The following is a 123,089-nucleotide window of genomic DNA, read 5'->3' as shown; positions in this document are numbered from 1 at the left end:
TTGTCCATGTCCTATTCCAGATCTAAATCTTCACCCTCAGCCTCTCTACACTCTTCTCCTCTCTCCCCCCTCTTCCTCTCCCTCCCTCCCCCTTTCCCCTCTTTCCTTCCCTTCCCCCCTCTTATCCTCTCTTCTTCTCTCTTCCCCTTTGATTTCTTATAGTGCGTACCTCTGATTGTCGAGTTTACATTTAAGAACCCATGATGGCTGAGTTTGATCAATTGGTTAATATACAGTAAAAAATATTGTTGGTTTTACTTAAAAATTAAGTAACCTGATTGACTCAATATATTATTGTATCTGAACCACATAAAAAATGTGATAAATCACACACAAAATGTGAAAAATATCATTTGGCATGTTTCACTGCGTCATCACTAATAAAACACAATTACCCACTATGCTAAATCTTTTAATAATATTTGAATAAAGGTTGTCGATTCTCAAAAATGTTCATTGTTTTTCAATCAACTCAAAATGTTAAGGCGACCAGGTAACTTATTTATATATATATATATATATATATATATATATATATATATATATATATATATATATATATATATATATATATATATATATATATATATATATGTGTATGTAAAAAAATATTTAAAAAATAAGTTACCTGGTTGCCTTAAAATTTTAAGTTAATCAAAATTTTACAAAAAAAATAGTTATACAATGAACATTTTTGAGAATCAAAAACCTTTATTCAAATATTATTAAAAGATTTTATAAGCAAATTGGGTAATTGTGTGTTTTATTTGTGATGACGCAGTAAAACATGCCAAATTGTGATTTTTTTATGTTTTATCAAAATTTGTATGTGGTTTAAATACAATAATATTTAGAGTTTCTATTTATTAAACCAATTTTTTATTGTATCAACTCACAATTTTACTTTCAATAAACTCAAAATTTTAAGGCAACCAGGTTACTTACTTTTTGAAGTTAAATCAACAATATTTTTGTTTACAGTGTGTGTATATATATATATATATATATATAGAGAGAGAGAGAGAGAGAGAGAGAGATAGAGAGAGAGAGAGGGAGAGAGAGGGAGAGGGGGAATTTTTTTGTTTGTTTTTTTCACAGTGTAGGGGTGGTATTTTGGCAGTGCCTTGAAATGGCAAAGAAGTGACATCAGGTTAGATTTCTGTGTCTAAGTTAGAGTAAGTGTTTAGTGTTTTGTAACAAGTGTGAGGCTGTAATTAATCGGGTCAGGTCGTTTAGTGGAATTTGTTTTGTTTGTTTAGGTTTATCCCACCCCTCTCATACCGATTACAATTTCTGTTTGGTTTTTATTCTGACTGAGGTGTTTATGTGGAACATTTTCATTTGGACATTTACATTGGAATTGCTCATGTAAACGCACCTAGTTTGAACAATTGTGCTGTGCATGTCATTTTAGTGTGTTAGCAATTGGGAAAAAACTGTAAATGCAGCAAGAGTGTAGAGTTACATTCAAGCTATTTTAAGGCATGGAGAGAAAAAAATATCAGAGGAATAAAAAACCATTTAAATATGTATTTTTGGGTATCAAAGATTAGTTTTAAGGGATAGAATTATTAACTACAGGGTGACTTTAAGTTGTCCTCTAAGCAAGAAAAATGGTTTAATATTCTGAATATTGAGAGACAAAATAGCTTTTAGGTCCAATTTCTATTTTTAAGTCTGAAAAATAAGTAAATAAATAAATAGAAGTAATTCATGATTTTTAGTAAATAATTGACATACTTTATTCACTGGTGACTGACATAAATATCTGATATTTTTAGACCTGTATAAATATTGTATTAAATATGGACATATATTGATTATTTCGACTTTTATCAAAAATGTATGCTCCTCTTGACGGAAATAAATGTCGTGATGTTAATCACAACTATATCCCCTGAGATTTTAAGTTAATAAATTAGGTCAAATATAAAATTAAATCAATAATAATAATATTTTCAGTTCTCTGAGATTAATGATCACATGTGGGTAAATTAAATATTTAATATTTTTTAGTAATCTTTTAATTTAAACAAAATTATTTTAATAATAAATATAGTTAGGCTGTTTTTGGAAAGAGTTGATACAGTGTATCTGTCTTTTATAAATCTAATAAAACGTAAGCCTTTTTTTGTGAAAATGTAAATAGTCCTATTAGTTACTAACTCGAGTTAAATATTAGTCCGAAAGGCCAATAACACTCTTCTGCCCTCCAGCCTACTGACCCACTTCAGTTCACTCTCAGTGCTCATCAAACACAACACAATGCCCTCCGCAGATAAGCCCACAGGAGAACAAGAGCTTATCGCAACTGTACACAAATAAATACACACAACTATCAGTTTCTTTTCTTAATTGACAATCCTCCTGAGAACTTGTATTTGTATCACACACACAAACTTCCACAGACATGAATCTAACACCTACGGTGTGATAAAACAAAGTTTATATGTAAACAATTATGTAGCTATATTATACTAGGTGTAACTAAATAACCCTGATTCCCTGAATCATTTACTAAATCAATAGGACATGACTCAGTGAAGTGTACAGACCACAATATTTTCTGCTTGCTTAAACTGTGCACTACTGGCCTCTGGTGGACACTGTGGTGTAATTAATGTCAAATTTATATTTTCTATGTTTGAAATAAAAATGCGCAAACAGGACAGTGCACAATTGACAATGATCAGCCCTCAGCAAAATGCTCAGGTCACGACAAAATGTGCTTTTACATGTTGGTCCAAATATAATAAAAGTCCTCTAATGATAGGCCACAGCCTGAGGTTGCACTTAACTTATCGTTGCATTTTATTTACATTTACACAGATTTCTGTTTTTTATGTTTACCCGTGTATGTTGGGAGAAGAGTGTATGTTGGAAGTCTGTAGTCTACTTGTAACAATCGAAAATTGGTGCCAAAAGTAAATTATAATAAAAGGAAAATTGGTTACTCTTCACAATTAGCTTCCATTAGTTAACATCAGATAACATGAACCGATGCTAATGCTAATTTAAAAAAAATGTACTAATAGGTAAGCCTATCAAACTTTATATTTGTTAATAGTATTTAATGGATCTGCACTAGCATGAACAAACTATAAGCTGTTGTATTTATTAACTAAACTTGACAATGGTTAATACTGTAACGGCTCATTGTTTATTAATATTAGTCAATGCATTACCGGATTGAGCCTTATTGCAAAGTGTTACCAAATAATCGTTCTTGGCAATAGGACCCAGGGACAGACTTTCGTCCTTTATATTTGAGTGAATTTCTCTGACACCACACATATCATTGTTTTGTCTTGTAAAGAGCACAGGCTTTTCACTGATACCAAAATGATAGCAAATGTTTTTGAATTTCACAACGACAGCTGCGTCTCCTTGGACTTTGAAAAGACTGACATTAATTTAGAGATACAATGTAACACTATAGAGATACAATGTAATGTGTTTTGTAATTTTCATTTAAATCTGACTAATTATTGAATTATTTGTCGTAAATCAACTTCTCAGGGAATTTTTATTTTATTTTGTTTTTGATGTTTCGAACCCAAAATGATATTGTGTTTCAAATCAACATGGATTTCACACATGCCCTCGTTCATCAGGTATTTAGGGAGGCATAGGTAAATAGGGAAATAATTTATATTTCAATATTCTTATGAAATAGTAGATATCGTTATGAAAATCTTGCCAATTGCTACTTCCATTATTACACTTCTTTTTTTCATTACATGTTGCACCAAGAACACATTAATATGCAAATTAGAGACAATATATACGTAGATACGTTGTATATAATGGGAAGACCTGCTTATGGCTATTTTACATAAAGCTAAATTATACATCAAATAATTTGGTTTTACATATATATTTCATAACATAGTTAAAAATCACCTTTGTACAAAATTTGGTATACAAATCCTGAAACCTAAAAACTGATTGGTGATAAAAAATAAATAAAGGTTCTTCTCATTTATTTATTTTAAATTGAGTCCAGGTGCCTTCTACAGAGGACAAATCATGACATTTGAAGAACATTTTAAAAAGTGTTATTTTCACACACACTTGGCAAAGAAAGCTCAATCTGATTCTGAACAAAAATAGATAACTAGTCTCCCCCATGTGGTTTTAATGAATGAATGTGCATTATGACTCAAAGCTGTAGTTTAGAACTTGAATTGTGACGAGGTAAAGTATATCCTGAGCAGACGAGACATGCTAAAGCAACTATATGAAATCGTTTTTCTTCTGTATGCATTCTTGTCTTCGTTTTGAAAGTTTTTAAGACACATTAGTGTCAATGAAAATGTGCCGCATCTCACCTGGTTTGGAAATGTCAAAGTCCTAAATTGATGCACCAGTGTTTTGAATCAAATAACACAAAGATGTGTGGACGCTTGCCAGAAAGCAATGACCTGGAGGTGATTGATGATGGCGATATCTGGCTTGAGTCTGCAGTGTCTGAAGGAACCAAGGAGACCAATCAATTGCAGTTCTAAAACATACAAAACAGGGAAAAAAGAAAACAGCTGGAAAAAGAAACTTCTAAACCAGATGGGCATGCAAATAATGCAATCATTTTTTTCTGAATTTCTGACTTTGCAGTTTAACACGATAAAGTCTTACAGCTTATTATAAAGGATCAATGTGATTTTCCCAGCAAGACATGTTCCTGGGTTATGTTTTACTCATCCTGGAGCAACATTCTTGTCAGAAAAAATGTAAACCTAACCACATAACTACCCCTAAACCTAACCCTACCTATAAGTTATCCCTAAAATCCCTGAAATAATAGGTGAGCTTAAACTTGAAATAAACTAAACGTGTCCCTCAAATCTGATTGGGTGATTAGAATGTCGCTCCAAGTGTAAAGGTCAAGGTTATAATCTGACTCATTTTACAGATTATTACAAAGAGAGCAGCTGTAAAGTTCAAGTTTCTCATTGTTCCGCACAGAATGCTGCCGGCTGATTCAGTCTCCTGCGGCAGGACCCAAGCCAGTCAATTGGTTTGGAGGAAATCCTGCTTCAATCACGGAGCCTCCGATCAGCTAATAATGACTTTGAAGTAATTCTTTACATTACATTTTTTATGCATTCATTTTTAAATGTCATTTGTTTATTCTGACACAATTATGATGTCAAATCTCTTCTAAGTGTAACGCATGTAGACACCTGTAGCACCCAGATTCCTGTATTTTGTTAAAGGCCACCTTTAAAACAGAAGAAACTATTAAGAAAATATATTTATAAGAAAATATTATTTATTTCGGTGATGCAATGCTGAATTTTCATTATGAGAGTGTGCGTGTATGCATGCATGCATGTGTGTGTGTGTATAATATATATATATATATATATATATATATATATATATATATATATATATATATATATATATATATATATATATATATATATATATATATATATATATATATATATATAATCAGCATATTAGAATTTATATATATATATACAGTCTTGTTCAAAATAATAGCAGTACAATGTGACTAACCAGAATAATCAAGGTTTTTAGTATATTTTTTATTGCTACGTGGCAAACAAGTTACCAGTAGGTTCAGTAGATTCTCAGAAAACAAACAAGACCCAGCATTCATGATATGCACGCTCTTAAGGCTGTGCAATTGGGCAATTAGTTGAATTAGTTGAAAGGGGTGTGTTCAAAAAAATAGCAGTGTGGCATTCAATCACTGAGGTCATCAATTTTGTGAAGAAACAGGTGTGAATCAGGTGGCCCCTATTTAAGGATGAAGCCAACACTTGTTGAACATGCATTTGAAAGCTGAGGAAAATGGGTCGTTCAAGACATTGTTCAGAAGAACAGCGTACTTTGATTAAAAAGTTGATTAGAGAGGGGAAAACCTATAAAGAGGTGCAAAAAATGATAGGCTGTTCAGCTAAAATGATCTCCAATGCCTTAAAATGGAGAGCAAAACCAGAGAGACGTGGAAGAAAACGGAAGACAACCATCAAAATGGATAGAAGAATAACCAGAATGCCAAAGGCTCAGCCAATGATCACCTCCAGGATGATCAAAGACAGTCTGGAGTTACCTGTAAGTACTGTGACAGTTAGAAGACGTCTGTGTGAAGCTAATCTATTTTCAAGAATCCCCGCAAAGTCCCTCTGTTAAAAAAAGGCATGTGCAGAAGAGGTTACAATTTGCCAAAGAACACATCAACTGGCCTAAAGAGAAATGGAGGAACATTTTGTGGACTGATGAGAGTAAAATTGTTTTTTTTTTTGGGTCCAAGGGCCACAGGCAGTTTGTGAGACGACCCCCAAACTCTGAATTCAAGCCACAGTACACAGTGAAGACAGTGAAGCATGGAGGTGCAAGCATCATGATATGGGCATGTTTCTCCTACTATGGTGTTGGGCCTATTTATCGCATACCAGGGATCATGGATCAGTTTGCATATGTTAAAATACTTGAAGAGGTCATGTTGCCCTATGCTGAAGAGGACATGCCCTTGAAACGGTTGTTTCAACAAGACAATGACCCAAAACACACTAGTAAACGGGCAAAGTCTTGGTTCCAAACCAACAAAATGAATGTTATGGAGTGGCCAGCCCAATCTCCAGACCTTAATCCAATTGAGAACTTGTGGGGTGATATCAAAAATGCTGTTTCTGAAGCAAAACCAAGAAATGTGAATGAATTGTGGAATGTTGTTAAAGAATCATGGAGTGGAATAACAGCTGAGAGGTGCCACAAGTTGGTTGACTCCATGCCACACAGATGTCAAGCAGTTTTAAAAAACTGTGGTCATACAACTAAATATTAGTTTAGTGATTCACAGGATTGCTAAATCCCAGAAGAAAAAAAAATGTTTGTACAAAATAGTTTTGAGTTTGTACAGTCAAAGGTAGACACTGCTATTTTTTTGAACACACCCCTTTCAACTAATTGCCCAATTGCACAGCCTTAAGAGCGTGCATATCATGAATGCTGGGTCTTGTTTGTTTTCTGACAATCTACTGAACCTACTGGTAACTTGTTTGCCACGTAGCAATAAAAAATATACTAAAAACCTTGATTATTCTGGTTAGTCACATTGTACTGCTATTATTTTGAACAAGACTGTATATATATATATATATATATATATATATATATATATATATATATATATATATATATATATATATATATATATAAATAAATTCTAATATGCTGATTTATTATCAGTGTTGTAATATATATGTTGTTTTGATAAGTCTTATGCTCATCAAACATGCATTTAGTTGATTAAAAATACAGAAAAATATATGATATTGTGAAAAATTATTACAATTTAAAATAAGGGTTTTCTATATTAATTTACTTTAAAATAGAATTCATTTGTGTGATGGTAAAGCTGAATTTTATATATGACTTTAATCTGACAGGTGAAGTGAATGGCATTAATTTTATCATTACAATAGCACCTGTAAAATGGTGAGATATATTAAGCAGCATGTGAACAGTTCTTGAATTCCATGTGTTAGAAGCAGGACAGATGAACATGTGAAAAGGTCTGAGTGACTTTGACAAAGGCCAAAGAGTGGTGACTAGATGGCACTCATCTCCAAAACAGCAAGTCTTGTAGGATAATCATAGTATGCAGTGCTTAGTTAAGACCTCTTCACACAATATGAGTATATGTATCAGGTTTTTATTATAACTCAGAATATGCCTGGAACAAAATGGCATGAAATTTGGAATGTAAACAATTCCATCACACTCTTATAATCAGCTTTTCGCAAACTGGAATAACCGGTCGAAAAGACAATAAGGAATGCTATAAAGCAGGCCACAGCAATACAACGAATTTAAAAAAAGGTCTGCAGTCAGTTGTTCCCACAGTCAAGAAAAGAGTTTAAACATGAACATTTTCCAATAAATATTCAACTTTGGGTGATGAATTGCCTTTTTGTGCAACAGCAGAGAATGTGCAGGGTATTCATTAAATAACATCAATGCAATCTGTTGGTATAAAAAAAGCAACACAATTCAATTTATGTTGCAAGATGTTTGAGGTAATGCATGAAAGCAGTTCAGACAGATGGGCATAAAGTACAATCATTCAAACGACAGCCTAAGAGGTAATGACGATGACTAAAGAACACAACGGCACAAAGCTGAACGTCGAAGAAGCCATATTAAAAATCGCCAAATCAAGGAAGAGTAGCTGAAATAAAGTAGGCATTAAGATGTATATATTGTTATATATACATTCCAAGGCTGTGGAGTTGAATTTAGACAGTGAATGCAGTTTCTGTCCATATTTTACTGCAGCCGATTCCACCAAACGCAATGGAACAAAAAAGCGGATAATACTCTAAACCATATGTTGGTAGATTAGTCTTTTCGACATACTTTTAATAATAGGTAATTGATCTGATGGTTACAATTACAGCTACACATGAATTGTCACAACATCTGGCACCTAACAATAGCTAACACCTTTATAGCTGATTATTTCAAGTAGTTCTGTGGCACAAAAACAATGTTTATGCTTACATAAAAGTTATATTTCTGACCGCTTCCGATAAAGTGGCATTCTGATATTGAACATTGTCTTCCATCCATGTCATTTTCTAGATCTGTTAGTGTCAATTCGAGTTTTGGGTTGGTCACATAGTTCAGAAATCTTTTCAATAAAATGTCAAATTCAAATTGCTCACACTATTAACCCGGCACATCATCACTTTTATCACTTATTGAAATCAAAGCAAATCAATTACAAATAAAAACATGATTGAATGTTTTTACATGACCAAGCAATTATATATATATATATATATATATATATATATATATATATATATATATATATATATATATATATATATATATACTATTTAATTTTTATATTGCAGGTTAATGCTATGCATTAAATAAGACCACTGCAAGGGTTTCATAAAAAGTCACTAAAACTATTGAACGGACCGATCACGCGATGAATGGAAAGCTGATAGTCTTCCGGTGCAAAGCTTAGGAAAAGAGGAATTGCACATGAATTATACGAAAGCAACCATCATCTGATTAAAAAAAAGTGCATTACATAGTCAGATTCTTTAAAAAGGCTCGACGTTAAACAAAATAGAACATCAACAGCTTAATACTAAACATTAGCAGTTACCTTTTTTATCATAATAATGGTGCAACGGTTGCTCAGTCTTAAAATGAAAGGCAGCAAGCAGAGCACTCATATCTAATAATCTAATAACATCTACAGCAGAACAGTTGAAAAGGCAACATGATATATAATGCTCTAGCACAAACATGCCATCATCATAGACATCTCTTTTTTATAGAAATAAATAGTTGAAATAAACTGTACTCTGTGTTTAAATTATATTTCCATCTCTATAGGACTCTGATACACATTCAATATAAAGCATCTATCATACACAGCATACTGCAAATTCAATACCTTTGAACTCCGGGACACCCTTTCCAGGCGGATTCCCGTTAAACACTCTTTCTTGGTTACATTTCAAATATGTACACCGTTTTGTGATTCCTTTCCAATAGAAACAACATATACATACAGTTTTTTTTTTTTTTAGTCTTCAGAAGACAAGAGTGCCAGCACACTCGAAAAGTCATTGTGTGGGGTTGTGGGTAAAGTTGCCCTTTTCCACCTTCTTTCTTGAAGATGGTCTTGCAGTTTCTATTCTGGTCCACATTGCTTCATTTTGAAGAGCCATCCTGAAGTAACCTCAGGCAGATCATGTGAATACTCCTCTCGTGCCAATTGAATGTGTTTTAAGACAGGAAGTAGAACGTTGCACTATAGAAGTGCTCGGCTTGACTAAAGCACTTAGAGTAGACCGTTTAGACCGTGTGATTTTAGCCCACGGGAAGCAGAAATGCCTGATGGGTAAGTCGTACAGCACCGAGAGCGGTCGAGACCATTACTTGCATCAGTATTATTGCATCAGCATGTTATTTTAAAGAAACATGATGAGAATGGCGTATTCTATTTTCTTTGTATGATTGACTTCTAGCTAAAACCATTTAAGTGCTTTAACATTCATTTCCAGACTTTCCTAACCATGGAGTGATATTCCAACAGAAAGCAAACCTGACATGTCATGCGATCTACTCAAAAGTGCACCAAAAACATGACAGGAAAAAACGTTTCTCTTTGAAAACAAACTAATGCTGGCCTTGACAAAACAAGGCTATGAATATTTAATTCAATCTCATTTTTTCAATTTCTGGTCTGACTGCACCAGCCTAATATGGCTGTTTTTTATCATACTTTTACGTTTTAAAAATCCAAGGAACCAATGCCAAAACCTAACCCACATTTCCGAAGTGCAGTTCCTACAGATTCTTGGAAGAACCTGCATGTATTTTTCACACCTATATTCAATTGTGCAGTGTGTACATTCAGAACTCGGAATCTCCGAATTCTACCTTTAGAACATGGAGAGTACCATCTGAAATCAGCGGAGCAGATGGGGAAGTGATCTGTTCAGCGCCACCAGCCTGAGTTCCATCAAATTTCTTCAGAAGTTTGAACGGTAAGTGATGGAAGAGATGGAGATGTTGAGATCTGAGGTCAAACGGTAGGCGTAGATTGGGGTGACAGCACCATGAGCTTGTCTCTTTCCCTTAAATTCCTTAAATTTACCCTTAAATTCCCTTTAGATAAGTGCACACCTTTTAGGGTATTACTTAAAACCTTTTATGCCCCACTGATTCACTAATGGCACATTGGAAATGGCCAAAATTCAACCTTGAAAGCAAAATGTCGAAGCTATGGATGGCACATTATGGAGAAGGCATCTGAAACAGATCCAGCGATGAGAAACTGTCCTGCCAGAAAGACCCTGGTCATGGAAATTCCGCTAAAAGACTGGAGGGTCTGACACGAATGAGGCAGCTTCTTGGCTTCTTGGAAATTGGCTTCTTCATTCGGTTTGAACTCGTGCTTATGGACACAAGATAGCTGCAAGTAATAGTAGTTTCTATGGAGACACATCATCCCCTAAAGAAGGATCTCAGTAAGCCATGTTTGAAGCTGGTGAATATGTTATGTTGAAACTGTCCAAGTAATTTGGCTGGCCGAAGCATCCAGACGACTAATGAACTCTTTTGCTGTACGTTGGGGAAGCAATCGAGCTGATCACACAAACACATACTCCCAAATGAATAACTTACCCATGTGCATTTTAAAATTTGTGCTGTTTGGATTTCACATTGATTGTATCTGGAATATGAGACCGTTCCCTCCTGCAGCTCTGTGCTCTAAAGAGAGTTGTCATGTTCTCTGAGATCTTATTAAAGTCAGCGCGTTTGGCATTTAGGAGAAAAATCCTTAGTCAGTAATCGTAACTTGTTTGCAGTTGGGTCTGTTTGGAATGGGATCCAAGGCAAGTAATCATGCCTTCTCATAAAGTTTGTTACGTATTATCTTTACAATCTCCTCTATTTGGTTGCGTCATGTCAGAGCTAACAGATGCGCCCGTCTTGGTGTGGTAGACTGGTGTTTAGAGTTCAAACTGAAGCTGAAGTGTTTGATTCTTCCTCGTTTCATCAAGGAGAGAATTACTCGATCAGGTTGAAATATTCGGTGAACCTTCATGTGGCTCTGGCCTCAACATAGCAGAGTTAGCATAAGCCGTCTGCCTTCACATGGAGGATTTTGGAGAAACCAGGTCTTTTCTTGAGTGCCTGAGAGAAGATGGCAGAGAGGATGTGAATAAACAGGTGTTATATTTCTGGAAATATGAATGACATATGTATATGGGTGCATGTTGGAAATGTATAACAAAAAGGGAAATGAACTGCACTTATAGAATTTCTTCTTGTCGCTTGAGTCTCTTGAGGTCAGAGGAGTGAGGTTTACTCGCACGGTAACTACTAGCTGGCCTCTGTTACACTCACCCCCTTAAACCTCAATCCCATCTGGGTCACACCACCAATGTAACCCCTTTCCTGTTCGAACCGCCAGCTCCAAGCGGGGCTCGAAACCGGGTCCGACGGCATAAGAGTCAGATGCTCTAGCTCAGAAGAGTGAGGTTTAAATCGCAAAGCAACAACTAGCTGGCCTCTGTTACACTCACTCCCTTAAACCTCACTCCCATCCGGGTCACGGCACCAATGTAACCCCTCCTGCTCAAACTGACTGCTCCAAGCAGGACTCGAACCCGGGTCCACCGGCATGAGAGTCAGATGCTCTAGCAAGGAGGCTAAAGGCTGCAATCTCTAGTGTCAGTCACTAGAACGTCTCTTGAGGTCAGAAGAGTGAGGTTTAAATCGCAAAGCAACAACTATCTGGCCTCTGTTACACTCACCCCCTTAAACCTCACTCCCATCCGGGTCATGGCACCAACCCCTTCTGCTCAAACTGACTGCTCCAAGCAGGACTTGAACCCGGGTCCAACGGCATGAGAGTCAGACGCTCTAACAATTTGGCTAAAGGCTGCAAATTCTAACGTCAATCGCTTGAGGTAAGCATAGTGAGGTTTACTCGCACAGCAACTACTAGCTGGCCTCTGTTGCAAGAACACAATAGTGAGATCTGATTTGGCGGCACACTTTATGTTTGTTTCAAAGTCTCTTCACATTCTGATAGCAATCACTTAGTTAAAGGAAGATTTAAGATTTAAGATTGTGGCCAAAACTGGTTCTCCAGGTGTATCCCCTCTCCCCCTCCCCCTGACTCGAGGTTGCCAGATAGGCTGCAGGATCCAGCAGGAACGTTTGTATCTGCAGCTGTGGTAACTAGAGCAGGACTGGCAACCCAGATCCCGAAACACTACTGACTTCGTGATTGGTCGATAGGTGAAAGCGGAGCTTCAGGCCAAAACACAACATGACAACATCAACATCAGTTGAGGACTGCAAAAACTACTTTTAAATGACAATATCCTGGCCGGACTACTGTTGTCAGTGGTATAAATATTTGAAATGAACATGATTTCTTAATGTCTAGTGACATATCAGGGCCATTTTTTATGATTAATTGAAATACATTTCTTACATTTAGTTCCTTTAAGTGTATACATATCATCTGTGAAAGACGTAGGACCATACATTTTTTGTTCAATCATTGCATTCTGTCCGATGGAATTTATTTGTAAATGCAAATAATGCTAAAATAAAATACAAACATTAGATTAAATACTTAAACTTGAAAAATCGAAATAAAGTTTAAGACCTATGCTATTCTGTAATAGTATATCAAGAGTAAAGAGGTCAAAGACCCATAGTGCATTGTTACATTTCAATTCAAATTACAATTCCATATTCTGTTGCTACATCAATTCAAATTCAGTCTACATGCAGAAACTGAACTGGAATTTAAAAGACATTCGGAAACTGATGACGAAAGTGTCGGCTAAATGTACTATTCTATTTCAATTTTATTGAGGTTTGTGATAAACTGCTTCTTTTGTTTCTAATTTGTAAGTATCTTTGGATAAAAAGAAGTCAAATTAGCAATGAGGCGTCAAAGTTACATAATTTGAGATTTTAAAAATACGTCTGGATCCTAATAATAATCTGAGCTTGTATTTTGAGGTGTTCAACTGATCCTGTGATGTTATCAAAGAGTATTTTTTTAAAATAATGAACAAACCACATGGAAGAGCCAAATCACTGAGATGATATAAATCTGGGACCGTATTCAGGTCCCGTATTCAGGCCCCTTAAGTAAGAGTTTCCTCCTAAAATCTATTAACAAAGCTGCTGAGACCAACTTTTACTAAGGAATACAGAGAAGTTTTAAGCTAAGAGAAAGGGTCGAGTTGACCTCGTTGCTATGGATGATGTGATCAGTGATTTAATCATAGAAATATTGTAGAGCTAGGAATCATGTTGCCATATTCAAATACAGATTTTAAAATGTAGGCTAAGTGTCTCTAATTAAATAAGTATATGTTCAGCTAATTGTCAGCCTCTTGAAAGATTGCAGAATTCAGGAATTCAAGGAGGAGCATGTTCAAACTGTCTATTTAATCAGCTCGAGAGGAGACATACAGTCAAACCAAAATTTATTCAGACACCTTCAACATTTTCTCACTTTATCAGTTCGCTATATATAGTTTAGAAAATGGTAATTAACATGACATGAACTCAGAGTTAAACTGTGTCAGAACAAATTGATCTTGATAATGTCAGATAACTTTGATAGAAAGGTACATAATGGATTACAATCAACCAATCAGCTGTCAGCTGTAAAATTAAAGTACACAATTAGATAATGCCAAGTTAAGTCAATGACCGAGTAATGATTCATTATGTTCAGTCGTTGGAGTAAAAGATTAGCAATGAAAGATAATACACTGCAGCAAAACGGTCAAGTCAAAGTGTCTGAATTTTACTGGTAGTCCACTGAATGAAGAATCTTTGGGTATATGTCGTCACAGTTTCCTTTATTTTGCTATAGTAATAACTATAGTGTTCTGAAACCACTAGCAAAAAAATGATGTGTGGTGTCTGAATAATTTTTTGCGTACATACACACACACACATACAAGTATACACTAACCTAAAGGATTATTAGGAACACCATACTAATACTGTGTTTAAACCCCTTTCGCCTTCAGAACTCCCTTAATTCTACGTGGCATTGATTCAACAAGGTGCTGAAAGCATTCTTTAGAAATGTTGGCCAATATTGATACGATAGCAACCTTGCAGTTGATGGAGATTTGTGGGATGCACATCCAGGGCACGAAGCTCCCGTTCCACCACATCCCAAATGCTCTATTGTATAGAGTGGGGCTCTATATCTTAGTAACTTAGGAGTCCTCCTTAAGGTTCCTAACTTTTCACAGATTTAGGAATTGGTATTAGTGCTAAAATTCTTTGAGAAGTACTCTTTTGGTGCGTTTGCTCCATATGGGCGATTGCTCGGTTAGTGCGGTTCATTTGAACATATTTGAACGTTGCCATGTGAACCCTGGTGCGCACCAAACAAGCGGACCGAGACCACTAAAAAGATGGGTCTCGGTCCGCTTCCAAGCGAACTCTGGTGCGGTTCGATTGATATAGGAACGCAACATGGACCAAAGACATGTAAACGAACCAAAAACAGGATGTAATGTCAGAAAATGCGACGCTACAAGTCAGCTGATTTGGGATCGCGGAAAGATCGGTGTATCGAATGATTAACGTACGAATGATTAACGTTAACATTAGAGGGTAAACGTAGAGCAATGAGGAGGTAAAGTGCCTCATTAATATTTGGTCTGACGAGCATGTTTCGAAAATGCTAGAAAAAACACACAAAAAACCTGGTTCTTCTCATCAAAGGACCTGTGTTGCCCATTTGTTGGTACAGACGACGGAACTTCCATCTATTTGGCAGCAGATCTTCATCTCTGCATACAACGGAGGAAATCCTGGTACTGTTTTGAATGTTTTGAACATTTTATGAGCTCTCGGTGAGTTCTCAGCTGGTAAAAAATAATGCCATATGTACACGCATCGCATTTAATCCAGCACAGAGCATTGCTGCTTTAGGTGAAAATAAACTGTGGGCAGTTTCTGAACAAGCACAAAATATTTTTGAGCCTCTTATAAAAAAGTTATACGATGAGCAATGCACTCTGTCATCTAAAGCAGCCCATTTCGGCACAGCTTGTGTAAGATATCCTACAAGTAACTTAAACATGTGGGTGGGTGTAACCCCACTTCCACTTCCTCTCAGCTTATCTAGAGTCAGAACAGAGAAGAGGCAGCTTCCTGCATCCTCAAAGCAAGCAAATGGATGAGATGAATCACTTGCATTTGACTCATGGTTCCTCAACACGGCAGCTGTGAGAGGTTCTTCTGCTTTCACTTACTCATCTTTAACGCCGTCTCAGACACAGGACACCCCACGGCCCAAGACTAAATTACTACTGAACAGCTTTTGCTGGTAATTTTAGTCTGGCAGATGGATGGGTCAAATTTTTGATGATTCCATACCTGCAGCTTGTTCACCATTTCGTCAAAGAGTTTTCTGGCCTCTGGGCTGTTGGGGTCTTCAAAGTAATCTTCTATACCGATTTGCACTACAATAGACTTCAGGTTACGACACACACCTGTGAAGAGAGCGGAGCAGGGAGTGAGTAAGGGAGCTAGGACAGAGGGTCATTTTATAGGAAGTGTAGGAGTATATCGTGCCATTCATAGCTCCAAATCTAAAGATACTAACATATCACACAGATATTCTACAACTTTGTTAACACTTTATAAGTATAATTTGAAATTCATTTAATATACTAGATTATTCATTAGCATCTTGAGTTCATTTAAGTGCATCTATTATGCTTTTTCGAATATATTACTTTTCATGTGGTGTGTAATATAACGGTGAATGTAAAAGGTCTGCAAAGTTTTAGCGATCAAGGTGTACAACAAATACTGTTACATACCTATGTAACAATGAAACACATTTTCATAATGCTAGTCAATGGTCTTCACTGGCTGCCTACGAACTTTAACCTGACCTCAAATAATATAGTTGTAGCCGAGGCCTGGAAGAATTTGGTCAGTGGTGTCGACAAGTTGAGAAGATATTTTTCAGAACAAACGGCAGGATCAATGCCATAAAGGGCGTGTCATAGGGATCGTTCGCCAGTTTAGTAAAACTATACACAATGCGCTAGTTTATGATCGAATCAGATTTTTTTAAATGCACAAGCGTGGTCTATTGATAGATCATAAGCAAAGTTGAAACACTGCGGAGACCTTACACGTCACATCCTGATGTCATGTGGGCGGCACATATAAGGGGCGGCAGTGGCTAAGGGGCGGCAGTGGCTCAGTGGTTCATGAAGGTTGTCTACAAACCGAAAGGTTGGTGGTTCGATCCCCGGTTCCACCTGACCAAGTTTCGAGGTGTCCTTGAGCAAGACACCCAACCCCAGCTGCTGACAAATCCTGACGAGCTGGATGGTGCCTTACATGGTTGACATCGCCGTCGGTGTATGAATGGGTAAATGTGAGGCAAAAATGTAAAGCGCTTTGGACAAGCGTGGTCTATTGATAGCGCTATATAAATGCAGTCCATTTACCATTCATGTGTCTTTACGGGAAGTGTTTACGCACGCAAGAAAATCACTGGCAGTGTGAATGAACCAAAATCAAACGATTCCGGGACAAATCTCAGAACACATTATCAGTGTATTTTCCGGAATCTCTAAGTGAAAAGTTCATATCGCAGTGTATCAAGCGCTGAGGAAGCTCCGGAGCTGAAACTCAGATATAGGATGATGAGCATTTATTTTCTGACATGCGCTGTAAGCCGTCGACAAATCATAGACTGGGCCATCTGACCAATCAGAGCAGAGTGGGCTCATGGAAAAGAGTTCTCTGGCTATCACCAGACCAAGCTCAATTTAAGACTCAATATTGGTCTGGGGAGTCTGCTCTGTATTTTCTGCACAAGAGGCATGATCAACGGGCATAATTCAAATGACTCTGTACGCAATTGGATGGTCCTTCAACCAATCAGACCACAAGAGGCGTGATCAACGGGCAACGACCCATCGCTTCTCAATCTGTCAATCGCGTTAAACCCGCCAATAGCGTGCCAGGTGGATAAGCCAGTCTGTGATTGGTTCCCGCTAAAGTGTAACAGAATCAGGATAGAAATGAATGTACAGATGTTCCAGACTGAGCTGCAGGGCAAAATCAAATCGTCTGCAGATCAGGCTGAGTTTACCTAGTTTACCAATTATTACATGGAATAATTTATTTTAATAAAGCATGATTTAATAGCTCTTCTTTTGACATCAGGCTTCTGTTTGGTTGCCACTTGGTCTAAATGTAACCATGCACAAATATAATTATTGTTCAATAAAATTCTAAACAATAATAATGAATCAGAATCTAAATCTGGGAATGTAGACTCACTATTGAAGTGAAGCAGGGCTTTAGGAGTAACAGGAGTTGAGGTGAGCACCAGCATCTCCAGACCCTTCAGTCCCTCTCGGCACATCTCAGCAGCCACTTCCTGATTTATTTCACTGACGTGATCCAACTCAAGCACCTGCAGCCTCATGCAGTTCCTTGCTGAAGGTATATACACACAAAGAGGGTCATTACAGTCTTTGTGGAGAATGCAACAAAGAATATATTTTGCCACACTGCTAGACGACTGCATTACTGATGGTGTTAAAGGAATAGTTCGCCCAAAAATTAATATTCCATTCATCCTAAAAATAAAAAAGAGACTATATTTAGGTGGGCACAGGAAGAGAAGACCATGCCGCCTAATATAGTGCACGTTTCATGATGTGTTTACTGTGCTTTGTTATTTTGAACTGGACTAGAACAAAATAACTGAAAGGTGGATTGAGAAAAACATGTAAAAAAAAACAATTAAAAAATGTTTATCTTCCTGGTTCATTCTCTCTAAGTGCTCTATTTGAAGCTCAGATGAATCGTTGGGATTTCGAAAGGTCAAATCCATTATATTCTATCTAATGAAATGGTACAGTAAAGTAGGTTAAAAAACAAAGCATAACAGAAAATAGCTCTTTCCTTCTTCGAAACATTTATTTATAGTAGAATATGCCTCCAGAAGCATGTTAAAAGTGTCATTAACGGTGTCTCTTTGTCCCAGTTTTCAATGTGAATAACAAGTTCTTGTCTATACTAGATATATAAAAGGGTTGAGTGAGTGATGTCGCCTTGTGTGCGTGTGCGTAGTGGGGCAAAAAAGTTAGTCAGCCACCAATTGTGCAAGTTCTCTCACTTAAAAAGATGAGAGAGGCTTGTAATTTTCCATCATGTGTACACTTCAACTATGAGAGACAGAATAAGAAACAAGAAACACATTACCTGATTTTAAAGATTTTATTTGAAAATTATGATGGAAAATAAGTATTTGGTCAATAACAAAAGTTAATCTCAATACTTTGTAATATACCCTTTGTTGGCAATGACAGAGGTCAAACATTCTCTGTAAGTCACCACAAGTTTTTTACACACTGTTGCTGGTAGTTTGGCCCATTCCTCCATGAAGATCTCCTCTAGAGCAGTGATATTTTGGGGCTGTCGTTGCAACACGGATTTTCAACTCCCTCTAAAGATATATCAGTCTGTATATAATATATATCAAGGCTAACAAAGACTGCATTTATTTGACCAAAAATACTATATAAACAGTATTATTGTGTATAACTGTATTCTGTTTTTAGACATTTTTTTTTACATTTATTCATGTGACCGCAAAGCTCAGTGTCATATGATCCTTCAGAAATCCTTCTAATATGCAAAACATTTCTTATCATTAGTGAAAAGAGTTGCCCTGCTTAATATTTGTGTGGAAACTGTTACTTTTTTTTAATGATTCATAATGAACAGACTTTTAAAGGTGTTCTATGTAATTTGCTGCATTATACATGTACATGTTTGCGCAGAGATGTATGAAACACCCCATGTTCAAGCGCTTGTTTCTCTGAAAAAAAAAAACATTTTGAAATGTGCGTTTCCTGTCTGAATATCTGTTTTGTTTTGGTCTGTGTGACCTCCACTATTTCGAATTTGGACTGCAGTACCCAGTTCAACTGCTCGCAGTCAATATTACACATTTAATGCACCTTAAAACAATACAACATATCCTTGCTGAATAAAAAAAACTAAACATTCTCGCTCACCCAAAGAAGCCAATCCCTGAATGCCACAGCCAGCCCCGCCCACGCCCAAAGCTCGCAGGTGTGGCCAGCATCTGCCAATGGTCTGCAAGCACCTGTTACTGAAGCGTGCTGGCTGCTGACTGCACAAAGACAATGCATATTTAAAATGAGTGATATTAAACTTTTTTTTATGTCAGATACAAATAGTAGATATAATTAACTTTCTTAAAAATTTAATAAATAAACTTTCTCAATAAAGTGAATCATATCTAAACTATCAAGCCATGTAGAACCACTTTTACACAATTCTACAATTGTCTTTGAAACAAATTACGGTGCATTTCGATCTTACCATGGATGCAAAGGTGCCACCTGTAGTGAGATGATGTCTCTGCAACCAGCTCCTAATGCCCAGATAACCTCTTGTCCAACAGGGTCTGTCGCACTCCTAAAACATAATCGATATCTGAGAAATATTCTTTTTTCTGACTTTGCAAACCCTATTTTGACCTGCCAACAGGAACTAAGCAACCGAATACATTAATTGATATGTTTGTTTCTACTCTGACCTGCATTGGCCTTTGGACACACTTATATAAGCTTTCTGGCTAATATATGTATGAATTTTATTAGCACAAAGTCAAAACCACAAAAGCACAGGGGCATGGTGATAGGTAAAATATGAGAAGGGAGGAAAGATTTATTTCAATGCATTTGTTTTCTCACAAAACTATTTTATTCCCCTGAGAAACTTCACGTTCTCTCACAAAACTTCTGTGAAAAACTATATTTCAGCGCTTCTTCAAGCATGAGGATGCAAGCGAACAGAAATGTTTCACGAGCGAACGCAGTTTCTTGGGGGAACATAATTCTTTCCCAAGAGAACCCAAACATTCTGTGAGCGAATGCCAAAGCATTGAAATTCTCATAACTTTTCCCATCACCATGTCCCCTTAGGGGCTCCACACTTTTATGGTTTTGACTGTATGCTTATAAAATTCATACTTATATTAGCCAGAAAACGTTTCAATTATCTCGAAGGGCAGTGCAGGTCAGAGTATAACTATACATACAAATTAATGTATTTGGTTGCTTAGTTCAAGAACACGGAAACATTCAAATCTAATCACCATGTCCCTTTAGAGGCTCTGTACAAAACTAAGTATCTTACAAGAGAAAACTCACTGTAGTGACCTTAATGTCTTTAGTTAAAGGTGCCCTAAAATGAGTTGAAACAATATGTTAAATTGTTCTCTGATACCTACATAGAGGGTATGTGGCTTATTTAAAGGCAAACATTGTCCAGATACAGTTTTACAGGTCCATTTACAACCCTAGAAATTGTCCCTAGGATGCTCTGTTTTTGCCTTATTTGGAAGAGTCATAAATATTAATGTTGAGGTCTGCTCTGATTAGCTTATTTCAGCAGCTCACAGCACACAGTTCAGTTGTTCAGCGAAGCGGCTCGTGAGTCCTGACAGAACACAGACCGACTGAATTACACTTTAAGCAGAACATCTCAAATGGAGATTGCTAAAATGCAGCTTACTTGTTTATTTGTGTTTTCAGATCATCCTCGCACGCGCGAGAGAGAGAGAGCTTGCGTACATATGGTTGCCAGATTGCACATGCTTAGGTAAAACACTGGATAGTATATATGTTCTTTTTACAGAAAAGCTCTGACTGGGGGATTTAAATGAATGAAATCTGGCAACCGCAAGCACAAACACTCAAAGGCTCTGCTTTTTCCCCTGACAAAACCAAAACCAGTGCTTTCTGTTTAAGTTTTTATTTTTTAAACTACATTTTAGATTAGATTTTTTTTTTTTTTGTCAATGATATTGCATAATCATAACGTTAGTCACAATGTAGGCTACGCAGTGACTGTGATGTACTCTGAAATACAAGCATGCAAAATGACTGTTGTTTTAACTTATGTTGGTGTAGAAGGTGATGTTAGCTAGAAGGATCGAGTGAACGATCTGTAACGAACATACGTATCTACGGTTGTATTTTGTAATACAAAATAATATTACCCTTTGTCATTAGACACACTATTTAGTTTTGTATGGTACTTGGGGTTTCCTGTAGTTACTGTAGGCTTCTAGAATCTTGCGTTATAGACAATGCTGTCTCTCTAAGAAACTTTCAATTTAATCAGAAATTGTTTAGACAGTCAGTAAGTGGATAAAATTACTTACTGCTTGCAGGAATATAGTTGGAATTGCCCCTTTATTCAGTGTTAGAAGCTGAACGAAGCTTGCTTGATATTGTCCCAGGTTAGAAAAACTGTCCACGGTGAAATGGGCCAAGCAACGATTTTGAATTAAATTGTTGTGGTATCCGATTATAATAAACATCAACCATGACTGTTGACATTTTTTATCCGTGGGAAGGGTAGAAAAGTCCTCACGTCCCCTGCACAGCCTGGAACATGACATTTGTGTCCATGATCTGCCATCCCCGCATGAGGCTTGTTTACCTGATGATTCGGCTGAACAATGACTGACAATGAACATGTGCTGACATATGCAAATGTTGGGGACGTACATATTAATGATCCCAGCGATTGCGTCGCAGTTGGTGTTATGTTGAGATTTGCCTATTTTTCCGTGGTGTTTTTCATGCAAGAGATTTACATATGAAGGAAGAGACTCACAGTATGTGATTTCCATGAACTGAACTTTTATAATTTAACTATGGCAAGGTTAATTCCATTTTTCATTCTAGGGCACCTTTAAGCTGAATTATATGTAACTGAAGTCTATAGTTCATTGCAAAATAAACCCTAAAAGGATTTTTGTATTCTTAAACATCATCCAATTTATCATTGCTATGAATTATTGCGTACTGAACTGAATAGACATGAACAATTCATTAGAGTTAATATTATGTTAATTACAGCAATGCAGTTAATGTGTCTCCTATGGACATTTTAAGTTCAAGCCCATTAGCACGGTAACGCAATCAATATCAGACAGCAAAAATTTGCAATTAATCATTAATCAGAATGCTATTGTATCAGAAAATTGCGCGCTAAAAATGTTGAAGACTAAACAGTGCTTCCTTGTGGACCAACCTGTATGTGACAGCCTGTAGTGCCCTGCAATAACAGCTCGCCAACCACAGAGAGCGATCAGTCAACAGATTTGGACAATGAGACACCTTCAGGATGAGCAGATTACTGCCGGTAGCTTTCAACAAAGCCTCCAGACCCTCCTCAAGACAACCACTAAACAAAAAAGAAAGAGAATCTATTCATATTTCAGTTTATGACTACAGTCACCATACATCCTAATAAAGTTAAGAACTGCACTGTAAAACATAAATCCGTAAAATAACGCAAAAAGTACTGGAAGCTTATTACCTGGATATTATCCGGTAATTTTATATTATAATACATTTCCGTTAACCCTAACATAGAATGCAATGAAGGGCAAAAATCTAAATGCAGATTAAAAAAACCTTTAAAAAATAAATATGGACAATTCTGTTAAATTAATACAATTTTCCCAATTTTATGGTGTGAGTGTAATTTTATTATCCTGGGTAGCCATTTTGCGCATAAATTAGTATTATTTTTATTTTGACGGCTGTTAATGAATGTCTTATGAATGGTTGGTCTCAGATAGGATATTTTAATATAAAAAAATGATTTCTGCTTTACAGGTTTAGTCCACCCAAAAAATACAATTCTGTCAATTTCTCACCCTCATGTCATTCCAAAGCTGTAAGCGGCTCATCTTTGGAACACAGACATGAGAAATTACTGTCCCTCCATGCTACCACTTTGACGCTTCAAAAAGTTCATAAAGACATCATAAAATGAATTAAGTGGTTTAGTCAAAATTTTCGGAAAAGAGACACGATTGCTTTATCTGATTGACAGATTGAATTAAGGCTTTTATTCACATATAATCATTCATCAGTGAATATAAACAGAAGGGCAAGTGTACAAACCTCACTGGTTCTTGTGGAAGCTCTAAAGCGATGCGTAACCCACGAGAATGGACTGCATTGGTCCTTACACGTCAAGCCAACATGCTTTAGCTTCAGTTAACCATATGATGTGTGCGTTGATGAATGTTTTTGTGTGAATAAAAGCCTAAATTCAAATTCATCATACGAAGTGATCATGTCTCTTCAGAAAATTTAAACTCAACCGCTCAATTCATAAAGCATCAAAGTGGTAGTTGCGTAGCTGTCAATGGAGGGAGAGAAAACGTACATATTTCTTCATGGGAGTGAGTAAATGATAACGGAATTTTACATTTTTGGGTGAATACATTTCAATCCACCAAATATTAAACATTTTAATGCAGGGGAAAAAAAACCTGTCGATTTCTTTCATGAGGTTTTCGATTGGCACTCTGGTTGAGGTGATTCAGCAGAGCAATTAACAGGCTGCTCATTCTGTTCCCTTCTCACACTGGATCTCTGAACAAGCACTTCACAAGTGTCAGACTGCGTGTGTGAGTGAGTGAGTGAGTGAGTGAGTGAGTGAGTGAGTGAGTATCTGTTTGGTGTGGATGAGGGGATCAGGGAAGAGCGCAGAAGTTAATAAAATAGCGACAAGAGGAGGAGGGGGTGCGTGGAGCTCTGGGAAGGCAGTAGCCCCACACACAGCGGGGTCAGTATGGTACCGTAAACAGCAGGTGCAGTGGGAGACGTGTTACCGTGTGCTCTTCAGATATTCTTCTTTTGTTTCTTTTTTCCCCCTCTGCCGGGGCTTTAGGTTCTGGAGGATGAGGGAATGCGTCTGTGTGCACCACTGAGACAGAGTGCACAAGAACTAAACAAACATAATGAGAGACAGGGTAAGAGAGCTTAGCCTTTATCAGGACTTTCAGCAGTCAAAATATCTAGGCAGCAGGTCATTAATTATACATCTCATTTAGATCTGTTAAATGTCTTTTGGGTTATTCCTACAATGTGGTACATTTCCATCTCCCCATTTTTAAAGTTAGAAATCGCTTTAGTTTGTTTACTTTTACCTCAATATTACACATTTCAATTATACAAATTTTACAATGGAAAAAAAAAATCTCATGTACATAAGTATTGACAGCCTTTTCTCAATACTTTGTTGAAGCACCTTTGCTACAAGCTTGGCACACCTATTTTTGGGCAGTTTCTCCTATTCTTCTTTACAGGACCTCTCAAGCTCCATCAGGTTGGATTGGGAAGCTTCAGTGCACAGCCATTTTCAGATCTCTCCAGAGATTGGGTTCATGTCTGGGATCTGGCTTGGCCACTCAAGGACATTCACAGAGTTGTCCGGTAGCCACTCTTTTATCTTGGCGGTGTGTTTAGGGTCATTGTCCTGTTGGAAGATGAACTTTCACCACAGTCTGAAGTCCAGAGCGCTCAGGAGCAGGTTTGCTTCAAAGATGTCTCTGTACATTGCTGCATTAATCTTTCCCTCAATCCTGACAAGTCTCCCAATTCCTGCCGCTGAAAAACATCCCCACAGCATGATGCTGCCACCACCATGCTTCACTGTAGGGATGATATTGGCTAGGTGATGAGTGGTGCCTGGTTTCCTCCAGACATGATGCTTGCCATTCAGGCCAAAGAGTTCAATCTTTGTTTCATCAGACCAGAGAATTTAGATCATGGTCTGAGAGTCCTTCAGGCAGACTGTCATGTGCCTTTTACTGAGAAGTGTCCTTCATCTGGCCACTCTACCATACAAGCCTGATTGGTGGAGTGCTGCAGAGATGGTCATTCTTCTAGAAGGTTCTCCTCTCTCCACAGAGACACGCTGGAGCTCTCTCAGAGTGACCATCTGGTTCTTGGTCTCCTCCCTGACTAAGGCCCTTCTCCCCCAATAGCTTAGTTTGTCCGGTTGTCCAGCTCGAGGAATAGTCCTGGTGGTTCCAAACTTCTTCCATTTATGGATGATGGAAGCCACTTGTCTCATTGGGACCTTCAATGGCTCAGATATTTTCTGTCTCGGATGCCTACGGACAATTCCTTGGTCTTCACTGCTTGGTTTGTGCTCTGACATGCACTGTTAACTGTGGGACCTTATATAGAAAGGTGTGTGCCCTTTCAAATCATGTCTAATCAACTAAATTTACCCCTAGTGGACTCCAATCAAGTTGTAGAAACATTTCACAGATGATCAGTGGAAACAGGATGAACCTGAGCTCAATTTTGAGTGTCATGGCAAAGGCTGTGAATACTTTCGCAAAGATTTCAAAACACACTTCTTTCACATTGTCATTATGGGGTATTGTTTGTAGAATTTTGAGAAAAATTATTAATTGAATCCATTGAGGAATAAGGCTGCAACATAACTAAATGTGAAAAAAGAGCGCTGTGAATACTTTCTAGATGCACTGTAGATATAGATTAAATATGTACATAAAGATTAACATTTTTTAGCAAAATGTTTAACAATTTTTATTTTGGGACTATTATTTTAATTGATTGATTTTCAATTAAATCTATTAAACATGTCCCCCTTTGCCCCTAATATCCCTTTCTATACTATTACATCTTTTTTTTTTATTCGTTTTACAAAAAACAAACAAACTAACAAACACTTTCTTAATGACATAATGCTCTTGGTCTAGGAAGTAACGACATTTCATACCATTTAAAAATGACTACAATTAACTTTATATGGAAAAACCTTATGTCAGCTAACTCTCAATCCTTTACTGAGCAATTGTAATCTTTACTTATTTTCTTCCTTTAAAGCTTTACTTTTTTAACTGATATATAGCACAGCCATATTATTATTATTATTATTATTAAAATAATAATTCGTTCTAAATGTACTGCTGTATTTTAGGAATGAGCTTTTTAATTTGAAGGTGTTCACTGTCTACTAAAGTAATAATCCAAAAGCGATTCTGCATTAGAAATAATATATTTTTAACAATAATGTCTAAAACATTCAAGACAGACTAGCCATAAGCTCCAAGGTAATAAATAATATAACATACATTTTTCACTAGATGTTCAGCAATTAAACACATTTTTTATTGTCATGATGTAGTGTTAGTGAAGTATTTTCTGACAAAAAAAATACATTGAAAAAGCCAAGGGAGAAGGGAAATCCAGACTGCTTTCATTTTCACAGTGACAATTAATTAAGAGTTAATTCATTCATTAGCAGTTTGTCAATTTGAATCGAAAAAAAGTGGGCGGTCAGTGCCCAAATGTAACAGGAACACTACTATAAGAGTGTTTGCATGAATGGTGTTAAAAACCTTTGAGGAGATGCGAGCGTTCTCCAGCAGAACTCTGGTCCACACCGCTGGGTGACGAGCCACAAACTTCCAATCCCGGCACACCTCAGCCGCCCGCAGGAGTGTCTTCGTATCCAGGTAGGTAAAGATACAGAAGAGAGCGGCACGCATCTTCAGCACCTCAGGACTGATCACCTCATTGACTTTAGAGGGGCTTTTCTCATGGCGGCAAGGCTTGTATCCCCCTTCAGAACGACCTGGTGACAGGAAGAATAAGAGAAAAGGAACACTTGCTTAACAGCTGTAGTCACTACTCAGATTTCCTATAAGAGAAGATATTTACCAATTGGAAAATCACATGGTTTTCAAAAGCACATAGGACAAATTTGACTTTTCTTCTTTAAATTTGGGGCGACTCTTTAACTGGCTCCATGTATGTCCATATGGTGGCGCCACAGTCAAATAAAAAGGACAGTTCCGAGCCTCAGTTCACTTGTCTCAGTGCCTCCCACAGGTTCTGAACATCTTCCAAATCATACCATCAACAGGCAATTTCTCTCTCACAGCTCCAGTTTGACAGACACAGGTCTCCTGAGTCATCCACAATTTGTTGAATATCTAACAAGATTGAGACTGAAGAAAGGGGGGTTGGCAGCATTTGCAAACATTTTTAAGACACTCAGCATCTATCAAGCTAAATCTGCCAATAGTTGTGACTCAAACAGGTTCTCAAATAACTGAGATCTAATGGTGCTGAGAGAATGGAGCTTGGCCTTCCCTGGTCATGGCATGGGTATGATGTGTACTGTATGCATACAGTTAAAGACAAATGCTAGCATTAGAGGATTCTCTTGGCATAAACTAAACATGACTGCTGGTCCAAAACTAAACATCAACTAGTAGTAAGATGGGAAAAGATGACTCTCAATCAGTGGATGCAGGCAAGCTCATCCCACATTGCCTGTGCAGAAAAAAAAATCTTGATTTCTGAAAGTATTACACAATTTTAAGTGTTTATTTAACAAAATTAACAAAAATACCAAAATATTATTATATAAAAAAAGAATAAATAGTGCAAATTGTGGAATAGATGCTATTACATTATATAAGTATTTAAAATGTGTTCATCCAAATGTGCAAACAATAAATATTTGATGAAATAATCCATTAAATAGTACAAAGATATATAAAATAATATTTAACAAACATGCATTTTTTTTAATTGCATTTACTTTCTAAACAAGTCTTCGCCTAAATTTTGGGCTGGGGATAGTTGACTCTTTATCAGTGGATAAAAGCAACTTCATCCCACATATACAAATACCACAATATTATTTAAAAATAAATAATTAAATATATATATATATATATATATATATATATATATATATATATATATATATATATATATATATATATATATATATATATATATATATATATATATATATATATATATATATATATATATATTTATTTAATTTGCTGAAAAAAATATTATAATAAAATAGCAACTATACAAAATATATAAATTAATAAAATATATATTTTTAAAATTGTATTTATATCCACATTTAAACTTAACAAGTTTGCACTTTAAAGTATAGTTCGCCTAAAAATGAAAATGGTCATCGTTAAACCCTCAAGTTTTTCCAAACCTGTATGACTTCCTTCACATTCTTCAAAACATCATCTTTTGTGTTCAGCAGAAGAAAGAAATGTATACAGGTTTGATCACAGAATTTTCATTTTTGGGTGAACTATCCCTTTACATTGTAGGATTGGAAAAGATGAATTTATCAGCTGATGCTGGACATTATCCCACATTGTTTGCTGAGAAGAAAAATGTTTTGAAATTATTACACAATTTAAAATGTTTTATTAACATTATCAAAAAAACGGCACAATAATAGATCTTTTTAAATATGATTATGCAGAGAAATTTGTGGAATGAAAAGTATTGAATGTTAGTATTAAAACTATGTTCATCCAAACGTGTACAAATATTTTATAAAATACCAAAATATTGAAATAATAACAAATATTTATATAAACGTTAAAAAAAAAAGTGAATAAAAAATTATTATTATATCCTCATTTAAACACAAAACAAGTATGCAAATACATCTCTTAAACTCTTCATTAAAAAATCCAAATACTTTTTCAGGTTGGCACTGACATTGCTTGGCATGGATAGCATACGATGTGCTTCGAATATAGGATTTCGTGTAAGCTTGCATCTTGATTAAACAAAGAAATCTTGCATATAAATTGTTAACACCTGGTTACACAGGTGACAAGGAATCTGGGATGCATCTCCCGTACAACGACGTAACTCGATGCTCAACTACCATAGTACAATACATCGTTGAAGAAATCAACTAGCTAGTCACGACAGTTTCCTGAATCTGTACTGTCGCAAATCTGTTGTTCAAACACATTGGTTAATGTCACGCAGGTGGGGGAGTAATAACGTCTTTTAATTTATCAGTATATTTAATATTTTATAAATTAGTAATTTATATTTGCTATTAATTTTAGACATGTGATCTATTGACTAATTCTGATTTATTTCCAGATTCAATCATAGGCTAATTCTTACATAGACTAGAGAAAGTACAAACATGTGCACCTAGTGCTTTTAATCTCTTGACAAGCTAAAAGACGTAAATTAAATTTGTATCTAATCGAAATAAACGATAGAGATTGTACTGGATGTGAGTTTGCTTATTTTGCTCAAGATAAGGATATAAGTCCTGGTCATGCAAACAAGAAACTGCTTCTAACCTCAGGTTGAGAACTGTCGTTCCAACCACACAACTTTGCGATGCTGTTTACGAATTTTTATTGGATGACATGTTTTGGGAAACACTGACTCTGACACTGACAACCCTGAACAGCACAAATGAACCTTAATCAATGTATCATGGCCTTACGTCACACTCTGAATGTGGAAGCATATAGCAGAATATTGGTTACTCATTTCGCTCTTCCCACGATGACCTCAGTAGGTGAAGAAGTCAGTAGGTGAAAAATTGTGATTATTACTCATAGCTCCATGACACGTTCTCTACTGCTCTCTGGCCTGTGTTCCTAGCGTCAGTTCATTCATGTGACCTATTTTCTCTCAGCTCGCATCCTAGTCCTGACTATACCGGACCCTTATTTGGAGAGTGAGTACTATGGCGTCGGGCCTTCCCTACAAACTGTTAACTCATAAACTTACATACAGTGGGTCAAAAAATGTATTTAGTTGGCCAACAATTGTGCAAGTTCTCCCACTTAAAAAGATGAGAGAGGCCTGTAATTTTCATCATGGGTACACTTCAACTATGAGAGACAGAATGAGAGAAGAAATCAAGAAGACTCAATTGTCTGATTTTTAAAGAATTTATTTGAATCCTGCAGTGCCAGACATATCCCCTTGCTTAAGCCAGTACCTGTCCGGGCCTGTCTGAAGTTTGCTAGAGAGAATTTGGATGATCCAAAAGAGGATTGGGAGAAATTTAGATGAAACCAAAATATAACTTTTTGGTAAAAACTTAACTTGTCGTGTTTGAAGGAGAAAGAATGCTGAGTTGCACCATACCTACTGTGAAGCATGAAAACATCATGCTTTGGGGCTGTTTTTCTGCAAAGGGACCAGGACGACTGATCCGTGTAAAAGACAGAATGAATGGGGCCATTTATTGTGAGATTTTGAGTAAAAACCTCCTTCCATCAGCAAGGGCATTGAAGATGAAACGTGGCTGGGTCTTTCAGCATGACAATGATCCCAAACACACCGCACGTGCAACAAAGGAGTGGCTTCGTAAGAAAGTAGGTCCTGGAGTGACCTAGCCAGTCTCCAGATCTCAACCCCATAGAAAATCCGTGGTTCCCAGCGACAGCCCAAAAATATCTCTACTCTAGAGGAGTTCTGCATGGAGGAATTGGGCAAATTACCAGCAACAGTGTGTAAAAAACTTATGGTGACTTACAGAGAATGTTTGACCTCTGTCATTGTCAACAAAGGGTATATAACAAAGTATTGAGATTAACTTTTGTTACTGACCAAATACTTATTTTCCATCATAATTTGCTAATACATTCTTTAAAAATCAGACAAATAAATATCATCAAAGTGTACCTATGATGAAAATTACAGGCCTCTCTCATCTTTTTAAGTGGGAGAACTTGCATAATTGGTGGCTGACTAAATACTTTCTTGCCCCACAGTACTGCTAAATGACATTTGTAACCATAGGAGCATTTGCTACAGAGCTTGCCATTTCTGTCCAAGATTATGTTTTAAATTATTGACAAGCAGAAAATGACATTGGCATTTATGAATTTGGAATTAGGTTCCCTGAGAAATGAACTAGAATCTTCCACCAACATTTAGAAATACAAAATAATAAACCTGAGGATAAGTTTCTATAAACATCTTGTCCCAGCAGGCCAATGACTCACCTGTAGCTAGTCTGTATCCTCCACGGTTACCCCCATGCTCTGCTCTCCTGTCTTGCTCCCACATTTCAGCCTCTGACTCTGTAGTGCGGGATCCTACGTCAGACACGTCGCCCTCCTCTCCCTCCGTGCTGTTCCGGTATGGCCGGCGCTGCCAGTTCTGGATGGCCTGTTTGCGGAGACCCCAGCTCCGGGAACCACCTGTCCTTTCGTATCCTCCTCCTCCTCCACCTCCTCCCTCCCCAAGTCGGCATTGGACGTGGTAGTATTGAGCATCAGGGCAGTCCTCCAGAGCATGGAGGTCCACACTGTCACTATCGTAACCTCCTGAACCCTGGGACACAGACTTTCCTCGTCCTGATGCTCTGTTTAGCAAAAGCACAAGGGGAAGCATAGAGAAAAGCAGTCAGGCAGATTTCTGTGGTTGACAAACGCAGTGATTTGCTCCAAAAGGCCTTTATTAACCTCCTAGAGCCATGTGGAACAAGCTATTTGAAGGACAGATGCATTTTTTTGACTTAAAACAGAGCAAAAATCTCTGCCATTATATGATGACTTGAGGGTGAGTAAATCATGGGCTAATTTTCATTTTTGGATGAACTATCCCTTTAATTTGTGTTCCAAAGACCGAACAAAGGTCTTACGAGTTTGGAACGACAAGAGAATGAGTAATTAATGACAGGATTTTTATTTTGGGGGGGAAATAACCCTATGATAATGAAAAAGGTACATAACAAAATGACTAAAAATGAAACTAAATCTAAAATTATAGTTTTGATAAATTAGCTATGCACAGTTACACGGTTAGTTGCATTTTCATATTAGCATTACTTTTTATTTGCACCCCGTGAACCTATAGGAAAAGTCATTGCATGGGTCGAGAATCGAGATCCACCAGTTGAAAAACACTTTAGGACACAGGGTTTATGTTCAGAGTGTGTAAAAAGAACAGGGAGAGTTAACCAGGAAATGTGATCAGATCTGTCTAGACACACTTCCTATAATACACACACCCTCTAATTTAGAAATAAGAGACTCACTTTGTTGGAAGAAAGATTAATAACTTGGAAATATTATTTTTAAGCCTGAATAAGTAATGGGTTATTTCCTTCATTGCACATACAATAGTGGCTCCCAGTTGTTTTATTTTAAAACACCCCTAAGAAGATTCTTCAACACTAAGATTGGGAACACAACACTAAATCAACACTTTTAGGGGTGTTATGCACTTCTGGTGCAGTCATGACCAAAAGAAAAAAAGAGTTTTAACTACTCGGTATATAAGAGCTAATCCGCAGACCATTATGGTGTATATAAAAGAAAAGCTTTGACATTTGAAGGTTGACAGTTTAAAGAAAATTATCTGAAAAAGATGTGACTCAATTTGCCAACTAAATTTAGTCAATGCATTGGTTACCTTCAAGAAATATGCAACTCAATTTCGGCTTAATTGAGGATGACACTTCTGAACACATCCACTGCACGAGACCTTCCATTAATCATTACAAGAGAAATCACTCAACTCGGGGAAGCGTTAGGCCATAAGCATGGGATTGTGGGTAAGGAATGTCCTTCTTCAAGGCTTAGCAGGGACAGAATTTCCACTGGGAATTCTAGCCAGACATTCAGTCACTCTCCAGATGTTACAATTTCAAAAGCCAACCCTGAGACTTAAAGAGATACTGTGCTACTCCTGTCAATAGTCACTGTAGGCTCCGCTGCAGGCAACTGACTACAATGACAGACTTACTTTTCTATTTTCCTAGAAATTAAGCTGAACTGCTTACACAGTAGGAATGTGTAATGCATGGCTGGCTATGGCAGAGATATCAAAAGCCATTCATATGTTCAAAAGCAAAGGCTAAAAACTATTCATATGTAAATTTACTTTTTTTTTTTTTATTCAGAAGATATGAGAGTGGGGTCTCTGTATTGTATCATATTGTTTTCGTAATGTTTCAGCACCTCTTACTTCATGTAAGAACTACATATTTGTGTTTGTGCCTTTCTTTTGAAGCCAAAAAAAGAAAAGAGATGCTAAATAAAAAACAGAGGGATAAACTAGTCTGCCTCTTGAGTTAGCCTTAAGCAGATTTACAAACTATATTGCAAAATGGACTGCTTTGGACCGTAGGGCAGTGACAGGATAAAAAAAATAATAATAAAAATAAATAAATAAAATAATAATAATAATAATAATAATAATAATAATAATAATAATAATAATAATATATATATATATATATATATATATATATATATATATATATATATATATATATATATATATATATATATATATATATATATATATATATATATATAAATACATTTTTTTTTTTTTCGTCATGAAAGTCATCATGAAGTCATCATGAAATCAAAATTTACTCTATTTACTTTGTTAGCGTACATTGTAAGTCGTGTGGTGAACAATTAATCCATGCAAGTTATTACACGTAACAATCCTTAAGCAAAATCCATCAATAGTGCTTTACTCATCTGTCTCAAAAATGTAATGCATTTGAATTATCTCCAATATAAACAATATATTTATATAATATTACCATATTGTCGCAAATATATTACCCCATCCCCCTTTTTCAAGATGTACCGTTTTGAGGACCACATCTTTTATAAAAGTATTTATAATTTATAAAAAATATTAAATAATTTAATAAATTGCATATTTCTTATATTTTCACATTTAATGTTTATATTGAAAGCATGGTAAATACTGTTAAAATGCACCAACAATCCCATTTATAAATACTCCAGTAGTTCTCATTTCCAGAAGATTTCACAATAAATAATTTCTCCACCTTTTTACACACTGATAATGACATGTAAAAAAAAAAAAAGAAAAAAGAAAGAAAGAAAATTTTTTGTTTGATCCAAATTACATATCTGATCATGGGGATATAAATGTTTTTTTCTTAGGTCAATCATCAAACAGAAAAAAGAAGCCAAAATTTTACCTTTAGAGGTACAACAGCTTGTCACTTGGGCAGAACCCTTAAAATGACACCTTTGAGCCTTTTTTTACCACAAAAAGGTTCATAGTAGTACCTTATGGTAAGCATTTGTACATGTGTAAGGTACAAATATGCACCTTTTAGGAGTAAAAGCAGGTGCAAAGAAGTCAATCAAAGAATTAGTGTCAATTTCCTGTCAATTTCTTTAGGGCTATGGTCTTTGTCTTTTTGTCTACGCCATCTTCTAACATTACACTTTGACACTGTATTTCTTGGCTGCTTAATAAGAGTTGTTTGACGCTGTGTTTATCAGTCCTGGGCAGAACACTCGTTTTACTCGTATTTGGCAGCACCTATTGTTGCGAGTGTGTTATTGACATGTAAAAGTCTAGACCCTGAATATAAGATGACCCCAATTTTTCAGATGTAATTCCAAGATAAAAACACTGGGTCTCATTCACTAAGCATGCGTCCGCACAAATGAAATGTGCGTACGAACGATTTTAAGAACAAATCACAATTCACCAAAGATTTCATAATTCGTACGTAAAAATGTAGGAACAACTGAAATCACGCGTACGCAAAAAAAAAAATTTACTCCGTATGACTTTATAATAGTGTTAAGAAGTTATATTTTATCCTAACATGACTATAATTACATTGAAGTATATTGCATTATTATATTATATTATATTATATTATCCATCTATAAAATTATATAATAAAATAATACAATTTAATTACATCTTAAATACATTCGCTCATTTATAGTTAAAGAGTAGGAAAAGCAGCGTTATAGCTTCAGCTGCAAGGTTTATCTAAATATCTCAGATACGCGTATGTACAGCTGGCTAAGTTGACTTTCATTGAATGCATCCTTGTAGAATGAAAGTATGCATTTCTTAATGTCCACACACTTTTAGTGCCTACTAATTAATGTCTATATAAATGACTGGATGATGTTGGTTATGCAATAATGAAAGAACAGGAGTGATCATTTTAATCCTCTCCCATCTGATTCAGGAGGAAGACCTGTGGAGACTGTGATGTCAATTTAGGGACAGCAGACTCAGGGCAAACCCACGCTCCTTCTTTCCTTCCCTCAGAGCACCAAATGGTTCGATACGGCCCATGCGCAGATGCACGCACACAACAGATGGACGGTGCTGTCTCATTCACAGATCAGAAACTTGTTTAAAGAGCAGCCACACAAAGGTTAGTTATGGTGTGTTACAGGGAATCGCAGAAACGGATGATGACCTAAAAATAAAACCGAGAGTAATTGTTGGTGATGCATATTAGTCATGCTTAATGACTAGTTTAGAAAATCTCACTAGATCAATATTGCATCTTAAAAACAGTGGTTCACAATATGTTCAGTGTATCTACATTTTTTTTTGTGTGTGTGTGTGTGTACTGTGTAGCTGTTCAATTAAATTATCATCAAACAACAGTATTTATCAAACGGAAAACTGTATACTGATACAAATCATAGCTCTCAAAAATGATTTAGTTTATACGTTGTAATGTTGTACAAGCGTGAATGTACCTCTAGTTTGAACTTTGAGTGCTGTTCTCAGTTCAGTTTCCTGTGTTCATGCTCTTCTGTTGTCAAGAGTTTTTTTTCCTCATGAGTCTCATTTGATGTGCCTTTTTAATGATCTTGTTTAGTTTATGGTTTCCGTGTATGAACAGCCTTCAGGCTCATCTTTTTTGTCCATTACTGTCTATTTTAGTGGTTGTTCTCTCTGTGTTCATATGCCTAAAATGAACTCACAATTATTATTTTTTTACATCCTTAAGTATCCTTTTAAACAGTATTTTATTTATTTAAAAAAAAAAATTGTGATTTACTTTGTTTCATGTAATTTTTTTGGGTGATCGATGCATTAAAGTTTTAGGTTTTACTGTTGCTGGGAATTTTTGTCTCCGGACTACGCACTATGTAGGCAAAACCTGACCTTACACAAATGCTTTCAATACAACACAAAAAACAAGACTATCCAAGGAAGCAGAAAGTGTTCACCACTATCCTTCTAGAGAATTGGGTACTGGTTGTTTTTGGCCTTGTGCTTTTAGGCACTTTAGTTTTCCACACACAGCAGTGTGTTTATGTGTGTGTCTGTGTGCAACAGGACTCTTTTCACATATCTTCTGCATGGCTGAGAGATTACAGACTGGTTTAACCCTGAGGCAAATGCAACAATCTAGCGATTTTCCCTAGACGCTGCCCAAACCAGGCTGACTCCAACATACCCATGGCTCACAGCAGATTAAAAAAAAAACCCATAAAAACATAAACTCACTGCTCTGCTGTATCATTAGGACTAGGTAGAACCTGAGCACAAAAAAATTATAAAATATTCAAATGACTACAATTTGCATAATATTTTAAATCAAATAAATTTCATAATATGCAGATCAATAATAAATGCACAAATGCCTTTAACAGAGTGTCTATTCACACTAAGTCCAAACAGCATGCCTTGCTATTCACACTAGCTCCGCTTAAAGGGCCCGTTCTTCGTGATTCCATCTTTCAAACTTTAGTTAGTGTGTAATGTTGCTGTTAGAGCATAAATAATATCTGTAAAATTATAAAGCTCAAAGTTCAATGCCAAGCGAGATATTTTATTTAACAGAAGTTCCCTTTCAAAGCCTACAGCGAACGGCCGGTTTGGACTACAGCAGGAAGTGCAGGGATGTAATGACGTCACTAGAACCGATTGTTGACTAACCCTCCGCCCACAAGAACACACAAAAAAGGGGCCGTGGTCTTGTTGCTCTCCCACGTGGAGAACAGCGCGCATTCAGCGCTTGCATCTCCCCGTTATGGTAAGAGACGGGACCTTTCCGGGCAAAGTGCGCTAAGCTGCTGTCCAATCACAACACGGGAAGCGCTGGCCCAATCAGAACTCGTTACGTATTTCTGAAGGAGGGACTTCAAAGAACAAGGAAATCATCAGGCCGTTTTTAGGACAGAGGAAACAGCGCTGTACAGATAAGTCAATTGTGTGAAAAATACTGTGTTTTTTTACACGTGAAATATGAACTCATGTTATATTGCACACTGTAAACATAATCAAAACTTCGAAAACACGCGAAGAACGGGACCTTTAACAGTGCCTGGTTGGCCGAAACAAGATTTTAAAAAGAGCCCTCATTTCAATGTCTTCAGTGTTGCAATCAGTAAAGCGTAAGGCTTAAGATCCTTGGTTTTGACGCAATCTACCCTGGTTAGTATCCGCCTTTTGCAGAGCTCGCTCTTATCCCTTTTCTCAGCACAAATCACATCGGAAAGGAATTTACTTTCAACAGAAAATAAGAAAATATTCTAAATGTGGAAATAAAGTGCCTAACGAAATGTTCAATAATAATAATAATAATAAAAGCATTTATTGGGTAGGTGTAAGTGTAAAGGGGCATCCATTTAATAATTTTTATAAATATAATAATTTATAAATATAATTTAATTTATGTTATTATGCATCCTGTTATTATACAACAGTAGTGAGATGCAAATAGTATCTATCTGTCAAAATAAAATACAAATTGCATGTAATTACTATTTACCCATATTGCAAAGAACTGCTACTTTTATGTGGTGTAAATATCATTTTTATTATTACTATTATATTACTATTTTGACTTGTTGTAAATAACATCTATTTCAAAAAGTCACTGCCTTAATTTAATGATTTTTGATTCAAAATCTGATTTAAAATTATAAATAAGTTAAATACAAGTATAACAATGGATACTAATTGATAGACAGTTTGGCAGAATTCTGCCGTCCTGAGACTTACGCAGTGCTGGGGGAGGAACGTCGATCGGACACTTGGTACATTCCCCTGGATGCCCCAGAGATACTGGAATTTCTCTATAAGAGTAAGAGAGAGAAATCAAGTGAGAGTGTGTATGAGACAGAAAGATGCTCTAAAATGTCACACGTCTGAGATACTGTAGCTCGAGATCAGCAGGTAAACATAATAATTAGAACCAAAGCAGATAGAGAAGTATAGTGTAGAGAACTAAGCTGTCTCATATACAGTACATGGGAAAAACATCACACTTTAATCAGAACTTGATTGACGAGTTCTTCACCACTAACATGCTGTAGAGTCACTAGTCAAATAACACTAATGTTGCAAAAACACCAAACTGTTTCCTGACAATCATGCTCACTTGATCGATTGTGTCAGTTAAAACAATCTACTGAGAGCATTTTCAAAGGGTAATTTTTAGAGAAAATAGTTTCTAAAATCGTGTTTATTTAATTTCAGCCATTCTATGTAAAGCTAAATAACAGTTGCATTTAAAGGAACTGTATGTAAGAAATGTATTTCAATTAATCATAAAATGACCCTGATATGTCACAAGACAATAAGAAATCATGTTAATTTCAAATATTTATATCACTGACAACAGTAGTCCGGCCAGAATATTGTCATTTAAAAGTTGTTTTTGCAGTCCTCAACTGATGTTGATGTTGTGCTTTGGCCTGAAGCTCCACCCTCCACCTATCGACCAATCACGAAGTAAGTAGTGTTTCTGCATCCGGGTTGCCAGCTCTGCTCTAGTTACCACAGCTGCAGCTCAAGCGGCAACCTCCTGCGATCTCTCTTGAAGCCAATACGGAAGTAATGTAAACTGCAATTCATCGACTGGCCGCTAGGGACAGGCTCCAGAAGGGAGCAGAATCTCATTGAGCCCTTTGTTAAAATTCCCAATTTTACAGCAGAAAAAAACATGTTTACAGCCTGGTACAAATTATGGTTTTTGCCTATACGGCAAATTTTGCCCTTCATGACAACTGTGAGGGGGGTGAATTTTTTTATAACTCATTCGTTTACAGTATAATAAAGCCTTAACATTCTGCATAATTAAGGGCGTGGTTACTTTGAGTGACAGGTGGATAGCCATTTATCCGCCGTCTATGGTCATTGCGTCACCTAAGCTCTGCCCACATCGTGCCTTTTTTTCACTTTTCTGTTATCCGGGCGTGACAAGATGGCGACGCCCAGCTCGCCCCTACTTTAAGCTTCAGAACGGCTTATCGGAATCCTATGGGTGACGTCACGGACACTACGTCCATATTTTATTACAGTTTATGCTACAGCTACAAACGTTCCTGCTGGATCCTGCAGCCAATTTGGCAACCTCGAGTCAGAGGGGAGGGGGAGAGGGGATACACCTGCAGTACCAGTTTTGGCCGCAATCTTACATACACTTCCATTAAGGGCTTTTTCACAATCGTAGGAAAATGCAGTGAAATTTGGTTAACTATCTTGTTTTTATAGTCATTTTTGGAAAATGTGACAACAGTCTTGATGTCCCTGTACAATTTTGAACATAGTACTTTTATTCACAATGAATGACTTTTATTCGTATGCATGAGACTCACCAGTCTCATACAGGACATAGAAAACCTGTGCCTTTAAATAACTGCTCTAGCTAGTAAGGTGATACGCCAGAGAAAATATGGACCAAGCAAGGTGCCATAGTGATGACAAGGCACACACACATTCACAAACACACACTGGGCACAGTGCCCGCAGAAATGGGGCAGAAAGGGAAAGCAGCACTATTGATTTCACAAGTAGCGCACAGCGTTAACTGCTGGCCGGGATTGTGGGAAATGCTTGAGACGAGAACAAGAAACCTGCATCTTTTTCCTTCTTGCTTACTTTCTTTCTTTCTGTTGCCATAACCCGGCACAGTGCCTGTCTCTGCTCTAATTTAGGCCAAATGTCCTGAATCACAGCATGCATGCGCCTGAAACTCTGTTTCCTTCTTCTGACATCACTGAGTGTACTTCCTCTCCAGATAGTAGGAGACTGGAAGGCTGTGGCTGGCATTTGGGAACACAGGCTGTGTGCGAGCGCAAGCTGAGTCAACAGTGCTGTGTGCAATAGAATATATGAGTGAATGACAAATGTAGATTGTTGTTTCCATGGTGATGAAGGGGTCCCCAATGATGTAAGAGCAGGGTGAGATGTTGGGGTGTTGCCCAGATATAGATCTGTGTATATGTCAGGGTTGGGCAAAATTCAGTTTGTCATTTTTAGTTTTTAGTTTAACAAAAAAACACTTTGTACAAACTGTGTTCAAAACTTCATTGCTATACTGTTCAGTGTTGTCACGATACCAAAATTATGACTTTGATACGATACCAGACTAAAATATCGATATATCGATACTAAATCGATACCACAGTTAAAAAAAAAAAAGATAAGATGCTTAATATGACAACAGAACTTGTTATTATTCATTGTTATTTTTTACTAAAAATGAATGTGGCCAGCATGTTCCTTAGGGTTGGGCATCGTTTTGATTTAAACAATTATTGATCAATTGATCAATTACTATTAAAATTATCTCACAAATTTTTGCAATCTCAATGTATTTTTTACAATGGGGTAATTGTGTTGCAATAGCTTACACGCAGCACAAGAAAGCTTGATTTCGAATGGTAAATTGAATTTAAAAAGATGAGTAAACAGTAATAAAATAAGAACAAATAAACAGATTACAAACAATAGCACAAATAAATGCAATAAAATAGAAGATACAAATTAAATAGACTGCTTTATTTTTTCAGGTAAGTCTAACATTCAGATAAGAAACTGAATTTAAAAAATGCATAGTAATTACATTTAAAACAACATTGGATAATGTTTTTTGTTAAAAAAAAAATCAATAGCGTACAGATGAAACTATTAAAGTTAAAATTGAGTCTAAAGTTGATCAGTCAAGAGCAGTGTGATCGTTTGTCTTTTTGTAGTTTGAATAACAAATGACTGCAGTGCCTTTAAGACTAACGGACGCATGGATCCTAAACACTGTTCCTGTTACTCGTTCTTCCTGAACTGTTTGCTGAACAGTGTAACACACTGTCATGAGGAAAAAGTCCAGCAGAACGCGTGTTCGCCGTGCTCAGAGGTTAACCGGGCTGAGTGAGAATATGCCGGTGTGCGTCAACTCGCTTTCGGTCGGAGAGGAGAGTGCAGCTGATATCGATACTGTAAAAACTGAGAATCGTATCGTTTCAGATATTCCAGTATCGATACATATCGAAATATCGATATTTTTGACAACACTAATACAGTTTCTAACAAAAGGCAATGCATTCATCTGCATTCAGTGAACTCATACTCAGTGGAACCGAAGTAACCCCCTCTAGATTCAAGGAAATAGGAATAGTGTACCTGTGCACTGTAAAAGGTTCTCTGGAGCTTCACAGACCAAAGCTATGCATTGATGAGTATTTATTATAGACATTTACTGAGTGCTGCATATTTTATATCCTGCAGACAAACCTGCAAATGCATTTTCCACTACCTACCCTCAACCTGCTAGAAAGGCCATGCATAATTCCCTAAAAGATTCTCTAAACAATTTCTTAGCATGTCCAGGTTTTAAAGTGAGTACAGTTGACAGTTTTTTTTCTTTTTTCTGGATGTGATGATAAATGTTTCTGTATTATAAATTCTTAATCTTTTAAAAAAAATCTTAATGTTCAAGATTTATTTATTTAATTTATTTAGTAAATGTTGTTAAGATAATGCTAATAGGATAACTATCTCTTTGATTCTTGCAATCTATACACACTGTTTTTTAAATTACCCTCTGTTATTACCTGGCTGAATTTATTTGATCAAAAATTAATTAACCCTTAAAGACCTAGAACATTTTTGAGGCGCCTGATGTGCCTCTACTTTTCTTTGTTTTTCTCCCCCATTATAGCAGTTAGCATCAAGTGCTATATATCATTTTAAACAGGAGAACCTGAAGTTTCCATCTAGCTCATTTGATGTCCCAATTTTACATTTATTTATTCTGAGAATGGATTAAATTAATATAATTTCAAGAAAAATGGCAGCAAAAATGTGATGTTTTTGTCAAAAACTCGAACAGAACTTCTTGAAGTTTGGATTTTTTCCTTTAGAAAGTTAGACTTGGTTGTTTTACACTTCCAGATTAAATTTTGTCTACATGTAACAATCCCTCAGCAAGTTATAGCCATTTATAATAACAATATTCTAGGCGTTTCTAGGTTTTTGAGTGGAAACAGGTGTATTTTATTTAACGTTACTGATAATGTGTCCTAAAAAGTTCAAGTAATAAAGTAAATAGAAAGATTGTTATATTATAACAACACTGAAACAAACATTTTTCTTCAGAGAAATATATTATAATTTGAGCATGAAAAACAAACGCAAACAATACATCAAGTTGTGACAACAAACCATGAAATAAAATATACTGAGGCTACTTTTACATGTGGGCGGCTATTTTCATAAACGGACATTTCAACTTCTCTGCACATAATCTTCTCAAACACAAATTGAGGAAAATATAATAGTGAAAATGTGTAAAAACACAAACTACATACAAATAGAGAAATATACTGGCTGTGCTCTGACAGAGAGCGCTTTGCACGCGTTGATTTCTGTTTGGTTTCATGATGCATGCAAATTCACACCCACGTTCATTTTTCAGAGAAACGTGATTCGTGGTTCAAAAGACCAAACACTGTGTTTATTGGTTGAGTTGATGAAAGTTTCAACGAATCTGGACACAGGGGATGGGACTAATAAAAAAATAATAATTTCTGTTTGGCTCAGGGGAACAACCCACGTGTGTTTCCTGGACAAATCAATGCTGCATATTTTGATGACGCATCCACGCTGACTACGGAGCCTCTGAATGATCAATCGCGAGACATAATATACCTATGGAAAGCGGAGATTCTCCTCTTTATGGTGCAGTTTACAGCATACAGATTGGATTAGCGGTTAAAAAGTTATTAAACATTTTAGAACGATAGTTATTTTTAGTCAATGCTGCATATTTTGATGACGCATCGATGCTGACTACGGAGCCTCTGAATGATCAATCGCGAAACATATTATACCTATGGAAAGCGGAGATTCTTCTCTTTATGGTGCAGTTTACAGCATGCAGATTGGATTTGCGGTTTAAAAGTTATTAAACATTTTAGAACGATAGTTATTTTTAGCCGCGGGCGGCTGTCTCGGTCTTTAAGGGTTAATATGGTGAAATATTATTACAATTTAAATGACACGTTTCTATTTTAAAGGAAGTGTATGTAAGATTGTGGCCAAAACTGGTACTGCAATCACTTTCAATTTACTGTAGAGCGGTGTATCCCCTCTCCCCCTCCCCCTGACTCGAGTTTGCCAGATAGGCTGCAGGATCCAGCAGGAACGTTTGTATCTGCAGCTGTGGTAACTAGAGCAGAGCTGGCAACCCGGATGCAGAAACACTACTGACTTCGTGATTGGTCGATAGGTGGAGGGCGGAGCGTCAGGCCAAAACACAACATGTCAACATCAACAGTTGAGGACTGCAAAAACAACTTTTAAATGACAATATCCTGGCCGGACTACTGTTGTCAGTGATATAAGTATTTGAAATGAACATGATTTCTAAATGTATAGTGCCATATCAGGGCCATTTATGGTTAATTGAAATACATTTCTTACATACAGTTCCTTTAATATATTTCAAAAATGTAATTTATTCCTGATGGCAAATCTGAATTTTCAGTATCATTACTCCAGTCTCATGTGTCACATGTTCCTTCAGAGATCGTCTTGCTCAAGAAACATTTCTTATTATCATCAATGTTGAAAACATTGTGCTGCTTAATATTTCGTGGGATTTTGTGGAAAGAATGAAACATTTTTCCACAGTATTTCTTGATGAATGATAAGTTCATTAGAACATAATTTTTTGCGAAAATTGCAGAAATCTGTACTGGTACATACAATCAATTGAATGTGCCTTGGTTAAAAGTACTTAATATATAAAAAATATTCAAAACACTATTTTAAGCTTTGTATTTCTACCATAATTAAATTATTTAAATTGTGTTCCTTTAGAAAAATGTGAAAAATTAAATGTGACGATAAATGTGAAATCCTAAAAAAATGATTATTCTCCAGAATTGCACCTTGGGCACATATACTCTATAGAGATCATTGTATTCCCTTTTTCACTTATATTATCCTCACCTATAAAGCCTTAAAATGGTCCCTCAGCAGGTAGCTTATTATGTTAAAGGGTTAGTTTACCCAAAAATTAAATTCTATCAATAATGACTTTCCCTAATGTTGTTCGACACCCGTAACCGTTCGTCTGCGGAAATCACAATGGTGTCAATGAAGGCCTGTCTGAGCCATCGGATTTTAACAAAAATATCTTCATTTGTGTTCTGAAGATGAACAGAGGTCTTACGGGTGTCGAACGACATGAGGGTAAATAATTATTGAGATCATTTTCATTTTTGGCTGAACTAACCCTTTAAAGAATAGAAAACATTTATACCTTTTCAAAAGTAGCAACTATAGCATCACACTGACATATATGACCACCAAATAGTCTTTTAGAAGCAAATTGAATGGTTATTCCACATAGATCTCGAAACGGTAGTGATTCGAATGATGGAGTTTGCTTTGATAAAAAGCCCAGTCACATAAACATTTGCATAAATTACCACAAATACAGGTGAAATCTCTGAATCGCACCAATGTCATGTTTTTTTGTTTCTTTTGTCTCTTTCTCTCAGTTACCGTACCTGTCGTCCATTATGTTTGGATCCTTGCAGACTGCAGTGTCCCAGGCTGCCGTTGGGGGTGGTGGCGCAGCTGCTGATAATCTGGAGCTGTTTCTCAGCGCGGTCGGCCCGGTCCAACAGCTCCTCAATGAATTGCTGAAGACGCAGTTTAGCATTGGCTTCACGCGCAGCTGTTTCCTGCAGGAACTGGTCGATCTGGGCCACCTCTCTGAGTCAGGAGGAAATGAGTGCAAAAGAGAAAGAAATTTGTGACAATTACTATTGCTTGTCAGTTAAATCAATGTATAAAGAGTATTGAGTGTGTTCAGAGTATTAATTGTGTATCTCTAACAACATGGCGGTTTGGTGTTGTGTATGTATGACCTTATGCATCCCTACCAACAGCATTATAATAATATTAATAATTTGTTACATTTATATAGCGCTTTTCTGGCTACTCAAAGCGCTTTACATATAGAAACATCCTTAACCTTTACAGTCTCTATGAAGGCCCTCCTTCAGAAAAGCATAATGTGCTCTGATTGGTCGGCTGCACCAATGTGTTGTGGTCAGTCGCTTCAAGCGTGTTTTCGGAAATGTCACGCACATTACCCTAACCACGAGTTTCAACACACTACTAACCCAACTGAACCAGGCCTCTCACCCCTTTTTTCTGTCTTTGGCAGGAATTATTTAAATGAGGAATAATTTGCAGTGTACGTTCCCAAAAGAAAACTCAAGACTACAGTCGAGGTGTTTTAGAGAGTACACAAACAGTGCTAACTGACATAGAGAAAAAATCCCCTTGTGCTTTGTAACTTTGCAGTGTTATTTAATGTTTAAACAGCAACATTACACATCAACGAAAGTAATACTAATTTAAAAAAAAGCATAACGGATCTTCTTTAGAGAACTAAAGACCTACAGAGCATCCAAATTTAAAATGGTCACACCTTGGCAAATGGGAAAAGGGCATCTGATACCACCTTCTCCCTCTCATTTGTCCCTTTTCTCATGCTTGTTTATGTCCTCTAGCATTCTGCGAATCCCTGGAGCGTGCGTGCAGCCAGTGAGAGCAAGACAACTGTTATCTCGGTGTAGGAAATGTCTCTGTACACATAAACACTAGCTTGCGCCTCTGTCGACACCATCAACTCAGCTATTCCAAGCTTCTCTCACTCTTAGCAGATTCTCGCACAGTTGGACTTTTCATTCTCATACGCCAACAAATATTATTTTGAGATACTGACATCTTGAGCATTTCATCAACATAGGTTGCAAACAACGTCACAGGACAAAGTGAATACGCAATGGTTTCCGCGCTCAAGGAAGAAGCTTTAATTATCCACAATAATGAAAAGCCCCATTTTATAAAGCAGGAAAACGAATGAGCGCAAATGTGATCTCACTGCTATTTATGTGATTGTGTAATCTCAAATGATCTTTTAAGTAAATAACAACGATACAGATCAGGCTCTATTAAATTATCATGTCAGACAGACTCTAGTCTGTGGTGCAGCCTTTTTTTTTTAATAATTCATGGATCTGGTGTACATCACGTTACTTAGAATTATTATTTCCAGTATGTTTTTTGTGCAATAATTAATCTTCAGTAAATCAAGACTTATGTCATGATTAGTAGTGAAAAAAGGGCAAAAATTTACAAATTAAAAAAAAGATTTAAAAAAATTATAAATGAATAACTCTTTACTGTTTAAAACGTTTACAAGGATGTAAGGATTTATTAATAGATGATCTAATGCTTTGAACAAGATAACTAAACAGAGTTGGATTTTTTTTCTTGCTAACTAAAACTATTAAAGTGGAGTTTTTGGTAGTAAATAAAATAAAATAAAATAAAATGAAATTTGAAATGTAAAAACTATTAAAGTGGAGTTTTTGGTAGTAAAATAAAATAAAATAAAATAAAATAAAATAAAATAAAATAAAATAAAATAAAATAAAATAAAATAAAATAAAATAAAATAAAATAAAATAAAATAAAATAAAATAAAATAAAATAAAATAAAATAAAATAAAATTTGAAATGTAAAAATGTTTTTACTAAAATTGCTAAAACTAAAACAAAAATAAACTAAAGTGATATTAAAATGATAAAAAGCACATAAACTGGGTAAAATTTCAGCTAAAATAAAAAATGAAGAAAAAAATACTAATTAAAAATATTATTAAATACTATACCAGCTGTCCTATGGGTTTGTAGGTAAAAGTATTTTAATAATACAAAAAAAAAGCATTGCATGGATTAGCGCTCAAGTAATGAATCATTTTATGGTGCCTTTGTGTCCTTTTTGAAGCATGAAGGCTTCAGTCAGGCTTTAAGTCCCCATTCATTGTAACTTTGAAAAAGAACATAAAAAAGCAACCAGCATATTATTCACAAAAAGCTCCTTTTGTGTTCCACAAAAGAAGTCACATAAGTTTACAATGACCCAGGCTAAGGGTGAATACATTTTCAAGTTTTTGGCTGTACTATTCAAATCAAAAGAATTTGTCAGCTTCTTGTGTAATCACTTCTTGAAAGAGCGTTCTCTATTCATTTGCCTGCAGTATTCTTACTGAAGTTAAGGTCAACGATGTTTGGAGGAACAGAGACAAACCGAGTACTAGGTACACAGCGGAGAGAATAACAGTCAATCAACACAGTGTAAACGAGACTAATTACAGGCCCAGTAATGTGGAGGCTGGGAAGAGCAGTGTGCGCTCACTGTGTGCTATACCACACGCACATCCGTATACATGATGATTTCTGCCTCTGCCCCACACTGTATCTTCAACTAATTAAAGGGCTGGCACCTAATTTCTTCAGTCATCTTGATAAATCTGTTTATCTACCATAATGTGTGGTGCCTCTCAAGGTAAAGTAACACTGTGATCAGCGTGTGTTGGTATTAAAGTCCCCTTGAAATCAAAATTTATGTTTTATGGATTTTAGCCCATGTGTATATCTTAATGTGAGAATATGATTTTTATTGAGAAGAAAACTTTATGCAAATATGTTTTTTTTAAATGTATTTAAATAACAGTCTCTCTATATATATGGAAAAAAGGACCAAAATTAATGATGACTCACAAGGTTGCGTATGGAAATTCTACATAAAATGCTAGCTCCTGTTCACCTTAAGAACGATAACTTATAAAAATAACTATATTGACATCCACACCAACACACAAGAACGTTCTGTTTATGAAAAGCGCACGGCAGTTTTGTCATCCGCCCCTTTAAATGCTTCTTTAAAGCAGGAAGGATTCTGTCTTTGTTTTTATTATTCATCAGCTGGGGGGGAAACCTTTTTTTCTTGATTACAACAATATCCTCCTTTATGTTGTTATCATCTTAGTTGTGGTGAGGACTCTGCTATTCTTTTAAATTTGCAAACAGGCCTTTAAATCAACATAAACAATTATTTAACAATTATAATCCTTGCTGACATAATTAATCATATTCATAAATTATTTGTAATTACTTAGATTTTGAAAAATAAGGTTTTCATGGGAAATCATTAATTCTCACTTTTTTTTCATCCGCCCATCCGCGCTACTACCCGCCCGCACAGAGTTAATTATCTGCCCGCATCCCCGCCCATGAATTTTATAAATGTCACAATCCACCCGTTTTAGCCACTTTTATGCGGGTACCCGTTGCAGGACTCTGCCGTGTCGAATGTGAAGAGGGGGATTGCCGTGTTAATCTTGGACTAAATCGGCCACCGTAGGAGTTAAAACGAAATCAGAATTGATAGGAACAGAAACTATTATTCACTGGATGGTCATATACCTTTACACCACTAGATGGGGGAAAATATCACACAGTGTAGCTTTAAATTGAAAGTTCAGCCACAAATGAATATTCTGCCGTCATTTACTCACCTTCAAATTTTTCCAAAACTGTCTGTTTCTTTCCTCTGCTGAACACAAAATAAGATTTTTGAAGAATGTCAGTAATCAAATAGTTGACCCCAGTATTTTTTTTTCTACTATGGTAGTCAATGGGTGCCGAGATCTGCTTGGTTACAAACATTCTTCTAAATATCTTCCTTTGTGTACAGAAGAACAAATACATTTATACAGGTTTGGAACAACTAGAGGGTGTGTAAATTATGACAGAATTTTCATTGTTGGGTGAATTATACCTTTAAAGAGAACACAATAAAATAGCAGAATCAAGCAAGCCCAACTTGACATATTAGTGTGCTTCCCGCTGTCTGCCCTAATCAAAACTCTTTCAGTGTCATTTACAGTCTCGGAGCTGACTGAAAAATCTTCACAGGGGGAACATGAATACAAATAAGACCATCAGCCCAAAAATCTGATATCTAAATTCCAATATGCTACAAGCAAAGCACACTGAGAGAGGCAGCCTGGCTTTCAGATTCACACTGTGAGAAAGTTTGACTGTAGAAAGTGCTCGGCTAGCGAACATTTCTCTATTGCGCACAAAACTCTAGTCTATAACTAAGAACAAATCTAAACTTGAGGTAAAACCTCATGGTTTAATCTGAAATGTATGACAGAACTCAGTCTGGATGAGAGTGACAGAGTGTGATAACCTCTGTGCAGCCCTTATCTAAAAGCAACGGATTAAAACTGCTCAGATATAATGTTGTTCGTGTTGTGCAACAACCCCCCCCCCCCCCCCCCACCACCACCACCACCACCACCATCTCTATTGCCTTATCAAAAGCATATAATGTACTCAAAATAGCTGGTTGTCAAAAAAATCCATAATGACCAATGCAATCTACCAAGAGCAGTGCAAATTAGCGTCTGGTTTATGACATGATTTATAACATGAATACCAGTAAATTGATGCTAACATTAATAAATAATTTTGCATGATTAATTTAAATACTCTCCTCCCATAAATTTTGCATCTGAAAGGGAAACTCCTACAAATGCATTTGTAATAGGTCAGCCGCAAAAATAACCCTGCCCATGCATTTTCAGCGCTAATCTTACATTGCGTGTGTTTAGAAAATCCTGACATTTCTTTTTGTTCGTTTTTTTTTAATGCCAAAAGAGGGTTTGCGCTGACGCAAGCTGTTAGTAAATCTGGCCCTAAGTCTTCATTATATTTTCTGTAATTTCTAATCAGGCACCAAATAGAATACCCATAAAAATTAACTTCACCCAAGTTCACCCAAAAATGAAAATTCGAAGTTTATCTGCTTACCTCAATGGCATCCAAGATGTAGGTGTGTTTGTTTCTTCAGTTGAACACAAATGAAGATTTTTAACTCCAACTGTTGCTTGTATAATGCATTTCAATGGGGTGTTTTCTATATATATATATATATATATATATATATATATATACTCAAATCCATATTAAACACAGCAGCTCGTGGTGAAACATTGATGTCTTAAGGCACGAAAAGATCGGTTTGCTCACTTGCAGGCAGTGATGGTGCAGGGAAGGCTGATGTACAGTGTTGTATTTGAGGTAAAAAAGAATATAAATACTGTTCGGTTTCGGTTTCTCACACAAACGACATCAATGTGTTTAATATGGATTCTTATATCTATGTTTTTTACTCTCGTAGAAAACACCCCCATTGACATCCATTATACGAGCAATTTGTGTTCTACTGAAGAAACAGACACACCTATACATCTTGGATGCCCTGGGGGTAAGCAGATAAACATTTTCATTTTTGGGTGAACTATACCTTTAAGTAATCAAGAGCCATCGTTTCCAGCTCCAAGCAGGTCCAATAAGCACAAAGTGACTGATACAAGACTAAATGCTTAATGGCTTTAATGAGGCAAAACAATACAATCCCATTAAGCATTGTGAATGAAATAAGCAAATTAAATAATTTACTGATTTAAAGATGTTGATATTAAAACAATAGATTTATCTACATATGCTTACACATATTTAGGTAGGGAAAATGACTGAGTGGGCACTAAAGTGTTCTTCTGGTGCGATTTGCTTGTAGTGATTCTCTGATTGGTGGCGATTTCTCTGCAGATTCGTAGGTTTTTCACAATAAATTCTGCTCTTGAACTTGATTGTTTAAAAAAAACATGTTGAAATAATGCAGGCTTGTGGCTTAAAGCGCATACCTTCGATTAACAACCTCGTAGCTCGAAGAGGCCTTATCATTCAAAATCACTTCCCCTATGGAAAAACTGCATGGGATTTTTTACCTCCAGAACCAAACTATTGCACTTTGGGGTATGAGGGACTAGATTCTATGGTTGTGCTGCTCAGCCTTGCAAGGCATCAGTGCAGATGGCATACTAGCTTCAGCTTGTATTCAGAGAACTCTAAAAAGCAGGAATATAATTAAAAAGAAACCTTGATCTTTCAATGAATACAGACCGGTTTCTGGACTAGTTTCCATGGGAACAACTATTGGTTGGCTGTCAGATATGTCTTTAAACAATAATGTATTGCTACAACAAAGAATGTAATGTATGAATAGTGTATCGAGCGTTTTAAAGAACATTTTTACTTAATTCACTGGCCAATTTATTCAGCTTATATGACAGAAGGTGAGATGACTAATACAAGGTGGTATGGAATATTAGCTGCACAATACATAATGAAATGAGTACAGCAATGAGTGAATATACAAGTCAAAATACAAAATATTGTTATATATATATATATATATATATATATATATATATATATATATATATATATATATATATATATATATATATATATATATATATATATATATATATATATTACACATACACACACACATATTACATGTTATATTAAAAAAAATGATATAGTACAAAATATGCAGCATATCTGTTAAAGCCACAATATGCAATTTTTCGACACTAGAGGTCACTTATTCAAAACAAAAGTGTAGCTTGATGAAGCCTGGATTTTGCAGAGCTTTTATTATGCCGCAGATGACGCTGCCGCTGTCGAATCATATTAGATATATTATTTAAGTGTGTTGAAAGCTCGGCGTTTACTATGAGACATTTTGCACACTGCAGTAAACTAGATAGAAACTAGATATTAGGCATGGTAAAACATGGTATTCACTGTAAATCATGAAAAAGAGATTTATACCATAAGACTAACTGTGTTGAGCTTAGGGCTGCACGATAAATCGAAATCGAACTGCAGTCGCAATTTGGCTTGTGTGCGATTATAAAAGAACACAGGCTTTGATTTTAATGAAATAAATATATGCCCAGTGTGTAAGTGAAGAGCGGCTCTGTGGTGAGGAGGAGTAAACGCTGCTCCGTCTAAAAACACTGTGCACTTGAAAACGCAACATGTATCAAACAGCTTCACAAAATAGTAATGCGAAGCGTTGTAACAAAATATGCTTAATAAAATGTTTTAACCAACCCGATCTCACGGCAATTCGTACATATTTTGAGGTGGCTAATTCATACGAATTTGTACGACCTCATTCGTACAAATTTACAAGTTTATAGCTAAATTGTACGAATTTGACGAGTTGCCAAATTCCAATGAATTGGTATGAATAACCTACCTCAACCCACCCCTAAACCTACCTAATGGTTTAGACTAAGCATACAAATTCATACGAGTAAGGTCGTACAAATTCATACCAATTAGCCACCTCGTAAAATATATATGAATTGGTCATGAGATAGCGTTTTAACTTACTTCATGTCATCAGTTGAGTGTTTGTGAGCTGATGTGGCTTGTTATCACAGAATGAGGCAGACGATGCATTATAACATGGTAAAGTCTGTCAATCAGCACTGTATCCTTTATTATTATGAAAATACCCAATAAGGCTTGCAGATCTCAAATACACATCAGACATTGATGCAGTCATATTTTTTGTCTTCATGTTTTACCAGTCAAAGAGTTTTGATCCTCTTTTTTCTTCAGTAGCGGTAGCTTCACATAATCACAAATCACATTTTTAACCAGAATAATCGCAGTTAGATATTTTCCCCAAATCGTGCAGCCCTAGTTGAGCTACATAACAATGATTATTTTTCTGTCAATTAATGTATCAAACAGTTGCTCACCTGTCTAATGAAACACATAATATCCACAACTTTCCTGCAAGTCTTAGTGGGCGTCGCCATGACAGTCGATACTTCCGGTGGACGGTATCTCAGTTCCGGTTTAGCACACATAACAGTTATGCTGCGTTCACACCAGACGAGAATGAGTGACGCGAATTAATAGTGCTATTCACGCGAAGTTGGATGCGTAAACATTTTGAATCCATTAGCTTCATTCACTACACAACAGACGCAAATTTGCGTCATAGGAGGGGCTTCTGCCAGGCAGCGGCAGTCGTCAGAAGGACTAGCCGAGTTAAGGCTGCTCTCGCCGGGGTTAATGAGCGCCGCTGAGCGCCTGGGTCTCACACCTCCGAAACCTACTTGCTTCCATAAACCATGCAACATAAACGGACCCGTTTGACATGTTTCCTAGCACCATACGCACTCCATTCAATGCCCAACGAGCTTCAAATAAACTCAAGAATTGTGATGTAGAAGTAATATTTGTATTTTAATATTTGTAATTGTTGAAATGTTCATGTCAGACATTGTCAGTAGACTTTTTTTTAATCAACATGAAAATAGGTGCATGAACTTCAATGAATTTAAGTGCATTGTAATAAAAATTAACATTTCATTGCTGTAAATGTAATTATTGAGTTTATATATTAGTTTAACCTATTTAAAATACTGCAGTAAAACTGTATAATTTTTTGCAAGGGGTATGTTTATTGTTTTCAATAATTTACAGATTTAATGTGTAGCAAGACCGCTCTAAAAGCCTAACGTTACTATCCAAATAGAGACCTGCAGTCCCGCGGGACCCAGCACAACCGAGCGCGGCGCGGGATAATATTTGATGGGTGAATGCGGATGCGGGTGGACAAATTAAATAACTAGAAACAAATAAACCTTTATTTATATTAAAATAAAATAGATTTACAGGCGCATGGACGGAAGGTAACTCTCGCGTGGTTCATAGGAACAGCCAAGCCGGCCTACCACACAGTGGCAAAATGTCTGCGCCGCATAACTCAGGTGAACCGCTTAGTGCTACAGATATTAGTAAGTTCTTGTAAGATAGTCAGATCCATGCGACCATCTGGGACATGTGATCATTTTGCCTGAAGCATTGTTGTAAAAGTCGACTCCTGAGTCCTGATAATACAACCAAGCGTTCAGCTGAGAACAGTATAGACTAACGTAAAGCGGAAGTTCGTTACCGGCTTGTTCTACGCTGCCATAGCGATCACGGGAAAGGTCAGAGTTCGGGGAAAGTTGTGAATATAAAAGCGTTTTTGGTGTTACCATGGTTTCTACAAAAACAACAACAAAACAGAAATCGAGGGTAACGCTGGTATGATGTCATTGATAAGTGATGCACGGACATGGTCCCTGTACTGGTTAAATGTCTTATTCCTCTGGATTTAAGCATTCTTGGAAACATTTAGGATAATGTAATTACACAAGTCAACAAAATATATAACACTGTTCCAGTAGTTTTTTGGTATGTTAATCCAAAAACCTTACATATTGTGCCTTTAACTACACTCATCACTAAGATTGCATGATAACATCTGTGTTTTAATTAAATTACTACTACTACTAATAATAATAATAATAATAATAAGAGTAATAATAATACCTATATGAACTTGACATATTTAACTAGTCAGTTGTTGGACAACAATATATTATATTGCATACAAATGAGCTAAAACAAGACTACTAACTGACCGCATGAGCATTTTTTTTCGAAACTGAAGAAAACATCTGCATTTTCTATTTATGTTTGCAATAAGCAAATCTGCAAAGTCTTAAGGATGCAGACAGAGCATCAGAATCAAACAGATGAGAATACAAAGATGTCTAGTGGAAATAGGAGCCGTACATTTGACATTTAACATTCCTCCACACTAATGCAGTAAGAATTATTTCAAGCTCACATAAAAATAGCAGGGAAGGGCTAATCAACAGCTGACTGTATTCAGAATAGTAAATGGTTATGTAAGGCTGTAAGCAACACGCGGTCCCCAGACAATATAAATGATAATTAGATACAAGAAGAAGAGTGGTTAATGAGATGAAATTAGAGGAGGGTAAAAACAGGGTCTTGGAAAGCTTGGAAGTATTACAGATTATTAGTTTGACTAAATTGGTTTAGATCACACTGCAGAGATGCACGTACAACCTATAGAATCCCTCAGCTGACCCTCATAAATGTGGTAGATTTATTTGTACATGCTACAAAATGCACAAAGAGATGTCTAGATGATGCCAACAAGTTTACATCTTCAAACTGAGAACGGTATGACAGGATAGGTCACAGAGACGGCAGAAAGAGAACATTAGCAGAGATTTGTATGCAGAGAGGTTATTATGCGAGCCTCTTTATGAACAGAATACTAAGCACACACACACACAGGGTATACCGATCTGTCATTCACAGCTCTGCCCTCTATAAGATGGATACTATAGTAGGGCTGCATGACTTGTGGGGGGAAAAAATCAGATAATAATTGCGAATGTGATTGAAAATATGTTTTTTTTTTTTTTTTTTTTAACTTCAGGTTTGTTTATATGGCTGGATAATTTGGCCAAAATGTAATAAAAAAATATAATAATAATAATAATAATGAATGACTATTAATGACTATTATTACAAAAATATGAAACAAAATAAGAAACATTCTTGTACTATTGTATTACAATATTATTGTAATTTTATACTAAATATTGTATTACATTATTGTAATATTGTAAAATTACCAATTTTGAAATATATTTCAGAAAAATAATACGAACCCAAACCACAAAACCAGTCATAAGGATACATTTTTTAAATTCAGATGTATACACCATCTGAAAGCTGGATATATAAGCTTTCTATTGATGCATGGTCTGTTAGAATATACTAATATTGGGTCAATGAACAACTATTTGAAAATCTGGAATCTGGGATTGCAAAAAAATCTAAATATTGAGAAAAATTGCCTTTAAAGTTAGCAATGTCCTTAGCAATGCATATTACTACTAATAATAAATGTTTATATATTTATGGTAGGAAATTTACAAAATATCTTCATGGAACATGACCTTTAATCAATTTCCTAATTATTTTTGGCATAAAAGAAAAATCAATAACTTTGACCTATACAATGTATTTGTTGGCTATCGCCAAAAATATATACCCGTGCAACTTATGACTGGTTTTGTGGTCCAGGGTCACATATATAATGATAATTTTATTTTACAATACAACTGTAAAATTACAAATGCTGCATTCCCAAATACATGTTATGTGACCCAAACCCATGCAGAAATTGAGGAGTAATAACATAGCGTCATGTTTCGTTCTAAAAACAAACAGCGCATATATTTATTTAATTAAATCACAAACTTGGAGATTTGATAATAGCACTAAGGCATATTGCAATTTTGGTTTTATTTTGATTCATTGTACTGCTCTATACTGTCATCACAGAGGAGCTCTGAATTCAAGACAGATGAATTTAACGAGAGCCACAAACCTACGTTTGCATAATAATGGCTGCCGTGGACATGGTTCTATGAATATTCACATTTAAAACAGCTGAATAGGACATTGTGACACAAATGAGCATCCAATGAATTCAAAGACTATCTGAGAAAATTGCTATGCCATGACAAAGTAGCTGTTGCCAACAAAGCAAGCCTAGCCTTGCCTTAAAGCCTTGAGGATATATATATATATATATATATATATATATATATATATATATATATATATATATATATATATATATATATATATATAGTAAAAAAAGTCTGAAGGTCTGTGTTTAGCTTGAAAGCTCCAGAGGATATACACATGATAAGCAAATCAAGCAAACCAGGTGAAAGAAGCAGCCATAGTAAGCAGAAGAAGAAACAGTGATCAGATGGTGCTAACAAGATCGAGGTGACAGTGAGAGCAAAAAAAGAGAGAATGGAAGAAGGGTACTCTGGGTAAAAAAACAGAGAGGTGAGAGAGCGAAAAGAGAAATGAGGCCTTTTTCTTTCTACCTGCCAGCAGTGCGTGACCGGTTTCTTAAGAAAGCTCTAATCCACAGGCGGCTACAAATCAATCACAGCGGGTGTATATTTCAGATGAAGTCCTGCTGAGAATACCCCACTCCACATGAGTCTCTAAACTCAGACCACTCCACAAGCTCAATTGGCCCTCTCTTTTGGACATTTATATACTGTATATGAAACAAAAATCATTTTGGGAGAAGTGATATTTTACTTGAATGGGAGGTAGAAAGTTAAGACCCCTTGTGACCACTTTAACTGGGGCTTTAACAAGAGAAAGTCATTTTACAGTAATTTAACATTTAAAATCATTGTCAATATTGCTATTATTTCATACTACTCATGCTTTCATAGCAACAGCAACTGTTAGGCTGTGTATGTAATTTTCTGGGTTTCGGTCAAAAAGGAAATCAGATGTTATGAAATGTAACCTTCAAATGGAATAAAAAGGGCTTAGTGATATGCAACCTTCCCAAAATGTTGCATTTGATGCCTTCACACTGCTTTGCAATCATGATGGTTCATGAGTCGCATTGACAAACACAAAGTTCAAGAACGACAACTCTCTGAATAGATTTAGTATGTTATTGAATATGGCAATGGCAGACTAGATCTGCTACGATGCAGCTGTATGGAATTGCTATTGCTAATACAAATACATCCTGCTGTGAGCGTGTAAGATATGCTGCTGCTTCATAAATAGACATACATAAATCACATAGCAGATCTAGGCAGGTGGAGCTGGGGAGGTGGCGGCTTTCAGAGGAACTCTGATAGTGCACTTCAGGACTAGATTACAGCAAACAATGAACAAGAATAATTAAGTTTAATATGAAAAAGGGGTGGAGTAGCCCTTTAAGATAAGGTTTTGGTTGATCAATGGCAGTCGTTTTCAGTTTCCTCAAAATAGCAATAGGCCAACAACACGGCTGAACACACCTAATTTTTAGACCAGCACACCCATTGGCAAACAGATGGGCACGAGTAGATTTGCCATTTAAAAAACATGGCGCAGGACATGAAAATGATAACTGCGTCTGCCTTAAACTAGCAAAAAAACACTTGCGTCGTGCCTGGCGTAGCAATGCACTGGATGTATGGTAGGGTAGTTCAACTAAATGGTGAACAAGCAATGTCATTGGCTGCAGGACCAGCAGAAACTAATCAGATTGTGCCATGTACTAATGATGTAATTGTTTGCAGAATGCATGTAAAGGACCCATCAGCCTGCACCATCCTTCTAGACTTTCATAACTGAATTAAATATTGCCGATATATATAAATATTACCGAAACCACTCCAAATATGGCAGTGAAATCTTACCATAACATGAACACGTATTTGTGAGTTTCAGCAGGAGCTGCTACAGAGGAATAAAGAAGGAAAGGTCGTGAGAATTCCATTATAACAGCAGAGGGGATTGTTGAAAGACACTGGCAATTAGAGGCTATAACCCATAGGGTGGAGTTCGGTTTGCATCAGCTCTTAAGAGAGAGGCAATAAAAACATCTGCAGCAGACCACAGGAGTGCAAACCTTCAGAAAACAGCATTAAATACAGAAGACTGATATTTCATTTGGAGTCTGGACTAATTCAGATTCGATACAGATCGCAGTTCACAACATTTGACGAGATGTCTGGAACACCTGCGAAATAATGCAAAAGTAGAGAGGAAAGAAATGCAAATACTGCTGAAGTGAGTGAAAGAGCAAACATCTTTTTGATCACATTTGATCAAATGAATCCTGCTTTGCAGAGCATAAGAGATTTTTTTATCATTATTGAATGAAAGTGTAGTGTTCTGCATTATGTTCGTAACCAGCTAAACTGTACAACTATTTGTTATGCCATTAAAACACAACTGAAACAGCCATGAACATGAAAAGTCTGCCAGAGAACAGATTAAATCTGACTGGAGACATACTACAGTGATGCTACAGTTGCTGGTTGTTAACTGTCTTGTTCAATTGCCTTGTCTAAATGAGGCTCACCTATGGAGCTGTCAAAAACGAATCTAGCATTTCTTCTTTTGTGAAAGTCCTGCTTGCTCCACAAAGTAAATTCAGTTTGAGAACCCTTGAGTGAATCAAGCATTCGAGCAAAAACGAGGTCCCAGCCGTCAAGCACATTTCTCAACATTTCTTGAAAAAAAAATCAACACCAATTTTTCTGAATGCAAGAGGTTAGTCATGAAACAAGATGGACGGCCGTAACTTACTGCTGTTTGTGTGAGAGCTCCTGCTCCTTATTAACCAGATCCTGCTTAAGGCTGGCCAGCATGTCCACCGACACGTCCACTTGCCGTGAAAGCTCTGTGGCCTTGTCCTCCAGGTCTTGCTTCTCCTGACCGAGCCTCTCGCTCTCCAGCTTTGCCTTTTCCAGCTCCGAGCTTTTCCTCTCCAGCTCCGCCTGCAGACGGCCAACACGCGCGGCGATCTTCTGCTCCACCTCCTCTGACAACTTCTCCAGCCTCTCGTCCAGCTCGAGCCTCTCAAATGCTCTAGCTTTCAACCGAGCCAAGCCCTCCTCATAAGCCGCCTCCACAGCACTAGCAGCCACGTTAGCGGCCACTGCCACAGCATTGTTTCCTGTGGAGGACAAGGCGTCGCCGGAGCTCATGGCTGTCTTCACCAGGATCTCACCCAGGGGAAACTCCACATTGGGCAGGTAGCAAGCAGTAGATGACGGGGCAAGGCCAAGCTCTTCGCCAGAGCAAGGCAGCTCGCGGTAGGGGAAACGAGATTCGGCAGCGAGGGCTCCGTCAGCCACTAGGGGGAGCAGCGCAGCAGCATCGCATACGCTGTTGGACTTGGACAGCACATACAGGGTCTCGTAGGTGTGGTTGTACTCCAGATGGGCGCGTAGAGAGGACAGACTTCGAAAGCGCTTGTGTTCCCCACAGCGAGGACAACGGTACGGCAGGTCCAAAGAGGCCATTCCACGATCCCGTGGCTGCCACGATGGAGCAATCTGCTCAAGCCACCAAACGCTGCCAAGAGCAAGCAGGGACAGCGGCCGGGCACCACAGAGGAGCACTCATCTCAGAACCGCTAGGTTTGCTACAGGCTGAGCGAGGAACAGGGGATCATCACACATGCTCCTTCTGAGTCACAAGTTGTTGAATTAGTTCTTCAGTAAGGTCTTGACTGCAGTTAGGCCTCTTTCTGGCACTTAATCTGTCTTCCTCAGGGTCCAAACCTTTTGTCCTAGTAAAAGAGGGGAAAAAGAACAACACAAAAAAAGAACAAATATTAACTAGGTATGCATACAGTAAGTATTTTGTCATATAAAGCAATAAAGGACTCATTTATTTAGTGTAAATTTACTGTATAGCGCTTTTCACAATACAAGTTTTTAAATCAGCTTATCAGAAATATAGTTAACATATGGCAATAATATAAACAATCAAGACATTTGCTTTATAATACGTATCGCTTTTTGTGAAACCATATACACGCTTCCAAATTATTATTATTATTATTATTTTTTCAGTGATGCAATAGAAGAACCATTTTTGGTTCCCCAAAGAACCTTTCAGTAAACAATTCCTAAAAAAAAAATGTCTTAGTGTGAATAACATTAAAAAAAAAAACGTTTTCAGTATATAGAATATTTCAGTATATTTCAGTATATATACAGTATATAGTATATAGATTTCAGTATATTTCAGTATATGTGCAATGGAAAGGTTCCACTGATGTTAAAGGGATAGTTCAACCAAAAATGAAAATATGATGTTTATCTGCTTAAAGAGTTAGTTCACCCAAAAATGAAATTGATGTCATTAATGACTCACCCTAATGTCGTTCCACACCCGCAAGTCCTCCATTCATCTTCGGAACACAGTTTAAGATATTTTATATTTAGTCCGAGAGAGTGTAGTGTAGACACTATACTGTCCTTAGCCCTGGACTATCCATGTCCAGAAAGGGAATAAAAACATCATCAAAGTAGTCCATATGTGACATCAGTTTGTTAATTAGAATCTCTTGAAGCATCGAAAATACATTTTGATCCAAAAAAAATAACAAAAACTACGAATTTGTTCAGCATTGTCTTCTCTTCCGCGTTTGTTTTCAAACCTCAAATAAAGATTCAAATGAAACGGTTATGAATCAGCGTATTGATTCATGATTCAGACCGCCAATGTCACGTGATTTCAGCAGTTTGGCAGTTTGACACACAATCCGAATCATTAATCAATAAGCTGATTCATAACCGTTTGAATCTTTATTTGGGGATTGGAAACAAACGTGGAAGAGAAGACAGTGCTGAATAATTTTTTGTTATTTTTGGACCAAAATGTATTTTAGATGCTTCAAGAGATTGTAATTAACTAACTGATGTCGCATATGCACTACTTTGATGATGTTTTTATTCCCTCTCTGGACATGGACAGTATAGTGTGCATACACATGGATACGCTCTCAGACTAAATATAAAATATCTAAAACTGTGTTCTGAAGATGAACGGAGGTCTTACAGGTGTGGAACGACATTAGGGTGAGTCATTAATTAAATAAATTTCATTTTTGGGTGAACTAACCCTTTAACCCCAGGGCATTCAAGATGTAGGTGTGTTTTTTTCTTCAGTAGAACACAAATGACGATTTTTAACTCCAACTGTTGCTCGTATAATGCATGTCAATAGGATCTAATTAAAATAAACATAGTAGATAAACATAAAATTTTAATTTTTGGGTGAATTATCCCTTTAAAGGTTCTTCATGAAGCCTAGGCTTGCTGCCAGTGTTACAGTGTTTGGTCATACACAAATACATTACAGCCACAGCTGTCGTTTTTTATACAAATAAAATCCAGGTTTAGCTGATCAACGGATGCTACGATAATTAAATGAAAGTGTCTGCTCTGCTCCATACAGCATGAGCTGCAGAGTTGCAGCAAAAGTCTGATTTCGCTCATCCCGTGATGAGAGTAGGGAGAGATGAGATGATTGACAGGACGATGATGAAAGATTTGGTCCGAGCAGGATCCAAACCGTGGTCTCCGGTGTGGGAGGTAGCTGTGCTAACAAGGACGCTAGGGACTGGCCAGGGGAGTGTTACACTCACAGCTCTTCCTACGTCTGTTACTCTAGCACTCCAACCCTGGTGTTATCGGTAAGACTGGTGTTGTCGCAAGTTTATTTACTCACTGAGACATCCCTAATGGAGCCATCAATGCCAAAAAAGAACCTTTGTAAGAGAGTATTTGTAGCAATTACAAGTTGTTAATTCATTATGGAGGCCTGAAAGGTACGAAATTTTGTGTAGTGATAAATCCAAATTATGTTTGCTTGCAGATAAAACTGGATATATTCTTAATAATAATAATAATAATTTGTCCGATTTATATAGCGCTTTTCAAGGCTCTCAAAGCACTTTACATTGAAGGGGGGAATCTCCTTAAACCACCACCAATGTGCTGCATCCACCTGGATGATGCGACGGCAGCCATATTGCTCAAGAACGCTCACCAAACACCAGCTGATTGGTGGAGAAGAGACCGAGTGATGAAGCCAATCAGAATATGGGAATGATTAGGAGGCCATAATGGACAGGGGCCAATGGCAAATTTGGCCAGGATGGCGCGGTTACACCCCTACTCTTTTTCCGAAGAACATCATGTGATTTGTAATGACCACGGAGAGTCAGGACCTCGGTTTAACGTCTCATCCGAAGGACAGTGCTCTTTGACAGTATAGTGTCCCCATCACTATAGTGGGGTGTTAGGACCCACACAGACCACAGGGTGAGTTACTGACTGGGCTCAGCCCTGCTTTGCTTCAGTGGGAAACCAGTCTTGGCTACAGGGTGATATGGCTGCTGGATAATTCTTAAATTTACATTTAATAATTTAGCAGACGCTTTTATCCAAAGCGACTTACAAAAAAGGGGAGAGCAATAGGAGCAACGAAACAAACAAGGCCAACAACCTGTAAGAAGTCTCAATTAATTAGCACAGTACACAATTTTTTTTTTTTTTTTTTTTTTTTTTTTTATAGCCATCTACAATAGCCACCTACAACAAAAACTCACGTATGCAAAATACAGAACACTGGATTTAGATAGCAATGATAACAACCCATTAGGACTAAGGCTGTTGCCCCAGCTGTTGTCGTTAATGCAGATTCAGTGGCCCAATGGGTTGATTTTGTATGGCATTCTAGCTAAACGCGCAGCAATAGCCATCTACAACAAAAACTTACATACGCAAAATACAGAACACTGGATTTTGATAGCTATGATAACTATGTAACACACCCGCCTGAAGGCGCAAATCCGGATGAGAGACGTAGATATGATCCCGGAGTGTACGCTTTTGGTCGTTGCTGTGGTGATCAGTAAGTGCTATTCTGTATTGGTCAGGTGCAATTGGAAAAGATGTGTCTTAAGATGTTTTTTAAAAATGGCTACAGACTCGGCAGCACGAATTGAGATCGGCAGGTCATTTCACCAGGTGGGAACGGTCCAGGAAAATGTCCGCGAGAGCGATTTCATGCCTCTTAGGGAAAGAACCACGAGGCGCCGCTCACTCGCAGAACGCAAGCTTCTGGAGTGTGTGTAAGTCTGAATAGGATCAAGTGGACAGGTAGTAGGGTGATTGGAAAGGATGAGTTTAGAAATATCTGCCTCGGAGAGCGGAGAGAAGGGTGGAAGCGTGTTCGTGTTAGTTGTAGAGATGTGCATTTCAGTTTGTGATGAGGAGAACTGTTTGCTGATGAGAGATGTTTTGTTTGTGAAAAATGATGCAAAGTCATCAGCTGTAAGAGTTGATGAAGGAGGGGGAGGAGGAGGACAAAGGAGAGAGGAGAATGTTTTAAAGAGTTTGCGAGAGGCAGAGCATTTGTTGATTTTGTTGTGGTAGTATGTTGTTTTAGCAGTGGAGACATTTGTAGAGAAAGAAGAGAGAAGAGACTGATACAAGGTAAGGTCAGTATAGTTTTTAGATTTCCGCCATTTCCTCTCTGCCGCCCTGAGTCCAGAGCGATGTTCACGGAGAACATCAGACAGCCAGGGGGCAGATGGGGTGGGGCGGGCTGGTCTGGATGAAAGGGGGCAAATAATTGCTCGATAATTCTTATCGAGCAATAAATTACGAATACAAATGTAGGCCTACTATGAACTAAATATAAACGTATAGACCTAGGTCTGTGTGCCCAGCCTGAAGTCGTCATACTCAGTTCTAGTCAGAATATGATTCTGATACTGCTCTATTGGGCTGTAACACACTATGGGGTGTGTTTTAACTGTACCAGGAAAGACCTCAATTGGATAGACCTACAACCAATCAGAGCGGGTTGTTTTCCATGTCCGCGGGTTGAAGCAACCTCAATTATGTGATATATAGACCCAAGAATGCACATTTTAGCGGGCAACCGTAAAAAAATAACACACATTTTACCCACCAAATGCCGGGGTAATTTCCATTACTCTGCATGCATAAAGTAGCAAAATTAAATTAACAGTGCAGAAGTGAACAGTGGCAAATAAAGCATGAGTTTAGTAGTTCACAATTAAGTTAGCTAATCTCAGGAACTGAGAATGGACTCGCATAGAGCTGATTTTGGCTGAATATGCATTTCTATGCACTAATGGAAATTAACTCTGTCTGGGCCTCTATCAAGGAAGTATACTGTACTTGTCAATATGGCATACAACAAGGTCATTACTCACTGTATTGTTTGGCAATTATAGCTCAAGGAACAATCTCTTAACAACACTGAAACGGACAAGGAGGCAACTTTTGCTTGAAAATAATGGTAGTAGTTCACATGCTATAATAGTTCATTTAACCATTCCCAAAGAGACCCTTCATCAACATAAAACAAGTCTAAAAGCGTAATGAATCCCCATTAGTGTTCCCCAGTCTTCTCTACTGTTCCCTTTTCATTCCCACAGTATTGCGAACAATGTAGATAAGAATGGGAATGAAATGAAATGATGAGCATTTATTCAGCACACATGATCCTGAAATGAATTTCAGCCAAGGCTCCAGTGAAAGAGAAAGTCATAAATTAATTCATCTGGGGATTAGACAAGCACAATTCCCTAAAATTAATCCAAGATACTGAATCAAATAATCTTCCCTGGCAGGTCATGAGCAGTGCATTAAACAAGCAATATCATAAAGTATAATGGCCACAGCTAAACTCTCCAGCAATCTTGGCACCAGAAGTTTATTTGTCATTTGTGTTCTTAATAGGAATTCTTCATTATTTTTAAAAAAGGAAAAAAAGAAATGCATGAGCAGTCGTTCATAACCAAAGAAAGAAAAATTAGCAATGATACAATATAATTATATATATATAAATAGTTATATATATATACTATATATATAACTATTTATAAAAATTAGAGATGTCCTAATTGCAATTTCCTTTGGCCAAAAACAAAAAGCTACTTTTTTTCAATGCAAAATTGTATTTTCATATAAAAACCACAAGTAAAAATAAATAAAAAAAGAACAAATAACAAGTTGCAAACAACAGCATATAAACAGCTTATAAAAATAAACAGCTTTTAGTTTTTTAGGTGGGTCTAAACAGTAGGTTATTATTCAGGTAAGAAATACTGCAGAAATGAATCAAATGTAGAATAACATTTTATAGAAATTAAAAACAGATTAAGGCTTCCAGTAATAGTGATGAAACGTATTCAAACAAGAGCAGAGAGTGATGTATTTTGTTCAATGATTAAAGGGATAGTTCACCCAAAAATGAAAATTAGCCTATGATTTACTCACCCTCAAGTCATCAGGTGTGTATGACATTCTTCTTTCAGACAATCTGAGTTATATTAAAAAAAAAGTCCTGGCTAATCCAAGCTTTATAATGGCAGGGATTGTTGCTCTGTTTTTGAAGTCCATAAAAAATGCATCTGTCTGTCAAATAATGACCTCCAGATGGCTCCAGGAGGTTAATAAATGCCTTTATAAGTGAACTGATGCGTTTGTGTAAGAAAAATATCCATATTTAAAACGTTATAAAGTAACAATTTGGCCGATAGCCTTCCGTATTCCGTTTATGCAAAAGTGCTGAAAGTGCCTCAAAGTTCAGTTCAAAGGCTTATGCTACCAGGTACGCAACGTCATCTTGAAGTCCGAGAAGGCACTTTCAACACTTTTCCATGGAAGGCGATCGGCCTGAACTTTAATACAAAAAAGTTTTAAATATGGATATTGTTCTTACACAAATGAAACAATTTGCTTCAAAAGACCTAACCTCCCAGAGCCATGTAGAGCATTTTGTTTGACAGACAGATGCATTTTTATGGACTTCAAAAACAGAGCAAAAATCTCTGCCAATATAAAGCTTGGATTAACCAGGACTTTTTTTTATATATAACTGTGATTGTATTCATCTGAAATGTCATATACACCTAGGATGACTTTCATTTTGGGGTGAACTATCCCTTTAACCTGACAGACAGCAGCTCGTTTATTAGTCACTTTAAGAGCTTATGCAGAGATCCAATATACTAGCTGTGTCTCATTTCAGAAGGCTGCGTCCTCCGGAGGTCGCATTCGAAGGCTGCATACGTCATATGGCTGTCTCATTTCAAAAAAGTGAGAAGGACACTCCAAATGCGACCTTTGAATGCGCCCTACTTTCAGGAATTTGGAGTGTGCATGAGGTGTATCCTTCACGGCTGGACAATTCTTTGCGTCGTCGTTAAGAACCGTCATATTTTTTTATATTATATGAAAAAACGGCACCACCGCCAGATATACATGCAAGCGTAGGTGTGGTGTTTAAATTAAGTAGTTCTAGCTTTTTTTTTTTTTTTTTTTAAAGCTCTATTTCCTCAAACAGATAGTTGTGGTAAACAGGATTAAAACTGTTTAGTGCATTTTAAACGTTTAGAACAGTACATTGCAGTCAAGACAAGAAACATTTCATAGTCATTTTCAAGTTATAAATAATTTTCATTCATATAACTGCCGTGAGAGCACAACGAGGCTCAACGTGTTGGCATTGCAACGTGATACTTCCTGCCTGTGTGTCCTACGAAGGAGGTCTCGTTTAATTCTGATTGAGGACACTCCGTATACTGCATCCTACACAGGACGTGTCCTCCGGAGGACGCAGCCTTCGAAATTTCATGAAATGAGACACAGCTAGAGTTATACAACATGCGTTATTTTTCTCAACTATTTACGTTCCAAAACTGACTGTTTAACTAAATACTCTCCAAGACCTAATTTTGTGTTTATTTGACCGTTTATGTGCAGTAAGCCATTCATCTTGGTTCTTGCGACTCACAAACTGATTGAGAGGTGGCTTTATGTTAAAGGCACTTACATAGATCAGTGGTGCAAGCGCTTTTGGTATTATAGATTAATAAATTAATTATGCACAACACAAGATGTATTTAAACTGCGAATGAGTTGAGTGAGAGGAGGCAGTTGTGTGTCACTTTGCTGTCAGAGAGAAGAGAGCGAGAGCTCAGAATAGGAAAGATGAGATGAGTATAGATAAAATCAGCTGATTCCGGTCCCTTGCCGGTTGATCGGTGCATCTCAAATAAAAATATATAATACACTTCCTATAACCAAAAAAGTTACTGTTTGGATTTAAATTGGCAAATGCTTAAGAGTAAATGATTGGAATATTAATGCAGTGATTTGTATGTTTCTACATGTTCTATGTTTGACAACAGTTCTTCTTACCCTAACTGATGGAGTGTGTAGCTTTTCATTTCTTAAACAACCACGTAGGAAGACACATCATAGCCATATTCCAGGATGACAATGTCAAGATGCATCAGGCTCAAACTGTGAAAGAATGTTTCCTAGGGAGTATAAGGAATCATTTTCACACATGAATTGGCACCTCTGAGTCCAGACCTTAAATTCATTGAAAGACTTTGGGATGTACTGGAGGAGACTTGACAAAGTGTTGGACTCTTGCATTGTCAGTACAAGTAACAATGCTGAAAATTCAGCTTTGTCATCACAGGAATAGAAGACCAGACGGACTAGAGAGTAGGGCTGCACAGTATTTCAAAATTATTGAAATATTGCAAATGTACATATCACGATATGCATAACGCAACTGCACGCAATATCTGACTGATTGTAATAGGCTACTTCAGCATTTTGAAAAGTGTACGTTTTAAGCCAACCACCCTTAGTTCAGAAGACTTTGTTAGCCTGGATGTTCTTGATGTTAAGTTTTAGGTTGATATAACTATATATTACCAAGTCAAGTAAAGCGTTTTTGGTATTAAAATATTGGCATTACATTTTTTGTTTGTTTACATTGATGTTAAACTCATATTGTCAGATTTGTGACAAATTTTTGCTAAAACACCGCTGGTCACTTTCAGAAGTTGTAGCGATGCTTTCTTTCCCCAGAAAGAATGTGAAACACAGAAATGGTATCGTTCTTAGTTTTTAAATAATAAAAAATATATATAAATAGATTTTACACACTAATAGTGATATCGTTTCGCATATCGAATATTGCATTTTTTAATAAGGTATTGCCTATCGCATTTTTCAATATCGCATAGCCCTACTAGAGAGATAAGAAAAGTTAATTTTATTATGAATTTTCATCAGACAACACCCTACTGACAAATAATTTTAAACCACCGATCTGATTTCCATTGTCCACAGGTAAAACCAGTAAAACACCATAGCCTGGTTTACTATTTAAGTGACCAGTGCATACTCCAGGAATTTAGTCTGAGGTAATAAATGGAGTGTGATTTCAGAAAAAGTGACATTGAGCTGAGCTGAGTTGACAGGACTATATCTTATTGCAGAAAAAGTGAAAGGAGGAAAACAAATCTGACAGCATGCTTAAGCAGTCATGTCAAAAGTAAACCTAGACCGCATCTGCTGTCCTTGGCTCCTTACCTTAGTGGTGTTTTTATCCCATGGGGTACAAAACATGGGCTCTTGCCTGAGGGTGCTTGCTGATTTAAGGGCATCATCATTATATAATCTATTGTGACGTGCGTTTTGAAGTGCTAAAATACATGAATCCTCGATCTGTGCAATCAGATGCATTATGTCAATGTCTTGATATGTCATTCTTTCAGGAGTGCATATCATTATTAGGTACTTGGTATCGTTCTTGGTCTGTCCCTATTGTGCCACAAATGATCTCTGTCTGGGTTTGTCTCTCTATTACCTCCTTCATCCTTTAGCTGAAGAGACAGAGAAAACCTTTTCATTACTAAGGGGGCTTGAAGACTCTCTCGTCTCAGATCTGTAATAGGGTAACAAAAGACTTTTGATTAAGGCCTTCTTAGCAAGCATTAGCAGCAAAAACAAAACTAAAACCATTAAAGGGCTCTTTAAACAGCAGCCGTTTAAGGCTGAGATATAGCCCGGTGCTATCAGAGGTTATGAAAGAGCGGCTACATCCCGATCAACATTCTTGCAATCAGCTCTGACCTTGATGTCAGAGAGCCGTTTGAATCTTGCAGATAAACTGCAGCTTTCAAGATGGAGGTCCATTGTTGCCAAGGATACAAGCTCAGAATGTGAAGCACAGTAATAAATGGATACAAACAAGCCAGCCAGTAATGATGAAACCTCAGAGAGAGGTAATAAGGAAAGCAGGATGGGGCGGGTAAGTCAAAGAATGCAGGACAAATGCTGGAATGAACTGAGAATAGAGTAAATGACAGTGGTTTAGGTTTTTGTTGAGATGGCCAGATGCATAGAACTCAAAGAAAATATGTTGCAATCACTGAAAGAATGAGAATACAGTGAATAAATAAATAGAGACTATGGTGTGTTCACACTTGTAGTCCGATTCTCGTGGGTCATTTGGTTTGGAGCAAAAAAGAAAATTGTACATTTAGTCCTGGATCGATTAGCGTTATGTCATTTTTAACTCTGCACCTAAAAATACACACACACACACACACACACACACAAATTTCTTATGTAAACGTAACTTACTGAACATCTAAAACAATACTGTGTGCTGTGCTAAATGCGCTCGTCGTTCGTGCTTACTGTATATATGATGGTATATATGGTATATTCATCATATATGTAATGGAGAACTAATATGTAATAGAGAACGTTTTAATCAAACCACATGCGTAAAAGTGTAAAAACACCCTTAAACGTAAAATGTAAAAATGCTAATAACTTAATACAGTATAATATTTTAGTTCACATTTACAATGACAAATGCGTTTATTTTATTTTAATTTATTTAGAAAAAATATAAAAATACTGGATATCAGTGCATCTCTGATTTTCAAGGCAGAAATGCAGTTTGTTTATGTTCCTGCTTAATGTTACACTACATGATATGTCCAAAATTACCCCCTTATACTATAGCCCTAAATAGGGCACTATTTGAAGGGATAGCCATTTGTATCGAGTGCACTCATTCAATCCCATAATGCACCGCAATAACGAGTGTACAACTGTTGTGCGCTCAGTGGCTAGACAATACCCATAATGCATTGTGAGAGTTGCATGCCGAATTAATTCCTGCATCTGACCAGAAGATGTGCACGCAGAGGAATCATCCAATATCTGCTCCAATGTGGCTACAGTGTAATATCATACAGATACAGTGGGTACGGAAAGTATTCAGACCCCCTTAAATTTTTCAATCTGTGTTATATTGTAGCCATTTGCTTCAATCATTAAAGTTCTTTTTTCTTTTCTTCTTTTCTAATGTACAAACAGCACCCAATATTGACAGAAAAACACAGAATTGTTGAGATTTTTGCAGATTGATTAAAAAAGAAAAACTGAAATATCACATGGCCCTAATTCAGCCCCTTTGCTTAGTTTTTAGCAGAAGCACTCTTTTGATCTAATACAGCCATTAAGTCTTTTTGGGAAAGATTCAAGTTTTTCACACCTGGATTTGGGGATCCTCTGCCATTCTCTGCAGATCCTCTCTATTTCTGTCAGGTTGGATGGTAACGTTGATGGACAGCCATTTTCAGGTCTCTCCAGAGATGCTCAATTGGGTTTAACTCAGGGCTCTGGCTGGGTCATTCAAGAACACTCACAGAGTTGTTGTGAAGCCACTACTTTGTTATTTTATCTGTGTGCTTATTGTCATTGTCTTGTTGGAAGGTGAACCTTCAGCCCAGTCTGAGGTCTTGAGCACTCTGGAGAAGGTTTTCGTCCAGGGTATCCCTGTACTTGGCCACATTCATCAATCCCTTGATTGCAACCAGACATCCTGTCCCTGCAGCTGTAAAACACCCCCACAGCATGATGCTGCCACCACCATGCTTCACTGCTGGGACTGTATTGGACAGGTGATGACCAGTGCCTGGTTTTCTCCACACATACCGCTTAGAAATAAGGCCAAAAAGTTTTATCTTGGTCTCATCAGACCAGAGAATCTTTTTTCTCACCATCTTGGATTCTTCAGGTGCTTTTTGAACAAACACCATGCGGGCTTTCATAAGTCTTGCACTGAAGAGAGGCTTCCAACAGGCAACTCTGCCATAAAGCCCCGACTGGTGGAGGGCTGCAGTGAAGGTAGACTTTCTACAACTTTATCCCATCTCCTGGTTGCATCTCTGGAGCTCAGCCAAAGTGATCTTTGGGTTCTTCTTTACCTCTCTCACCAAGACTCTTCCCCCCGATAGCTCAGTTTGGCTGGACGGCCAGCTCTAGGAAGGGTTCTGGTTACCAAACGTCTTCCATTTAAGGATTATGGAGGCCACTGTGTTTTCTCTGAGGTCTTCAGGCATTTCCTTTGAACTCATGACTCATGATATGTGGCTATCCTAATCAAGTCCATCAGTATAATCAAACACAGCTGGACTCAAATGAAGGTGTAAAACCATCTCAAGGATGATCAGAAGAAATGGACAGCACCTGAGTTAAATCACAGCAAAGGGTCTGAATACTTAGGACCATGTGATGTTGCAGTTTTGCTTTTTTATTATATCTGCAAAAAATGTCAACAATTCTGTATTTTCTGCACTGTAAAAAAAAATGTTGGTTTTTGTTGGTTTAACTTAAAAAATTATGTTTGCCTTAAAATTTTGAGTTTATTGAAATTAAAAATTTGAGTTGATACAATGAAGGAAATTTGTTTAATAAATAGAAACTCAAAATATTTTTGTATCTGAACCACATAAAAATTTTTGATAAATCATGAAAATAGCACTATTTGGCACGGCTAGGATTGGATATGATTTGCATATTTAATGAGCTTCAGCTCCTATCATATCTATTCCCTTGTCAGTTCAATTCACACGAGGGAGAGATTGTTTTGAAAGCAGCAACCGGGATGAATCTCTCACAGGGCTCGTAAACATCTTTTTTAAACAAACACAATGATTTATTTCTCATCCATCCGCAATTGATTGGATTACATGGCCTGCATGATCTGTGGATATAAGTATGAACACACACACACACACACCTGTGCATGCCCAGATCAAGAAAATATTATTTCTGCCGACAAGTGCAAGTTATGGTATTCCTGTTGGATCCAATATAGAAGGCTCAACATTGTATCTGCAAATCCAGCACTTGAGACGTGCTGGATTGAAATGAAGCGAACACACAAATGTTCTTCTCCACGTGAGCTGGAACGTTATTAAAAGTAAATGTAGTATCACACATTCCTAATATTAGGATTCAAAGGAAGCTTATGCAGCGACTGTTCTTCCACAATATGTTGCAATCTTCTTCAACTGCTGCTGGCTAGCGTGATCCGATGAGTCTGTGGGCGGGGCTACCGAATTACACGTGCTTATTCTTCTGTAAAGGTGGTGTTTCGCCACTAGATGACGTAATAATGCACACACAATCGTTTTCTGGGCCTTGTGTCTATAAAAGCTTTTCTTTGACTAACTAACTTCTCAATTCATCACCCCTTGATGATGATTTTAGCAAATGGCTGCAATATAACAAAAAGTGAAACATTTAAGGGGGTCTGAATACTTTCCGTACCCACTGTATAAATTCCTTTATTTATCTACATTTTTAGAGATATTTTCCATGATTCAAGTTCAAACTAAATCTTTTCATACCTACTGGAGCTGGAAGACTGCTAAATTTCACATTATTATTAAACATTTATAGGGGGCGATTTCAGACACAGTGTTTGTCTTCCAACAAATTAAAGTAGTAGTAGTAGTATTTAATCCGACAAATCTAAATTTAATTGACTCTCTTGCTCATGTTTAATAAACAAAGCACATTGACTGGAAGTGACTAAAGGAAAGCCATAAAAAGGTGCCGTCTAAATCATCAGGGAAATTTTTAGTGTTCTAAATGGCGTCATCATTCATAATTTTTAATTTGTGGATGGAAAAAATTGCCTTTTGCATCAACTGGTTGAGACCTTTTTTTAACTGAAAGGTTCATTCATATGCAAATTACGTGTCCACATCATTAGGCATTATTATAACAGGTCATGGTGAGTAATGTTCTCTGTATTTTTATGCCACATCAGTGCATTACATAATTTTCAGGATGAAATCTTTGAATTCTATTCATGGAATAGAAAGAGGCTTTGTACAAGCTGAATGCTGTCATTTCATCCTTTGAGGCAACACAATGACGTTTATTTATACATTTACTTTTTATGTCTAGGAAAATAAACAGTCAGATAATTGTAAGCCTACATATTATTCATATTATTAAGCCAAGAATAAAAAATGTTCTGATTCTTGTTACCTAAATGTATAATCCATGTATTTCACTTGCCAGTGAGTGACCTCTCTTTAACTGCTACATTGATTACTAATCACATTCTTGTCTCTGGAACTTCTGGTTTCTTCTCAGAGAGTAAAACCAGAAATGCTAGTATGATCACAGAAAACCCCTGTGACTTAACAGTAGTAGCCAAAACAGCCATGCAGTCCATTGTAGTTTGGATCACAAATCTAGTTCCAGCAAAAGAGTGGCAAGCAAATAACTCACTGCAACACAATTAGACTAGCATATTAACATTCAATAAATATACTGGTACACTTACATATGCTTTCTTAAAGGTAAACTATGTCACTTTTTTAATCAATACATCCAATCTATTCTTCTTCCAAAATGTGTTTTTGTATTGCCCTGATTAGTTGACAAGTGTTTAAACTTTATAGTGTTGGGTGGTTTTCGCGATAGATTGTATACATACGTCACTCACCCATGCATGTCTCATCATAGCTGTAAATAAAGAAAAAATTGCTCCGGCTACTTTGTCACAATGAGCGAGAAAGGTTGATATAGTGAGAATCACCCGTTATAAAAAATGCAGAACAGAGGAGCGTCTGCAAGCAATAAAAGAATGTGACAGAGCTCGTAATAAAACCAGAATCAACATTGGTCTGACTTTTTGGAGATGGCGAGAACTGAGGGATTGGAAATGTAAAAGCAATTTGGACTTTTGGAGATGGTGTTTTTATTTCTGGACAGGTGAGTAAGGTATTTTATTAAAGAGATAAATTGCCATACAAAGCTCTCTAACACATTTGATTGTAAAGCATTATCTATTGTGAAGGGTCATTTCAATATAAGTTGTTGTATTGCTGTGCTGGGTCTGTTAATGGGTATAGAAATTTCATCTAATTCCAGTTCCATCTAAACTGGTTATATCTATTTAGCCTAGTATAATGTTTTATGAGCAATATGATAATCTCTCTCTCTTTTTTTAGTTATGAGAAAGAACCATATTCAGCCGAAGCGCAACCAAAACAATGCTATTCCACAAAATGCATGCAGTTTTGCTTTTTAAACGCTAAAGGGTCAAAAGTTACATAGTAAACTTTTAAGAACCTATTTCTTGCATGGAAACTCAATCTTATAGTTTGTATAAAAATAAAAAATAAAACAACTCATCAAGCATTTTCATGGGGCCTAAAAGGGGTAGTTCACCCACAAATTAAAATTCTGTCCTCATTTACTCACCCTCAAGTTGTTCCAAACCTGTATGAGTTTCTTTCTTCTGCTGAACACAAAAGAAGATATTTTGAAGAATTTTTGTAACAAAGCAGATAGAGCAACCATTTTCTACTATAGCAGGGATAAAATACTGTGGTAGTCAATGGTTGCTCTATCTGCTTTGTTACAAACATCCTTCAAAATATCTTCATTTGTGTTCCAAAGATGAACAAAGGTCTTACGGGTTTGGAAAGACATGAGGCTGAGTAATTAATGACTTTGGGTGAACTAACCCTTTAAATGGAAAATTAAGATCAGTATGCAAATTTAGGGCACAAATTGTGTGTCTGAAATTCAATTTGCATAATACATTAATTCATAATACATATTCATGATGTTACTGTGCACAATTAATTTCATCAAAATCAAACAACTTGTTCTGCATCTGAAATTATTTTCTTGATATAGCGCCAATCTGGCTTATTTTTCAGATCAAATCAAACAATTCTCAATTAATAAAATCTAGTACCCGGAAATGCATTACAGAAGGGTGAATCGATCTCAAGTTGTCCAAAAAATAGTAACGTTGGTTGAGTAGCCATTTTTAATTTTCCAAATATTTTGGGAGGGATTACCTCTATGTATTGGTATTATGCAACCACCATTTTTTTTTTTTTTTTTTTTTATTAATCCTGGTTTAACCACAGCATATTTGTGTTATACAGACAATTACGGAAAAATCTCCGCTCAGGGTGGTCTTCTGAGCTCAATTGACTTTCAGTATCTTGAAATGGACTAAACCAGAGGTAAAACGAGTTGTCAATGCCAAGTATAGGCAAAAAGGTAATATAAGCTTGAGGTCACTGAAGGAATATAACATGAAGAAGAGCCAGATGGCATATTAGCAGGATCACAAGGACAATGCTAATGCTTTACGAAGCATGCAAAAATCTCACATAGTTGCCTCAACATAACTGAAGACAGAGAAGGCCAAGGCTTCTCAGGATGGCCGCTTCTAAAAGTTGAAGCCCCACTGGCGACAGACTTGTCTGGCTCCTATTGATCAATGGGATTTTACTGAGCCAATTACCCCTCATTACCCACAGCTCATCACATGCCACTAGTCTGGGAAGACATCCCAATAAAGCACTAGAGGCCCTCTCACACTTGCATTTCTATATCACTAGCTGATGCAGGCCAATCGATTTCACAATTATGTTATTTTCCATACAGGTTAGCAAACATTCACATCCACCGAGAGCACTGTTTGCTGTGGTTCAGTTGTTAGAAAGGACACACACTAAAATAACACATTTTTATTGGGTTAACAGAAGCAATTAACAAACATAACTACTGCATTATCTCACCTCTGTGTGTTTTCCATTTAGATATTTGAGTTTAATCACCATCAGTAGCCTGTGGTCAATCCTCTGTGCACTTTAAACACATTTGCACTGCTCTCTGAAGCAAACTGGAAAAATTGAGGGATTTCCCATTAAAATTATTTTCACTCAGACAAGAAAAAAATGTACAGTGTAGATTTGGTTGATTTGAACCGTTATGCAGATTTGTGGAGACATTGTGCAGTTCTGCTAAAACAATAATTATTCTATCATTTTTTTCAACAACTAAACTAATTGAATTGTGTCTGTCAGGCTCCCTAAGCAGCTAGCTAAATGGGGAAGAAATAAAATACTTGTATGACCTTTTTTTATATTTATTTACAATGATCTGATCAATGTGTGCACTAAATGCAGTGTAAAACGTTTTGTGTGATCTGATCACTGAAATGTTTGTGACCAAATGGCATTTGTAGAGTAAAAATGAATGTATCAAAGACCAACTGAACAATGCCCTACCCACCTGTCAATCAAAAACTGCGCTACAGAAATTGTTTTAAAATTTGTATAGGGCCAGCCTATACCGATACATGTGTAATTTGAAAGTACTCAAAGTCACTTTGGATAAGTCTTCCAACAAATCAGTAAATGCAATATTGGCAAAGATTTAATAGTATGTGATTAAATATGCACCGGTAAGAAAAGTTTGGCAGATACGAAAACGAATAATTCCTTTGAAAGCCGATAACTGATATATTAACCGATTAATCTAAATCTAGATATTTATATAAATGTTAAGTGCCTGTAGCCTGACAAGCCAGACCATGTTTGGTCTGGACACTCACCATAGACAGGGCTCAATCCGAGCGGCGGGATAAACGGTTGTCTTTCAAACTCCCTCTGCACGCGATAGGATAGCGCTACAACCAGTCAGAGCAACATGTGAAGCAGAGCTAGTTGACAGATTAAACATTCACCGTATCCGGTCGGCGCACACATCTTCCCTTTTTAAGAATGACTTCAGTGCCGTTCTTTGTTCTTTTCCCAGAGAAAAGCTTAACTCCAAGTCTTCCAGAGTTGCGGTCAAAGCTGATTCAAAAGGCCGCCGTTCGCCAGTTTCTGTGTTTACTAGTCGCACACAAGCGCAACTCTGCCGTCATTATATTAAGCCCCGCCCACCGCACAATGTGATTGGCCTGACCAGAGTTTGGCGTTTACAGCTCAGAAGTGTATTGAGAGTTGCTAGACGGCACTCGCGGCAGAAAAGATTTGCTGCCGCTAGGGTGCGTCTAGATTTCTAGGCTAAAGTGCCTGGTTACAAAAACAAAAATCCATGTCCAAAGCACACAATTAGAATGTTCTCATTATATTTTTATGTAGCCTATATGAAAAAAATTGCATCACGGCAAACAGTGTGCATCTGAAGTGTCTATATTAATAGGCTTTAATATATCGGGCAAATTTTCTTATCTGGCCGATAACGATAGAATTTAAAAGGAACATATTGGCCACTGATATGGTATCATTTGTGATATCAAAAAGTGTCTTTTTTTTGTATGTTACAGGACTAAACACATTTTTTACAGGACAATAACTGACCAAATGGCTCCCAGAAACCTTGCTTCATTCAACCAAAAATGACAGAAAGGTCTTATAAATGCTAAACAAGTTTTAGAATCGTTTTGTTAATTTTAGAAAGCAACGTGTTCCTTCAACTACAAGTTCCTCAACAGAACACATGAAATCTGAGAAAACGTGACTATACACAGGAGGTAAACAAACCAGTATTGGGTATGTTTGAGATCAATAGCAGATCAGACACAGGGGACCACCAATGTCTGAAGCTCCAAATAACAATATGTCTCATTGTCATTTCTCATTAACTCTTATTATCATCACGCAGTGCTAAAAGAGAGGCATTATTATTCTTACAGGTTTGGGACAACTTGAGGGTGACTAAATGGTGACAGAATTGCAAGTTTTTTTAACAGGAAACAACAGTATTGACAGGTAAAGTCAACTTTTTACAACCATGCATTTCAAGCTTAGCAGATGCAATATAAAAAAACTGAAATAAATTAGCATGAAGTGCTAATTAGCTAACAAAAACTTAGTCATAACTTTAGTATTTAATTTTAAAATGGAAGGCATTAATTAAACTTTATAAAAGTGTAAAAAATATTGTGGGCTGAATTTTCTTCATTTTATTTATTTATTTATTTTCAAATACATTTTCCACCATATAGGCTAATGAAACATTGCTACAGTAGCCTAATCAGTGTAATGTATTTAGGCGAAAATATCCATGCCAGTTATCAAAACAAAAGTAGGTAGGCATAAAACGCAATCATTATGAATGCAAACGGATTGGAAGTAAAACTGCAAAAACAAAATTGAATTAATGTAGGCTAATTGTAATTAGCCAACTACAAACTGTCCACACTATATGGAATCATCCAGAAAATGAAAAGGCCGGCGACATTATGGCCAGGTTTACGTAGACAGCTGAAAATGATGCCTAGTTAGGCAACTCGCTGGGTTTTGAGACACAACCTCTCATTTCACAGGGGATTTCTCCCTAAACAATCAGGATTGCGCTCCGTGTCATTGACAGCTGAAGCGGTCGTGGGCAAACATGTCATGTAAGATAAGGGTGGAGGCACTAAATAATCAGAAATGGAGCTCAGGTTCTCATTCTCTTGGGTACGTGGATGTGAGAAATGATACCGCATGCGGCTCTACCTCTTTTCATGTTAACTGTGGAGATGCCACATTTTATGAGACTAATAATAACAATGCCTAACGCAATTCAAGCATACCGGTCACGGGCGTATATTTGGAGGTATGTTACCTCCTCTGCAAATTCGAGCCCGACGGCGCAATCACCGTTCAACAGATTTTCACCATTTTTCTCCAATAACGTAGGCGAGTCGCGGTACAAACCAGTCTCCTCGAGCCCTTTGCATGACCGTCGCTTGCTAATGTCAACAATACCTTTGCCCAGAAACACGCCGTTCCCATTGTCACCATCCAAAACATGTTACATGTGTCAGAAAGTGTGCCTCTCACCTCGCAGATCTGTGCCCATTTTCCGCCCGTGCCCAGCAGCCGCCGCTCCAGCAGGATGACGTCACGAGCGCCACTCTCTGCAGCAGAAGACGAGCGCGAACACGCGTCGCGTAGCGCAGGGAAATAATAAAAAGGGGCGTGTGTGACGCTGACCGCAAAGAGCAGAATGCCCTACTTGTCCTGCCTGGAGTCGAGGTTTTAGGTGACTGTGATTCAGCTTTTCTGTTTAGCTGTGTAGCCTATTGAAAGATTTAATCGCGGATTGTTTTATTAGGCTGAAGATGAGGGTATAGCCTACGCCACACAGTGTGGCTGCATTTTATGTTTATTCAGTCGTCATATGTATGAGAGGTTTTGAACTTTTTAAAAGCAAACTCCCAATTGTCTTAAATATTATAGTTTCTTGCATAAATCTTTACTGTGTAGGCCTAAGGAAAATAGTAAATGTTATAGGCTATATGAAAACTAAATTAAATTTTGGCTAAAAATCAGATTATTCTAAATATTATCTGGACATTATCTTTTTTTAGATATCATTTGTTTTACCTTTGTAGTAAGTTGACAATGTCTTTTTTTATAAAAAACAAAAAGTAATGCTATAAAAAATATTAAGTATTGTGTTTGGGACAATGATAGGAAGAACCACTTATCACCACAATAAGCATATTCGTTTCAGTTTACATTTATTGGATAGCACACACCATTGCAATCCATAGTGTGGATATAGAAACTTGTTAGCCTATATATGCCATGGCTCTAGCAAACAATTATTCGTATTATTGTCCAGGACCGCTTTAAGGGATAATTCACTCAAAGATATAAATGAATAACGCTCATGTTATTCCATATGATTTTCACTTCCACAACAATCAATGAGGTCATGCTGCATTCATGTGCTCTCAGAATTATCGTAAATACGAGTTTCCTCCTAGGTAAAAACTGCACATGAACACCCTCGCATTTCAAAATTTGAATGGGATGAGCTAGTAATCACGGCTTCAGAAGTGGGAATTATCAAATTTTCGTGCATTACGCAGAATGTTTGAGCAAGACCCAATGAGGTTTATTCTTGTGTTACACTTTGAGCTACCCAGAGAACCAATGAGGTTCATTCTCCATTTAAACAGTTTGAGCTTCAAGGAGAACCAGTAAGGTTCATTCTTGTGTTACACAGCACTTTGAACAAAAACCAGTTAAGTTCGTTCTCATGTGTTGCACAGCATTTTGAGTTTCCACGAGAACCAATGAGGTTCATTCTTGTGTTAAACATGAAGCACTTTGAGCTACCGCTAGAACCAATGAGTTTCCATTCCCATTACACGCTACCAATGAGAAAAACATTGAGGTTCATTCTCGTGTGTTCTGCAGAACTTTTAAAGGCGGGGGTGGGGGGATGCTGTTTCATGCATACTGAGCTTTTTACACTGTTAAAGACTTGGATTCCCATCCTAAACATAGACAAAGTTTCAAAAACTAATGTTGGACGTTTGATGGAGTATTTCTTTGTCAAAAATACTGACAAGGTCCCAGCGATAAAGGTTCGGTCCTGCTTTGGAAGCAGCCGGTGAGTAAAACTGCTTCAAATGTCTATGCTGTTGGCTATCGTCACATGAGTAAACATCAGTAAACAACACGAACACAAATGACTGCTTCGTCATTCAAATGCGCTAACGGTTACTCCATTGTTGTTCTATGTATAACGTTACACTAGTCTGACGTGCAAAACCGTTTTGCTTGCTACTGCTAAGGTTTAGTCGCATACAATAGTCCATAAACCGAATCATGTCCTCATAAACTGCGAGTAAACACACACAAATGTTGACAGGTCACTAAATACAGTACATACCACAGAGACGGATGTCCTGCTGTTGCTGTTTCTCCTGTTCAATTTATTTCAGCCTCCGAATGATTCTGGATCATATATCTATTAGCTGCCTGAGCTAGATAGCCATGGGTTTCTCCACGCTTGAGGAATTCACCGCTTTGCACGCTCGTCATTCTTTAGCTCCGCCCACACGATACGCCTCCAGGCACTCGTTTTTTTCCGGAAAGACTCGGTCTAGCCCATATTTCTTTCATAAATATAATAAAACTAAAGACTTTTCGGAGATGTGAAGGATGCAATACTACTCTATAGGTACTCAAGATTGACGTGAGATTGACTGAAACTGAGTGTTTCACCCCCCCCCCCCCCTTTAAGCTTCCGCAAGAACCAGTGAGGTTCATTCTTCTGTGTTATGTAGCACGTTTGAACTTCCGCAAGAACCAATGAGGTTCATTCTCGTGTTACACAGCATGTTTGAGCTACCAATGAGTAGCCATTGAGGTTAATTCTCGCTTTTAAACCTTGCCAATTTAAACATTCAAGCGCAAGTAGACGTGAAAGAATTTGCGCACGCTGTGTGAGAAGTTTTGTGTGGGTACTTGTGTGTCTTAAGTGAATGTAAAAAGTTGAGAAAGACAACACATTAATAGTTTTTTTTTTATGTGGCCGATATTGATTCTCAAAAGCTTTGAATCTATCTTTTTTTCACACAAGCACTGAACATAATATCAGATTGATCTTATTAATAGTCTTCTCTACTCGATGTCATATTCTTATTTACCTTGCACAATGTTATAATGGGGACATTTATTTTGTAAATAATTATCCAAAATTAATTTGAGCAAGTACATCTCCTTACCTTAGCCCAATTCACAATGGTAAGCTTGTAATAATGTGTTATAATTTGAGTGGTGGATTTCCACAGAAAATTCGAGCATGTCTTTTTGCGTCATTACGTCACATAAAGAAGGAGTCCAGCTAGTAGTAGTATCACATGTGAGGATGCTGCAGGTGGTGGATCATTTATAGCCTTCTCTCAAAGCTGGTGTAATAATTAAATGTATTATTTTGATGCTGTATATATCGCACTCCTCTAGTCAAAATGTATCAAAGTAGAATTGTGTAAGGTTGAAAGTTGAGATAACATAAAAAGCTGGTCTACAGGGGACAGATTTGGCATTTTGCTCATGTCTATACATTTTGAATATTCATAGTATTTCACTTAGTTCGCATTGTAATAATAATTAATATTATCCCATTAATGATCAGGCAAGTTTAGTGTATGTGAGTCTGAAGTGGTGGTCCGATATCTGGAAATCTGATCTTATATCTGGGCTTTTGCTTACAGTTCGGTCAAACCCCCTACCACTTTGAAAATGTATTTTGCGCCTCTTATTGTCTCGAAAAATTTTCTAAAATTATATTAGTAGTTTTAGCTGTGGTATCGAAATTGGAATCGAGAATTGTGAAATTGTACTTTATTAATAACAATTAAAGGAACTGTATGTAAGAAATGTATTTCAGTTAATCATAAATGGCCCTGATTTGTCACTAGACATTAAGAAATCATGTTCATTTCAAATACTTATATCACTGACAATAGTAGTCCGGCCAGGATATTGTCATTTAAAAGTTGTTTTTGCAGTCCTCAACTGATGTTGATGTTGACATGTTGTGTTTTGGCCTGAAGCTTCACCCTCCACCTATCGACCTATCACGAAGTCAGTAGTGTTTGCCAGCTCTGCTCTAGTTACCACAGCTGCAGATACAAAAGTTCCTGCTGGATCCTGCAGCCTATCTGGCAACCTCGAGTCAGAGGGAGAGGGAGAGGGGATACACCGCTCTACAGTCATTTGAAAGTGATTGCCGTACCAGTTTTGGCCAGTCTTACATACACTTCATTTAAGGATGCATGGGTCAAAAACAACAAACACCAAAAACAATATTATTAATTTATCACTTGTTTGTGGTGAGCCCAGTGAAAATTTTTTACCAAATCAAACATCGAAAATCAAATTGAATCTGGTCCTCTGTATCGTCACCCAGCCCTAATTAGTTTTATGATCTCTTTATGAATTTTTTGAAGTGGCAGTTGCATAGCTGTCAATGGAGGGACAGAAATCTCATTAAATTAAAAGTATATTGATTTGTGTTCCGAAGCTGAAATTCATAACAGTTTGGAACAACATGAGGCTAAGAAGGCTAACTAATGGTAGAATTTTGTGCAGCTGAATAGAAAATCATTTTTCAAACATGTCTAATTTTTGGTGTCTGTTGTCTCCATAAGCAGGTTCCAGAGGTTTGTTGTGTGCCGATGTTAAACAGCTAATCAAATATGGAACAAAGCGCAGTGCAGAGTTTGAGAAGCAACCTTACAATCTGAACGCTGAAAAAAGAGATGTGGAAGACGACATCATTACAGTAAGACATTTGCGCCATCGTGTGGTTGAATTTTAAATACGCACATGGAATCATCTATCTATCTATCTATCTATCTATCTATCTATCTATCTATCTATCTATCTATCTATCTATCTATCTATCTATCTATCTATCTATCTATCTATCTATCTATCTATCTATCTATCTATCTATGTTTGATCCCACTATGAGCACAGCATGTCATAGCAGACATAACCTACAGTAACAGGTATTTCATCAGACCTTCATCAGTTCCCTTAAACTCACCCGTTCTCTTACAGATAACAATGTTCAATCTTGTTATCTGCAAGGGAATATTACATGGTTGTGTGCGTTCTGTTGTCCTCAAATAGCCTTTTTAATGAGACCAGTAATTCCTAAACACCTGCTGCAGATGAAACGCTGTCATCTCCAACACTGCTCAATTAAAGGAAGTTTTCTCCCACTAACCCTTCCACACACACACACACACACACACACACACACACACACACACACACACACACACACACACACGCACGCCTATACGCACACACGCAAACACACACAGTCTTCTCTCTCTACAGTCTTTTTAATTCAGACATTTCAAAAAGTGACAACCACACTATGGGCTAATTACTAGCCTGTCATCTACCTTTGTATTTTGATGGATTCCATTCATGACGTGCTGTGCTTTTCTTATAGCTTTTTAGCAATAAATGCTTACTGGGGATATTATTAGCTTCTGTTTGCTTAGCAACGATAGCATGTGTCTGAAATGTGTCGTTTTTCAGCTGTAATTTAAACACTGAGACATTCGAGACATGCAGGATTGGAGCAACGCATGAAATTTGAAATAAATCTCCAAGCATAAACTGTGATTGTGTATACGCGTATAAATGGTAGCTCCACATGTTTCACATGACAATAAAACGTGCATTGCTTGAAAATCCAATAGGAAATCAATACACCTGCAAATAGCATGTATTACTCACATCCTGTATTACAAGGGTACTATCAACAGGGGACAGCAAAAGATAGAGTTTCTCAAAGGGGGCAACTACTGCATGTTCCACAGCCACAGAAGGTCTATTGCATGTTAAATTAATACAATTATGATAAAAAATAACTATGAATATATCTAAACACCGTACAGCTAGGCTACTTAAATAGTGTGCACTAGTTTATATAATCAGCATAATTCTAATGTATTTATTCATTGTCATTACCATTTCATTTAGTGCAAGAAATATTTTTTAAACCAGAAAATAAGATTCAATATAAATGCAAAGTGTAAATATATTGTCTATATTGTACTTTATTTCTTTCTTTTTCCTGAATTTTTTAAAAGATAACTGCAATATTCACATCAATATTTGTCATAGACTGAGCCATTACAAATCTAAAAATGAAATTATATATATATATATATATATATATATATATATATATATATATATATATATATATATATATATATATATATATATATATATATATATATATATATTCAGATTCTAAATGCACCTAAGAAGCTGCATTGAAAATACAGCAAACACTTTAAGTTTGTTTTCCTCTGTAAAACAATTGTGATCCAAACAATGAAAAGGCAAGTGTGCTAATAATACAACTCAAGTGGCCATTGAGCATAATGAGAGGATAAAACGCACAAGACTTAAGAGAAGGGCATGATTTTATCCGGCATACAATATGCATATCAACCTAGATTAGGCACGAAATGCACTAAACCAGATTTCGAAGATTGTTGGCTTACTGAAGACTTTGCAATTTCACAGGCAAAATTTCATAGGCAAGCTTGTGCAAACAAAAAAGTCTAGTAATCTTTATCCATTAATGACATTGTGCAGATTAATGTGTGAAAATCACGTTCAGCAATGACAATATTACAGACCTCTGCATTCTTAGCTTGAGCCACAGATGTTGCCATAGTAACAGAGTATATCTTATCAAGTATTGCTCTTGTGTGTGTGTGTGTGTGTGTTTTTTCTGGAACTTATTTGGGCTTTCAGTGTAGGTATGACAACAGGCTGTGGAGTTGTTACACTGATTTGCATGTTAATAGATTTAGCAGCTATGGTGTGTTTGTTTAACCTCTAGCAAGGGTTTGCATCCATAGCAGTTATACAGCCAGAATTAAGATCAATATGGGCTTTTATGTAAATGGTATAAGATACTTGTAAACTAAAAATAATCACTTCAGATGGGAGCGAATCAATGGCGATTTCAACATGTGGATGGTTGCCAGTACAGTATACTGAACTAGTACTTAATATATATATATATATATATATATATATATATATATATATATATATATATATATATATATATATTACACCTTATACACATCCAGTTTCTTAATGTGCCCGTTTGCATCCTGAGGGAACTGACAATCCCAGGCAGGGATGATTGACAGGTGAACCTGTTCCAATCCATTGGTTTGACGCTCATGCAATCTGCCGTGAGCTGTAAGGCAGCGTTCATGAATTTCCTCTTATTACCCCTTAATTCAACAATCTCTGCATAAAACAAGACAGGTGGCCCTTGCATGTCCATAAAGACTAAATAGTTTGAACATGTTACACTTATAGCCCCCGCTACGCGCAGGGAATCGCCTGGCGCACTTCACATTGTCAAATATAACGAGGGTGTTTGATGTTATAATGAGTTCTGCATAAAAGTACATCTGGCCTATGCTAGACCTCTACAGGAGCAACTTTAAACCCTGAAGGCCTGAACAGAAGATTTGGGCACATTTTAAGGGAGATCCGATTTGTATTTTATATATAATTCCTGCAAAAAAGGTAAGTAGCTTAAAAATAGCTTGATTGTAACTCTACACCTTTGCTTCATTAAATATACAAGTGCTGCTCATATAATTAGAATCTCATCAAAAAGTGTATTTATTTATTTAAGACAACCATTGACAACTTGCCCAAGGACACAAAAGGTCATTGCAAAAGAGGCTGGCTATTCACAGAGCTCTGTGTCCAAGCACATTAGAGAGGCGAAGGGAAGGAAAAGATGTGGTAGAAAAAAGTGTACAAGTAAGCTGGAATCAGACATCAGGAGACTTGAACGTACCATCCAGGCTGCAGAGAGTATTATTGGTGCACACCTGCCAACCCTCCACGACCTGTACACTTCCAAAGTAAGGAAGAGAGCGGCTAAAATCATCACAGACTCCACTCACCCCGGACACCTCCTGTTTGAACTGTTATGATCAGGACGGCGACTCCGATCACTGGTCACTATATAGGAACAGTTTCTTCCCACAGGCCATTTGCCCCCACCCCCACCCCCCAAGGCAAATGCCTGTAAGTGCAACTCCCACTGATTAGTGCAACATATTCTAAACTCAGGTGATTACTTATATTATTTATATGTATTCTTACCACCCAAATACTGTAAATGCTTATAATCTATGCTTCAAGAACCACTACGCCCAGTCTTTGCAGGACATGGGTTTCAGCTGTCACATTCATTGTGTCAAGCCACTCTTGTGTCATTTGTACCATTTAAAGTCTTTTGCAGGTGTTTTGAGTTCATTGGAGTGTGGCACAAGGTGTCTTTAATATTGAACCTTTTCACTATATTCTAATTTTCTAAGATAATGAATTTGGGATTTTCAGATTTTCAGTCTAATCATTAAAAATAAAAGAACCATATAAAATATATCAGTCTGTGTGTAATGAAGGATTATAATATACAAGTTTCACTTCTTGAATGGAATTCGTGATATAAATCAACTTTTTGATAATATTCTAATTATATGACCAGGACCTGTACACAGATCTATGAATATGCAAATAAGCTCTGCCTTGCACTCGTACAGGCTTGTCTACAAGTTGATGTATCAGAATGATAATTCATGTTATCAGTCTCTACATGTAGACCGACGATTTCAGTTTTACAGAGATAAAACTCGGAAATTGTGTTGGCATGAATTTGAACTCTTAAAGCATATTAAAAACACCAAAACATGATTTTCAAATTGTACATTTTTTTATTTTTCTTTGAAAAATGTGAAATGGTTTAACATCATATTCAAGTTTACAGTGAAATACTGTCAATTTTATGTTTGTTTAAGTGAAAACAACAAATTACCATAAATATATTTATAGTGAAAACGCCATTACAAGAAGTCCCTTGGCACATCACATACAGTATGTGACCCTGGTCCACCAAACCAGCCATAAAGGTTAATTTAATTTTAAAATTGAGATTTATACATCATCTGAATAAATAAGCTTTCCATTAATGTATGGTTTATTATACAATATTTGGCAGAGCTACTATTTGAGAATCTGGAATCTGAGGGTGCAAAAGAATCTAAATATTGAGAAAATAGTACACAATGCATAGTACTAATAATAAATGTTTAACATATTTATGGTAGGAAGTTTACAAAATATCTTTATGGAAACATGATCTTTAATTAAAATCCTTATGATTTTTGACATAAAGGAAAAATCAATCATTTGCACCCATTCAATGTTTTGTTGGCTATTGCCACCAATATACCCGTGTGACTGGTTTTGTTGTCCAGGATCACATATATAATGAGTTGCTATCATTATATCTGTCAAAGCTCGGACAAAATCGTATGATGTAGGAGCATGTAGATCCATCACAGGCAGAAAGGCAGATATCTATCACTGTAGAAATAAAGATGGATGCCATCATGCCTATGGAGATCTTTGACGTAGTCAATTGTTAGACCGAGCCAACAGGATGCCCATAAGTTTTACTTCAGGCATCCCGATACACTGTATTTGGTTAATATTTAACCTGTACATCCTGCCACCAGCCTGTTAGGCACAAAGAAGCAAACAGAGTAGATCAGCCCAGTGGAGGAATGGGGTCCCTCTTTCCCTCGCTCAAGTGATCGCCAATGGCAGTTGGCTGACACTTCATGAATGCATTGAGCCATCAATCCAATCTGCTGTCAGCTCTCACTTTGAGAAGGACGAGAGAAACAGGACTGAGATCTGTCTCCCGCTGACTTCCAACAGATCTGAATGGCCAGCTAAAGAGGATGTAAACGCTATCTAACAAGCGCTGAACATCAAGAGATCAAAGGTGCTCCTGCTGGTTGATGTATGGCACTATTTTAAGAATAGAAATAATGTCCAAAACGCTTTGATTTGTCAGCAAAATAAACTAGATTAAAATCAAAGTCCTGAAAAATACCCAGAGTGTCCTTACTGTGAGAAAATATCACATTTACCTAGGTGAAGATTGTGTTGTGTCCAGGGAGTGACATTGTCTTAGCTGGGTATATATATCCTAATGTAATTTTGTACAGGAATGAAAAAGCTAAATCTCTATCGGAAACACTTCCTCTCAGTAGTAAATGCTGATAATTACTGTAGAGAAAAGACTACATGTGTCTTCCCAGTGGTTCACAAACATCTCACCTTAGGTGTCCTCGTGAGGATAAGAAAACTAGGTTTCTGAAAAACAGAGCAACTATTATTTCCTGCTCTGCTTTAAAAGGCAATGTCCTTTTTAATTTGCACATACACCAAACATCCAAGCATGCCATCTCAGTAATCAACACGCTTTAGTGTCAAATAATTACACAATTTCTAACGGCCTGGTAATTAAGGGTATAATTGAAGGGTTTTTCTAAGTGCTCAAGCACTGTAGGATACTAGTGGAGGTCAGTTTCATTCTCCGTCATGGTCTTGCCTACCTAATGATCAAGTAAAGTCCTTAAAGAGCTACTGTGTTTTCACAGCAAGGTCCCCCGAAAAGACAGACCACCTCCCACATTTCATGATCCCCCTTCAGACAATCCATTTTCAGTAAAAAGCCACAGTAGGAGGGAGTGTACCACAATGTGAAGGAGAGGGGGTGGGGAGATGACAAGGCTTTTACAGTTTCTGCTCAAAGAGAAGCAAAAAATCTTAGTTTGTTTCACAATGCCCTGCATACATTCCCCAAAGACCAATAACAAATAACACAGCTTGAAAACAAGCCGAAAAAGAAACAAAGAATTTAATATTCTTGGTCATCAGTGTGCAATAGACGGTTAATGAGTTAATAATGCTCTTAAATCTTTTATATAATGCGTACACACAATTATAAAACGTTACTTTTGAAAGATTTTACCGTTTTTAAATGGCTTACACAATGCCAACTCATTGAAACCATTCATATACCTGCAAGGGCATTATCTGCTTTCCAATTGAAAAGCAAACTTTTTTGCAAAATGCTGTTCTTGGTTTTTATTTGAGAAACACTGCGATTTAAAGGGTTAGTTCACACACACAAACACACACACACACACACACACACACACACACACACACACACACACACACACACACACACACACACACACACACACACACACACACACACACACACACACAAAACACTTTCAAGGGCTAGAAAAAGGTAAAGCCGTTAAAATTGTCCATGTGACTCCAGTGTTTTAACTTTAATTTTTGTGCGCAAACAAAAACAATGACTTTATTAGACCTTTTCTTCTTGTCTGTCAGACTCCTACACTTTTGACGTAAAGTAAACAGTGCAGTGCGAGACACTGGGTTTCAGAGGACCAGGTGTTGGGCAAAGCTGAAAACTGAACTCATCTGAGAAGATCAGAATCACGCAGATCCGTCTTTGTGAGGGACGGATGACTCAAGCCACGTAGGCTACATGGTCATCCTGGAAGAAAGCTTGATTCCTTTCCCCACAGGACAATGCTCTATGCTACGCAACCAGGACAATAAAGGTGTGGATGGAGGAACACCAGATCAAGACCCTGTCAGAGCCAGGCCAAACTCCAGACCTGAACCCCATTGAAAACCTGAATGTGATGAAGATGAAGGATATAAGGTCATAAGCTATCAAACAAAGCCATGCAGCTTGAATGTTTTTGAGCCCAACAGCAATATGAGCAACTGGTATGAGAGCAAGACACATGAAAGCTGATTGAGAATCACCACCAAACTCCACCAAATACTGATTTCTGAACTCTCCCTAGTTTAAAACATTAGCGTAGTGTTGTTTAAAAAAGTTTAGAAACTCTTTCGGTCTGAAAAATAAGGCATTGCTTTGGTATTTTGACCAGTTGTCGTTTTATGCATTAGACACATGATTCAAAACTAACAGCTCTTGTGTTTTAAGTAAAAGACACTGGTATTGAAATGCCATTTTTACCTTTATTCTAAAGCGCTTCATACACTACTTTAAAGCAGTTTCACAATAGTAACAAATTCCAATTTTTGCTATAAAGCAGCTCTAACAAACCAATAGTGTCATTATTCAGCTCATGTCTGTTCAGTGTGGATTCAGTTCAGTTCAATAACTGCAAAGTTGTTTAAAAAAAAAACAAAGGAAAAATAATTACTGTATACAGTGTAAAGTATTTGTGCACATACATGTACCGGTCAAAAGTTTGGACACATTAATATTTGTAATGTTTTTGAAAGAAGTCTAAAATGCTCATCAAGCCTGAATTTATTTGATCACAAATACAGAAAAAAATATATATTGTGAAATATCATTATAATTTTAAATGATGGTTTTCTATTCTAATATACTTTAAAAAATCAAATGTATTTCTGGGATGCAAAGCTGAATTTTCATCAGTCATTACTTCAGTCTTTAGTCACACGATCCTACAGTTATTATCAATTACAAAGCCCATCTCACTACATTGGCTCTACAATCATTTTATGAAGCGACGAGAATAGTTTTTGTGCTGGGCCGATTTCAAAAGTTTTTGTGCTGGGCCTCGGAGCTTAATGAATTCGTGTATAGAATCAGCGGTTCTGCTCACCAAAGTCACGTGATTTTAGCAGTTTGGTGGTTTTGACGATGGCGATCTGAATCATGATGAATCAATACTCTGATTCAAAATGCTTCAAAGCTTTACAAAGCAGTGTTTTGTAATCGGCCATCAGTATAAGTCGTTATTTAGTTTTTTTGACTACAAAAACTATTCTCGTCGCTTCATAAAATGATTGTAGAACCACTGTAGTGAGATGGGCTTTGTAACGACGTCTTTAGTGCCTTTTGAGGGTCTTGAGAGAGGAAATGACATTGGTGTCAGTGAAGGCCTTTCTGAGCCATCGGATTTCAACAAAAATATCTTCATTTGCAACCAAAGGTCTTACGGATGACATGAGAGCAAGTAATTAATGATAGAATTTTCATTTGTGTGAGTGTGAGTGTGAGTGTGTGTGTGTGTGTGTGTGTGTGTGTGTGTGTGTGTGTGTGTGTGTGTGTGTGTGTGTGTGTGTGTGTGTGTGTGTGTGTGTGTGTGTGTGTGTGTGTGTACTACTAACTTTTTAAATAAACAATGCTCTTTTTTATTTTTTTATTTTTTTATCAAAGATTCATGCACAACCGTTTCCAACATTGATAATAAATTAACATATTAGAATGATTTCTGACACTTAAGGCTGGAGTAATGATGTAAAAATTCACAAAAATAAATACAATTTTAAAGTAGGCTATTAAAATAGAAAAACATTATTTTACATTGTAATAATGTAAAAACTAATTCTGTATTTTTGATTAAATAAATGTAGGCTTCACTTCTTTCAAAAAAAAATTGCTATATGTGTGAGTATGTATTATAATTTGGAACATTTCAAAAAAAATTTTACATAGGCCTACTAAAAGTCAAACTAAAAGCGTGTTTTTTGTTGTTGTTTTTTTTGTTTGTTTTTTGGATTGCCCAAAACAATTTTAGAGATTGCATTCATGTGAATATAATATTTTAATATTTTTGAAGAAAAGTATTTGACCATCACCATTTTAAAAAGTTGTTTTCCATTATAATACATTTTAAAATGTAATTTATTCCTAGGAATTGACATCAGTCATCAATGTTGAATTTCAATGTGAATGTTTCCCTATTTTTCATTTCTGAAATATAAATGTTTTGTAACATTATACATTTACCATACTTTACTGTCACTAACACTGTCTGAGACACAAATTCTACCTGACCATAACATAAAATAGCCTTTAAAAAAAAAAATTATTATATCGCACAGCGGGCCACTGTCCTACATTCTTTTATCTTTGTATATGGCATATTACGTGCAAGTCACTTTGCTGTGTTTTACCTCAAACGTGTCAATTCTCAAGCATATAGTAGTGTGGAAATGTCAGCATAAAAAGCAACATGCCTGTTCAGACACAAATGATATATGTGCTACAGCTCATGCACATATAATGGCACCATGATTCACAGGCAGTGTTGAGGTATAGTACAGCAAGTGTACGTATAGACTACTCCTGCTGAGACCTGACAGTGTGAGTTAAGCACAGCCAACCCACTCATTTGCTAATGCCCTTTTGGAACAGGATTTCAACTATTACATTCTGATAGTGTGGGGGTGGTGGGGGTTGGGGGGTGGTGTAAAAAAATGGATAAACACGCAGGAATCTATTGCTATATAGAAATCTAATCTACAAACAATATTAAGCAAAAAATAAGCTATTAACTCAAAATAGAGAGGCTGAAATAATAGGTTATAAAATACCAAATCTGTAGGAAATGGTCATAGCACTGCAACCCCGCAGCCTGGATCTGATAGTGATTCCGGATGTGGTAAACTTCATTTGAGGTAACTGTTGCCTCACTGTGGCACTCAATCGTCTGACATGGCATGTGAAACCAATGGCAGTGGGGTGACTGTGACTGACCACATGGTTTTCTGTCACACACTTAACAATCTCAATATCTCTCCATATCCCAATACATGTCATGCTGTTTCTTTCTTTTTATCTTAGCCAATTTCATCCTCTCTTTCTCTTTCTTTACCTCTTCCTCTCTTTCTGACACACGCTGACATGGGTGGCCAAAAGTGACATAGCCGTTGCTGGCCAAGCCTCATTACCGCGGCACAAATGTCAGCCACACCACAATCACTGTCCCGCTGAGGACAGGGTAACGGCCTCTACACAAAGCTTTTTTTGACTACAGAATGTGTGCTATGAATGCATGGGTATTTTTGCATTTTTGCTTAATGTGTTGAGTAACCTGGATGATTATCTTATTGGGTTTCGATGACTTGTTATTTACAACAAACTGGTGCAAATGTCAGTAAAGTGATGCAGGTCTGTTGAAAAAAGTTGATTTCCCTCACACATTTATGTTTCATTTCATTTTTTTTAAATTACATTTAGAATTAATATGGATCACATGTCTGTCATAAGGGGCTTTTTTGGCATGTTCGCACCTCAGGAACTGAATGATTTTAGTTATAGGAACACCTTTTTTGGGAGGGGAGGGGGGGGGGTAAATTAACTCCTAATTTAAAGGGTCTAACAAAGCACAACAGGAACTGCCAGTGACGTGAGTGTGCATTGATTGGTTGAACGCATGCCATACGAAACACCCGCACTCGCCATTTTTAAAAGCCATTTAAACACACACTTTTAAGAAAAATGCTACACTGTAAACATTTTTTGTTGGTTTAACTTAAAAAAGTAAGTAACCTTGTTGCCTTAAAATGTTGAGTTTATTGAAATTATTTTTTTGAGTTGATACAATGAAGGAAATTGGTTTAATAAGTAGAAACTCAAAATATTATTGTATTTGAACCACACAATTTTTTTTTTTTTTGATAAATCATGAAAATAGCACAATTTGGCATGTTTTACTGCATCGTCATAAATAAAACACACACAATTACCCAATATGCTTACAAAGTCTTGTACTAATATTTGAATAAAGGTTGTCGATTGTCAAAAATGTTCTTTGTATTAACTCAAATTTTTAATTTCAATGAACTCAAAATTTTAGGGCAACCAGGTAACTTATTTTTCAAATAATTTTTTTACAGTGTACGGGGTTCTTCGGCTTGTAACAACAGCAGAACCCTTTTTAAGGTGCCATATATTATGAAAGTGTTATATAGTACCTTAATGGTGTTATGAATAACCCTTTTGAATATTTTTAAAAAAATTTATATTATTTATTAATTTAGTTGTATTTTAGTCCTCTCTCTGACTCGTCTTATGATATCTTGCCTCTATTGGGGTTTTAAATAAAATGAAATAAAATAAAAACCCAGCATGTTGTGTCAATTAGGTACTTTTATTTTTTATTAACAAGGCAAATTGTAGCAAATATGACAGTGCTCTAACAACAGTTCTTAACTGAATACACAAATAACAATTGACAATAAACATGATATAGATTCATGTTCCAGTGAAATATCTTCACAATCTTCTATGATGTCTTTACAGCCATCGTTATGTGTATTTTGAGTGGCAGTTTCTCTCTTCAGATGATGAGATTAGAGTCACAGTTTGTTGATAATGTAAAAACAATTATGTTTATGAAGGTCAAAATGAGCAAAAATGGACAGTATGTGAGCCCTTTAGGAAAAGGTGATATAAAGTCATGGGATAGCTTTAATGTTTTTGTGACTGGGTATGTTTATAACGTGATAATTAAAACATGGATCATAAATTCAATATCTCTGTTGCTTACTTTGTGGAGAAGAGACGATCCTTAACTGAGCGGAGCTGCTCGCTGACATGTTCTGTTACACTAAAAAGAGAAAAAGACATGATTGGTAGGAAAAATGTACCTGTTGAGAGTGTGTTGACAGTCTGTAGTTGTAAATCGGAGCTCCAGAAAATCACTAATGAGGTGGCTTTGACAGTTACAGATTTAAGAAACAAGAAGGCGGGACTAAAGAACCCTAAACTCTAACACAAAGAACCATTTCAGCATTTATGGGGTTCTTTACAAGGATACAGGTCTAAATAGAACTGTTACTGCATGTAAAGAAATATCTTTTTTTAGAGTGCAGTTTATACTTACTCCCCAAACATAGATGGATCGACGCCAAAGTCCAGGCACTTCTCAACCTTTACGCTATGGAGTTGTTGATGTTGTTGAATGCTGCACCTAAGCCTTAGTGAAAGACCCTTATGTTACAATGGAAGCCATTTGTCCTCACTTCAGACATAGGTCTAAAATGAATGCTGAATGTTTTAGTTTACTAGAAAGCTACACTTCCTAAGAAAGCAACTATGTCCTACACTTTAAATCTCCTATAACTTAGTTTTGTGCTTTGTTGACACGTGTAAAATTATGCTGGTAAAAACTGCTCTTATGCATTTCTTAGATTTTTTTCAATCTTCTGCACCAAATAGTTTTTTTCCCCACTTTGTGTCACGTAAAACATCAATAAACTTTTTGCACAAGGTATTTTTTGAATTGAGCATTTTCTATTTTTACTGTTACGCAACCAGCTAAAAGATAGACTATTTAATATATGCATAATGTAAAGACAGCTGTGGCCTTACAGAGCAACAGAATTTAAGGTCTGTAGTGCACTGCACACTATCAAAACTAAAACAAAATACTAATATTTAAAAAATCTGTAAAAAAGACATGCTTTATTTGTTTGTAAGCACCATTCTCCAGCTTCAACGCTCACATTATCATACAGTAGTAGGCTTACAGCAATGCATTAACTAGAACGGTTTTAAACGAACTGTTCTGGGGTCTAAAGGCTCTTTGCCTCCACCGCACCATCAAGGACAACTCTGAACTGTTCCACCATGTGATTGAATTGCTTTCAGGCAATTCATCTCACTCAAAATGTTCACATCTCCATTCCGTTTTGGCGCACCGTGACGCTTAACCCTTGTTGCTATAGTGATGTTTCACCGTGGATAACAGCGGTAGCCTGGACAAGACTCCTTGACCCCTTGGATTAACTTGCCATTTAGTGCGGAATAAAAACACCTCGGCAAGTTCTCGAATCCATCCACTAGTGTCTACCCTGACCAGTAATACTAATGAAGAAATTCGCTTTCCGAACAATGGTGAGAATCAAACACTTAAATGTTTGCATAACGAGCTCTTTTACCTCGCCACTTCTCCATCTTAATCATTTGCACTCTCCAAAACACCCACACCCTTCTCCAGGATCAGAGACAGGACCGTCGGGCCGGGGAGCCATCCGACGAATTAATCCGCTAAGGCTGATTGCCATCAGTAGCTTATGATTATGCACCCTGATTACGAAGCCCACCCGAGGACCATGCTACGCCGGCTACACATCGTCAAGGTGGATATAAAATCACGCAATGATTGCACTGGGACGGATCAATCTAGCGGCCGCATCGTCTTTTAGCTTAGTCTGAAGTGCAACTATGATTAATAAGGTGTACTTGAGACCTATATAGCTAGTAACACTTAACGAGACCTCCGGCTTTTAAAAGTCGGGCCTTTTCGCGTCATAAAACAAACACTTAATTTGACGGACATGGAGAATTTCACTGGCGGTGCACCAGAGGAGCTAGGCGGCCTTGCAACAGACAATGAATAGCAATATGTAGGCTAGGACTGCCTGTTAATAAATCATTCATGGGCTGAGTTTAAGACCACTTAACTAACAATTTGTACTGGAAAAAGTTGACTGGAAAAATGTCATTATAGTGAAACATAACATTTCTGCCTCTACAATGTAACGGCCCAAATGACTTCTAATTTGGCAATGTTTCTCTGCTAGAGCTGCAGGGCTGACAAAAACCCAATAGGATTTTTTTTTGTTTCTTTGCTTTTCGGATTATTGCAGAAAATAAGCTCCGTGACCAACAAAAATGTATGATTCCAAAACAATTTATTCGCCATGATAGCCTTCAAAAATGAACACAACTTTTATAAGTTTGAAAAAGGCCAGAACAAAAACTAATCATAGGCTATAAACTGTCACATGACCATCACTAAGCTGTCTTTATATATAAAGAATAATAAATAAATAAATAACTATTTCCATCAACGTTTAAGTTAGGAAATGAATAGTTTGCAACAATGTGATTATAAAAACACAGTGATGTTGTGAAAGCGGACTATTCAGAAGATGAGATTTTGTGCTTGTTGTGATGACTTTTTTTTTTGTCCTCCCCAGCCTTTTTAGTTCTTAGCAGCTACCCTTTTCACGGCATGTAAATGCATTCAAAATTGGCAAAACAGTAAACACTTTATTTTAAACTAGACATAGGCCTAGTTACATGTATAGTAATAACAGTAAATAAATTATGCATAATTATAAGTAGCCAGAGGCGGACAGTATTGAAGTATTTTTACTTTCCAAGTAATTTTGTTTTTTTTTAAGTATATGTACTTTATCAGTGTTCTTCTTTGAAAAAACTTTTACTTCACAATATTCCAAAACATAATATTTTACTTTTTACTGCAATACATTTCATATTGAATATCATTTAATACTTAATTACATTAAAACTGTAGTACTGTGTACTTTTACTTAAGTAAAAGTAATTCAAAGTTTTACTTGAGTAAGTTGTACAAGTACAAAAAGTACATTTTTAATGTAATTAAGTATTAAAGGTAAGAAAACAACAACTTTTATCTATGAAATATAGAGCAGTAAAAAGTATGACATTATATATTATGCTTTGGAATGTAGTGAAATAAAAGTTTTCCAAAGAAAAACGCTGATAAAATATACTTAAAAATGTACTTGAGTAGAAAGTAAAAATACTCCACTATTGTCTGCCTCTGTAAGTAGCCTAAATAACTCTAAACCAAACCTTAACTCTATACATGTAGTTAATTAATATTATTCAGTACTTACATTATTAAATAGAATGTAACTACGTCACCTTAAAATTAAAGGTTACACTTTATTTGAAGGTGTCATTGTTAAAGTGTAATTATATAGTTAATTATATAACTTAGTAACTTATATAATTATATAAGTACTGAGTAATATTGATTAACAACATATACTTACTATAGGGTTAGGGTTTGGTTTAGGGTTATTTACTTATTTACTTACTTATTTTGCATGCTTTTGCAGTATTACATGTCGTTTGCAACAAGGAAACAGTTAGCAAATCAAGTGTAACCAAAAAATTCAGAAGGGGGGATTACTGATGTATTTTATGTCGCAGAATAAAGCGTGCAAATATCCTAAGCTCGTGTTGACCACAGACATTATTTTAAGCATCTAACCAAAAACCTCATTTACATTCACATTTCCAGGTTTTGGCCTACAAAAAAACACCATCCCTGCAGCACTCCATTACAATGAAGACTGAATTATTCGGAGACACCAATTATGTGGCTGTTGATATCTGTATAAGACATATGGCTGCCTAACGTAGGCTGTGGCTTTTTTAGTAACATGGAGCCACATCAACCCCCCAAAAAAACTTTCAGCAAAGTTTGAGTTTTAATAGTTTTTTTTCTACTTAGTGAGGGAGGTAGAATGAGTCGAGCTAATGGAACTAGGGTTTCATTTTAATTTTGGCTTAACTCCTATTCTCAGATGTGGAAAATCAACTAGTGAGACTTGGTTCTATTTATAAAATATGAGAAGATTCTTTATTGGTGTCCATGAAGAACATTTAACATCCATGGACTCGTTCTATTCCACAAAAGGTTCTTTATAGAAGAAAATGGTTCTTTAGATTTTTAACACTAAGAAAAAAAATGCTCACTGAAAGGTTAAGGAACCCAATTATTTTATTTTTTATGGTGTTGCAGTGAAAACCCCTTCATTTTTAAGAGTGCATGTGTGGTTTCTGGTTTGAATAGGCTTCCATCTGTTCTCCTCCTTGTTGAAAATAGTAATGTCATTCATAGTTGAAGTGCTGCACTATAACTATAGCCAGTAAAGTACAAAAGCAGCACTTAAACACTTATCATCCATGACACACCCTGCTCCAAAGAGGACAGATCTATGCCACAGTTTGATCAAATACATTATGGCGTAAAGTAATGCTGTACAGTCCATCACATAGTGATGAGTGTCAGGGCTCTTACGCATCGGAGTGGGAGCCAGTGATGTACTGCCAGCGGGACACGTCATGTGTACAGGGCAGCCTACATGCTGAGGAGTCCCTATCGCTGCTGCTTAGCACTTTGGCGACAGATTGCAAGATCTCAGAGCCAGTGTAGATGTCTGCATGAGACGGACAGGACAGATGGGAGGAGCATATACAAAATAGCACGCATAGCAAATGTTGCTTACCCGTATCGTTTGAATGAGCATTCTCAGTGAAAGGCTTTCTCCTTAAACACCTCAAGAAATTGTTTTATTCATAAATATTTGTCATAAAAATAACAAACATCAACGTTCATCCAAAGTATTGCGTATAAACGTTCTTGATATGTACAAAATCATTTCTCCAGTGTAATTATTATAACTTAAGGCAAGTTCACATTTTCTACATTGTCCCCATTCCTCTATTGATTAATTCAGCTAGTACAATACAAAAGCTTTCAGACTGAAAGGCATGTCGACACTGTTCTATTATCATGTGAAAGAACTACTGAAAACTGCAGCAATGTATGCTTTTCTAATCACTCAACAGCAGTGTCGAACCCTGTGCTATTCTAAAAAAATGTCTCATCACATCACAAAATATAGGAGCCATGTGAACTGGATAATTCATAATTCATGAATTAGGGTCACATGGTCACACAATAACAGACAAGTATGATCTGGTAAAAAATAAAAAAGTGAGAACTGTTATTGAATTGCAGATACCTATGGTATTTAACCTGTCTTAATACATTCAAATATTCTATTATAGTTATGGACCGAAGATTTTCAAGACATATTTTGTGTAGCTTGTGCTTTCCATATCACAAGGGACACATCAAAAATAAGGATATAAATAGTCTTTCAGTTCAAAATAAAATGTAAAAAGTAGCACTTGTTAGAAAAATACAAATGATCATTGGCATATAAATGTATTTATTTCTTCCCATTCGTTGTGTAAATGTGACAACATTAGAACTGGATTCTTGAATTGTACAACACAATTACTATTCGCTAGAGCATAGCAACAAAATGAAACATATATAAAGGGGAAAATACGCTGTAAAAACCTTGGCACGAATGAATCAATAATGCCACCATGTTGTAAAACGAGGTAAATCTGACTTGTGCTGTGAAGCATCTATCGGTGATTATTAATATCACGTAAACATATACATGCATTTTAATTTTTTTTTTTAAAGAATTCTTAAACAGGTGACAGCGTTAAAATAGAAAAGACCAAAAAGCACGAATTAAATCAGTTTTAAGTTCGAAAGTGGAGATAAGTGCAATACATTCCAGCTGTGCGATTTACTGCCGCATTACAATGCAAGGTCGAGGTTGGAGCTGTTCCATAGTAAAAGTGCTGAACTGCAGTTCATGTGTTCTGCAAAACACGCTCCTCGGTTAAGAAATACAATGGTCGAGGAAAAAAATATAAATACAAAACACTTGTTTTTAAGTTTATGCACTTGCTGAACACACCTCAAGCTGCACGCAAGGTTCATTGCGGGAGGTCCAGTGTTAAAATTCTACCCCCCATTTCACGAAAAGGGGATCCGTCACCTCAGTGGACCTTTACACTCATGCGGGTCGCTTGAATCAGTTGCCACGACGTTCACTTGAGTTTTGGAGTTGTATTCTGTAGTAGCCTAAGCAACTGTTTTAGTAAGCATGAATCTTCCAAGACGGTAAGATTTGACATCACGCACAACGAGCGCTCATTGCGCCTTTCTTAAATGGCCTCTGGCAAAGTAAACGGCCACGCGTTGACTACTTGTGGCTTCAGCTCCATCTTTTCTTTCTGTTTAAGATGCACCCGACCGTGCCGTTTTCTTTCGTCGCTCCTGGCAAAGCGCTTGCCGCACACATCACACGAAAAGGGTTTCTCGCCGGTGTGAGTGCGGGTGTGCGTGGTGAGATGGTCGCTTCTGCTGAAGCTCCGCAAACAGATGCGGCACTGGAAAGGTTTGTGTCCCGTGTGGATGCGGATGTGCCTGTTGAGCTCATCCGACCGAGAGAAGCGCCGGTCGCATGTCTCCATCGGACACGTGAAGGGTTTCTCCTTGGCCGGCCCGGTAGAGGAGGCAGGGCTCTTTCTTACGCGATTAGGTTTCTGAGGCCGTGTATAAGTTTGACTGAATGACTCTGGCAATAAAGATGAATACAGAACCGAGTCTATTGTGGAAGTCGAGTAGGTTGTGTCGCAACTGGACTGGAGTTCAATGTTTGGATAAATGGTCGGTTTTAAAAGACTGGTGGGTGGGATATCCATAACTGGGGTGGAGTAGTTAAACATGGGAGCGCTGAAGCCCTGTGTGCAAGTATCTCCAAAACACTGCTCCTGTTTTAAAGTACTCTCCACTTTGAATTCAGTCTCTGGGTTTGAGCAAATGGGCGAATAAGAGTCTAAAAGTTCTTTCACGTCCACCTGTTGTTGATCAGCTTGAAAACTATTCGACATGGAGAATGGCTCTGACTGGAAACCAGCATCCAAATAAGACTTATTGAAGCTCCCCCACTCGTAACAGCTGCTCTCGAATTCGTTTTTGATGACCACCGGGAACGTCGCGCTCTCTGACAGCGGCTCCGCGTCTTGCGCGGAGGAGCCAAAGTTTAAATGCGACGCAGCGGAGTCTTGGGCCTGCGCGGCGGTCTGGGAGTCCGGGTAACTGTGACCTGGCTGTCCCGGGGAATACAGCGGCGGGGTAGTGCACGTGGAGGCCTGCGTCTGGACTTCCTCTTCGCCAAAACTGCTACGGCTCGCGTTCATCGTGCCGTCTGTACACTGATGCGCATCCGACACAGGGGTTGTTGAGATGCCAACGATTTCGGTGATCATGTTGAGCAGTGTTTCCGTGCTGCAAGGTGTTCCTTGAGATGTTTCCACATAGAAGCTGCCTGAGTAAGCTAAGGAGGTTGCGTAGCTTTCTTTCGGACCCTGACAAGAGTTATACTGGTCTGTGCTCGTGGGCTCCGTTTTGGGGGTAATAGGCGCACCTGGTATGGAGAGGAAAAAAGCAGGCATGCGTCAGTGCCTTCAGTGAAATATGCAATCAGTTATATAACGGTATAGTTTCGCGAGCGGCTTGAATTAACTGCAATAACTTGCACTACATATTATATTCTATGCAACAGTACTATAATTAACAGAGCTAGGCTTTTGAAAATCTGCCAGAAACTCACCGTGTGCAAACTGGGCAGGTGCCGTCCTTCCAGAATCCATGAAAGCATCCTGGCTGTCTTTGGAGCCGTGAGTTTCCATCCCTATCGCAGAACTGTTACAGTTTTCAAACTGCGAGTAGAAAGAATCTTGAGAGTTCAAATCCATGTTGTTAAGCATCTTTCCGTAAATGGTTTTCCAATGGCTGTCAGTCCGAGCGGATTATAGATAAGGGGGTATTGCAAACACAAGAAAGAGCAAAAGCGGATCCGATAGTTAAGTCCGTGAAGGCGTCCGTCCAAAAAAGAAATGTAAATACGTTGGAATTCCCTCTTTTTGAGATCTGCGTCAAGGCAATATAGTTCTCCTGCTATCTGTAGATCTGTTGATTCTCACACCAACGGCTTCCCTTCGCTCGGCTTTTATACACTCCGTCTCACCGATCAGCCCTCCTCCCCATTCATTGTCTCCAGTGAGAGGATTCCCCGCTGCGTGTCATCTTGGTGACCATATATGGACAGAGGATATGACGGGCTTCCCCAAAAAAGGAGAGTTACGGTACTGACGCTTCAACAAGTCCGTCGTTAAGTGTAAGGGAACGAGGGAGAGCCATAGCTTCAGCTAATGTATGTTTCTTCGCTAATTCAAAATTAAGCACTATGCGTTAGATTGCGTTGTTGTTAAGCTTACATCTGCACGCGTTCCTGGCGGAAATACACGCAACGGATTTAATGAAGCCACGGCATGCATATGCAAATGTCATTGTCATTTTCAGTCTCAGTCGAAAATAAATAAATAAAAATAATCGAATTTCAGTCAATTTCCTTTGATTTCATTTTAGAACGTCTTGTAAAACGACTAATTTACTACAATAAATTAGAAAAACTTCCAATAACCCTAATAGCATTACGAGACATTAACTTCAGCAGTTAACTGACTGTGGACGTATCACATATAAATCAGTTTTTCATGCAAATTAGTTATGAGGTAAAAACACAGTGCGGTGCTACAAAGCAACTCTCATTCATATCAGTAAGCAAAATAGTATCACCTTAATAACTTGCTAATGCTTTGTCATTCCCTTGACCAAGTCTAGGTCCTTGTTTTCCTGAACTCGAGCTCGACTACTGCATGTAGACAATGCAGTTTGACACAGAAAAAGCCCACACTTGTTGGATCAATGAATAGAAAATAAAACTAATTGTAGTGCACAACGTTAAGTAAAACGGCCCTGAGACGAGGGTGAATATACTTACCCCAAACAAGTAGGTTGTGGAGACGCTCTGTCATCCGTCGCTGCAGAGCTGGCGGTAAAAGCGCACTGTTGTCCAGCACCATGGAGAGCGCCACTTGAAAGAGCAAGATACTTCATTCTACAATTATAGTTCACGGCCTGCAGTCTGCGTACGAAGCCATATCGGTGACATTCTTGCTAGGGGTTTAATAAAACAGTCGAACAGAAAACGCTTTCTTTTTCAGTTTTTTTCTTCACTAGAGTTATTTAAAATTGGAATTAATTTCAAATGTAGAACATTGCAAAGGAAGTCTTTAAAATAAAGAAATGAGAACATAAGTTGGCCAACTAATTCATTATTTCTTAATAAAAAACAGTCTCTCTCTCTCTGTCTTGCACACAGAGGCTGCATTTATTTAAAATAAAATATAAAGAAAAATCAGTAATATTGTGAAATATTATTACAATATAAAATAACTTTTTTTCTGTTTGAATATATTTTAAAATGTCATTTAGTCCTGTGATGGCAAAGTTGAATTTTCAACATCATTACTCCAGTCGTCATTGTCACATGCTCCTTCGGAATTCATTCCGACATGATGATGTGCACTTTACATTATTTTATAATGTTACAAAAGATTATATTCAAAATAAATGTTGTTCTTTTGAACTTTCTATTCATCAAAGAATCCTAAAAACAATGTGTACACAACAGTTTTCAACATTGATAATCATCACGTTTTCAAGAAATTGATAATCAGAAATGTTTCTAGAGCAGCAAATCCTCATATCAGAATGATCTCTGAAGGGTCATGTGTCACTGAAGACTTTTTTTATGATGCTGAAAATTCAGCTTTGAATCACAGTAATAAATTACTTTTTAAAACAGTTATTTTATTTTATTTTAAATTCTAATAATATTTCACAATATTACTGTATATTTAATCAAATAAATGCAGCCTTGGTAAGCATAAAATACTTATTTTAAATGAAGTGTATATGACTATGTATATGACAGCGTATGTGACTATATGACTGATGTGACTTTATTTAGACACACACATTATTTATTTATTTATATATATATATATATATATATATATATATATATATATATATATATATATATATATATATATATATATATATATATATATATATATATATATAATATTAAAAAAAATAACTAAAATTTCACATGGTCCTAAGTATTCAGACCCTTTGCTGAGACACATATATTTAACTCAGGTGCTGTCCATTTCTTCTGATCATCCTTGAGATGGTTTTACACCTTCATTTGAGTCCAGCTGTGTTTGATTATACTGACTGGACTTGATTAGGAAAGCCACAGACCTGTCTTTATAAGACCTTACAGCTCACAGTGCATGTCAGAGAAAATTAGAATCATGAGGTCAAATGAAGTGCCTGAAGAACTCAGAGACAGAATTGTGGCAAGGAACTGATCTGGCCATGGTTGCAAAAAAAATTCTGCTGCACTTAAAGTTACTAAGAGCACAGGGGCCTCCATAATCCTGAAATAAAAGACGTTTGGAATGAACATAACCCTTCTTAGAACTGGCCATTCGGGCAAACTGAGCTATCGGGGGAGAAGAGCCTTGGTGAGAGAGGTAAAGAAGAACTCAAAGATCACTGTGGCTAAGCTCCAGAGATGCAACCAGGAGATGGGATAAAGTTGAAGAAAGTCAACCATCACTGCAGCCCTCCACCAGTCGGGGCTTTATGCCAGAGTGGCCTGACGGAAACCCTTTCCTCAGTGCAAGACACATAAAAGTTTACTAAAAAAACACCTGAAGGCTTCCAGGGTGGTGATAAATAAGCTTCTCTGGTCTAATGAGACCAATATAGAACCTTTTGGCCTTAATTTCAAGCGGTATGTGTGGAGAAATATATCACCTGTCCAATACAGTCCCAACAGTGAAGGATGGTGGTGGCAGAATCATGCTGTGGGGGTGTTTTACAGCTGCAGAGACAGGACGACTAGTTGCAATTGAGGGAAAGATGAATGCGGCCAAGTGCAGGGATATCCTGGGCGAAAACTTTCTCCAGAGTGCTCAAGACCTCAGACTGGGCCGAAGATTCACCTTCCAACAAGACAATGACCCTACGCACACAGATAAAATAAAGAAACAAGTGGCTTCACAACAACTCTGTGACTGTTCTTGAATGACCCAGCCAGAGCCCTGAGTTAAACCCAATTGAGCATCTCTGGAGAGACCTTAAAATGGCTGTCCACCAACGTCTACCATCCAATCTGACAGAACTAGAGAGGATCTGCAAGGACGAATGGCAGAGGATCTCCAAATCCAGGTGTGAAAAACTTGTCTAATACAGACTTCATGGCTCTATTAGATCAAAAGGGTGCTTCAACTAAACACTGAGCAATGGGTCTGAATACTTAGGACCATGTGATATTTCAGTTTTTCTTTTTTAATAAATCTGCAAAAATGTCAACAATTCTGTGTTTTTCTGTCAATATGGGGTGCTGTTTGTACATTCATGAGAAAAAAAATGAACTTAAAAGATTTTAGCAAATGGCTGCAATATAACAGAGTGAAAAATGTAAGGGGGTCTAAATACTTACCGTACCCACTGTATATGGATAGGGGACCCATTTTTTTACATTCACAAAAAAGAATAAAACATTAAAGTTTATATGTGCATGTATTCAAGGTGCAAAAAAAAAAGTGCTTAGAGTTGTTCTTAGAGATGTTAAAAATAACGTTGACCTTCTCAACATTAATGGAATTAATGGAAATGGAATCTTTCCACTTTGAACATCCTTATTTATCATCGACCAGTGTACTGCTGTCAGATTCAACGGTGTTGAATCTAGGCTAATTTCTAGGATTTTGCCTCTTTAACAAGAAAATACACAATATTGAAAGTTATTTAACACTAGTTTTTCTAAGAAGGCATTTGAAAAACAAAAATGTAGCCTGGAATTCAGATGAATAATAACACAAAAAACAATGTTTTGAAGCGTCTTAGCCAAATGTTCTAAAAAATTACAACAGTTGCACATGGGAACTCCTACACTGGTGGCTTTACTTTATACAACTACAATTCCCTGTTGCAAAATCCAGTTGAATCTAGAAGCAGTGTTATGGAATGTGGTAGCTGGTTGACAAAATATGTGTTCAAAAACAGCTTGAACTGCTGGTAACAGCTTGGAGCGCAGCTATGACCAGTTATGTTCTAAAACAGAGCTTCTAGCTTGAGCAGTATTGTATGGCATGGTTAGCAAAACCCCTGTGAAAGAACCACAGAAGCTGGACAGTGGTGTCCAGGTGGAAATTATGATCACCTCAAAATCACCTGAAAACTGTAGTTTACCCCATCCAACTGTGCAGTAATAACTGCGAATGCCACTCTTGTGCACTATTACTTTTGCACAGTCCACTGGAGCACCAATGAAAGAAAAAAAAAAGAGATGAGGGAGAATATGTTGAGCAGTGGGCTGAAAAAAAAAAGCGAGGCTCTCATTTAGCACATGCCTACTCAAGTATCCTCAGCTCACCAATTCTATTTATGTATTTTATTTATTTATTTTATGGCTTTTTTATTGAACAGCATGTGCATTAAATATTGGCAGTTGCAGTATTTTTCATTCATTTTGGAACGGCCCTGAATAGATTGGCCATGTAGCCCACTTAGGTGTACAATAGGTTTCCGTAAATACATATGCACGATGACAAAGAAGCGTCCGTCTGCGCGATGGAACTGGGTTTGGTGTTGCACGAAATATCCTTCTTATTATGATGATACAAAATCGCACTTAACAACGAGTTTGACATTTTCTGGAGGTTCGCGTCACGCTACTTTCCCCTATTGGAGGCCCTAATATCCCCCTCTCCGGTGGTCTCTCCCAGTTGACCTAAACCTATTAAAAAGCTCTCCTCTTAAAGAGTTCATAACACTGAGACGCTGTTGTGATAACTGCCGAGTAGCGCTCACCTCTCGCCTCTGCAAAATGCCACGGAGCTCAGTAATGGATTTATGTAATTCCTGCACTTACCAAGATTATTACACCAAAGAAATGCATTGAAGGTAAAAGTGTAATGAGACCATCGATGTGTCGGTATTTTCTTGAAAGTTTGTTTGAAAGGAAACATCAGATGATCTGAGCTGTCACTGCACTGTATCTACAGATTTCGAGTCCATTCAGACATTGCATTTAGAGCTTTAAACAATCGAGCAGCCAAATACATGAGATAATAATGGTCAGTATAAGCTCCTGACAGTGCAAAGCATGTGCAAATTAAACGAATACCGCATCTGTACTATTTCTTCACTCATTTTCTTTTCTACTTGTGATCCATCTGTTCATATAGCAGCATTTTTGTAGAACGCTCAACAACACCATTAACAAATGGTATAATCGAATCCACACATAATTTGACAAATTCCCAAGGCAATGACTGAGCTGAGGGAAGAAGCAGCACTGCAAAAAGATATTTAGAAAATCATTGCATCTATAAAAAAGCAACAACAAAGATTAATTTAAAATGATTTGCCATTGCAAAATGATCTAGCTTGTGTGCTTGCTATGCATGAAGGATGTATTGAAAAGACACATTTCAAGAACATCTGCTAGGTTTAAGAGGAAGAGGAATCATACGCCCTCCACATCACATTTCTGCAGTATATGTCCCATATTACAAACCCCCAATGGCACCGGATGAAGGCTTGTCTTCCTCAAACCATAGCAACAATAAGTAACCGAAAAAAGGGATTGGGAGCGCCAACATCAGAGATTCCACGACCGGAAACACGACTCAATGCAAGCTTGCATCACGCTGCCAAATCATTTTGATTTCTTTTTCCCTTTCACTCGCAATCCCATGCATGAACCCCTTTCAGAAAGCATGGTTCTTTTGAACCAAGCGATTTATCGCTCTCCTCCGTCTAAGGAGTGTGGGAGTGGGGTTAGGGAAGCCCGATTGCACAAGCAAAACCCCACTCAGAGAGCTGCAGGTTTCCCTTGCAGTTCCAGAAATACACCCTTGTGCTCGCCCACCCTTGTCCCCGGACAACCGTCCTCGCCTTTCAGGCTGGGAGGGGCCGGAGCTCCGGCTTTCTTCCTGATCGTGACTGCGGAGGGTTCCAGCAGTTCCCCGCCCGCTCTGACTGACTCCCCCACATTCCCAGCAACCTCTTCTCTACTCTGAGCCACAGCTCCAGAGCACACCAGCAGGCCAATCTGGCTCTCCTCCAGCTACCTGGAGTTATCTAATCACAATAAACGAGGATAAATTAGCTTAGCAACATAGCGACAGGGCTCACTTTATGTTACGCAGCAGGGGGCTCAATGTTTTAGCACTCTTGCTTGTTCTGGGGAGGAGGCCCATTACTTTTTCCTCAACTCCCAAGCTGCCACCTGAGCCGTTTGGAGAAATCAACCAACTCGTCATGCGCTCGCATGGCGGTTCTCTCCCTACCGTGCAATTCGAGTAGTTAGCACTGCGTATTTCTTCACCAGGCAGACTTCAAAACGACTGACCCCCATCAAGGTGATTCAATAAAAGCCTATAAAAGAACTCATCACCTTTTCTGAGGGACAACTACAGAACTGAAAAGGGATGAGTCTATTCAAACAGATTGCACTGCTGCTATGAGGAAACAAAATAAGAATGTGGCGTCTCTCTCTCCCTTTCCTCGCTAACATAAGTAACTATGGTAACAGGCGCACTGCATGGCACTGCTTCCACAAGCTCTCCAGAAATAAAACTGTTGGGCTAAGAGCGAGCAGGTAAAGACAAAAGATCCCGGGCACCACTATTTATAGAGGCAGGCTTATATAATCTCCACACAGACCAGCGCTGGCTGAGGGAGGTTGGGTTTTGGGGTGAGCGGCATTGAGGCCCCGGCCTTAGAATCGAGTGCGCGAAAGCGGTGTCTGGAGGTTACGCTGTAGATTATGAGCAAGCTCGAAAGGCTCCAGGAGGGGGGAGGAAGTGGGAAAGAAAGAGAGGGGATGGTGGATTGGATTTGATGGTTGCACTGCTAAAGGGTGAACGATTTGCATGCGCTTGTTGATCATCAACCCAAGCTCCCATGGGATGCATATCAGCCTGTGGCGGTGGGAGATGTTCGCCATTGAACGTCACCGTATCAGTGATTACATCACCACCTGACTCACTGAGGTAACAAGTGCTTATGACAGATGGAAAGAACGCTGTCAGGGATAACAAACACAAGAATTTAACCACTGGCATTCCACACAAAATCAAGAGAGAACAGCTGAGGGCCTGAGATGACAATGTCACAATCTGTTTGGCTCACGACAGTGAAAGAAAGTACACATTTAAAGAGGTTTAACTGACAAGTCTTCCATAGTTGACAGCTTGTTTAAAGGCAGCACTATCAAGATACATTCGTTTGATCCACAGAGTTATTAAATGGCTCCCCCTAGCAGACGTATGCCGTAATTACACTCTTCACCCTATAATATTGATTCTTTTGAGCTTGACTGGATGAGGTGTGAATTAACTGCTCCATTCTTATCCGTCAGTTGATATAATCAGCAAATGAAACCTTCACATAAAACAGGAAGCTTTGAGAATTTAATGCAATAATTGTCCCATTACGGGGCAAAATAAAGTGTGACTCACATATGCCCCAACTACTCGAACCAATGGATGCAAATAGAGGCTCAGCTCAGGATCTCATCAATGCGCAAATGGAGGAACTCTGACTCATCTATTTATGCCTGTGCGTTAGATCTCACTAATGCTGTTTTGGCTATTATCCCATTGTACCGTGGGTCTGAGGAGAGGAGGGAGGGGGATTGCGCATTGAGTGTTTTAGTCACATCGAACAACCAAAAACTACAAAGGCTGGGAGATGCATTTCAAATGGCAATAGCCATGGGGGCACACATGCTATGAAACCCAAGGGGAATGCGAATATAGAGGAAGATGTGTGTTTAGCTACACGTTGATCATTCGTCAGACTGCTGACGTTGCACGTAGTTCTGAAAAGATGAAGTAAAAAATAAATAAACACCAAATACAGCATGACTCATCAACAGTCTATTCTCCAAAACGCTGTTGACGCAACCAAGTAAACAGAGGGATGTCAACACTTTTGAACTTTCTTTCCGATCATCATCGATACGCTTTTAAGTCACATTTAATCTACAGGCTTCTACCTTTTATCTTGAAGGCCTCCAAAAAGCGTTGCTTCATTGCAAACCTACATAGGCTAATGAATGAATACATTATAAGATGTAGGCCTATGAGATAACATAAGCAAGCAGCAGCACTAATTAAAGGGTTAGTTCACCCAAAAATGAAATTTCTCTCATTAATTACTTATCACCATGTCGTTCGACACCCGTAAGACCTCCGTTCATCTTCAGAACACAAATGAAGATGTTTTTTGTTGAAATCCGATGGCTCAGAAAGGCCTTCATTGACACCAATGTCATTTCCTCTCTGAAGACCCATAAAGGCACTAAAGACGTCGTTACAAAGCCCATCTCACTACAGTGATTCTACAATAATATTATGAAGCGATGAGAATAGTTTTTGTGTGCAAAAAAACTAAATAACTTATAGTGATGGGCCTATTTCAAAACAAAATTTAAAACGTTATGAATCAGTGAATCGATTCATGATTCAGTGAATCGATTCATGAAATCGGCCCATCACTATATAAGTTGTTATTTAATTTTTTTTTGCATACAAAAACTATTCTCGTCGCTTCATAAAATGATTGTAGAGCCGCTGTAGTGAGATGGGCTTTGTAACAACGTCTTTAGTGCCTTTTGTGGGTTTTGAGAGAGGAAATGACATTGGGGTCAATGAAGGCCTTTCTGAGCCTTTGGATTTCAACAAAAATATCTTCATTTGTGTTCCGAAGATGAACGGAGGTCTTACGGATGTTGAACAACATTAGGGTAAGTAATTAATAAGGGGATTTACATTTTTGGGTGAACTAACCCTTTAATTAGTGCTGCTGCTTGCTTATGTTATCTCATAGGCTTACATCTTATAATGTATTCATTCATTAGCCTATGTAGGTTTGCAATGAAGCAACACTGTTTGGGGGCCTTCAAGATAAAAGGTAGAATAAATGATTGATTATCATTTATAATGCTACGTATAAATGATTCAGATGCTGCAGCTCATTTGAATTCAAATCAGAAAGACACTGCATAATCGATTGTTTTAAGTCATGCTAATATGTGAGTTTTATGTGTTTTAACCTTACCTGAACTCAAGACAAAAACAGTGATCGACAATAAAATCCCTGCTTTGTCATTGGGCCAACAATTTTAAGATTTTAGCAGCCCATTTGTTGTCTTTTTTTTAGCAACCTAATTTATATATATATATATATATATATACATACATATATATACACAGGTCCTTCTCAAAAAATTAGCATATTGTGATAAAGTTCATTATTTTCCATAATGTAATATTCCCATAATGTAAATTTAACTTTCATATATTTTAGATTCATTGCACACCAACTGAAATATTTCAGGTCTTTTATTGTTTTAATACTGATGATTTTGGCATACAGCTCATGAAAACCCAAAATTAATCTAAAAAAATTAGCATATTTCAGCCGACCAATAAAAAAAATGTTTTTAATACAAAAAAGTCAACCTTCAAATAATTATGTTCAGTTATGCACTCAATACTTGGTGGGGAATCCTTTTGCAGAAATGACTGCTTCAATGCGGCGTGGCATGGAGGCAATCAGCCTGTGGCACTGCTGAGGTGTTATGGAGGCCCAGGATGCTTCGATAGCGGCCTTAAGCTCATCCAGAGTGTTGGGTCTTGCGTCTCTCAACTTTCTCTTCACAATATCCCACAGATTCTCTATGGGGTTCAGGTCAGGAGAGTTGGCAGGCCAATTGAGCGCAGTAATACCATGGTCAGTAAACCATTTACCAGTGGTTTTGGCACTGTGAGCAGGTGCCAGGTCGTGCTGAAAAACTAAATCTTCATCTCCATAAAGCTTTTCAGCAGATGGAAGCATGAAGTGTTTCAAAATCTCCTGATAGCTAGCTGCATTGACTCTGCCCTTGATAAAACACAGTGGACCAACACCAGCAGCTGACATGGCACCCCAGACCATCACTGACTGTGGGTACATGACACTGGACTTCAGGCATTTTGGCATTTCCTTCTCCCCAGTCTTCCTCCAGACTCTGGCACCTTGATTTCCAAATGACATGCAAAATTTGAGCAACAGTCCAGTGCTGCTTCTCTGTAGCCCAGGTCAGGCGCTTCTGCCGCTGTTTCTGGTTCAAAACTGTCTTGACCTGGGCAATGCGGCACCTGTAGCCCATTTCCTGCACACGCCTGTGCACGGTGGCTCTGGATGTTTCTACTCCAGACTCAGTCCACTGCTTCCGCAGGTCCCCCGAGGTCTGGAATCGGTCCTTCTCCACAATCTTCCTCAGGGTCCGGTCACCTCTTCTCGTTCTGTAGCGTTTTTTGCCACACTTTTTCCTTCCCACAGACTTCCCACTGAGGTGCCTTGATACAGCACTCTGGGAAGAGCCTATTCGTTCAGAAATTTCTATCTGTATCTTACCCTCTTGCTTGAGGGTGTCAATGATGGCCTTCTGGACAGCAGTCAGGTCGGCACTCTTACCGATGATTGCGGTTTTGAGTAATGAACCAGGTTGGGAGTTTTTAAAAGCCTCAGGAATCTTTTGCAGGTGTTTAGAGTTAATTAGTTGATTCAGATGATTAGGTTAATAGCTCGTTTAGAGAAACTTTTCATGATATGCTAATTTTTTGAGACAGGAATTTTCGGTTTTCATGAGCTGTATGCCAAAATCATCAGTATTAAAACAATAAAAGACCTGAAATATTTCAGTTGGTGTGCCACGAATCTAAAATATATGAAAGTTTAATTTTTATCATTACATTATGGAAAATAATGAACTTTTATCACAATATGCTAATTTTTTGAGGACCTGTGTGTGTGTGTGTCTAATATATATATATATATATATATATATATATATATATATATATATATATATATATATATATATATACACACATTCAATTTAAATAATCTTATATTTTATTTACAAAGTGTTTTATTTTTTATTAATTCATTTCTCCTGAAAAGCTGCAAATGTAGACACTGCTATAATTTAACTCACAAATTCATTAACTTTATCTTAATGACAAATCATAAAAATTTGTAACAGAATTCAATAAGGGCTTAAAAACGTAAAACATAAAACTTAGACAATGAATGTATAAGGTCAAATTTAAACTTTCAGTGGGAAACCAAAACTGGTACCACAAAGGTAAAGCAGGTGTTCTTTTAACTGGCCTGAAATGCTCTCACATTAAAACAGGCTCATCAAGCCATTTATTTGCTTACCCTCAGGGCATCCAAGATGCATAGGTGTGTTTGTTTCTTCAGTAGAACACACATTTTTAACTCCAACCGTTGCTGTGCAAGTCGTATAATGGATGTCAATGGGGTGTGGCTCGTGGCGACGCATTGATGTCCTAAGACATGAAACGATTGGTTTCTGTGAGAAACCGAACAGTATTTGTTATTTACCTCATATCAAACGAATCTTATCTAGCGTTCCCAATGCCATTACTTCCACCGAATAAGGTCAAAATACCAGCACGATAATACGACTGGCATATAGCAACAGTTTGAGTTAAAGATGTTTGTTCTCCTGAAGAAACAAACACACCTACATCTTATCTTGGATGCCCTGGGGGTAAGCAGATAAACATCAAATATTCATTTTTGGGTGAGCCATCCCTTTAAGCCATTTTTAATATGGCACCGTTATTAAGTGCTCTGTAAAAACAGATTGTATTACAACTTTTGGCTTCAGTACATGAAGCAGTCCAGTGAACATCACTCTTTGTGTAAATACTGTTCTTTTTTTTGACCATGTGGCATGAAATGTTGACTGGATTTCTGCACACACACTTACCTTATGTGCACTAATCTCTATGATTCAATGAAAACTGAGGCTGTCTACCTGAAACATAATAAAAACACATGTAGACAGACTATACACAGAATATACACTTGTAACAGTACAAAAGCAACTTTAATATTTAAAGACGCTAACTTAATTTTTTTTGTAGACTTTTACATACATTACAGCTAACTGTAAACAAAGTACAATTAAACTGAATTTAATATCTGTAATTGTCAAGACACTTAAAAGGCACCTATTATGCCCCTTTTTACAAGATGCAAAATAAGTCTCAGGTGTCCCCTGAGTGTGCCTGTGAAGTTTAAGATCAAAATTCCTTACAGATCATTTAATATACCATTTTGTAAAAGGCAATTTTGGAAAAAATGAGCTGTTCTGTGTGTGGCTTTTAATGCAAATGAGCTGCTGCTCCCCACCTGAGAGGGCGGAGCCTACACAGCAGTGAACACACGCGAAACATGATATCTGTTTGTTTTAAAGATCAAACAACAGAAGATAAACAGAAATTCACTCACTGCTCTTGACTGACTGAACTTTAGTAGCTTTAATTAGAACACATTTCTTACTTGGATGTTGCTGTTAATGCTCTGGCGGGGAGATAAACATGGCGGACTGTGAACAGCTCAGCTACAGCTCTCTGAGGGAGGGGTTGGTGCTAGTATTTCAGTGTACATCAAAATGGGGATAAAAAAAAGGAGTGGGTGGATTTTTACCATTATATGTTGGTTGTGTACACACACTGCCAAGACATTAATGTTCAAACACCTCATAAAAGTGAATTTTGCATAATAGGTGCCCTTTAATGTTGACTTGACAGCCTTGCTTGAAAAGCCTTGACGTTTAAATGTCTGTAGAAAGAATTATGTATTGATTGCAATTCAGTAGATTCCTGTTATTGCGATTCAACTTCCATGAGTTGTTGTGACCAATTTATATCCTAACACATAAATTACATACAGTACACAGAAGCAAATCTTGGCTATAATTAGAGTAAAAATCACACAATGCTTTTAAAAAACACCATCCATAAAGAGATATGATTTGAATATTTAAGTATTAAGATTCAGTTGAATTGAAGAAAGATTTTTACAAGAAGATTTCAATTTATTCTGTTGAATGAAGCCAAACCGCAATGGACGGAAAAAAAGTGTACGGTCTTCTCCTGGCTCAAACATGTGATATTGTTTTGTCTGATCCAGAAAAGGCGTACGGCTTTTCAAACCTGAGGATATAAATCACATTGAACCAGATGTAAAAGTGAAATATTTAAACAGGGCTCTTAATTATTATATTAAATGAGCAAATAAAATAAAAAAACACCAATTATCTTAATTACATAAAAATTAAATACACTTTGTAGTAACAAACATGGCACCAATTGAGCATCATGAACTATCGTTCCGATTCTGGCTTGCTACTGATTTTCAATACTCTTCAGCCATTATCAGTACAGTCAGAGCTGACCAGCCAGTAAAGGGGTGACTACCCTGCCCTCTTCCAGTGCTATCACTGTACTGTTCCCAGATATATCCCGTTTCCAGATACTGCTTGTAAACATTATTGATGAGGTTAGTCCTGAGATCTTGATAGAGGGTAGCTGCTTTCTCTTTGTATGGCCCTTCTAAGCTGCCATAGTGATGCAGTGCTCTAACTGCCAGGTAGTTGATGTTGATCCAGATCGCTCCTCGCCAGTAGGGAGCATCGTGTTCCGTGTTCCTTTTCATGTAGATGGGATCTGCACGTGAGAGTGAGCGCAGGCCATAGGGCGTCCAAAGGCGTTCAGGGTCTTGAATGTCTCGCAAAATATGCTCCATCTTTGGTGAGTCCGGTGTCAAAATATGAAGCAAGAACGGAAAAAGGCTAACATAACCTAATGCATTCACGTACTGCAGCTTGGGGGCTCTGCGGACGGAGCGAATCAACCGTGAGACTGGGAACTGGTGCCGTGGTTGTCCAGGGGGCACAAACACTTTCTCCTGCTGAAGTGAGACAGACTGGGTGTGATTGCCGTAATCACTGAAGGTGTGTAGATTCTCGGACCAGTGCAGTTCGTTTAACAGATCGTTATTACTGAGAGTACGATGGGTGTTCTCGTAGACCTGGTGGGGTTCTCCAAGGATTCGTGCCACGTTCGCCATGATGCCGGAGGCAAGGGTCATCCAGCAATACAAGTCTACATGCCTCTCATCAGCGGATGGGTGGGAAGCCCGTGGGTAGTCGTCCAGGCCAGAGGTCAGGGTCTTGGGATTTAAGAAAAGGTTAGTGTCTTTGTCCCTGCCTCGCCAACGGTAGGAGTTGGCAATGGGTCCGGCTTGCGTGGTGTTAAACCACTCAAACCAAATCTGCAGCCTCGGGTACAACCTTCTCAAGAAAGGAAGCATGTTCTGGGAGGACAAAGACTCTGGTTGAGCATCCAGCTTCTCCAGCAACTCCTGTAGGGCCAGGAAGAGCGTGGGAGGGTTTGCGTTTTCATTGTGCTGCACTATAAACTCGGACGGTACTTTGCTGCGTGCTTCATCATCCAAGATTTGTTCACGTGGTATCCAGCCCTCTACGTTGATAAGATCGAGCCAGTGCGCAATGACCTCCTGTGTTAACTGACTGTCCCATTTGTTGAGGAGAAGTTGATGAAATCCTTCATCCCAAAGAAAACCCCTTGGAAAGAAAGATCGCGACGGTACGGCCGTAAACAGCGGCCCCTCCGGGTAAAGCACTGGGTGCTCATTATAAACTGACTGTACAACAGACTGTCCAAAGAAATATCCCATACCCCCAAGCATGTTGCTTAAAGCTGCCTTGGCAAATTCAATCTGTGAAGACGTGAATCCTTTTGCTTGGAGGCCAAATGTACTCTCAAACTTCTCATCAAACGCCATCTTACGCTTCTCCAGCTCTTCTGTAAGCACAGAGCCCACAAGTTGATTCGGTCGGTCATGGAAGCTTCCGGACTCAAACAAAACCTCGATCTGGAAAGGGGTTTGAACGGTCACCTGATGCACCACAAAATCACTCTCCATCTTGGGATCATTCTGTTGATTCTGGTGATTAGTGACTTTGTAGGAATCTACAGCAAAATAAGATCTTTTTTCACCTTTGGGGGGACTGAAAACAAATTTGTGATTTAGGCTATTCTTTACTATATCTGTCAGCTTATCGAGACCAGGGCTCCTAGTTTGCAGGTAATTATATCTGAAAAGAGAAAGAGTGAAACAGTACAGTAACTTGTTGAAATAACATGTCTTTAAAACCCTTCACTCTGTTCATCTGAGCATCATATGCAACTAATAATCTTCTGTGTTTGAGAAGCAATTGTAGTTTTCCTATTTGTTGAATTGCAAAACTAAAATGTACTATAATGCATAGTTTCATTTAATATTGTATTTTTTTTAAATTATTATTGTGAAAATGTTTTGCTTAAAACCTACAATCCTCCCTATTTCTACTGATCACAATTACTACTTATTCCATAAACTGAGTGCAATAAACATGAGATACCTGGCGTATTTGCCACCAGCACCTTCTCCTGCAGTGGGTTTGCCAAAAGTGATCTTAAAGTTGCCAAGCTCCTCAGATGTTCCTGTCACAGAGCTTAAGCGATTTTTCTCCTCAACGTGGGCCTGCAATGATCCTTGAACATCCGTGGCAGTGTAGAACATCAGCGAGATCACAGGAGCTGAGGAAGCAATGCTCTGCCAATCAAAAACAATATACAGACTTAGACTTGATGTAATAAAGCAATTTCCGTTGCGAGCAATATAATTCTTAATCTCTCTCGCTCTCTTGCTCTCTCATACATTTAACATTTTCAAATTTCATACAACTAAAAATAATTGGTAACACTTTAGAATAATGGTCATTAGTTAACATTACTTAACTTCATTAATTAACATGACCTAATAATGAACTGCACTTATAAAGCAGTTATTTATCTTTGTTAACGTTAATTTCAACATTTACTATTGCAATATTAAAATCTTGTTAACATTAGTTAATGCACAGTGAACTAAAATGAACAAACCATGAACAGCTGGATTTTTATTAACTTACGTTAACAAAGATTAACCAATACAGTAACAAATGTACTGCTCATGGTTAGTTTATGTTAGTTAACACATTAATTTTGAAGTGATAAGTGATTTTGAAGTCATTATGTGATATATAGACCCATGACATGAGTGCAAATTTTAGCAGGCAACCGTGCCAAAATAACTCACATTTTACCCCCCAAACACCATTTTTTCCCCGGAGAACCCCCCGAGAAGCTATTGTTTAGGGCTAGTAGATGGCCGGTTTTGTTGTAAAAACTTGGCAACCCTGTCCGCACGCGCACAACATGAAATTGTGATGGTGAATGCATATACAAACAAGCTCTCCGTTTAGGATTCAAACAAACCCAAGCCCCTTTGATGACGTGCATGATTACGTTACTGTTTATCATCTGTCCATCATCGTCTAAAGCCCGCCCTGGTGATTTCATTGGTCCGAACTGTTTCTGTTCGTAGATAATTACTCCTCTATGGATCAAAGCCAGACCGAACTGCCCGACCTAAAAAATGTGTGGGCGGGGCTAAGTTCAGCTGGCATCCAGGCTAGTTCTTCACGATTCCATCTTTCAAACTTTAGTTAGTGTGTAATGTTGCTGTTTAGAGCATAAATAATACCTGTAAAATTATAAAGCTCAAAGTTTAATGCCAAGCGAGATATTTTATTTAACAGAAGTTCCCTTTCAAAGCCTACAGCGAAAGGCCGGTTTGTACTACACCTCTGCACTTCCTTGCAGGAATGACGTCACTAGAACCGTTTGAAAAAATAGGGGGCCTGGTCTTGTTGCTCTCCCACGTGGAGAAGAGCGCGCATTCAGCGCTTGCATCTCCCCGTTATGCGTAAAGGCTTGTTTATACTTCCGCCTGGCTCCGCTGCGCGAGCCTCCGCTGACAGGGGACGAGGCGTTTATACTTGACGCACTCGTATCTTTATTTAAAATGGCTTATTTATGCGTTCGTAGGCTCATTTAGTAAATATAAGCACCTAATTTGTGTGCAAACTGGGGGCCGGTGTGATGAGACGTCATGCTCGGCTAGATTCGCCGAGAACTTGTTCATCTTCGGATGCGGAGCTGCACACACCCTCGCGCTCATGCGGACGCGTCGTGTATGCCTGTCACGATAACAAATTTTGCAGGACGATAAATTGGCCAGGAAATTATTGCGATAAACGATAATATTGTCGTTCTAAGATCATTTTCATCTAAAATAATGATAATGGCATAATAATGCATGTACACCTTTTCAAATATCAATAAACTTTAATTTCTAAAGACTATTTAACACTAAAAATGGAAAACATTTTAAATAACCACAATAAATGAACAAAACAACCAAAAACAATTAAAGCATGGACTCTCAGTCTGTTTAAAAATTCATTTAAATAAGTACCAAAAACAATAAATAAAATGGATGAAAACTGCAACGGATGATTGTGTTTTAGGTGCATATTAGGGGCGGCATGGTTCACAAAACCCCCGGTTCGGTTCGTATCACGGTTTTCCGTTCTGTAGGCCTACGGTTCTTGGTTTTTTTTTTCTTTTAATCCAGAAATGTACTTCAGCATATGATATCTTAATTATCCAGAATTTAGGATACAGTATTTAAATATTTTTTTTTATATCATACCCTAATCATGCACAAACTGAACTTGACCATCTCTGAGGAAAGTGATATTTTGATACAGCAAGAGAGAGAAGACATTGATGACATGCTTTTCATTTATTTGGCAAAAAAAGGAGAATGTGTATTCTGTATTGCTATCTCTACAGGAACTTATGTGCCTTTTTAGCACACAAAGATTTCACATGAAGAATTAACTTGCGTTTATCAAACTTCAGTGTAGTTTTAAGCCTCGTTTATACAAGACGCGTCCGCTCGAGCACGCGTGAAAAATGACGCCATTTCGCTTAGCTTTGTGCATGTGCACGTCAAATTTCGTAACTTTGCGTGTGGCTCCGCAACCGAAGAGCCATGAGTTCCAGACGAAACCGCTGGCCGAGAATGACGTCTCACCACACCGCACCCGGTCTGCGCGTCGAGTATAAACACCTCCCCAAACGGACGAGGTGCGCGCAGTCAACGAGAGAGATGAGGAAAACAAAAAAGCATGCAAATGGCAATTTTCGCATCCGGAAAAATTATCGAGCTATTTTTTTTTATCGTGCGATTCATTGATTTATTGACTATCGCGACAGGCCTAGTCGAGTATAAACAAGGCTTAAGAGGCGGGACCTTTCCGGGCAAAGTGCGCTAAGCTGCTGTCCAATTACAACACGGGAAGCGCTGGCCTAATCAGAACTCGTTACGTATTTCTGAAGGAGGGACTTCATAGAACAAGGAAATCATCAGGCCGATTTTAGGACAGAGAAAACAGAGGTGTACAGATTAGTAAATTGTGTGAAAAATACTGTTTTTTTTACACGCGAAACATGAACTCATGTTATATTGCACACTGTAAACATAATCAAAGCTTCGAAAACACGCGATGAATGGGACCTTTAAGTTTATCAGTATTTTTTTTTTTTATAACTTCACATATTTATTTGAAATTAAGCAATATTACTATGACATTAAATAAAAGTGTTTTTCATGAAACCAAGAAGTGCATTTTCCTATATATTTCTATAATTCTATCAGAACTCCCCAGACATAGGGTAATGAAAACAATTCATATTTTATTGTACATTACTCCCATTATATTACAACAAAATATCCTTATATTTAACAATTTTATAATAATAAATCAGATAATGCTGGCTTTCAAACACAGAAACTGTAAGAGCATTATTCTTTACTTACATGTTGTTTTGCAGTAATCCTCCAAGTCCAGTCTCCACCATGATCTCCACCCATTCGCTTCACAAACTCTGTGGTCAGTGTGAAATCACGGTCATGGATCTCCTGGACCCCAAACGAGACTCCATCATGCATTAACCATCCGTAGCCCTGCAAATGGTCGCCTTGCTCACAAGTGTGCCTAAGATTTCCATCCATATCAGTGAACTGACGCATCCACATTAAGCCTAAATAAATCAATAGAGAAGGCAGAGCTGTAATAACCTCACATCATCACAAAGACACGTAAAAATATTGAAAGAAAGCAAGTGGTACTTTAAGACAAAGTGAAAATCTGAAGCACCTGTCACAACAGATCTAGGACTTCTTGTTTTCATCCCAAAGTACACCTGGGGCCGGTAGGAGCCCCAATATCTTTCGGGAGCCACAGCCGGACTTGAGCTATTAACATCCAAGACCCGTGGAGATGGGTGCAAAGTCACAACCCTCCTGGCCAAAGATGAGCGCATATAAAGGGCATAGAAGAACCAGATGAGACTGAAGATACACAAACCGATGGATATATTGATAAACACCTTCCCAATGTCAGTTTTCTTTTTTTTCTCCTTGCGTGGTGGAGCAGGTGCTTTATCCTCCTTTCTTGGGGTAATTACTCCATCACCAGTTGCAACCCTCTTCCTCCGCCGACCCATCTTTCTTTTGACCTGACCAAGCCGGTCCGAGGATGACAATCATTCAAATGCACCTGCAAATCACCAATAGTCAAGAGGCTTTGTCTACAGGTTTAGACTGTTGCCAGTATTTGCAGCATAAGCTAATAAACTAAACATTTCTGGCTTATAGTGATAACCCTAAAAACTGGTTATAAATGTCAGGTCTGTCTATGTACAACTGTCTGCATTTTGATTTGGTTTACTGATATTCCCCCCTGAATGAGGAAATGAATGAACGAACGAACGAACGAACGAATAAATGAATGAATGGTTGAGACTCGATCTCGTCCGTGTCATTTTAACGCATCTGCAACGATTATTCTCTGCACTAAATGTGGGAGAAGCAATGTAAAAATTGGCAATAGCAAGCAAACACAAATTATACTAATGGTTACGTTACCTTATGTACGTGTCAGTACTCTACTGAACATTGTAATCAGCAGCACGGACACTTCCGCCTTTCTTTGAGAAGCTGACAACAGTGATAGACGCAATTTCAAAATAAAAGTTCTACGCTGGCGACTGCTTAAAGGGATAGTTCACCCCAAAATGAAAATTCTGTCATCATTTACACGCCATCGTGTTCTTCAAAACCTGTACGAGTTTCTTTGTTCTGCTGAACACAAAAGAAGATATTTGGAAGAATGTTTGTGACAAAGCAGATAGAGTAACCATCGTATTTTTTCTCTACCATGGTACTGAATGGTTGCTCTGCTTTCATACAAAAGTTTTTCTAAATATCTTATTTTGTGTTCAGCACAAAGAAACTCATTAAGGTTTGGAACAACATGATGGTAAGTAAATGATGACAGAGGTTGTTTGGAGTTGACTCAACTTTTCAAACTTTTTAGCATAAAAGGTTATTTGGAGTTGACTCAACTCTAAAGAACTTTTTATGCTAAAAAGGTTCTTGACAAGAAAGAACCCTTTTGGTAGGGATTGCTGACGCGAAACTGACGCTGTGTCGAGATCCAAAAGCGCAGATGCTTCGAAACACTGCTCCAAACTGTGATTCGACACACCCATG

At 37.4% G+C, this 123,089-nt stretch overlaps 3 protein-coding genes across 4 annotated transcripts; all 3 read right to left on the bottom strand.

The window, feature by feature from the left end:
- Positions 1-8,869: 8,869 nt before the first annotated feature.
- Positions 8,870-79,311, bottom strand: fbxo41 (F-box protein 41). The gene is made up of 13 exons (XM_067441151.1): positions 79,105-79,311; positions 59,079-60,066; positions 44,837-45,044; positions 38,040-38,113; positions 31,265-31,626; positions 26,834-27,069; positions 24,287-24,402; positions 22,690-22,842; positions 19,963-20,058; positions 19,632-19,750; positions 17,884-18,042; positions 15,952-16,067; positions 8,870-11,706 (listed from the first exon to the last, which is right to left on the bottom strand). The coding sequence occupies exons 2-13, from the start codon at positions 59,795-59,797 to the stop codon at positions 11,644-11,646; spliced, it is 2,421 nt and encodes an 806-aa protein (XP_067297252.1). The 5' UTR covers positions 59,798-60,066; positions 79,105-79,311; the 3' UTR covers positions 8,870-11,643.
- A 20,081-nt stretch (positions 79,312-99,392) lies between these two features.
- LOC137073024 (early growth response protein 1-A) lies at positions 99,393-102,727 on the bottom strand. The gene is made up of 2 exons (XM_067441149.1): positions 102,325-102,727; positions 99,393-102,138 (listed from the first exon to the last, which is right to left on the bottom strand). The coding sequence occupies exons 1-2, from the start codon at positions 102,479-102,481 to the stop codon at positions 100,874-100,876; spliced, it is 1,422 nt and encodes a 473-aa protein (XP_067297250.1). The 5' UTR covers positions 102,482-102,727; the 3' UTR covers positions 99,393-100,873.
- Positions 102,728-114,596: 11,869 nt separating this feature from the next.
- On the bottom strand, positions 114,597-122,549 carry mogs (mannosyl-oligosaccharide glucosidase). 2 transcript variants are annotated; one of them, XM_067441144.1, is made up of 5 exons: positions 122,463-122,549; positions 121,693-122,094; positions 121,353-121,576; positions 118,003-118,196; positions 114,597-117,696 (listed from the first exon to the last, which is right to left on the bottom strand). In XM_067441144.1, the coding sequence occupies exons 2-5, from the start codon at positions 122,039-122,041 to the stop codon at positions 115,932-115,934; spliced, it is 2,532 nt and encodes an 843-aa protein (XP_067297245.1). In that variant the 5' UTR covers positions 122,042-122,094; positions 122,463-122,549; the 3' UTR covers positions 114,597-115,931. The 2 variants fall into 2 exon arrangements, with proteins under 2 accessions (XP_067297245.1, XP_067297246.1); XM_067441145.1 differs by lacking the exon at positions 122,463-122,549 and having other exon boundaries at positions 121,693-121,838; positions 121,925-122,058.
- Between the last annotated feature and the right edge of the window lie 540 nt (positions 122,550-123,089).

The sequence above is a fragment of the Pseudorasbora parva genome, chromosome 4, assembly GCF_024679245.1.
Source record: "Pseudorasbora parva isolate DD20220531a chromosome 4, ASM2467924v1, whole genome shotgun sequence".
In the NCBI taxonomy this organism is placed as follows: domain Eukaryota; kingdom Metazoa; phylum Chordata; class Actinopteri; order Cypriniformes; family Gobionidae; genus Pseudorasbora; species Pseudorasbora parva.
The sequence above is the reverse complement of the archived record's forward strand: the minus strand, read 5'-3'. Positions and strand labels throughout refer to the sequence as shown.

Bases quoted from the DNA above. Each gene is read 5' to 3' on its own strand.
- fbxo41 (XM_067441151.1), bottom strand. From the start codon at position 59,797: ATGGCCTCTTTGGACCTGCCGTACCGTTGTCCTCGCTGTGGGGAACAC. The intron at 27,070-31,264 runs GTGAGTCATTGG...TCCTGTCACCAG, and splicing joins AGGATACAGACTAGCTACAG to GTCGTTCTGAAGGGGGATAC. The intron at 18,043-19,631 runs GTGAGCGAGAAT...ATATACCTTCAG, and splicing joins TCAGGGATTGGCTTCTTTGG to CAAGGAACTGCATGAGGCTG.
- mogs (XM_067441144.1), bottom strand. From the start codon at position 122,041: ATGGGTCGGCGGAGGAAGAGGGTTGCAACTGGTGATGGAGTAATTACC. The intron at 118,197-121,352 runs GTAAGTAAAGAA...TTTGATTGGCAG, and splicing joins GGATTACTGCAAAACAACAT to AGCATTGCTTCCTCAGCTCC. The intron at 117,697-118,002 runs GTATCTCATGTT...TTCTCTTTTCAG, and splicing joins GCTGGTGGCAAATACGCCAG to ATATAATTACCTGCAAACTA.
- LOC137073024 (XM_067441149.1), bottom strand. From the start codon at position 102,481: ATGCTTAACAACATGGATTTGAACTCTCAAGATTCTTTCTACTCGCAG. The intron at 102,139-102,324 runs GTGAGTTTCTGG...TCTCCATACCAG, and splicing joins ACCTGCCCAGTTTGCACACG to GTGCGCCTATTACCCCCAAA.